This window comes from Podarcis liolepis (assembly GCF_965112155.1).
Source record: "Podarcis liolepis genome assembly, chromosome: 2".
In the NCBI taxonomy this organism is placed as follows: Eukaryota; Metazoa; Chordata; class Lepidosauria; order Squamata; family Lacertidae; genus Podarcis; species Podarcis liolepis.
The window spans coordinates 76,631,105-76,769,396 of NC_139555.1; the positions used below are offsets into that span (position 1 = coordinate 76,631,105).

The 138,292-nt window shown below is 41.7% G+C and overlaps 2 protein-coding genes across 17 annotated transcripts in view; both read left to right on the plus strand.

Annotated features, from left to right (window-relative positions):
• Nucleotides 1-9,305: 9,305 nt before the first annotated feature.
• On the plus strand, nt 9,306-104,888 carry IARS1 (isoleucyl-tRNA synthetase 1). 4 transcript variants are annotated; one of them, XM_083488910.1, is made up of 36 exons: nt 10,725-10,902; nt 10,978-11,555; nt 26,335-26,412; nt 29,623-29,748; nt 30,104-30,260; nt 30,964-31,083; nt 31,995-32,077; nt 38,558-38,675; nt 42,196-42,343; nt 45,783-45,870; nt 47,497-47,557; nt 48,907-49,002; nt 50,811-50,933; nt 51,878-51,969; nt 54,893-54,991; nt 60,934-61,060; nt 62,873-62,946; nt 64,011-64,205; nt 66,848-66,934; nt 67,362-67,445; nt 70,416-70,563; nt 74,486-74,606; nt 75,093-75,184; nt 75,361-75,438; nt 77,061-77,182; nt 82,874-82,976; nt 83,176-83,259; nt 85,399-85,573; nt 86,259-86,371; nt 87,223-87,318; nt 88,628-88,804; nt 91,717-91,828; nt 92,698-92,823; nt 96,737-96,877; nt 97,698-97,850; nt 104,328-104,888. In XM_083488910.1, the coding sequence occupies exons 4-36, from the start codon at nt 29,630-29,632 to the stop codon at nt 104,408-104,410; spliced, it is 3,795 nt and encodes a 1,264-aa protein (XP_083345036.1). In that variant the 5' UTR covers nt 10,725-10,902; nt 10,978-11,555; nt 26,335-26,412; nt 29,623-29,629; the 3' UTR covers nt 104,411-104,888. The 4 variants fall into 4 exon arrangements, with proteins under 4 accessions (XP_083345037.1, XP_083345036.1, XP_083345035.1 ...); XM_083488911.1 differs by lacking the exons at nt 10,725-10,902; nt 10,978-11,555 and adding an exon at nt 9,306-9,394; XM_083488909.1 differs by lacking the exons at nt 10,725-10,902; nt 10,978-11,555 and adding an exon at nt 21,848-22,021.
• Nucleotides 104,889-137,139: 32,251 nt separating this feature from the next.
• Nucleotides 137,140-138,292, plus strand: part of ATP2B2 (ATPase plasma membrane Ca2+ transporting 2) — a 365,380-nt gene continuing 364,227 nt past the window's right edge. For all 13 annotated transcript variants that reach the window (XR_014522401.1, XR_014522402.1, XR_014522403.1 and 10 more), the window contains exon 1: nt 137,140-137,437. The gene's annotated coding sequence lies outside the window, so the exon portion shown is untranslated. The remainder of the gene's footprint in view (nt 137,438-138,292) is intronic.

The following is a 138,292-nucleotide window of genomic DNA, read 5'->3' on the forward strand; positions in this document are numbered from 1 at the left end:
TTAAAATTGGTCCCACTGAAGCGGAACATTGTATTTTTGGTCTGCCGCCTTGGGTTTCACTGAATACAACGCACCTTTAAAAACAAAAACAGATAGTTGAACTCAAATAAGTGCAATAAGGATTATTTTGTTGCTTATTTTCAATAAAACATTTTATGTCTGTGAAGTAACAGTACAGTCATACCTCAGGTTACAGTCGCTTCAGGTTGCGTTTTTTTGGGTTGCTGACAGCCGAAACCCGGAAGTACTGGAATGGGTTACTTCTGGGTTTCAGCAGTCACGCATGCGCAGAAGCACTAAACCGTGCTTTGCACATGCGCAGAAGCGCCGCGTTGCAACCTGCGCGTGTGCAGACACGGGTTGCGAACACTGCGGGTTGCGAATGTGCATCCTGCACAGATCACGTTGTCAACCCGAGCGTCCACTGTACTTACATGTAATAAGGAATTATTATTAATTGCAAGTATTAGATGGGCCATTGGCAGACTCTTGTGTTCCTACATTACTTTGAAATTTTTAATATGCTCTGATGTTGGACTCAGTGGGCCATAAATTTGGACATTACATTGTTTTGAATGCCATTTAATTTTGTGTGAGAAGAAGGTTTATTTTCCCAAGGCATTTAAATTTAAAAGGGCTTTTAAAAGCTGGACAGATTTTGCGGACAATTCTTGAGCGTGGTTTTACATCAGGTGTAAAAATCTGTGTGATCAAAAATAGCTTGGTTCACTGAGTTCTGCATACTGCAGTAAGTCCTGCAAAGTCATGGATCTCTAAAAATAGATGATGAGTTCAGGGGGTCTGTGTAAAGCCACCAGACTGCCCTAGATGATGAAAGTGTAATACTCTGTTTCAAGCTGTGACCAATGCAAGCAGCTACATTTGGACATACCAGCTGAGGTCTATCTACTTCACCTTTGCCATTTCAAAGCAAAAGACAGATATAAGGCTTGAGTGCTACTGCTGAAGATGGAGGCTTCTTGGCTTCAAAGCTACAGTTATGTCAGAGCAGAATCAGTTGATTAAAGGTTGATTTTAATCATTTTTCAACACATGCTACAGGACAAAAGGCTTTACTCATTTATGTATACTAGGAATGTCTTCTACAAATGATGGTAGGTCACAATTAAAATAATATTAAAAACCAACGGCATAACATACCAATATAACACAATTTTATAAAAGTGCTTAAATCTACAGCAAAAACTGTGCATAAAAAGGCCCGGGCAAATGAAGAAGTTGTAGCCTGGTGCCAAAGAATCACAATACATGAAGCATTATATATACTATATACTTCATTAATCGTGGACACCCCTGATCTGTACTAAGACTGCACTGTGAATAATGCGGTGTACCCTCAAAGCTTCTGTTTGCCCTGGAAAGGAAACAAGTATTTTCCCTCCTGAGGCACATAGCAGCTTGGGGTGGGGGGTGGGGGGTGGAGAACCAGTTCTAGTTTAGAAAACAACAAAGGGTGGAAGAGTTAAACCACACTCCCCAGGCTGCAATCCTGCTTTAGGCTGGAGGTCCTGCTGCTGCTATAATCAACAAAACAAAACAAAACAAAAACATGGCCATGCACATAGCACATCATCTAGTTTTGTGCTGAAATCCTACTGTTTTATGCAAGTAACCCTTGGGAGAATAATCCAGAACTGGGATGACGCTACAGAGCAGGCCTTGTCTCTGTGTACCTAGCCTTGGGAGGTCAGGAACCCAAGGAAGGGCTTTTTAAGATGGTGTTCCACTGTGCATCTGTGGATTTGTGGCTGAAAATGGAAGACGGCACATCCAATGGGCTGAATAGTCATTTTGATTTTTAATTCTATTTTATTGTTTCTTTTATTTCATATTTTCCATTTTATTGCCCTTTGGGTTTTATTGTCGGGAGCCAGCATCTATGGGGACATGGAAAAGTGGGGCTGGTAGGTCTAGCTCTGCTTTTAGCCCTTAGGCATTCAGGCAAATGTCTGACTAAAGCTTGTGCCTGGTAGAGTACAGGATGCCCACATCCCCCCACACCAGCTAGGGAATCTGCAGCAACCTTCTGCACTGAATGAATGTCAAGGGCAGCCCCCTTAATTTTACAAGTCAGGTTGCATTAATCAAACCTGGAATTTACAGAAGTGTGGATCACTGTATGTGGTCCAGCATGTCTAAGAGAGGAAAACAGTGATGGGGCTGCATATTCACCCTAGGAACCTACCTTGTGCCTTCTACTGAGTTAGATCATTGGCCTATTCAGCTCAGTATTGTCTAATCAACACTAATCAGCAATAGCTGACCAGGGTTACAGCCCTACCTGGAGAGGCTGGGGAAGGATGGAGAATCTGTGGCTCTCTTCAACTCCCATCAGCCCAGCTACCAATGGTCAGGTATGATGGAAGCTGTAGCTCAACAACATCTAGGTTAGTCACCCCTTCCCTACTACTGTACACACGACTTAATACAATATATCTACTAGCCAGATGGGTGGGCTATAAATATTTAAAACTTGTTGTTGTTGTTGTTGTTGTTGTTGTTGTTGTTGTTGTTGTTGTTGTGTTTCCTTTTTCTGCAGGGACAAGGAAATCAGAATGACTTTATCAACTGTAGCTCCTTTCTGAGAAAGCAGCTTTCTGCATAATTCATCCTTATTTTCCTCATATTTTAAGTAAACTTCCTCTACCTAGATCAGTTGAGTAAACCCAACCCTTAAAATAAAAAGGAAACAATGAACTGTAGCATAGGTAGGTTAAAATGTGTAACTTTTGGAGGTAAACTGTTACTAAGGAATATACAGCTTTTAGACTTTGTGTGAGGATTTTGGTAGACCACAATACAGTATTATGCAAAAACGGCAGGATCAAAAATAAAACATTGTTCCAAGCAAGAGTTTACACAATTAGCTGAAAGAATAACAACAACAGTCATAATCTCATTAGATGAATACCAGCAGAATGACATCTGATTGTTTTGGAGTTTTAAAAAAAAACTTTTGCAGCAAGCCTGGGAAATATTAAGGTGACATGTAATAGGCAGCAGCCTTGCTGAGCTGATAGCAGATCGTGCTACAGATTAAAACCATAGACAGCTGCATTTCCGACACTTGCCAAGGCCAGACTTACCATGAGGCAAATTTTAGGAGCAGTTTGTGGTAATTTTTGCAATAGGTGGTACATTTGCTGCTGTGGATTATCCTGTTGCACAAGACTGTGATCCTGATAACGGACAGTAACAATGATTGTTCCCCCACCCACCCAGGGCAAGTGTGAAGAAAGATCGCATCTGGTTAAGCAATGTGTTGAGGAGCTACATTTTAACTCTTGCTACTGTTGTGGGGCGGGAAAGCGGGGGTAAAATCCTGTCAATTTGTGTCAAGAGATTCTGGTCATATATTTTTGTGCTTTTATATTGCATATTGTGTATTACTATTGTAAACCATCCTGTGATCTTCGGATGAAGAGTGGTATATAAATTTTATAATATAATATAATTAATATAATATAATATAATATAATATAATATAATATAATATAATAATTAATAATAATACTTGGAGAGCAGAGGATAACAGGCAGTGATAGCAAGGACTCAGGAGGCTCCAGATAATGACGGGGGGGGGGGCCTCTGTCAGGGGCGGAAGAAGGGGGCGGTGTCTTCACTGAGGGCCGACATTCGGCGTGCCCCCCTGTGACTCCCAGGCCTATGCTGAGCTGTTGGGGGAAGGGGCGGAGCTGCACTGCCTTGCCAGCGACCTTTCCCCCTTCGTTTTGACAGCTCGGGGGAGGCTTGGGAGTCATAGGCGTGCAGCACGCTGTTGCCCCCCAATCCTGGGCTGCTTCCGGGGGGGGAGCCTCCTGCGAGCTGTCAAAAGGAAGAGGGAAGGGAGGAAGGCTGCTGGCAAAGCAGCACGGTTCCCTCCCCCCCACCCACCCAGGAAGCAGTCTGCCATGGGCCGCTTGCTCTGCCCCCATGGGCATCTCGCTCCGCCCCCTGGGATGCTTGCTTTGCCCCCATGGCCCTGCATGTGCGCCACTCCAGGTGCCGGAACAACTAGCTCTGCCTCTGGCCTCTGTACAGGGGTGTGGGTCTGGGCAGCTGCTCAGCAATGCCTATCCTAGGGGTCAGCAACCTTTTTCAGCCGTGGACCGGTCTACCTTCCCTCAGACCATGTGGTGGGCTGGACTATATTTTGAAAAAATAATAATGAACGAATTCCTATGCCCCACAAATAACCCAGAGATGCATTTCAAATAAAAGGACACATTCTACTCATGTAAAGACATGCTGATTCTCAGACCATCCACAGGCCGGATTGAGAAGGCGATTGGGCCACATCCAGCCTGCGGGCCTTAGGTTGCCTACCCCTGGCCTATCCTAATGGTCACCCCGGGACCACTCTCAACAGGAATTCATCATGTCACCATGCAATCATGGTAAAAGAGGCAGGAAACATTAAATAAAAACAAACCAAAGGGGAACCAAAACAGAAGTCCCTATTTATATGTTAACCCAATGTAGTTTGTGCAACAGGGAAGGGGTATGCTTAGGATCATTGGATTTAGATAACTGTGCTGAAAATGCCACACATTGTTTATGAAATTCATATTCTGCCCTTCCTCCAAAAGGAGCCTAGGGCAGCAAACATGAAAGTGATCTGACAACACAATACAAATACAATTAAAAACCAAATAAAACAAAAGTATACAGTGGTACCTCAGGTTAATTTGTTCTGGAGGTCCATACTTAACCTGAAACTGTTCTTAACCTGAAGCACCACTTTAGCTAATGGGGCCTTCCGCTGCTGCGTTGCCGCCGGAGCACGATTTCTGTTCTCATCCTGAAGCAAAGTTCTTAACCTGAGGTAATATTTCTGGGTTAGCGGAGACTGTAACCTGAAGCGTATGTAACCTGAAGTGTAAATATACCTAAACACACATGCCTCAAAAGTTGCAAAACCTAATTTCCTAATCTAAAATCATTTAAATTATTGATTTAGCTATTTCCCAAATCCCAACGACTGCTGTTCTTAGCTTTTAAGAAACAGTAGGGAGATTGACAGGCATGAACAGGCATAGGTGAAGCTCCTGCCCACACAAAGCTTCCCACAGGGCCGGCCCAGCACGTTTTGCTGCTGAGAGAAAATGGAATGTGCCACCTCCTTCCCTGCCACCTCTGCCACTTCCCCCAAGAAAAAGGCGGAGGGAAGGAGGCTGGCTAGGGGTGGGGAATCAATGGCATGGAGAAAGAAGAGGAGGAGGAGGCAGGCGGTGAGGAGGGGGGAGTCAGCAGCAGCATGGAGAATGCATTGGTGGCATTTGTGTCAGGGGTGGGGGCGGCAAGCAGCGCACCACTTGCGGGCCTAGATCTGCTGCTTCTCCCAATGGTCCTATGCCTGCCACACTGAGGCAACTGCTTCACTTTGCCTCATGGGCGGGCTGGCCCTGCTTCCTGAGCACATATCTGAAATTCAAAGTGTTGTAGCATATAGCATACTTTTCTTTTTTTTAAGTGAGAACTCAGGCAATCACCGATAGTGTACAGGGCTTGCAGCAGAAATGTAAGGCCACTTCTGTTTAGGAGGGAACGGTTAAGCCAGTGGCACTTTGAGGTTTATTTAATCACCCAGTTTGCAATCTAGTGGGTGTCCAAACAACTGCTTCACAGTTCATAAAAAAAAACCTACAAAAAGGGGGCACAGGGATCTTACAGAGTGCTATTACATTTATTAAAAAACCCCCCAAAAGTAGACTTTCACTGATAGCGGTCTACTCCAGTGAAATTCCAGAATTTCAAGCACTGTAGCGCTCTTGCATCTTGCTGCCATTTAGGGTCTACATTTGAGTGTGTTTTATTAGAAAACTGCTACCTCACAATGCTGCAACCTATTATGATAGTAAAGGGATGTGGGTGGATGTTTAACTCCTGCAGTTCCAGGAGAGGAACAAGCAGCAATTGGTGTCCCAATGGATTGAACTCTTCACTAGGTAATCCTTGGTGGCTGCCTGAGACAGCAAAAACAGGAATTTCACGACTAAGTTGCTAATGCTCAGCTGTGTGCTATACGGCTACTTCTTTTTATAAATACTGTATGGGGCACATCTACCAAGTTTGCTCAGTTTATTTTGTGCTCTCCCCCCTTCCTCCATTGCATGGAACTTGTGTGGAACTGCATGGAATTTGCCTGACTCAAACCATGCACATTGCAAAAGGGACTCCTGGAAAAGCAGGGGGAACTCTGGCCATCACCCACATACATAAGGCAAAGCACTTTGCATATCTCTTAGGTGCATGCTTCTTAATGTTGGAAAAGTGGCAGCCTGCCAATCAGAATTAGATATATGCTGCCCACATTGCAAGGTATGTATAAAAAGGCTCAAGTTACACTGATACGTGGCAATCTCTCATGTGCTATTGTGCTCAGGTTATCCTACGTGGAATAGGTCATGTAAACTAAAGTTTCAGAATCAATGGCTCCACTGTTACTTTCCCTGCTGCTTGTCAAACATTCTTGCTTGCCATGCAGGAAACCACACCAATGCCAGGAGAGCTCAGGGAATGCTTAGACGCTTGTGCGCAGGAGAGAGAAGTGTGCTAATCTTTAGCAACACTTAGGACATTTTAAGTTTCCACCTCCTGTCCTAACTCCAAGCTCCCAGAACTAGCAAACACCTCCTCTTGCACATTTTGGCAGGCAATGACTGCTATTGCTCTTTTTTTCCCCATTTCCAACTCCAGTTTACCAACTCTAGTTGCCCTGGTGACCAAAATGTTTCCCATCAAGAGACTGGAAAAAAATCAAGTAACCATACATTTTATTGGAAAATTATTTTTTCCTGCAACAAACAAGTAGTATTTGAAAGCACACTAAAAAAATAACAAGAGGTTTCTCAAAATCTGACACCTCTTCTCTGTGCAAGCAAGCTGCTACAACTTGGAAGGGTGGGAACTGGCTTGTAGGAACTGGATGTCTGTGATCTATTTATTCCTCTCTGCAGCACGTCCAAGTGTTCCCTAGTACATGCTTCCTTGCTGATCATATGAGCAAACTGCTACAGAAGTTGAGCTGAGAGATCTTGTTTCTCCCTCTAGTGTTCAAAGCTGGATCTTGGAGTGCCAGGTAATTTTCGTCCCTCCATTTTATCAACAGTGTTCATGGTGGGGAAAAATGGCTGAATGAGAATACAGTGGTACCTTGGTTAAGAACTTAATTTGTTCCGCAGGTCCCTTCTTAACCTGAAACTGTTCTTAACCTGAAGCACCACTTTAGCTAATTGGGGCCTCCTGTTGCTGCTTCGCCGCTGCTGCACGATTTCTGTTCTCATCCTGAAGCAAAGTTCTTAACCCGAGGTAATATTTCTGGGTTAGTGGAGTCTGTAACCTGAAGGGTCTGTAACCTGAAGCATACGTAACCCGAGGTACCACTGTATTTCAATTTTGAATTGTATTGCTTCTTCTCCAGTAGAGGATATTGGCTGTGGGGTATGGTGTGCACTTTCATAAAGGTGGCTGTGTTTCTTTATTCTCTGCAGGCTCTCAAATCCCTCCCACCACCTTTGTTCCTCACTCTTGCCTACTGCCTTGTTGAGTCAGACGTAATGCTAGCTTACTTGTATTCCTTTCCTCACACTGTACCACCAACATGCAAACCACACTTTGGGTGTCTCCTGTTGTAATGTTTAGCTTCTAAGAGGAAGGCAGTCAAGCTGGTCTATATACCTCTTTGACACTTTTTTATTTTTAATGGTGGCGTGGGCACTTGTGCTCCTTCCCTCCTATTATGACAGCCCAGGGATTTAATGATGTCTCTTATTTAAAGATCTGCCCATTATTCAGCACAGAACAGCAGAAAAATGAGTTTACCTAATTTTGGAACTGCCTCTTTCACAGAGTGAGCACTGTCAGGCTTGCAGATCCCCTTCCCTCCTTCCACAAGACTGGCTTGGTCTTCCCCTCTCCCATTGCATCTTCCCACCTCCCACAGAGAAAGAGGTGGGGGGAAACCCACAAGAAGTCACATCTCATTTCCTTTTATTATAAAAAGTGTACTTCATTCACAGTCATAATCATAGAATTTTGCATATCAATTGGCCTGGCCCCATTTGACAAAAACGCAAAAGGGGTAGCAGGGAAGTGTTTTGTTTTGTTTTTAAAAAATGCCCCAATACAGAGCGTCTTTCTCTTTTAACTCCCTTCTCCATCCATCCCCCAAATTAACTGGGAGTTGAAGGCATATGGGATGTAGCTGCAGTCTTCCTGATTATGCCATCATAAAAAATACACAAATGTTAGAGAACACAATGCGTCTTACATAAATGCTGTTATCTCTTTTGACCACATAAATTTTGTTCTTTGCATCTGAGCAGCTTCTCTGAGCATATTCCATAAAAATGACAAATTCAGCCAGAGCGCTTCCTCCCACCTCCCCACCCCCAGTCAAAATCTAAATTTTCCCTCCTCAGGGTCAGACAGACATATTTTGGCACCTAAGGTGAACCACTAAATGGTGCCCCCCCCCCTTTCAGGGGAAAAGTAAGAGAACAGTAGGGGAATAAAGCTCTACATCGGGATCTGCTGCCCCTGTGGATGCTGCTGCTTGAGGGAATCGCCTCACCTTGCCTGGGGGGGGGGGGGCTAGCCCTGCCTCTCCCAATGATAATCTTTAATAATAATGGTGTGTCCAAAGGGTCTGGTTAAAACCATTGACCAGAGTTGTTGCAGTTTCCTTGGGCAGGAAATAAAAATGAGGATCTAATAGGATCTATGACAGACCAGAGTGTCACCACGCAGGGGACAGAGATGGCTATTTGCCCACATACATCAGGGGCAAGTGTGAGACACAAATTCAACAAATCCTACTATCTTCACAGGTTGCCACCTTAGCAAGTGTTTATCCACACACCTTTGTGGTAAGTTGTGACTTGACCATTGGTCCATTTTGGGGGGGGGGCAGTCAAGAGATTGGGGAGTTTTCAATACACTGAAGCATACATTCATACCACCACAACCCACCCCAGCTACCCAGGCGGTGTGGCTCCCGAGATCCACTCGGACAAACGGCGGTGAAAAAGAGAACGTAACGAGATGACATTCAGCCCAGCCACGGAAAGAAAAGAAAAGCCCAGGCAGGTCAGGCGATGCTGCTACAAAACTCGTGAAAGTCCCTTTCCATGAAGATCTCGCTCTCGATGACATCGTCCTCGGAGGGGAAGTACTGCAAGCTCTCCTCTTGCAGCGCGCCCTCCAGGGATCCTCCGAAGAAGCGCAGCCCGGGCGCCTGCGGCGAGAGGCCGCCGTCGTCGGGGGGCGGCAGCAGCGCCGCCGCTGTCGTCGGGGCCCAGGCGGGCGAGGGCGACCCGTCGGCGCTGGGGCAGTCCATGAGCGCCCCGCGCGCGTTCTCCAGCACGCCCAGGTACGAGTCCATGTTGAGCGGGTCCATCTCGCAGTCCGAGCCGCCGCTCTCGGTGCCCACCGAGTCCGAGCGGAGGTGCATGAGCTGGTACTTCTCGCGCATCAGGAACTGGTTGGTGTTGCGCGGCGCCCGCATGCCCGGCGCCCGCTTGCCCATCATGTTGACCGGGCGCAGAGACAGCAGCACCCGCGGCCGCGTGGGCCGGTAGCAGCGGGGCCAGACCTTGGCTTGCTGCTGCTGGTGATAGTGCTGGCGTCCGTGCGCCCTCGAGGAACTGGGGTTCCTGCCCCGCCTCCGGTGGTGCCAGCTGGGCCTGCCGCGGCCGAAGACCCTCCGCGGCTGCCCCCTCTCCTTCAGCGGCTGCAAGCGGGAGAACGCCCCTTCCGGCACCTCTTCGCCTCTCCCGGCCTGGGGGGGAACCCAGCAGCGGACCCCCTTGCCGCACATCAGCAGCTCTTGCCTTCTCAGCATAGCAAAGGACACTCCTCTCGCATACTCCCGGGGCAGCTGCCAAGCAACCCCCCCAAAAGCAGCAGCCCTCCTCGCCTCGTCCTTTCCCCCCTCTCGCTGCTTCCTTCTCGGGTCGGTTTCTCCAGACGCCCTTCAAACCTCCAGATCCCCCACACTGGGCTCTCCTCGCCTAGCTTCTACCTTTTCACAATCCGCTCCGTTTTTTTCTTGACCAGAGCCTTTTTGCAGCGCATAGCCCGGCCGAGAGGCTGCAGGCTGAGGGGCAGCTTGACCACCTCGAAGGCTAGCTGCTGCTGCTACTGCTGCTCAGAGTTGCTAGGTGGGTCCGGGGGTGTTTTGCTCAAGTCCAAGAACCCCCTTTCTCTACAGGAACTGGATTTTGGTGCCTGAGACGGTGGGGAAAGGAGAGGGGGGGGTGAGGAGGAGTGAAGCGCCACTGGGCTGTGCCTACAAGTTCCGCTCAGCTCAAAGCGCTCAAAAAATAAAGCACATACCAAACTCTCCCTACTCGTTTCAGCCTCTGTGTGTTTGAACGCTTCGCCTCGCCCACTTATATATATAGTTTGGAACGATCCAATGGCGGCCACTGTAGGGGGGTGAGCCGTTTCCCACAATTATCTACACAAATATTCCCACAAATATTTCCAGAGCCTTAACTGGAGGGACACAAATAAAACGCAAAAATTAGACAATCTGAGGGGAGGAGGGAAGATGCTGCTGTGAGGTTTCTTTCCCCATTTTTGGGGGGGGGGTGTTTGTGTGAGGGTGTATATCTATATCTATGTTGGTTTGGTCCAAATCGCAAGGCAAGTTTTCTCCTGAGCTCCTATGCACAAACCGTACTTACGCTTGCGTTTTCTTCCGAGAGCCGCGTCTTCGAGGTCTCTTCCGTAAAGTGCTTAGCTGTCCGTAGAAACGCGAGCGAGTGGGGTAGGCGCGTAAAATGGCTCAAAGTGGGTCGCTGAACCCGGCAGACGCGAAAGGAGTGTGGCGGCCCGAGAAAGTTCACGTCCGCATCTCGGTAGCGGAGAGATAGAGCCGTCAGAATGCACAGTCTGCGGTTCCACTCCTAGGACGGAAGGCTGCAAAGCGCATTTTCAGTGACATTCAAGGCTATATATATCTACAGTACTCAATTCCTTCTTAACTCTATTTCCCTGCTCAGTTTAACTCCTTCTTGCTTCTTAGCTTCATATCAATGGACCTCTCCACCACCCACCCAACCCCCATGTCAGCTGGCAGACGATTCCGCCATCCTGTCTCCTTGGCCAGGGCAGAGAAAATGGTGGACTGTGTTCCTTGAAGGTGGACATGTATTTGTTTGGACGTTTCCACTTGCACCCCGATTTGGAAGCAAACCCCTTTTAGTTCAGCGGAGCTCACAAGGAAACATGTTTAGGGATTGAGAGGAGACCGATCTGCTCTCTTTCCAGAAACATGAAGCAGCCCCGGCGGGGAAGCCGCTTCTACAGGTGCTTCCCTCCCTCACCAATGAACATTTTCTCATAAACTGTCAGACTAAGACTGCAAACCTATGCGCACTTGCTAGAAGTGAGAGTAAACCTCACTGAACACAAGAGATATTTCTTCTGCGTAAACAAGACGCTGAGATTGGACGGCACGGGGTACATTTTCGGGGGCAGTTCAGTTTAAGAAAAGTGAGCAGTGCGGCTTATCTGTCATCGCTAAGGTCAGGTTAATGTTACTTTTTAAGAATGCGCGTTGTTGTTATTATTCTTAAAATGACTGCTATATAGTACAATACTGTGTAGTAAATTCCTTGCAATGGCGGCGGGTGGCAAAGAAGCTGTGGAAGATGGTGTACTGTACTAGGAGGAAGAGGATGGGTCAAACGTTTCCCTATTTACGAGAGTGCAGCAGCGCCAGCACGAATCGAAGGGGGCGGGCGCGCAGCCAGCTCTTCTGGCCTTGTTTATAATCGTCACGTGGAGCAGTTCTTGCACACACCCACCCCGAGAAGATGAGTAAACAAACAGAACTGTCTCACTAGGAGACTTCAAAAATAGGAGTTTATGCTTTGTTGTGTTCCTTTACTTATTTTCTCCCAGTTCAGCTTGGGTTTTTCAATGTGGATTTATTTATTTTTTTGCAGATAATTCAGTGGGATGGGAGGGTCTTGATGATGATGATTTAGATTCACTACTTTTTGCTGGGTGCACTAATCCACACCTTGTTTCTTAATGGTAAACGACCACTTTAAAATCTTGGGCTTTGCACTTAGGGAAAGCAGGAGAACCATAATACTGTAGCTGCAGGGGATATGTGAGGATCTGGCTCACTATCCTAATTATTCAGCCCCCCCGCTTTTTTTTTTTTAAGAAGGAAAACTATCCCATTACAATTTGATATATGGCAAAATGTGAAGTTTATATGCTACCCACTGGCTCTCAGCCAAACTCTAGTTGTCTTAAATGTGCCTTAGCGCCCTTCCAGATGTTTTTTGTGTAGCTCTATAGCTGCTGGGTTTTTTTCCAGACTTAGTCATGTACTTCCACATGTCATTATCATTCCATCGCTATTCTGGAACACTGCATTCACCAAACCACTTTTAATTCAATTGCAAAAAGATCTGGCATTTGTAAAATATCCAAAATAGTCCTGAAATGTTTGCATAGTGTGGAAGTTTTGTGCAATTGCCCGCATTTTGCATGGCTGATTGGTGCGTGTAGTTTGAGCAGCTCTGTTTTGCCCCTTCCCCTCCATCAGACTTTTTGCACAGGAAGTTATATGTAGCTCAGACCAAAACAGTGAACTGGAGAAGTTATTGCTGTCTGATCTCCTAATCTCCGTCATGCTGGAATAGCAAGGATTAAACCCCACACCCCATCCACACTCATAACTCATTTGCTGATTGGAGGGGCTAATACGTTTACTTATAATTATCACGATTCGTAAGAGGTGGAATTATTACTTGTGTTGGTAGGTCAATACTGGATTAGTGGAGGAGCAGGGATCCCCCAAATCCGTGGGTGCCAGATTTTTTCTTCTAGATTCTTGGGTGCTGGGGTTTTATCAGAGCTTTGACAATTAAGGTGAGCTGACAGGCTGAGCTTGTTTTGCTGCAAGATAGAGAGGCAGAGGGAGATGGCGGCCCTGCCATTACCCCATCGCAAAAGCCATCTAGAAGACAAAAGACCCTACAAGGGCAACATGAATGTGATGTCACACAGGGAAAAAATTGTCCTTTTACGCAGAGGTTTGGAGCAAGGTGTTCTGGGAACAAGGAGGAGGAATGTAGGCAAAACTCCACGTGGCGCTGGCTAGAGGAGGCTGCACTGTGAGACTGGAGGCCATGATTGGCTGCTGCTACTTTGGCCCCAAGCTTGCTGAAGCTGTGAGAGGAGCAATGAGGGACACCCTTTGAACATAATGTTCTGCACCCCCTCCATTGAAGGCTTCAAATGTAAATATGTATGAATAAACCATATTTCTAAGACTCTGCAAAATCCGCTTGGGTGAGCGCCTGGAACAACCAGCTACTGCTCAGCAGAGATTGGCTGTGGTGTGCAGCTATGGGCTGGATTCCAGTAACTGGCCAGCACAATGACTTCCGTTAGTGTAATGGGACTTGCCCCCTCTCTTCCTGCCGTGCCCCTACACTCACACCCCCAATATAGTCTCAGGGGGTGTGCTTGGGAGAACCCTCAGAATATGCAGGGGAATGAGAGGGGAGAGAGTTGGTCAGGCAAGCAGAAATTCTTGTGCTTTCGGAAACTTTAGCATGATGTCAAATTCCTCCCTACATTTCCACAGGAGGCTACATGAATGGATTTTGCTTCACATTCCAGAGTCTTGCTAGTCCTCACATTGATGACAATAAAAGCATTTGTTTGTGTGTGTAGTACACTGCTCAGTTGGCTGAGCAATGACAGGGGTGTTTGTAATGATGTACCTGTATGATATACGGATATGGTTAACGTGATAAAATCCTATTCTTTGGCATTGGCTGGATTAGACGACCTCCTAATCCTCTCTTTTTCTCTTCCATGTGAATATTTCAAATAAAGTCACAGGGATAACTTATATCAGCACAGGGAGTCCAAAATACATTCACCAGCTAAATAATTCTGAGAGGCCTAGGTTAAGACCAGCCATAGGTAAACTCCGGCCCTCCAGATGTTTGGGACTACAATTCCCATCATCCCTAGCTAACAGGACCAGTGGTCAGGGATGATGGGAATTGTAGTCCCAAACATCTGGAGGGCCAGAGTTTGCCTATGCCTGGTTAAGACGGTACCCTTGAAATATTTTTTCATGTGAGGAAGAAGTGTTTTGCCTGAGGCAAAACAGAAGGCAGTGTCAGGTAACTCAAGACACCACTGGTTCACATTGCCACCTCATCCTGTTTCTTCACCTGGTGAAGAACTACAAAAATGAACTACAATACAAAGCATGACTTATTACTAATCAGCCACCATTGACTAAAAAAAAAGAAAGAACAATTTTCAGAGGAAAGGATCATCTGCTGAGAAGAGCCTGTCATTTGTCTAATCCAGGCATCCCCAACCTGCGCCCCTCCAGATGTTTTTGCCTACAACTCCCATGATCCCTAGCTAACAGGACCAGTGGTCAGGGATGATGGGAATTGTAGTCCAAAACATCTGGAGGGCTGAAGGTTGGGGATGCCTGGTCTAATCTGTGGAGTGGCAGTAGAAAATGAGAATCAGAATTGTGTGGTGGTTTAGCATCTATTCAGATCTCTGATGAAAAGTATGTGTATTTATTTAGAATCAAAATGTGTCTGATGTACCAATTGCAATTAAATTAACCAAATGCTGTTGCTTATGGAACCAAAACAACCACAGCCACAGCCATGGAACCATCAGCAGCTAGCTGATTGTAACCACCTAGTTTGCAGAAGTGCACAACATCTTTGGAAGAAACCCTCAGGAGGGGATTGAAATGGATCGTGGCTATTGATGTGTACACCACTTCCCAAATCAGTGGTGGGAGTGCGCTGGATGTAGAGTACATGGGAGTGTGTACACAGCCTTGGTACAATCTGAATGTGGGTTCTTGAATGGGAATCAAAACCAGTCTCACCTGTTAATTTGCAATATTAACAATGGAGCACATTGCAGGGCCGCCATAAGCGCCTTTACCCTCCAACCTACAATCAGGGTATAACAGTGAATTATACTGCAAGGCTGTTTGTAGACTACTCTCTGCAATGTGTAGATAAAAGGACCTCTGCCTTTCAAGCCTTTTTCATGTCCTTTTTCCAACAGTCCACACATTCACTTAGCAGTCATGCTTATAAATCAAGTGTGGAAAAGCCAAGTGATGCACATAGCTGTGTGCACCTAGATTTAGCCTGGGAAAGGCACTCTGCATACTCATATCCCTGCTTTGTTGTTTTGTAACCTCTGAGACAGACACCTGGCATTCAGCATTCCAGTGCTAAGCTTTGATGTCAGACCTGTAACTGTCATCTAAGCTATGAATAAACCATGTGTGTATTTTGTCACATGGAAAGTAGTGGGATGAGAAAAGGTGATGTCATTGCTTACCTTGTGAACGTATATTTGGATAGACTTTGTAACAGCTGCAGATCAAGAGGTTTGCACTGAAACCTCATAGTTATTCCCTAAGCTCAGGATAGCCAGTGTGGCACCCTCCAGATGTTGCTGGTCTACAACTCTTGTCATTCCTGACCATTACCCATGCTGGCTGGGGCTGATGCATGTTGGAGTCCACCTGTCCTAAGAAGTGTCTATGTTAACAGTTCTGGGAAGCTTTTGGGTCTTCAGACACCCTCCCAACCCACTCATTTTATCCTAAATATGCCAAGGGTACAATGCACTCTCATAAACTTCAAGCCTGTTATTTCCCCCCTGCTCACTCTTTTCTTTTCTTTCTTTTTAAGAAATCTGCCTGGACAAAGAAAATTAAATTAAAATCCACATTTAAATAGCATTCCTGGGGGGAAAGCTGGGCTTAATTTGGGGTAGGGTTCGATCAGGAAAACTGCTCCTTAGAGTGGAGCCTGCAAAAATGTGAATAAATAGGTGCATCTGAGCATGTTCAGAGAACCATTCCTTCACCCTTGAGTAACCACACCCTGTGCCTAGTCTAATTACTCATGGCTGGCTTACCACATTTTAAAGTGAGTGAAACAGTGAACATTACCAACTACCGAGTTGGGAGCAAGGGCAATACAGTCTTGAGTCTAAGCCTCCTTAGCTGCCCCACTGTATATAGTCTGAATTAAGGAGGTCTTCCAGGACTAATTACGTGACATATATTCAGACTTTGGTGTCTCACTTTCAACAAATTAATCACTGGGAGTGTTATTTTTCCATGAGACTTTCCAGTAGACTGCAAAGTTATAAGGCTTAACATTAATATTGCTCACAGTACTTGAGGCTTTAATGGATGGTGCAGAATCATCAGGCTCAGCTGATATGGAGAAATTATCCTAGAGTACCTTACTATAGGAATTTAGGGAAACACTGTATTCATAACTGCCTGCCTTAGGGCTGGCTCATATGTCACAGAAAGGCCCATATGATTCAGCTTGACTGCCTGAAGCAATGCATGTGTACTAAGCACTCTCCATCTATGCAGCTGTGACTTCCCAGTGCTGATTCTTGCAGCCACCATACAGGTAAGATCATGTTGCATCCAGAAACAGCTATGCTCATCTGCTAAGATTCTCCATGTAACAGTGGTGTTTGACAACCACTGTTGTCCGTGATGTTTGACAACTTTCTTTGCTGCTATTGTGATAATCATATTGGCCCACATTGCCCTTTCCCTCCACTGGGAGTCCCTTGGGACTGTATACCTTCAGGAGAGTGGTGGGTGCTGCTTGTAGTCTGAAACACAGAATAACTCTAACTTAAACATACCTGTTTGACATTTATGGTTTGCACAGAATGTGAATCATAGTTTGGTGTCACCTACAGATTTGATGAGCATCTCCTCAAGTCATCCAAGACATTTATTAAAAATGTTGAACGACAACAGGCCCAGGACAGAGCCCTGTGTCACCTCACTTGTCAACTTTTTTTACAGGATGATGAGGAACCATTAGTGAGCACTCTTTGGGTTCTATTAGTTAACCAGCTGCAAATCCATCTACCATCTACCAGCAGTGCTTTTTTTCTGGCAGTGATAAAGGTTACGCAGTACCGGTGTCTTTCCTCCCCTAAATGTCAAAAGTGTGGCACTTACTGTAACAATTTCATGGGGAGTTCTGGCACCTTTTGTTCTAAAAAAAAAAGCACTGCCTAACAGTAACCTTGCCCAGCCCATATTTTGTGTCCTTGAACTCTGATGATTCTTCTTGTTTGTCTGGAAAGAAGACGTGGGGGGGGGGGGGTGTCTGTAGAAACTAGCCTATTATGTAAGCGCACATTTTCATTAATACTGTTCGACACACTTCTGCCTCTTGCTCCACCCACCATTGGCATGTGACGCCTGTGGGATAAATCAGGCTCATATAACCAAATGCTTAATTCTAATGAATGCATAAAGCGGTTAAGACCATAGAGTAAGCTGTCCTGCCAGTCTTAGCTAGGTCACATGCCCTCACCTTGGGAGGTAGCATTACCAAACTCTTTGTTCTCTCTCTTCCATGATGTGAACCCTAACAGTAAGGAGGTCTACAATACATGCTCTGAGCTTAGATTGCGTGGGTTAAGCAAGCCATCTTTGTGTTTGATACAATTAATTTAGAAACATTTACCACTTGGGAACTAACCTAGGTTTTGCCGCATGTCTTTTCTTGCTGATGTATGGAATAGCACATGAATCTGACATTTGAAAAGTTTGTAAGTAAACAATTCCTAACCTACCAAATGTGCAGTCTGTTTCTATGCTAAGGGAAGTGGGGAACTTTGCAAACAACATAGAAGGGCTGTTTTAAAGGTCTAACAGTCTGTATTTCCACACTTTGCTGCATGTTTTATGATTTTAAATCTCTGCTGGGGCTCTCACCCCGGGCCTATACAAATCATCAGTGCTTTTCACTAACTTTGAAATATTTATGAAAACAGATTTTAATACCTGAATCCAGAACTTGGTTAAATATGAATATATGAAAAGTCCTTCTCAAGCAGATGTCTATAGGACTCTATAACAGTACGGTATTGAATCCAACTCTATGATTCTATGATTCTATGATTCTATGATTCTATGATTCTATGATTCTATGACTACCCAGTGAAGGAAAATATTGCCCTCTAGTGGTCTTTCACTCAAAGCTGATTAACATAGCATTAAGGTACCAGGATGTGTTTGAAAGCATAGAGTGAAGCTGTAAATGTATGCATGTTTTAACTCTGTTTTATAGCTGTGCTGTAAAATGCTTTACAAATCTCTGCAAGTGCTGCATTAATGAACATAAGTGCTGGTATTTTATTAAGAGAAAGCCTGTGCTCAGGTTTTCTGCATAGCCTCACTTCTAGAACTTGGGCAGTTACAGTTTTAGTGCATGCCATCTCCAGACTATTGCATTTTGCTTTCAGTGTATGATCAGCATCTTCAATTCCTTCTTGTTAAATGGCAGAAGAAATATTTTCATAACAAACCACAGAATTTTGTTGGAATTAAGATAACTACACCCTAGGTATGGAGGAATACTGAACCAGAAACAGAAAGGAGGCAATGTTTTTATTCTGCCCATTTAGCTGTTAGACAACCAGGTGAATATTTTCAAACCATATGGGACTCTCACTTCCAGAGCCAAGACTGATGGGACCAGATACCTTGATGAGGTATGATATGTTTGAAATTAAACTTTTAAAATTAATGTACTTTACTACTGACATTAATGTGAGGGGTAAAGAACTGCACTTCTTACTCTCCCCTGAAATTATAGTAGTAACAGAAGCCATTGTACTATAGAGGGCAGAATTCTGGACCTTGAGCCAAAATGACTTGTGTTCCTCATTTGTGAAGTGCACTGTTTAAGCCTAACCTACCTGTCAGGTTAACTTTAAAGGTAAAGTTAGATAATCCTATCTTCTAAGGAATACAGGATTATTTTCATTTAAAATTGAAGAATTTATGGAGGGTGAGGTATGTAGTAGATACGGTACTGTTGTGCCTTTCCGCTTTGATATAGGCTGAGAAAAATAGTGCCACTCTGAATATTCCTTTGCATTAATTATGTCAATGCTGCTTACTTTACCCCGAGGAGCTGCCAATGTGTTGTGAGCTCCAACTGTCACAAATCCTGACAACTGGCATAGTTGGCTGGGGCTGCCGTTATCGCTGGCAACATTGTGCAGGGCACCACAATGCCTATTCTTCATTTACCCCAACTATTTCCCCCTAGGGAGGCAGAAATAGCTACACAATACTTTACCTGCTTTACCTCAGCAATTGTTCCCCAGAAAAACTAATGTAGTTCCAAAGTGGTTCACTCCCTTTTAGGCAGTATAGGGAAAACAGCAGCGAACCCTGAAAGATAATCTAGAAATAAGTAAACACTGAACACTGATGAAGCCTGAGCCAGAAGGATTGTTTCTTGATTACTTACAGCAGCAAAATGCTGTGAACACACCCTAGATTACAAACAGGCCATGCTGGTGTTCAAATTACATAAAAGACAAAACAGCAAAGGAAACACATGTTGATGGAAATTTAATATCAGTGATAAAAAGAAAAGAAGAAATAATGTTTGTACATCTCTGTTTTTTTTTTTTTTTTGCCTATAGACAGCATCTGTTCCTCCATATAAATTTTCAGTATTTAATCTCTCCACATCCCCGCCCCAATGAATCACAATACAGGCAGCCGTTAGCCTGTATTAATCTCCTCACTCAATTCAAACCAGCACTTTGAATTGGGCACAGAAACCAATTGGCAGTCTGTACAGTTGAGGTTGGATTGCTGTCTTGACCTTGTGAGCAACCTGGCCACTGCCTTTTGCGCCAGCGGAAGTTTCTGAACCATATTTGGACACAGCTCCACATATAACGTGCTGCAGTAATCTAACCTAGAGGTTACCAAAGCATAGGCAACAGAAGTCAGGCTATCCCCATCCAGATAGGGGCACAGCTGGGCCACCAACCAATCTGATGGAAATAAGTCCGTTCCACAGGGCCACCTGAGCCTCAAGCGACAGCAATGGATCCAGAAGTACACAATCCTTCAAAGGCAGTATAACCCCATCAAGAGCGGGCAACCTCCCATCCATCTGGTCTAGGGAACCACCCAATAACAGCGCCTTGCTTCAGTAATGGAGAGCCAATAAACTGAAGTTCAATCCATATAAGATTGAGCTTCAGTTTATTGGCTCTCCAGTGCATCCACTGCCACACCTGCAGATGTAAAGAAGTAGAACTTTCTGTCATCAGCATATTGCCGACAAAGTTCTCAAAATTCATGGGTAACCCTATTCAGTAGTTTCATGTAGATGTTGAACAGCACTGGAGATAAAATCAGACCCTGAGGAACGCTACAAGGAAGGCTCCATGGGGCCAAAGAGCACTCTCCAAGCATCACCCTCTGGAAACAACCATCCAAGTAGGATTGGAACCACCACAAAGTGGTGCCACTCACCCACAACTCAGTTATATATATAAAAAAATTATATAAGAAAGCATACCAAGTTATATATAAGAAAGTATACTTTCTTATAGCTCACTTAACAACATGGCAAGAGATCATTTTGAAATCCAGAGATTTTAAATGGCAACAGAGGAGAAAGACTGCAATGCAAACTACTGACATTGCAATTGATCAGTTCTATATCACTTATGAGGGACGCGGGTGGCGCTGTGTGTTAAACCACAGAGCCTAGGGTTTGCTGATCAGAAGGTCGGCGGTTCGAATCCCCGCAATGGGGTGAGCTCCCGTTGCTCTGTCTCTGCTCCTGCCAACGTAGCAGTTCGAAAGCATGTCAAAGTGCAAGTAGATAAATAGGTACCGCTCCAGTGGGAAGGTGAATGGCATTTCCATGCGCTGCTCTGGTTCGCCAGAAGCAGCTTAGTCATGCTGGCCACATGACCTGGAAGCTGTACACCGGCTCCCTTGGTCAATAAAGCAAGATGAGCGCCGCCCGCAACCTCAGAGTCGGTCACGACTGGACCTGATGGTCAGGGGTCCCTTTACCTTTACTTATCACTTATGGGCTGAATCCGCAGAGAGAATTTTCAAATCACACTTCGTATGTTGATTGGCTTACAAATGCCACAATTTCTTTCTTTTTTATTAAAAAAAATTAATTTCTATATAGAAACAATCCATTACACACACCAAGTAGGTCCACTTGTTATTAGTACTGTAATAACAAAACCTATGGGCGTAGCCAGGAGGATTTTTTTTGGGGGGGGGCAGGCCTTTTGTTAGGGGAGGCAGAACCTCAGCTTCCTATGCATTTTATTTTTATTGATTTAGGGGGGCGGGCAGCTGCCCCCCTTGCCCCACCTCACTTGACTACGTCCATCAGTGTTGTAAAAATTTTATGAAACAATGTGTAGGTGCAGTCCTTTCGTAAACTCATCATTAGTATTATCAGTTTGCATTTTTCTGTTGTGAAGATGCCCTAGGATCTTCCAGTGAGGGGCGGTATACAAATTTAATAGATAGACAGATAGATAGATGATAGATAGATAGCAGTATTATTTGCAATATATATCTAATACATCCTCGCCATCCACGTCTTCCATAAAACAATCAGAGAGCCTCGCAGGGCGCTGCAGCTAGGAAAGCAGCCCCAGGCTGCACTGAGAGCCAGTCTAGTTCCTTCACAGACATTCAAGGTCCTTCTTTTAGGCGCTTCCCCCCCGGGAGTCAGCGCGGCGCGGCTTCGCTCCACTCGCCCCCCGCCCGCCCTTCGCAGGCAGCGCAAGAGAACTCGCAAGCCAAGTAGGACGTGCGCGCCCGTCTACCCTTTCTTATCTCTACTCTTCAGCCGCTACGCGCCTCCCTTCCCCTTCCCCCGAAACCTCGGCCAGGATTTATGGTTGCCCGGAAACCCTCCGGCCCAATGGGAGGCCGCCTTATTTGCAGCCTGTGCACGGAGCGCCCTGAGAGGCTGTTGCTAGTGGGCGTGCCGCGCCTTGCTCTTGCCCCTCCTCCTCCCTCTAAACTTCCTGTCATGCTTTCCTTTAGATTGCATCATTTCTAGCCGGTTGGCTGCTGGGCCTATAGCCGGGTGAGTCCGTTGAGCTGGAAGGGCAGGTGCGTTGCGGGGGTGGGGGTGGGGAGCGGGTGGTGGTGGTGGTAGGGAAGAAGGGGGCTCATCCCTCGCACTCCCCGTCCCACCTGTCGCTGTTAGTGAGCCTGGCTGAGTGGCTCCCCGCCGCTCCCGGGGCTGACAGCTGTGGGTGTGATTCTGCCGAGGGCGGGGAGCGAGTGAGAGTTTCTAAAAAAGCCCCCGATATTTCCTGCCTCAGGAGACTCTGAGGATGGTCTGAGCCTAATCTTGGGTGGTCACTATTTAATCTCATGTTTTAAAGGGAGCAGCAAAAGAGGCTGATTCCCCATGTTAAAAGTACTGTAGTATCTCATCGCCAGCAATTTTGCCGAATAAACGCTGGTGTACTTTTAAGAAGCTTTCATCTTCTTGCGTTCCTTACGTGGTTTAATTTTGCTTTTTCCTTAAAGAAATGTTATGTTCTTAAAGTTCTTGATATTAAGGTTCAAAATGGAGCTCTTGGGCTTAAGCTGATCCTTGGCCTAAGCATTCATTCATTCATTGATTTTGTGTGTGTGTGTGTGTGTGTGTAGGGGGGGCTCCTCCCTTTCTCAGGTTTATGAAGTTTAAAATGAACTTAAGGATGACTAGAAATGCTTTGCTCTCATTTCCCCTCCCCCCACAGTAGCTTTCCCTTAAGGGTTGCTCTGCATAGTCTTCTAACAAGAAGATACTCATTAGGAGGAAAGAGATGGGTTCATATGTATGTATCTATGAGAGTGAAGTGTATGTGTAACAATTCACCTTTATGTAGTTCTTCAGAGTCTTCAAAGCCCATTTCATACACTATCTTAGTAATAATTATAGCAGTGCTATAAGAGAGAGTAATACAAATTTCATAGTTCAGGTGGAAGGAGAATGGGGCAGAGGGAGTGTTTTTTCAGATGCTTTTTAATGAACTCATACCATCTGTATGTGTAGAGTCTAGACTTAAACCTGCTCTTTTAGCAATTACTTCCAGTCAATGAAAGGCTTATCACCTCTGTTAATTGAATCCTAAAAGTATAGCTATCCAGTAAAAGTAGAAAGTATACTATAATCAAATGGTACTAGCAGTATGAAATACTTGGAAGCCTTACCTTTCCCGCCCTGACCTGGCCACAGTGATCCATGCGACGGTCATCTCCAGGCTTGACTACTGTAATTCGCTCTACGCGGGGCTGCCCTTGAAGCTGTCCCAGAAACTCCAGCGGGTACAGAATGCTGCAGCGAGGCTCCTCACGGGGTCTCTGCCATGGGAGCATATTCACCCAGTGCTTTTCAAGCTGCACTGGCTCCCGGTGGAGTACAGGGTCAGATTTAAGGTGCTGTTTTTGACCTTTAAAGCCCTTCACGGCCTAGGAACCTCGTACCTACGGGACCGCCTCTCCTGGTATGCCCCACGGAGAGCCTCAAGGTCCATAAATAACAACACCCTAGTGGTCCCAGACCCTAAGGGAGTTAGATTGGCTTCAACCAGAGCCAGGGCCTTTTCAACTCTGTCTCCGGCCTGGTGGAATGCTCTGCCTCATGAGACCAGGGCCCTGCAGGATCTGATTTCTTTCCGCAGGGCCTGTAAGACAGAGTTGTTCCGCCTGGCCTTTGGCTTGGAGCCAATTTGATTCCCTCCCTCTCTTTCTTTTTTCTTTTCCTTCTCCTCCTGCGATGAGGCTACATTTTAATATTTTAATGTTCCATTATTTTAATGTTGTATTTTATTTTTGTTTTTAAGTTGTAATCATTCATCTTGTTTTTATTATTGCTTGTAAGCCGCTCTGAGCCCGGCCTTGGCTGGGGAGGGTTGGGTATAAATAAATTATTATTATTATTATTATTATTATTATTATTATTATTATTATTATTTATTAGTACATTTGTACCAAAGGAAAAATCTATTTTTGAGTATAGACACAAGCCTGACTTTATAGTAAATGAGCAAAACTACAGAGATTCATTATCCAGATAAGAACAGGGAGGCAACAGAATTAATAAGTAGTTCATGTCTTTGTTTTTGTCACCATTTTGTGAGACAACGGAGTGTGCCTCCAGAGGTGAAATCAAACCATTGGATAATCGCAGCACCTGCTGTGACTGCAGAGACCAGTAACTTGTAACTGCTGCCTCCTGTGTTATTTCACAAGCCTGGGCAGTGTGTATGGAGGTCTCAAGCTGCTCAGACGACAAGACCCCCCGCTTGGGCTCACTGATATGGTCCATAGGAAAGCAGAACAATACATTTGGTACCTGCTTGGCTGCAGGAGGTGCCAGAAGGAGGTGTACAAGACAGTATTCAATCATCTTAGGGACTCCACTCTGGATTTGTATAGTATTTACTCCTTAGTCTTTTTTTCTCCCCAAGATATCCCACAAGGCAGCGGAGGTATAGGATCAGTGTTTACCTTCTCCTAGATGGGCTACCTTACCAGGTTGATGAGCCCCATCTGCCCCTCACTTCACTCTACAGCATGTGCAGAAATTACTTTCTTGGCTGTTGGACCCGTTATTTGCCTCATCCACTCAACCCACCAGAGCCTGTCTTCACATGCAGGGGACGTTCATAACTCATTGAGGGTTTGAGACCCATCAGCTACCCTCACCTGGTTTAGCCAGCCAGTCAACGCTATTTCCTGGGATGTGGCTGCTGTCGCATGCTGCCAGCTTCTGGGAGCCACAGGTGAGAGCTGAGTGCAGGGTGGGACTAATGGTTGACAAACTACCCCAGAAAGAGCATGCACAATGTGTCCTTCACCAGAGGTACTTCCCTCCCCTAACACCCCATACACCCCAGTTGATGTCTACTACTTAACTTATGGCCTTGAAAAGTTGTCCACACAACTGCCTACATCTGACTTATAATCTGTTTGTAACTTGTGTGATAATTGCCCTCATGAGGGCAGAGCTTCAGCCAGGGAGACAATATGTGCATCTTGTTGGATATCTGTCTTCTTTGTCTCCTGCATATGCTTTCAGGTATTTATTCCCTGGCAGTGTGGGTGTAACTTAGTAGAAAATTGTCAATATTGAATTACAGTTGCATCACATTAATAGCCAGCCAGTATTTGTGTTAATCACCAACTCATCCCCTCCCCTTTCCTCCTCTGAATCCACTGCCTTGTACAGAGAATTTGATAGAGGGGTGGAGTCAGTCTTTTATTTTATGCTGAGATGGGGAACATGCAGAATCTGTGTCAGTGCCTTGCTGCATCTGCCTGTTCTAAAGTCCAGCAGAAATTGAGCGACCCCTTTCCCCAAGTTTCCAAGGACTTGGAAGAGTAGTATGGTTGGTCTCTTGTATCTATCATGGTGAAAGTCTCCTATTCCTCTGAGTTCTTTGCTATATGCAGAGAAATCTGAGAGGAGGAGTCTTTTCATCTTGAAGTGAGCAGTGTGGGCTTACAGATGATTGAGATTTGTGGAGTCATGTTAGCGTGGATGGAATTATGTCCAGGACCACCATGGCTGTACCTTGGTATTTCTTCATAGACTCTTCAGCTTATTAAATTCCTTCTGTTTCCGCATCAGCATGAAAGTGGGTGGTGGTACCAATGCTGCATGATGGAATTACATCATGCTGCTATTTGAGTAGATAAAACAGCTGGAGTTCCTCACTGATTTGGCTTCTGCTGCACCCCCACTTGCGAGCATCTCCACATCTATAACCAGGCTCTAGTCCCAATTGCAAAACACTTCAAACTTCATCTTCATTCATCTGTTGCTTATTTTACAGCTATGTTGGCAGTACAGTGATCACATTTATCAATGCAATCTTGCTGGCAATTGAAATACTTCCACAAGATCGCTCATTAAAACAAATATGATTTTGTGGAAATATGAGACATCCAAGAAGCTGTGCGTTGTTTGCACTGTTTCATATTTCACATTTTAGTGGAAAACCTAACAAGTTGTATTTTGTTACTTTTTGGTGATGGATAAATGCCAGGAGGTGTTCCTAAATGTGTGTGCTTGGAATAGCTGTGGCTGCAGTGGATATCCTGTGATGTAGGTCTGAGGCATAGTTTAGTATGCCAACCATTCATGAACATGTATGAAACTTTTTAAAGTTTGGGCAGGTGGATTTAAAGAACATAGTGTACAAATGTAATGTTTCAGTTTTCAGAGGTTAGCTGTTTTTGATGCCCATCTCCTGGGCTTTTGTTGTCCATCCATGTAGTATATATCTAGTATTTCTGACTAGGACTTTTGTCTCTACCTGCAGAAGTGTCCATAGGAATAGTTCCAGCTTTTGACAGATTTGTTGGGTGAATCCTGCCTACAACTTAGAGATTACACTCATTAATAACTTCTTTGTTTCCTGTAGGTTTGAAGGCCGCTGTCCTATTGATAGGAACCCTCATACCACATCCTTTCCCACTGGATGTTCTTCTCTTTAAAAGTAGTGAGTAACATAGCATTTTCAAAAAAATGTTGAATTGCTTTATTATTTGCACGGATACATTACTGCAAAGTTCTGAGATGTGTATGTATATGCAGAGAGACTAAAAGAAATCTGACCTGATGGAACCTTCCCACTGACAAAGAAATTTATAAGGTTGTTAAAAAGGAGCCATTTGGAATGATCATGCTTTACTGCTAAAAGATTGCTTGAAGATTAAAAAGTCCTTTTATACATCAAATGAAACACTTTGTGGCATCAATTATCTGTCAAAGGTGTGAAAGTGGTTTAAAGTGATGTGAATCCGTGCCTTGGCTTTAGTTCTTCATCCTCCCCCCCACCCCCGAATCCTGTCCTGTCCATCGAAGAGTGCAGATCTTTAATAAGAATCAAACAATTAGAATCTTTTCTATGCACACATATCTGGGAATCAATTTATTTTTATTTGGTTGATAAATCATTTGCTTCTTTCTTTTCAATCTGAAGGCTTTCAGAATAACTTACAATTCTGAAAAAAGAGACAACGCATCCACTTTTGTTAATCAAGAAATTTTTTAATAAATATTATTTTTAAAAAATGAAAGACAAAGAATAACTTACAATTAGAACTTAACATCAGTAGTAACATTAAGATAGCTGGATCATTTTTTAAAAAAACAAAGCTCCAATGAAATTCATCTTAACAGATCTAAAACAATTTCCACTGAAAGGCCCAGGCAAATAAAAAAATTCTTTACTGGGCAATGGAATTACATTATGGTTGGTGTCAGGCAAGCCTACTTGGGGAGCATTCTGCAGCTGGGTTGCTACAATAACCACCAACCATCTTCACTCATGACATCTGAGGAACTCTGAGAAGGGCCACTGTGGAGGTTGTTAGAACATGCTCAGATTAATGCAGGAGCCAGTGGGATTTCCTTTTGAGGAATTCTGCACAGGGCTATGCTTTAAAAGGTAGCATGCTGTGGTATGCTTAAATATGTGCCCTGTGGTTGCTGGACACTGTTATCTCCATACAGTGCTTCAGTTAGTAGAAGAGGGCAAAAAATAATACTCTGACTTACGCATGGAGTCTGATACTTAGCAGCCTCCATAGCCCTGTCATTGTTACATTGTATAGGTATTGTAAGCAGAATCCTTTCTAGCTTTATGAATGTTGAATACTGTATATAGAATTGCCTACCGGGAGGGTGGATAAAAATAAATGATGTTTAAAAAAAAATCGTTTTTTTAAATTTTAAATTGATTTTTTTTTTATATTTAAATTGGATTTTTAAAATAAAATGCTTTTGGAGGAAAAATCTTTCTAAAGATAGTTTTCTATTTAAGTTACATTATAGTCCAAAGGCTATTAATCAGGAAATAATGATTTGTTTTAAGTTTTTCACGTGTGCTGAAACTCAGTCTAAGGTTTTTTGTTTTTGTTTTTTTAAATGACCGTTTAACCACATCGGTTAACAAACATGGATACATATGCTATAATGTTACTGTTTTAGTTAAATAAATTGTTTAAATTGTTATTAAGGAAATGATTATATTTCTCCTTCTAATAAAGTACAGCAGAAAAATTGTCCAAATATAAACAGTTAACTTATTAAACCACATGATAATTTCATAATTATCTGTCTATGTATTTCTAATAGTATAACCAAATCAGTAATTTTTGATATACAGTAACAGTAAAAACTACTCTGAAAATTTATTTTTCCAAAAGTGAAACCTTCATCTGGTTGTAAATATTAAGATTATACCAGCCAGAATGAGTCTTTCTGTAAAAAAATGATTTAAATCAAGTCTTACTGACTAGTGATTTAAATCGTGATTTAAATCGATTTGATTTAATTCAAATCCACCCTGTCTACTGCAATATTTAATTTATTTTAAAAGGACAAATTCTAACCTGATCCAGTAAGCAGCATAGGGACTCTGAGGGCCAAATCAAACAACTGCAACAGATGGGCAGTAGATGGGGGCATATAGAGAGTTGCATTTAAATCTATGCCTTGATTGTTCACTATCCACATCATGTGTGCACCTGCAAAGCTAGGATGACCTCTACTTTTTATTCTTTCAAGCCTGGTAAATTCCTTTGCTCATTAGACTTTTGTCAGATGCTGTTACATCCTTCACACTTTATGAGATTGTAATCTAAGTTTCCTTACTAAGGAATAAGTGAATATAGTGAACACTGATTGAGTGAACATTGAACACAGTTTTTGTGTTTGTGTTAATCGTTCTGTTAGTGCAAACATTTCTGCTTGCCAGATGGAACAGTCTCTTATCTCTTTCCCCCATGCGCTGTTCTGCAGGTTATTCTGACCGTTCACTGTGGATCTGCTGGAAATTTAAGAGTTGCTGGGGGGAGCCCCATTGTGCTAGTGGGAGTCCTTATGCTACCTTCCAGGAGAGCACTGGATTAGTTGAATCTGGCTCAGTTGCTGCATTCATTGCTGTGGTTTCATGCTATGTGCACAAGCAGGAAGAAGCCCATGTTTCTTCTCCCTGCTCCTTCTGGAAGGGACGAAGGAAGACTTCAGTAGAGTTTAGTTTCACTTTCCATGAAACTTGGCTAACTTTTGTACAAACCAGATTTTGTGGTTTATAAAGCTGGCTGGTTGAACCAGAGTTTGCGTGATCTCTGGCTCATATATCACAAGAAACCAGGTTTCTTCAGGGGAAACTCAGCTGCAGCTTTAGTCTTGGCCCTGTAGGAGAAGCAGGTGTTTAAGCCCAAGCAAGTCTCATGACTTCTTGTTCATGTACATAGAGCATGTAGCATTATGTGTCCACTGAATCAGTGGGACTTATTTCTGCTTCAGCACTCATAGGATTGCCCTGCAAATAGCTCTTGGAGTCCGACAAATGTGGTACAAGTAGAGAAAACTACTTTAAAATGGCCTTTTGAATTCTTATCAAGGTACAGGCAACTCCCCGTTTGTGCAGAGCTTGCTTTCTGGATCAGTGTGTGTGTGAGTGGTCGCACATAAGCCTATTCCGCTCCCACCCTGGGATCAAAAGCAGCAGGTGCGTCAGCGGTCGCACGGGCCTTGGTCATGCGCAAAATGGTCATTCCCTGGATGTGCTGGAATGTAGCATTCCAATCCTGACTTCTCAACGAAGTTGCTCTATGAAATGATACATAGGCATTGCTGTGTAACATGGTCTCTGGGAGAAAATTGGTCTTAGCTTTGTGTATTACCTTGTTTCATGTAGGAAAATCATGGTTCAGCAAGTTGCAGAAAACATAAACTTTCCACAGGAGGAAGAGAAAATATTGCAGCTTTGGGGCAAGCTTAATTGCTTTCAAGAATGCCTAAAACAGTCAAAAAATAGACCAAGGTAAGATATATTTTCCAAGTTTGCTCTTCAATGTTCCTGCAAATGGGCAACAAGTGGTTTTTGTTTTGTTTTGAAGTTTGAGATGAATCAAACTTTGGAGAAAGATCTATGTTAGTGCAGGGCAATAGCTGACTGATCATTTGACTTATGTAATCCTAAGAGTAAAAATATGCATACTTGCATAAAACATGGCATTTTGAAAACTTCTATAAATGATCTAGTTCACTGCTCACTTGACTTATGAAGTGTTATAACTTGAGAACTATAGAAGATAAAGCTGTTTATTCTTTTTCCTGTGTAAGAGAGATTTTTGTTTCTTAATGTGTCTGATTTATTTTCTTTTTTTAAAATATAGGTTTACATTTTATGATGGACCTCCATTTGCCACAGGACTTCCTCATTATGGACACATACTTGCAGGAACCATTAAAGACATAGTAACTAGATTTGCTCATCAGAGTGGATTTCATGTGGACAGAAGATTTGGTTGGGATTGCCATGGTTTGCCAGTGGTATGTTGAATGTTTTCTCTTGTGTCTTCCCTAGATATAGTTGTTAGTACTTCATTCCTAGCCTTTTGCTGTCCTGATGGTGTTTTGTTGTTTTTTTACATTCACAAAGGCTCATTTTTTCCTTTGATATTGTTTTAGTCATAAATAGAATTCAGAGACATGATTTTGATAATTGTTTTATTTGTTGGAAATAATAAAAATTCTCATTTTCTTTTTTTATGAGCATATTTTTTGAATTCCTTTATGAATAGTCTTCCTAACTTCTTAAATATGTCCTTTTCATTGATCAGGATTTCAGAGTGTTATCCTGGGATCATGTGTAAACCATGGAGTTAATTTTAAAGTAGTAATTTTAAAATATCAGGTTCATGTTTAGTAAATTCGAGCACTGGTAAGCGACTAATGCATAAGATGTAAAAAGTAAATTACAATGCCAGGGCACAGCTGGTTTTTATTGCAACTTGCAATTCATCATCATCATGGTATTTTGGGTTGTAAAATCAAATATTGCTGACTTTGAAGCTATTCCTGCTGTGTGAGACTTCTGCACTCAGAGGAGTTTTGCCTTATTGTTTGGCACAAAGCTATAGGCCAAGTACCACAGGTCCTCTTGGTTGACGGGCTTCAAAAAGTTCTCTGTCATAATTAACAAAGCTACCGTAATACCAATGCAACATATTCTGAGCACCATAATGCATTTCAGGAGTATGAAATTGATAAAACACTGGGCATCAAAGGACCAGAAGATGTTGCAAAAATGGGAATTGCAGAATACAACAAGAGTTGCAGAGGAATTGTGATGAGGTACTCCCAAGAATGGAAAGTAAGTGCAATATAGATATAAGTGCAATATAGATATATAGATATAGATAGGGACGCGGGTGGCGCTGTGGGTTAAACCCCAGAGCCTAGGACTTGCCGATCAGAAGGTCGGCGGTTCGAATCCCCATGACGGGGTGAGCTCCTGTTGCTCGCTCCCTGCTCCTGCCAAGTTAGCAGTTCGAAAGCACCTCAAAGTGCAAGTAGATAAATAGGTACTGCTCCGGCGGGAAGGTAAACGGCGTTTCTGTGTGCTGCTCTGGTTCTCCAGAAGCGGCTTAGTCATGCTGGCCACATGACCCCGAAGCTGTACACCGGCTCCCTTGGCCAATAAAGCGAGATGAGCGCCACAACCCCAGAGTCGGTCACGACTGGACCTAATGGTCAGGGGTCCCTTTACCTTACTCCCAAGAATGGAAAGTAAGTGCAATATAGATATATGTTTACCCTCTTTCTCCAGAGCAATGGTTCCAAAACATCAAACATGTTGGTATGCAAGTCCCCTTTCTTCCCCTTCATTCTGTATGCATGTACTTATTGACTGGGATTTGAAAAACTAGGTATGGCTAAGAGTTGAACTGTAGTCTATCTCTCAATATTATATCACAAATTACATTTAAAATTCTGTTTTGTTTCCAAAGTGGGCCATGTGATTTGGTGGGATGCTGTTCAGAAAACACAAATGTGAAGCCCTATTGGGCACGCAGAACCTAATTGCATGATTTAAATCCTAGCTGTTAAAAAGAGATCTGCCAATCTTTCTTGATGGCCATTCTTGTTTAAAATCTGTTTCTTGAGGAAGGTGTATATCTTTTAGCAATCAAAGAAGTAAAGGGTAGTGGTCATGAACTATAACCATGAATAATTACAGGGTTCACTAAGCTGTTACAGAGTCACAATTTAATGTATTTGCAGACCAGTGTTACAAGGCTTGGACGGTGGATTGACTTTGACAATGACTATAAAACTTTGTATCCAGAGTTCATGGAGACTGTGTGGTAAGTTTACTTTGGTTTTCTCACTGTTCACCATAAGCCCTAACTCCCCTTCCACAGACTATCTTTCCTGACAGGCTTTTTGCCAGTTGATTCTGGAGGGCAACCAAAATGGTCAAAGGCCTGGAAACGATGCCTTATGAGGAACGGCTAAGGGAGCTGGGCATGTTTAGCCTGGAGAAGAGGAGGTTAAGGGGTGATATGATAGCCATGTTCAAATATATAAAAGGATGTCATATAGAGGAGGGAGAAAGGTTGTTTTCTGCTGCTCCAGAGAAGCGGACACGGAGCAATGGATCCAAACTACAAGAAAGAAGATTCCACCTAAACATTAGGAAGAACTTCCTGACAGTAAGAGCTGTTCGACAGTGGAATTTGCTGCCCAGGAGTGTGGTGGAGTCTCCTTCTTTGGAGGTCTTTAAGCAGAGGCTTGACAACCATATGTCAGGAGTGCTCTGATGGTGTTTCCTGCTTGGCAGGGGGTTGGACTCGATGGCCTTGTGGTCTATTCCAACTCTATGATTCTATGATTCAAATATTTGAGACTCATGGCACCATGGAACTGGGTTTATTATAATTAATGGCAGTCTGTAATATTTTTTAATGGCTTGTGGTTTTTTTTACTGTTATGGAGGTCTTTTTAAAGAACTTGTAAGCTGACTTGGGCACTTCTGAAATAGAAAGGCAGAAAGTATGTGTAGGTTTCACGCTGTGTGGTTACTGAAATCTTGATTTTTGTTGAGATTGTCCTGGGCACTAGGAAACCAATTATGCTGCAGGTCAGGTGCTGTGATTTTGCTGTTCCTATGAAAAGACAGTGCCCTGCTGTGCTGCACCAGGTGAATGAAGCACTGTCATTTGATATTGTGTAGCCTTTTGGAGGTGCTGAGAAATGTAATGCTACATGAGATTCTGCTTATTAGAGGCTGAACAATAGAGCAGTGTAAAAACGGTCCTGATGTAGCAAAACATCTTTATGTGGTCTCTGTCACTGCTGGATAATGAGAACAGTGTGAAAGTGAAGTAGAACGATGTCTGAATTTGAGTGTCAGCTTTCAATATCTGAACTTTTTATGTGTTTCAGGCAGTGTGTTAAATTCCTTTATGACTTGTACTAGGATACTGTTGCAATTGACCTTGAATTTTTCCTCTGTGAGCCCAGCAGTGTGTAAGCATTATCTCTTCCAAAGTCTCAATCTAGTTCAGAGTTTTGCTTCCAATTATGACCAGTAGGTTGATGCTGGGAGGCTTAGAAACAAGCAGAGCTTGAAGGCGGCAACCTTTACCTGTTTGTGGTCTGCAGCATTAGATCTTTGGAAGCACACTGCCTCTGAACTTGGAGGTTGCATTTTACTGTGACGGCTAATAGTTCTGAACTTGTGCTTTGGTGGAAGAACATCCTCCTCTGCCCCTCCTCTGCATCTTCACCCTCCATGTGCTTCTGTTCTGCACACTTTATTTTCATATTAAATATGTCCATCTATCCCTGTTCTCCACGCACACCCCACCCGTCGTTAGATGCTTGAGTACCACCAGGGAAGAAGGTGGCTAGACATAAGTATATAACAATAATTGTATTCTCAGTTGGAAGTTCCCCTTTAAGCTACCCCACACAGCTATTTTGCAGTTTCATCTTGAGATGAAAGGTGGTATAGGTTCTTTTTAATAATAATAAATAACCTGATCCATATTTGCTCCCTACGCTTGTCGGGGACTGGCAGGGCTCCATAGAGCATGTAGTGGAAGCAGGGGACCAGGGGACTGACCCAGGAGAGGGGACCAGCAGTTTATGGGGTTTGATGCCACTCGCAAGGCAGAAGCCAGGGCAGGGGGAGGAGGGAGAGTCAGTCTGAGATGGAGGAAGGCATGCATGATGTAGCAGAAGAAGCAGGTGGCTGTTCAGCTGACATATGGGTCAGTAGACTTCCCACCTTTGCCCTCCCCACTGTTTCCTAGAAGAAGAGAAGAAGAGTTTGGATTTGATATCCCGCGCTTTATCACTACCCAAAGGAGTCTCAAAGCGGCTAACATTCTCATTTCCCTTCCTCCCCCACAACAAACTCTGTGAGGTGAGTGGGGCTGAGAGACTTCAGAGAAGTGTGACTGGCCCAGGGTCACCCAGCAGCTGCATGTGGAGGAGAGGAGATGTGAACCCAGTTCACCAGATTATGAGTCTACTGCTCTTAACCACTACACCACACTAGCTCCTAGAACCAGGAGGGGCTTGAAGCAGGAAGTGCATCAACGACTTCCATGCAGGAGAACTCTCAGTTTGCAGGTGTGCAACCTGTCAGGGGAGGGTATATAAGCTGGAGGAGGGGAGGGGTCTAACTTTTGATGCATCTGCTCCCCAGAGCTCAGATCTGTGGGGGGACAGTTGCTTAGTGGCTAGAGGCTTGTGTGTTTGTGCGCATACAGAGTACCTTGGGAGTTGCTGCAAGTGCTTCTTTTATCAATAAAGACTTAACTATCAGACATGAGTCTTCCCTAGCTGGAGTCGGCCTGGACGATACTGCATGTCTTTATTTCTACATTGTCCTGTGGGGCTCATTCCAAGTTTAGCATTTGCCTTGTCTACACAGGAGTGAGAAGCAACCATACTCACGTGTGGGAGAAAAAAAATAAAAGGGAACTTCCAGGAACATCAGTGTAGGAGGTAGCTAACCTGCTCCCTGCCCTGGTTACCCGAGTTGTTATTTCAAGCCTTCCACTATCAATAAGCAGCATAGCCCAATCCTAGATTCTTTTTCTTTATCATGCTTAAAAACTGTTACATAATGCAGATGACAGCTGTTCAAAGGTGGAAAAGTCAAAAATAGAACTATGTATGCCTGATGGCTAGGCTTGCCTAAAGTAGTCTTGCTTTGCAGTGATTCTGAACACTAAAATTACTAAGCAAACTATGTAAATGGTTTTTAGATGATATAAAGATAGCAGTCTCACTGGTCTTGTAATGCTGTCTCCAGTATTTTCTTGAAGCTTTGGTTAAGTTGTATATTATTGCAGTAGGCAGTCTTTCACATTTTTACTTGCCCACTCAACATGCAAAACGCCAGTCTGGCTCCCAACCTTACAGCTGCAGGTGATTGGTACTAAATTTGTGCAGTGATCCCCGCTTTCCCCCCAGCTCCGAGTTTGGGAGGAAGGTCGGTAGTTGCTTAGCCATGCAAGGCCAACCAGGCAAGCTTGCTGCATTAGGATTAGGGTCTGAAAAAACTCTTCTGTTGTAAAGAGAATTGTATCTACCGTAGATAGCTGAAATTAATATAAAGTAATAATAATCTGCCTACACTGAAGGATAAGGGACAGTAATGCAAGACTACTGTAACTGGAGGTATATGTGTTTGACATTTCTAGCAAGTTTCCTCACTATGCTAGGTGCCTTAACTTGTTTTCAGAGTTAATATGATGAACTATGACTAATAATTGGAAAAATTATCTTTAGCATGCTTGCTATGAAGCAGATCTCTATGATAGACACTTTTGAACTCCTGAAGGCAATAAGTCTTTAAAGCAGATTACAGTGGTACCTCAGGTTACATACGCTTCAGGTTACAGACTCTGCTAACCCAGAAATATTACCTCGGGTTAAGAACTTTGCTTCAGGATGAGAACAGAAATTGGGTGGCGGTGGCGCGGCAGCAGCGGGAGGCCCCATTACCTAAAGTGGTGCTTCAGGTTAAGAACAGTTTCAGGTTAAGAATGGACCTCTGGAATGAATTAAGTACGTAACCGGAGGTACCACTGTAGTTACAATATAAAAATGCTTGATATTTTTGTAACCTTATGTCTGAACTGAAGAGCCTTGCCTTCCACAAATGTCCTTGATTGTTTTCTCATGTAAACCATGTCACCTAGTCCACATATCCAGTAGTCCTGTCCCCAGATGTTGGCTTGGGTCTCTTCATTGGGTTGCAGCCTGGTGGTAAGAGCTGTTAGACAGCGGAGTAGATTCTCCTTCACCGGAGCTTTTTAAGCAGCGGTTGGATGGCAGTCTGTCATGGATGCTTTAGCTGAGATTCCTGCCTTGGTTGAACTCAATGATCCTCAGGTTCCCTTCCAACTCTACAATTCTATAGAAATTAAGAAAATGCTAAAGAATACCTACCCCTGCTAATTGCAGTTCTCTAATATATCTCTAATATCCACTTCAAAAAAAGTATTGAGTCTCTACAACAGGGTTGCAATTACTGATGCCTGTTTCAACAAGTAAATGAAATATTGAATTAGTTCGTACATAATGCTAAGCCAAACAGTGGCTTAGCCTGTGTGGGTTCGTGGAGAGGAACAGGAACACTCCTCTTCTGCCCCTTTTGCTGTTGTGCTACTTGGGGTTGGCCCATTGTTTGGCGTAGCATGTTGTCCACATCTGGGCTTGTGATTTGTCTTACTCAAGGTCCATAAATAACAACACCCTAGTGGTCCCAGGCCCTAAGGAAGTTAGATTGGCTTCAACCAGAGCCAGGGCCTTTTCAGCACTGGCCCCAACTTGGTGGAACGCTCTGTCTCATGAGACCAGGGCCCTGCAGGATCTGATTTCTTTCCGCAGGGCCTGTAAGACAGAGTTGTTCCGCCTGGCCTTTGGATTGGAGCCAATTTGATTCCCTCCCCCCCTTTTTCTTTTTTCTTTTCCTTCTCCTGCAATGAGGCTTCATTTTAATATTTTAATGTTCCATTATTTTAATGTATTTTATTTTTGTTTTTAAGTTGTAATCACTCATCTTGTTTTTATTATTGCTTGTAAGCCGCTCTGAGCCCGGCCTTGGCTGGGGAGGGCGGGGTATAAATAAAAAAATATTATTATTATTATTATTATTAAAAAGGGGTTTTTTTGGTTTACAGCTTATGGTTTGTCTTGAGGAGACAAACTGGGGGTCTGTGATTTGGACAGCATGCTAAGTTAAACCATGGCCTAGCTTTGGGTAGCTTGGCAGCAGGAGGACTGGGCAAGGAGTGCTTGGCTGTAGCCTCGTCTCTGAGATCCTGCCTTCTTGCAAGTTAGCACCAAGGCACGATTCAGTTTAACAGTACGTGACATGTGAGCCGTTGCTGGATCACTTGAAAGTTATTAATGTTACATTTCCTCTCTGAAAGATAGACATCTTGTAAATTCAGCTTTTTCTTGTACTTGCAGAATTGAACTGTCTCATTCTAATGGCAACACAAACATTTGTGAGCTGTAAAAATGAAAGATGGTGCAGAAAAAGAAAGAACACTTTTCCTGCACTTGGAAAAAGCTCCACAAGAGGGAATCGTTGACTTGAATTTGGCTTAGCAGTTCAGTCATCTCGTGATGCAGCTCCTCAATTTTGTGTGTGCATGACATTTATATCTGTTTCCTCAGAGAGGATTTCCCCCTCTAGTAATAGTTACTAGTTTCTTTTTCTTTGGTATGTAGAATAAAATATAGCAACTTCGTATTTAAAAAATGTGCATTACTGTGTCTATTGTAATAAGAATACAGTATCAAACCAAAAGCTCATCTAGGTCAGATTTCTGTTCTTACAATGGCCAACCAGATCTCTGTGGGAAGTTCACAAGCAGCATGTGAGCACAAGACACTCTTCTGTTTGTGTTCCCCAGCATCTGGGATTCACAGGTATACTGCTTCTGATACTGAAAGCAATTTAGCCATTGTGACTAGTATACATTGGTGACCTAAATCCCCTTTAAAGCTATCCACGTTAGTGGCCATCACCACATTTTGTGGCATTAAATTCCACAGTTTTTAGCCATGCACTGTGTTGGGCCCAGCTCACCCATGAAGTGGGGTGAAGCTCCCACCTGGCACCAGTGCCAATTTCTACCAAAATCTTAGGCAATTTCAGTGATTTCTTGCCAGAAATCAGTCCTGATACTGGCACTACTTCCCTGCTAGTGGCCAAGGCAGCAGGGTAGGTGGTGTGGCAGGATGGCAAAGTATTAAAGTCAGTATAGCAGATGAGAGCATGACAAGTTACAGAGTTAGCCAGGTTGAATAGTGAATAGGCTACAGGGTTAATAAAGCAAATACATTTTATAATTTATTCTAGGGTGATATAGCATCCTATAAACTCCCCTCCTGCCTTGTTAAGGGGGACTTCTGATTGTAAGATGAGAAGCGTTTCTGTGATGATTTTTCTTGGTGCTTGCAACATCTGTATTGTTTGACCTTAGAAATCTCTACAGATGCTATAGCAACTTAAGATAGATAGTATTCATTACCTTTTAAAAATTGTACTCCAATGTAGTTGCTGCTCTATGTTCTGTGCTTTTGGCCTGGAAAGTACAACTTACATGATAAGATACCGAAGGGCAAAATGCTTTAAAAAAAAAAAAAGTTATTTGCAGTAAACTCACCAGGGAGGAAAGTAGTTCTGGGCAGAAGTTCTGTGCCTTCTTCTTACATGTGGTCAATTGACTTCTCTAATTATTATAATCTTTTAAAAGAAAACAAACTTGTTCTGTTTGTTTGCTTAAATTGCTATTTATTTATTCATTTAGGTGGGTTTTCAAGCAGCTTTATGACAAAGGACTGGTATACCGAGGAGTTAAAGTCATGCCTTTTTCAACAGCATGTAACACACCCCTTTCTAACTTCGAGTCTCACCAGAATTATAAGGTATGTAGGCTTGGTATGTTATTGTATTTCTTTTTTTTAACTGCCAGCCTGATCTAAAGCTGAATAAATATTTTAGATTCCTGTGCAGTGCTGCTGTTACCACTGGACCAAGTGGCATAAGTCCATCTGCCACCCTACATATGTCCAGGATGCCATAGGCCAGGGGCCTCCTAATGACTGTTAGTAGCAGCAGGCTATAGTGCGCTAGAAAGCATTGCTCCAAATACCTGAAGCGGTACCCACTGAAGCGGTTCCACTGTGTTCGACAGTGGAATTTGCTGCCAAGGAGTGTGGTGGAGTCTCCTTCTTTGGAGGTCTTTAAGCAGAGACTTGACAACCATATGTCAGGAGTGCTCTGATGGTGTTTCCTGCTTGGCAGGGGGTTGGACTCGATGGCCCTTGTGGTCTATTCCAACTCTATGATTCTATGATTCTATACCCTGTAGCTGCTCTGATGCCCCCCGTGGCTCTGCAGCCTAACAGGTAGCATCTGAGTGGCTCAACTCATTGCCATTCTTTTTTCACTCTGAGGAAGTTATAGAGTTAAAGCAAAGCAGTGGCAGGCAGCTTTAGGCTTCCACAAACACCCTGGCCTGGCCAAGCTGGCTGCCGTGCCAACTATGCCTGAAATGGTGGTGGTGGTAAGGCTGGGCAGCAAGTGCAGGTATGAGAGTGGAGGGATAGATAACAACAAGAAGGCAAGCAGGGTGCATATGTATGCAAAGGTTGGGGCAGCCACAGCACCAAGGTTGCAGAGAGCAGCATCAGGGTTGGGGAGAGCTGCACAAGACAGTTTGCTTGGTGCCCCCTTAAACCTGGCACTGCCTGTGCTGCTCTGTCTCATATTCTTGGGTGGGTAGGCAAGTATGGGCCTAGGATCTGTTTAGCCTACAGTAATGTACTCTGTGTGGGCTAAGGGAGTGGGTGGCGCCGTGGTCTAAACAACAGAGCCTCTTAGGCTTGCTAATCGGAAGGTCGGCAGTTCTAATCCGTGCGAGGGGGTGGGGTGAGCTCCCGTTGCTCCATCCCAGCTTCCGCCAAGCTAGCAGTTCAAAAGCATGCCAGTGCAAGTAGGTAAATAGGTACCGCTGTGGCAGGAAGGTAAATGGCATTTCTGTGCACTTTGGCGTCCGTCACAGTCTTCCGTGTACTAGTAGCGGTTTACTCCTGTTGGCCACATGACCCAGAAAGCTGTCTGTAGACAAATGCCAGCTTCCTTGGCCTGAAAGCGAGATGAGCGCCACACCCCATAGTCGCTTTTGACTGGACTTAACCGTCCAGGGGTCCTTTACCTTTTTACCTTGTATGTGGGCTAATTTTAGTGACCGCTTGTACAGAACATTATAGCGTCTTGCTCCAGTTGCGTACTGGGCTCTTACGAATTGTCCATCCAATCTGCACAGTCTTCAATAGATTCTTGTCATATGTTGAGCATGATGTGGATTTTGTGCTATATTTCTGTGGCCTGAGGATGTGGAAACACTGACACCTGAGGTGGTGGATGGTGACCTCAAAGAGAGACTCTTTTCTAGTAGCATCCCTTCTGGAACATTTTCCAGACTTGTTTGCTGCCAACTGTGTCATTTTCCAGCAAAGTCTTGTTTATTCTCACTGTTCTTTAAAGTTTTTTTGAGTTCTGAGTGAGACCTTTTTAATCTGCAGTTTATTGTTTGCTATAGTGTTGGGTTTTTATAGTAAGCCACTCTAATAACTATTTGTTGATGAGTATAAAAAATATCTACTTGAGCTGCTGCTTCAAACCCATAATCTTTTTAACCTGTTTGGGATCCAATAACTTTTTATTTTGGCCAGATTTTAGGGAATTAAGGTTACTGGCACCCTGTTTGTATGTGTGTGTAGTAGGAATTTTGAAGCTGCTGCTGTTTAGATTTTGACTAATTGCTTTTTTCTAAACAGCTGATTATTTTAAATGTCAGCGCCTACCCCCAAAATGTGATGTATTTTGGATTTTGTAATGCTGTAACAAATCCTGAATCTGAAGGATACTGTAGACTAAACAAAGTAAATCTGCAAAATGGTATTAATTTCTCTCCCATATAGTGAACAGCACATTATGTGAGCTTCCAAGTAAACATAAGAATTGAGAATTCTCTGTTACACTCTACTGAATAAAATGTGTTATACTATCACTGGTTTTCCTGCAAAGTGTTCTGGAGTGTTTCAGTTTTTTGGAGTGTACACTGTCAAAACTCAGAATTCTGAAAACAGGCTTCGGCTAACTTTTGAGAGAACAAAAAATAACCTTGGTGGTTCTTTTCTTTAAAAAGTTTTTCCCCATTCTGTATGTGAATTCAAGAACTACAAAAACAAGTTATTTAACAACAAAAAAGAGTAATGTTCTTAAACTTCCTGGGGTCCTCTGAAATGCGTATTAAACTGAACACAAAATGCACAAATGGCTCTTCCCTTGTTCTAACACAAAGCTTGTATTCCTGAGAAGTAAGCTTATTTTAGAAGGCAGTGGAGAAAGAAAAATAGCTCACCGGTATTCTGCAGCTGAAGTGTTGTTCATCCTGCAAAATGCCAATAAATGTTCAGTGAAAATTGCTCAACTATATTTAGTATTTGTTGAAACCGTGAAGGTGGCTGGCAGCATACAACATTGCTCAGAGACTGAACAGAATTGCTAGCAGTTATATAATAACAACGGGGAAAGCATGCTTGTGTTTTGGCTGCTGAGTGAGCTTCATGCTCAGTGAGTGAACTCCCTCTGGAGTAATTCTTAGTTCTAACATAAATAGTGGCAAACACTAATGGAATTACCAGAGTTTACTCAGGGTGTGAAAAAGGAACCAGGGGGAGCTGGTGCAGTGCAAAAATTAATATATTGCAAGGTCTTCTGATGCTGTACCTTTGAAGATCGCTATCCAGACTGTCAAAAGTGCTAGAAGAAATGGGAGGCAGGGATGGAATCTTCGCCAGCTTAACAGTTTTTAATCTGGGACTCAAACAAATCATTGACACTCACTTTATCCTAACTCTTACCTGAGTCATGTGAGCCTGAACACTAAAATGCTGTAAAAAAAACCAAGAGGCAGATGGGGATAGACTGCTGTTTTATTGTAATCATGTGAATACCCTAATAGGTTATAGGTAAAAGTACAGGACAGTGCTCTTGGATTCATGTCAACCCTAAACTCAAGACATGTAGAATTTGAAGCAGCTCCATACAGATAAACAAAAATAGTTGTTTAATTTGAAGCTACAAATTAGCTCCATGCCTACCTGGAGTGTGCCTCAGCTGTATCTCTTAGTACAATAGCCACATTGTTTGTATCTAGCTATATTGCTTGTTTTGGTTAACCTAGGTAATGGTGTTTAAAGATTGTTTTAAGAAAGATACTTGTTGCCATAGCCTTTGATAAATGAATCATGCTCTGTAATAAGTACTAAGAATATTGTTGGCCATAACAGTTTGCTTTCATTATTTGCTCCTTTGTGCATAAAGAGGGTTAACTTTTTCCACATCGCTTCTAACTTTTCTAATTCTGTATTTGAGGATGTCCAAGACCCTTCAGTCATTGTTACCTTTCCATTGGAAGAAGATGAAGGCATCTCTCTAGTTGCTTGGACGACAACCCCTTGGACTCTGCCTAGCAACCTGGCCCTCTGTGTCAACCCAGACTTGCAATATGTGAAGGTGGAAGGCAAGTGCAAAATATGCTATGCCATACAATTAGTGCTTTCTTTGAGTGGTTTCACGTGCATGCTTACTTGCAAGTATGTCCCAGTTGGTTCCGTGGGGCTTGCTCCTAGGTGATGTGGGATTGCATAGGATTGTAGTCATGGTTTTGCAAACGGCAACTTTTTTAACCAACCCATACAGCATGTTTCTCCATCCTGTCCACCTGCATGTACTGCTGTATTCTAGAACAGCATGTACATTGACTTGACTTGCCTGGCAGCAGCAGGAGTTGTTTCCTTCAGTCAAATACGCAAGCGGCTTATTGCAAAGCTGATGTAACTTTTCACTTTTGTTCTGTCATCTTAATAAAAACAAAAAACCTGAAAGTACCTTCATGCTGTTGTCATAATAAATCTCGGGAAGGCAGCATAATGGGGGAGAGTACAATGGTTACATAAAGTGCTTCACTCCAAACTCCTGTAGCTTTTGTTTAATTTATTATGATTTATCTAATTGGTTTGCCCTCTGATTTACCTACCCATGATGATTCAAGCTGCCTTCTAATGCTAAAAGGATAATTGGAAAATTTCCTTGTAAGGGAATCTCTGGTGCGTCTTCTGCTGAGCTCCGTGCTGCAGGCTAGGCCAATCCCCTTCCAATAAAGATATCCTTTCCAGTCACAGCTAACCATGGGGAGCAACATGAGTGGTGCAGCTTCTTTTCAAGCATGGGCCTCTCTTGGCCCACAAAATAAGCAAAAATATGCCTGAGATGAACTCTGCACAATCAACAGCCATTATCTAACTTGGTACATCAGTTTGCCTGGGCTGAACCCTGTAATCTGTTTTCAGTGCCCAGGCTGTTCCCTGGAAAGCATGGATTAAGAATATGTGAGATGCTCTTGAGGAGGTGCAGAGTGCATTCTCTTCACCAGGGATGGGGAACCTCTGGCCCATGGGGCTAATTAGGCCTGATACTGGTTTCAGTTTGCCCCACCAGGCTGTTTTCCCTAAGCAGTGCCTATCTGCCCCACACCTGACTTCATACGTTGATGCCAGGTGGAGGTGTGCCTGCCAAGAACCTGAAGCCTTAAGTTGCACATACATATGCATATCATGTAGAGCTGTATTGATTCCTTCACAGAGTTGCAAATGAAACACCTAGAGCTATCTCCTCAGCTCAGATGAAGCAGTTTCTGAAATTACTATCTCCCACTTTTTGTTGCTCATCACTTACGTCCTCTGCAAATTTGGCCTCAGTAGTAAATTGGGCCTGGCCCAGTCACTCCTTAGAAATTTTGAATTGATGGTTCTCGAGTTCTAAAGCAATCTTCTGAACAAAGCCATAATGGCTGAAAGATTTGCTTCCTCCCAAATTAGCACACATCTATTCTTCGCTACTGCTACACTGCTTTGCTCAAGGCTTTTTTGAAAGCCTTTGCAAGATTTTCTCAGTCTTGCGGTTCATTCTACCAGGTGTCTGAATTGCAGTGATCCACAAAGATGGGAGGAGTTTTATCTGTATGAAATACGGGGCTCATCCCTTCTCTCTACAACTCTAGCAATTGTTTCATTAAAAAAAATATTTCTCAAAGTTTATTAAACATATAGCAATACTAAAAATATTTGATACAAAAGGAAAAGAAATGTTAGAAAAATACATAAACCAGCCTTGCACATAAGCCCATAAAAGTTGCTAGTGTACATATTTTCAGGAGGACCTAAGAGTGCCACCCTCCTACAGCAGACAACTGTATTTCTATACTGGGTGTAGAGGAGGGGTTTTTACTCCTCTTGACAGCCTGCTTGGTTTCTCTGCTGCACACAGAGAAGGGATGGAACACTGCTGTGGTCTTCTGCCAGCCTGCTTCTTGCCTGCCTGCAATCCCTTGTTGCTCTAGTTACCAGGTGAATGCTGAAATACAAGGCTGATACAAATCTATATAACAAATTGTAAGATAGCAGTTGAAGGCATATTTTTTTCCAACTACGTAAGGTCGTTAGAACCTTCCACCTAATTTTTTAACATTAAAATAATTTTAATTTTATTATTGCACATGTCTCACCTGTCCTTCATGGAGCTAAGGCATTCATGGTTCTTCAACATTTTATCTTTGCAAGAGCTGCACAAGGAAGGTTCGGTTGACAGTTTGGAATAGCTAAATCCTCAACTTCAGTTTGTAAATCAACAAGAATTATGTAAACATATTCATATTTTTGCAACAATTAATACTTGTATTCAGAGAAAAAAGGTTGCCTCTTATAAATCTGTATTTTGCCTTCCACACAATTCCCAGTTGTTTCAGGATATCTTTCTTGGGCACTCATAGCCAAAGTGTCCATCATGAAAAGTGCTTGGTAGCTTTTCTTCTTTCCAATCCAAAGGTCATTTATACCCTTAATGACATGAACTTCTTTGTCCAAAGAAATATAACCCCCCCGGTGCCCTAACTGTAATATTTATGCATATTTCTGCTTTGCAACACAGCATGCATCCTGTCTTGGGGGAACCAGTAATAGAAGTGTGTCATAGAGAGATCTGGGGAGGAATTCTGTCCCTTCAACCTTTTCCCAGAATCTCTGGGTCTTGCTGTTGCCCAAGCATCAGAATCTGAGAAATATATTCAGTTCTTATTAGTTTGCTGTATGTTGCTTTCTGGAAGCAGAATTCCCATCCTCACAATTTAACCTTTTTAGATTTTGGAAACTGAATATGGCCTTTGTATCCACAGAGCATCTTCATTCTGGAAAAGCCTTCTCCTCTTATTAATCTTGTATTGTGAAAGTAGGCAATGCTTGCTGTCTATGAGGCAATGGATACAGAGGTCACTGCAAGACCAACAATCAGCTTGGGTTGTTGTCATGTTCAAAACTTTAGGCATGCTCTTCACAACAGAGTTTGGTGGCAGAGCCTGGAGCATTGAGAGAAGCTTGGGGCAAGAACAGTGGGGCTTCAGGCAGATCAGAACTCAGTTTGGTTTGAAGGGAAGGGTCACGCCTCATTGGCATGTGCTGTGCCGACAATTGTGCTTTAATACTTCCAATCATTTGTCTCATTTAAATAATTGAAAACCTCTTTGAGAGAGCTGTGCTGTTGCGCTATAAAAACTGACTGACCAGCTTGCCTAACTGAGGGTTCTGCTTTTGAAGGAACCACCAAGAAATGGGCCCTGGGTAGGGAGAGCTGGACTGTTGGTTTCAGATTCTAGCTTCCTTAACCATGGTTTTGGTGTGATGTCTGTGCTGAGTCTGAAAGTACAGATTTGGATTTGGGAAGTGATTTTTTAAAGAAGTGTGTAATAGCCTATGTCTTTATTTGGTCTTGGCCCCTGTAATAATAGCGTAAGAGGTATTTTAATTAGCAGAAATAAGCCTGGCATCTTCATACTTATGCTGTTTTTCATATATCTTTCTGTAAGAGTTCAGCAATTGAATATTAACATCTGTGGATTTCCTCCCCAGATAAAAATACAGGGAAGATTTTCATTTTGATGGAAGCTCGACTGGCATCCCTGTACAAATCTGAAAGTGAATATGTAATACTTGACAGGCAAGTAGATAAATTAGTACATACATTCTAAATTCCACATTCTATAAATAATTGCCTTGCAAGGTAAGAGAATAGAAGAATTGTTGTTTTTTCTTAGTCTGATGCCATAATATATGAAATTGCTTGTATGTACGGCAGTCTCTCAAAAGATCTGGTATCTGCCACTGAAGATTGCATTGGATTTGAAGTTTCATCTGTAGTAAGCGGTGACTTTATTTTTCTGCAGCTTTTTATCGATAATGTTAGAGTGTGAACTTGGTTTTGAAAAGTAGGGTTCTCCAAGTCTCAATCTGACTCAGACAATAGCATTCTGGATCTCCTTTATGGTCTTATTGGCATAACTGTTTTAAAATCAAGGCTTTTAAAGTGCCATCCACAAAACCATTGAAGTCACTGGCAAAGCTTCCATTTGTTTTAAAGAACCAGGATTGCACAATTTTGTGTCTGCCCCAGTTCTGTTAAGGCCATTGAATATAAAAAAACCACACATCAAATGACCAAAGATGATAGAATTTTGTTAAGAATTGCAACTGTCACAAACCCTGAAGAATACTTTCCTAAGAGTGTTTTCTTGTCATTCATGGCCTTTCCTGCTGCAATTTTCTCAAGCATCTACAAAGCGAAGCTGATTTCATTTTCCAGATATAAGAAAAAAGTCTTAACTGAAATAAATAGAACAGCAGAGATTTATCACAGAATTATAGAGTTCAAAGGGATCCTGAGGGTCATCTAGTCCAACCCCCTTCCAGCCAGTTTATAGGAGCTTGAGGAATACTTTGCTGGAATGTAAACCACCACCACACACATAAAACTATGTAGATTTGCAGCTTCTAGTTAGTCCATGAAAGCTTATACCGTAATAGATTTGTTGGTTGTTAAGGTACCACAAAACTTGGTTGTATTTGCTGCAACACAGACACATGGCTTTCCCTCTTTTAAAAAGTGTAGGTGGGCCAAGTATTCCTATTCATCAGGTCCATTGGCTGAAGAGGCTTAGCTTCCAGAGCCTTGCTGCTGATGGAGAAAGGTTTATCTAGCAGGGTGGGCACTTCACTGTGGAGGCCCCTGTGGAAAACGCAGTAGGCTTAGCACTTCTGCCAGTAGAGCTCCTGTGAGCAGTAGCCCTGAAATAGGGCATTTGAGGTGAAGGTAGGACAGAGAGGATTGGATCCAAGGCCCATTCATTATTTGAGGAGGCCTGTGAAGTGGGCCCTCAGTTCTCACCAGCACAGAGCAGTTCCCAGCCACTGAAACCAATGGGGGCAATTTTGAAGAAAAGATGTAGGAGGAAAGGTCCAACATCCCCGCCTCCTGCTGTGTTGCCACAAACTAGTAGGACTTAGGAAGTGGTAGTAGATTTGCCACTTTGCACCCTCTAGGCCTCCTGGGCATGCTCAGTTGGTGTCTTTCTTGGAGTTCCAAGAAGTTTTTATATCATTGTAACTTGCTGATGGAGATTCTGTTGCTTGTTGCTTTGATATTTATGCAGTACTTCCATGCAGTTTTATTTTAATGTCTTGTTTTATTATGTTGCATATGGCTCCTATAGCCAAAAAGCGTTTTATAAATATTGTACATAAACAAAACTTCTTAACTACTGCAAATTTTGGGGGGAATGTGTTTCAGGTTTCCTGGTGTTGCCCTTAAAGGGAAGAAATATAAACCTCTTTTCAAGTATTTTATCAAGGTGAGCAGTATGTGTCTTTATTATTATTATTATACTTATTTATCTCCTACCTTTTTCCTGGGACTCAAGGGAGCTTACACGAATTAAAAGAACACAGATAAAATAAAGAAAATAAAGAAACATAAAACAATAGTTAAAAAGTAATTAAATTCTAATAAAATTAAAACAATATAAAAACAAATCCTTTCAGATTTGATGTTTTAACACCATAATTTTCTCAAATGGTGTTAGTATTGTTTAGGATTATAAAAAGTAATGGAAAAATCAACTCTTTTGATCCATGAAGGATCAATTTATGCAGATGCGTTTGAGGAGGGAATGTGGGATCTTATGACCCAGTCTTTTAATTAATGAGACTCAAATTTACTGTGTTTTGCAATAGAACAGTGTTGTACTGGGAGTATCAGTCTTTGCCCAGGGCTTCCCCTGATGGGACTCATTAGTTGAATCCCATCCAAATTGGCTTCATTAAGATACGAAGGTTGTAATCCTATACACATTTGCTTGGGAGTAAGTTCCATTCAACTCTGCATAATTTACTTTTGAGTAGATATGTATAGGCTTGCAGTGTAAAATAAATTTAGGGTAGCTTTATGTGCTTTGCTTCCCTTTGTGGAACAATAGAGGGCTGCGTCCAGCTAATAATTGGAGCAGATCCATTGAAATCTGTGAACAGTGACTAACTTAAGTTTATTGATTTCAGTGGAACTACTCAGTTTAGAACAATCCATAGTGCACCGTGACCTTCGCCTTGACAGCTTTAGAACCTTTTTAATCATCCTGAGTACTTACCGCATCTTCTCATGAATATTCCCAAGCCTTGTTTGAGATGAAAGATCAGGGAAATTGTGGGTGTATCGTATGCAGATGTATGGATGCCACCTTTGCATGTCGGTTCTGTGTGCTCTGTCATGTGTGCATGCAAAGACCCACATTCCACCCTGATTAGAAAATGGCTATTTTTGATCTGAATTGTCCCTCAGTTCTGGAGGGTGTCTTATAGATATCTAATAGAATAATATCTAATGGAAGGGACCCTGAGGATCATCTAGTCCAACCCCGTGGAATGCAGGAATATGCAGCTGTCCCTTATGGGGATCGAACCTGCAGCCTTGGCATTGTCAGCACCATTCTCTAACCAACTGAGCTATCCAGGAAGCTTTTGTTTGGTATTCATACTGCTGATCTCTCTCTATGTCAGTTTATGTAACTCATGTTTGTAGCAGTGGTTTTAATGAACAAATTCATATGTAACCATTACTAGAATGCTTGAACAATGTTTCTGGCTTGTCATATTTTCCATGCCAATGTTTTGTACATTTTTTTTTAAACTATCTCTTTTGTGCTAGTGCAAAGAAAATGGTGCTTTTACTGTAGTGACTGACAACTATGTGAAGGAAGAAGAAGGTACCGGGGTTGTACATCAAGCTCCTTACTTTGGCGCTGTAAGTTTAAAGTCACTTATGTGCTTTTATGTCAAACATGTTTTGATCTTGTCTTAACTCTTTTAATTGAGAAATTCAGATTCTTTTTTGATCCAGTAACTTGTCAGGAGCACACTGTACACATATTCTAATGACAACGAGTACATTCATGTTACCTACCAATTTCCATTTGCTCCTGACACAATATAGAAACAGCATCATAATTTGTATTAGAACTCTTTTGTGCAGTACATCTTTTTTGAAAAGAAGATAGCCTAATAGTAAGCAGGCTATGTGTCCACTACATTTCAAAAATTAACTCTCAAGGGGACTGCTGCCTTAGTTCAGCCATGGTTTGTCTTAGCATATTGTCTGAATTTGGGCTCATTATTTAGCTCTTTCCAAACTTTTATAGCACACACACAGACACACAGCTTACTCATAGTTACTCCAAACTATGAATTTTGTCCAAGGTTTGTTTTATGGTTTATGGATTGCATTTTGTTTGGGAGAATTAAACCACAAGCCTGGGCTTGGACAGTGTGTTAATCCAAACCATGGCTTAACTCACCACAGCAGCAGAACAAGAACTGGGGCAGAGCGAAGTGGCTGCATGTTCTTCTCTGCAAATCTGGATGGTACTGATTCATAGTTTGACGTAGTGCAATGTGCAAACCATGAGAGAGCATTCTAGAAGCATTAAAAGGGAAAGAGAACATGTAAACCTGAGACTCATTCAATGCTCATTCACAGAATACTGAACCATGGTTTGCTCTCAACAGATGCCAACAAAAAGACATGTGCTGAAGCTCTCTAGACTATTTGAGAACTTGAGATGATGATGATTTTATTTATTTATTTATTTATTTATTTATTTATTTGCGATTTCTCCCAAGAATGGCAAAATGCTCAGGCAGTTTGATGTGACCATGGGCCCATTGTGTGGGAAGCTGCCTCCTACCAAGTCAAATCATCTAGCTCTGTATTGTTTACACTGCCTTGTAGTGGCTTTCCAGGGTTTCAGATGGGAGTCTTTCTTCCAGGCCTACCTGGAAATGCCTAAGATGGAACCTGGTACAGTCAAACCTCGGTTCCCAAACTGCTCCATTTTGGAATGTTTCTGCCCCCAAATGCCAAAAACCCAGAAGTAAATGCTCCAGTTTTTGAACGTTTTTCGGAAGTCAAATGTTTTTCAGAAGCCGAACATCCGATGTGGCTTCTGTTTGATTGCTGGAAGCTCTTGCAACTAATCGGAAGCCATGCCTTGGTTGTCGAACGTTTCGGAAGCTGAACGGGCTTCTGGAATGGATTAAGTTCGACAACTGAGGTTTGACTGTACTTTCTGTGAACAATCACATGCTCTACCATTCATCTACAACCCTGCCCTAGTTATCATCACCCCCCCCCCACTCTAAAACATGGGAAATGCAAATTAAGGTGACTAAATCTTGCAAGTCTTGTAAAATCTCTTGATTACTCATTATTTGATTTGCAACTATCCGCATTTGATTGGAAAGTATTTGTCTCCTGAGGTAGTGTGCAGAAATGTGGTGTTTCTTTCCGTGGTGTTTGATCATTTGCACATGTGGGTAACTGGTTGATGCTGCAACCATGAAGTGAAAAACATGTGTGAATGAACTCATCCTCAGTGTGACAAGATACTTTATAACACAAGAAGCAAAGTATTTCCCAGTGTGAAGAAACAACTTAGCAGGTTCCTGTTGAAGTTGGGGACTCTAGAAAATCCAGCAAAATTTTGAAATTCAAAATGCTGCCTTAGAAATCAAGAGACACACATTTGAATATTTAACTTTATTTTTCTCACATAGGATGACTACAGAGTCTGTATGGATTTTAATATCATTCGGAAAGATTCAGTACCAGTTTGTCCTGTTGATGCCTCGGGCTGTTTCACAGCAGAAGTGACAGATTTTGCTGGACAATATGTGAAGGTTGGTTGTGAAGGAAGGAAGCTAGAAAAACTCAGTGTCAAGCAGTATTCATAGACTGAAGAAAAGTGTGTGCTTTGTTTCCTACTGCTGCTTTTTGCCATAAATGTTGTCAGTGGTATTGTTTGTGAAAATGGTGAAAAATCCAGATGAATCATTTCCACTCCAGCACTTCTTCATTCAGACCTTTGCTCACTTCTGACTAAACAAGCTATAATCAGAAGCCTGGGTCTGTCAGGAGGAAGAAACAATGAGCCCAGTTTCAAACATCATAGCAAGTCAGTCTCTAGCTTGTTTCCTGGCAGAACAGCAGGAGGAGCAAAGTCAGCACTGTACTAGCTGCTCTTTCACATTAAACCATAGTTTTATCTTTAACTATGGTTTTAAAAAAGGTAAAGGACCCCTGACAGTTAAGTCCAGTCGTGAACGACTCTGGGGTTGCAGCACTCATCTGCTTTACTGGCCAAGGGAGCCGACGTTTGTCCACAGACAGTTTTTCTGGGTCATGTGGCCAGCATGACTAAGCCTCTTCTGACGAACCAGAGCAGCGCATGGAAATGCCGTTTACCTTCCTGCCGAAATGGTACCTATTTATCTACTTGCACTTTGACATGCTTTCAAACTGCTAGGTTGGTAGGAGTAGGGACCGAGCAACGGGAGCTCACCCCGTCGCGGGGATTTGAATTGCCGACCTTCCGATCGGCAAGCCCTAGGCTCAGTGGTTTACACCACAGCGCCACACACGTCCTAACTATGGTTTAATACTACATAAAAACCAGCTCAGCATCTGTGCTAAATGCTAGATACATTATTAATCTCATGCTACATCGGAACTGGCTGTTAGCTTGTAACTTCTCTATTTTTTTCTTTCCTGAAGCTACCTCCCATCTGGAGAAATTCTTTGTATGGGTTATCATTATTCTAAAATAATATTTTGCTTTACTCAGGATGCAGATAAGAACATCATCAGATTCCTAAAAGAACAAGGAAGACTGGTCCATACCAGCTCTTATAAGCACAGCTATCCTTTTTGTTGGAGGTACGGAGAAGAATTAACATACTATTTAAATGAAACATTTTGACTGGTAACTTATTTGTAAAAAATATGTCCTGTTTACATTGTCTTTTATTTGCTAGACACTAAGACTAACCTATGCAGTTAAATCAGTTGTATTCAAAGCTCTCTTCGTATCTGTAAGTAGATCTCACCGCTGGCACAGAGTGTGTATAATTTCTCACAACTATCAGTGAAAGATTAACTATATGTCAAATTGGGCAGAGGCCGCTTTTTAGAATGGAAGCTGCTTTTGCCGACTTTCCCCTGAGTCACCCATGTCCATTGCAGTCTCCCTCTTTTACAGACCAGACGTTTGGTGAGGGTCACTCTCAAGTGGGGAGGAGGGAGGCAGGTGTTTCCTTTTCCTCTTGTGCTTTTTTAATTGCACAGTATTGGATACAACCCATAGTGACACCATATATTCACTAATAACTGCAGAAGGTTCTTGTTTCAGTTGCCTGGCCACAGTTGTTCATGCCCTTATAATCTCGTGGCTGGACCGTCGTAATGTGCTCTGTGTAGGTGCACTCTTGAAGATGGTTCAGAACATGAGTGTTTACAGGGGCAGGGGAGAAACAGTTGCCTCCTCTGAGTGAGCAAAAATCCTGTTTCCTAGCTTTCATTTTTATAAAAAATGTTCTATAACACTTGTAGAACCTGAAATATGGGAAACTAGCTTGCTCCCCTCTTTCAGTATTTTACCTTGTCTCCCGCTCCCCGCAAGAAAAAGATTCTGCAAATGCCATGGTTAAGAAACTGCATGCAATGCAAAAGTCAGCTGCAGAAGTTAAATACTGTGTGTGCCAGATTGTTCTCCCATTGTAGCAATACTGTGAGAGCTACACTGGCTGCTGTTATAACTGGACTTTCGTTAATATTTCCAGTGTTGGCATAGGTTTCAGAAAAATCAAAGTTCTGGCTCAGAGGAATTTAGCAGTGGGTGTATAAATATAAGCTGTGTTATATAGTTCAAACCAATTAAATCTCATGTATCAATTTATTTTGCCCTTTGAAATTGCAGAAAGAGTATGAAAATTCTTCCTGTGAAGTTATATATCTTTTAAAGCTAGTTTGAATTTGTATTCAAGTCTAATCTGTCTATATTCTCTAAGACCTTTAAAAAGAAGAATTAATCAATCTTGTTGAATCTCCCTTATTCCCAAAATTCTATAATTGGCTAGGCCTGGGAGACATTTTTCATAGCAAAAGACTAGCTTTTTGTGTGTGTGCAGTCCTTTAAACTTCTAAACTTTTAGGGAGAGCTGTAGAAAGTGAAATAATTGCCCCAAACTGGTTTGGCATAGTAGTATTGTATCAATCACTTTTGCTCAGTTTTAATTCTGTTTTCCACATGCTGAACTGAACAGAGTGATATTTGTTAATAGCAAAATGTTTTGAGAGATGATGACAGTTGGTACATTGGGATCTGGCCCATATGTAATGCTTGCTTCCTGCAAACTATGGTTTGGATATTAGAAACATGCCTTTGGAATGTATGTGTATGCTCTTCCTTTTCCCTTCCATATCTAGCACACATTTTTCTTTTGTCAGCCCTAGCTGCAGTTTAGTATTTGTTCTACACTGCTAAAAACAAGGCTCTCTCGTAATCAGGCTATGCAATTCTTCATGCCCTGGTTTCAAATCCTGGTTGATATTGAACTCTGCTTAGCATTTGCAGGGAGCCAGTATTATGCCTGTACAAGGCAGGGGATAAATGATGAAACTAAGCTTCTTTACATATATAGCTTTGGTACTTTTGTTCTGTTTAGGATTTCAATATGCTGACAAGAGAGATTGCCAGCCTTCTTGAAAATCATTAGCTTTAGATTACGTAGAATTACATGTTTGGATTGAAAGGAGGCAGATAATATTTTCGCTTTTGTTGTATGGGGTTTCAAAAGCAAGTTGTCTCTTTCTCCTCTTCATTCAGTTTAGTATGCGCTATACATTGAATTTAAATTCTTTCTTGGTGTTGAGAAATGCATTTTAGCTTTTCAGCAGCTTATGTCTGGACAGATTAGGAAATAGCCCATGGCATCTTAAAATATTGCAGAGTCTGAATGCAGGCACTGTCCCTGTGTTGTCTTTAATATAAGAAGTTAACAGTGAAAACTGAGTTTAGGAACAGGAAGCTGCTTTATACTGGGTCAGAGGATTTCTCCATCTAGCCCAGTATTGTTTACAGCAGGCATAGGCAAACTTGGCCCTCCAGATGTTTTGAGACTACAGTTCCCATCATCCCTGACCACTGGTCCTGTTAGCTAGGGACGATGGGAGTTGTAGTCCCAAAACATCTGGAGGGCCAAGTTTGCCTATGCCTGGTTTACAGGGACTGGCAGCAGCAGGGGTTCAGGCAGGGTTCCTTTCCAGCCCTCCCTGGAGATGCCAAGGATCCCAAAAGAAAACTAGGGTTCTTTTGCACACAAAGCATGTTCTCTGCCACTGAGCTATAGCCCTTTTTCCTAAATGTATTATTAAACCTTTTTAATTTTATGTTTGTATGGGGCAAAGGAAACCTTTCAGAAGCTTTAAGGAAGAACCTTTAAAGGAAGATGAATCTATACTTTTGCAAGGTGTCCTCTGCGATTCTCCTTGATGCATGATTCAGTAACTGTATTCTTAAGTTCCTTGCCAGGTGGGTTTTAAATAAAAGACTTCCCACTTCTTATGGACTAAATTGGTATCCTCATGTATTCATGTACTCAGATAGCTTTCCTTTTTCCCTGGGTGATATATTGGAGTTCTATATTAGTTGCCATTTCAGGGGCACAGTCATGCTGTGCGTGGAAATCAATGGGAATTTTGCTACTGAATTTTAGAGGGGTGACTTGTGAAGCTGGTGCAACAAGTATTGCAGAATAGCTAAAGAGCGTGCCTAATTTTCTTTTCATATCATTTATTTTAGGTCAGATACTCCTCTAATATACAAAGCTGTGCCAAGCTGGTTTGTCCGTGTGGAGCACATGGTGGAGAAGTTGCTGGAAAATAATGCTCAGTGCTACTGGTAATCTCCTCAGTTACCCTTTTACTTCATAGTTTCATTATTGTCTTGCAGCTATTTCTCCCCCACTTCTATTTTAATAAGGAACTCTGTCGCTGTGTGGCTGACATCCCCTACTCGAATTTAAGCTGGAAAAAGGTTTCTTGAGCTTAAGCCAGGCTGTAAAGAAAGATTGCTGCAGTCGATCCCACTGAATTTTACTAGTTTGTTTTTACCTATGGCTTAAGGTGATGTGTGAACTGATCCAGTAGCCAAGTACACTTAGACGGGAAGATTACTTTTAATTTCTCTGAGGACCATACTAGAAACTGCTGTTGCATTGAGTCCATTAGTATTGTTGCATGAAGCTGTTGATGTTCACATAGCTACTATCCATGCACAATTCCTGTGCATGGATCTAACATACATATGTAATAAAAAAGTTGTGGCCTGTTTGAACCCAAGTCCTGTTGGACTTGCACAATTCCTGTGCCTTCTCTAACATTTGGTTGTCTGTTTTTTTAATGAGGTGTAGAAGTTTGCCAGTAAAGTCTTGATCTTTTCTGACATTTGCTTTGATTGAACAAGGAGTCTGAATTCCAACTATTGTGTCAGTAGATGGAGATCTCTTGCTCCAAATGCTGCTTCTTTCTTTTGATGTCTCTACCTATCGGCCAAGGGCACGTGTGTGCTGCCAGGTGAACTTGGTCTTTGGTCTTAGTCTTACTGGGCTTCAATTACGAGTCAATCTTTGGCAGCCTTTTTGTGTTGGAATAATCTTTTCCACCTCTTCTACAACTGATGGTGCAGTGGAAATAAAGACGTGTACCATTTATCAAGGGTGACAGAAAGTAATGTATACAATTGGGCGTTTTAACAGATAGATATTCTTGCAGTCTACAACTTACATAATGGGGTAAACATCTGAGAGTGTCAGAGCTCTCTTCCCTTAAGATTTGGGAGCCTGATAAATATAGTAGTATTTCAGGGGCAAATTGCTTTTTTGCTGTTATTGTTTCTTGGGGAAAAGCTAAAAGAAAGAGACTAAAAATGTATGTGTTGGTTTCTCTGCAACACTGTTAACATGAATAATTTTTCATAGTCATATTCTTTTCATGGAAGCTAAATTTAAGTAGGGCCTTTATGTAAGTTTCCATAAATGATTCCAGTGTGACTTTCTGGCTTGATGTAGGCAAATGCATGGTTCACATTTTTATAAAGGCTCCATAGCAAGCAAGTGCAATCTTTGGTACTCAGCGCTGAAAGCTGCTAATGACCTTACGGGAAAATAGTTGTAAGCTTGAAGTATTTGTCTTCTATGTTAATTGTTGTCTGCTGCAAGCTTTTACTGTCTTGAAAATATACACTGAAAATATGCAAATGACAGTGCATTATTCTGCAAAAGAAAATGATGTCTCTGTGGGAAAGGTGGCAATTGAGATTTTAATTAACTGACTTCTAGGGTTTCGTTCTTACGGGATTGTATTAGGCAATAAACATTTCAACTGCCTTTCCCAAAATGGTGCATTCCAGATGTTATTGGACTCAAACTCTCCTTAGGAAATGCTCAAGAGTCCAACAACATTGGGGGAGGCTGGTTTATAGTGCACCTTTTTCATTTATTTTTACTGTCATTTGATTTTTGCTTATTCCTTTTAGTACACATTTAAAGTCACATAACAGGTGGTACAGCGCTGATAGTCATACTAGCAATAGATTTGTGAGAAGTGTACAAAGATTTAAGTTGCCTGCAGCTGGGTTTTTCCAAAAGAGCTTAATTAAATCCATACATGTCAGAATGAAAGAGGAACCTTTTCACCAGAAAGTTGTTGATGTTTGTGGGGTTGGACAGAATTTTTAGCTGGGTAGTTCTTTTGTCCTCTTTGAAGGTGTCGTAGATTTTTGTCTGCTAGCCCTCGAGAGAGGAATGTCCAACGTAGGACAGTTTGGAATTTAGCTGTCATTATTAGTATGGTTAACAAACCTTGTCTAATCGTTGGGATATCTTCATTATTCAAGCAGTTTAGTGATGCTAAACTCTCACCTTGATTTTGAATATAATATTTTTTAATATGAGCCCAAATATCTAACAAGAAAGAGCTTGATGCTCAACATTATTCCCCAGCATTCCCTGGCATTGTTTGGACAGTTTTGTTGTTGGTTTATTCCACCTTGCACACAGCATGAACAATGTTTTCTGGAATTGAGAGAGGACTAGATTCTGGTTTGATATTAGGCCTGTTACTTGCTATCAGGTTTTCAAAGCCCGTTTTAGTAGCCTGCTGAGCTGCTCTCTTTTGAAGTTGAAGCTATATGATTTGCATGTGTAGGTATCAGAGTACGGCGCCATGTTATATGTAAATGCTTTGGTTCGGCATTAGTACTTACTGAAAGTGTGCAAAAATGTCTGCAGATCTGTCTGATTTAGTGCCATGAAAAGGTCCAGTGATATTCTCTATTTTCCCCCAATGGGGTTGTTGAGGGATTTACAGAATTTTTAAACTAGGGATGATGAAAGAGGGGATGCCTTTATAACATCCTTTGGAATTGGTATGATGCTTGCGCTGCCTTTAGAATCCTTGCTGGCTGCTAGGACTAGATTTCTCATAGGAATACTTTCTACTCCTTATAGGCACTGCTTCTGATGAACTAGATTAAATGTGGTTTGACTAATTTTATAACCTAATTGAATTTCTAATTTGTTTTTAATGAGAGAACTTAATACTAATGTATTTTGGAACTGGCATATTTTAAGAAGCTAGCAACAGTTTATCTTAATTTTGACAAATGATCCTGCTGTATCTTCCAAGGAACGAATAAACAAAAGGAAGTGGTTGTAACTGATAATAAAACAGCACCGTGGTGCACTGTAAAACCTTTCTGGAGAAACCCAATTTTAAATGTGTCAATTTACTGTCTAAAATCCGGAAGGTTTTGGAAGTGGGAGAAGTGTGGCAAATCAGAATACAGGACCAAAGATATCTTTTGAAATCACTATGCTCACCTCACTTGTTTGTCTGTATCCTGTGAAATGTCTAATACATCTACTGCAGGGATAGGGAACTCCAGATGTTGTTGGACTATAGCTCCCATCATCGCTGACTGGGAGTGACCGCCAAGACCATATAACACTGGTCTTGAAAGACCTACATTGGCTCCCAGTACGTTTCTGAGCACAGTTCCAAGTGTTGGTGCTGACCTTTAAAGCCCTAAACAGCCTCAGCCCAGTATACCTGAAGGAGCGTCTCCACCCCCATCACTATGCCAGGACACTGAGATCCAGCGCCGAGGGCCTTCTGGCGGTTCCCTCGCTGCGAGAAGTGAGGTTACAGGGAACCAGGCAGAGGGCCTTCTTGGTAGTGGCACCCGCCCTGTGGAATGCCCTCCCATCAGATGTCAAGGAAATAAACAACTATCCAACTTTTAGAAGACATCTGAAGGCAGCCCTGTTTAGGGAAGTTTTTAATGTTTGAAGTTTTATTCTGTTTTTAATGTTCTGTTGAAAGCTGCCCAGAGTGACTGGGGAAACCCAGACAGATGGGTGGGGTAGAAATAAATTATTATTATTATTATTATTATTATTATTATTATTATTATTATTATTATTATTCACCATGCTGATTGGGGCTTATGGTAGTTGCAGTCTAACAACATCTGGAGAATTACAGGTTCCCTATCCCAGAGCAAGTGCCACGAGCTCGATTGGTAATTAGCTAGAAAATAAATAATAAAAATGGCTGTGTTCAGAAGTGCTCTGATCCTCCCAAGCTTGATCGTTGGGAATGAGCAACATGTGTGTGAATTCCCTCCTTCTTCTATATTCCCGGATTAATAGAACACTTTCTGGTTAATGTGGCAAACCAGTTTGGAAACTCATCAAAACTCGTCTTCAAGCTGGATGTTGTGGTAAACCATAACAGCAGGGAGGTGGGAGTGCTTTGGGGCATGGTTGAAAAGTCCCGCTGTGGGGCGTTTTGTAAGTTCAGAAATGTAGAAAATGTAATTTCAGAATTAAAACAGTAACTTTTATTTCATGACTCAAGAAATGGTATGTATGGGATAGATATGTTTGGGGGAGGAGGCCAGTGACACAAGTTTGTGTTGGGTCTAAAAGACTGCGCTTGGGCCTTTAGCTGTATCCCCTCTCCCCTTGATTTAGAATAAAGCAACTGTTCTGGAAGGCTAGTTAAGTCATGTGTAAGGGTGACTTTGTTTGTTTCATACAGCCAACTAAGTTTTGCATTCATTTTTTTTATATAATATTTGTGATGGTTAAATAACAAATGACCTTGTTCAATGTACGCCATTGTGCAAAAGAATAACTTGCTTGAAGGAAACTCCATCATGTCTTATTAAAGTTGAGCATTTGTAAAAGTGCACACTCAGATTTAAGGCCTAATTTAACTCTGTTACTGTATTAGTAAAATGTCTTGTCATTTTGATGAGGGACAAAAGGAACCTTTATCATCTCTCTGCTTACCCAAAGGTAGGATTGCTAAACATCAGACACAGTAAATAAGAGCACCACATTTTCTTTCTGTGCAGCCTTCCCTTGGTGCCTTTGCTGCACCAGCGAAGGGAGGGGCGGGAAAAGGAAAAGTCTGACCTGTGACTCTCTCTGTAGTAGCAAAGCTGGCAGGCCCACTGCAGGTTGGGATTGCTGTTGATGTAACTGTTACAGCAAGTAAGAGAGGCAAATCTAGAGAGTGCAGGGGTCAGTTTACCTCTGTTCTGCCTCACCTCAGCTCTTAGTAATAATGAAAAATGTTCCCAGATGCTCAGTTTTTCAGTTAAAGGAAAAAGATATGCGTGTCCATAAGCTACATTGCCTGCATTGTTGCACTTTTGGATCTCTTGTTAGCATCTATTCACAGTTTAAGTAGCTTTTATCTGTTTTAAGCTACAGGTGCCACCTGCCAGCGTCTTGTAGTTGAAAGCTATTGTAAAGGTTGCAAAGTTCATTTTCCACATTAGCGAATTGTTCAAATGCTCTTCTTTTATCTTAATTCAGTTTTCCACTTGTGCTTAGACTGGGTCTCTTTAGGTCAGCACAAAGTGTATAACTGTAATAAATTGAGGCTCTAGCACTTTCAAAGGCACTTAGATTCGTTGAAAGCAAGGAAATTCATGCGATTGGAAAGCTAAATTGCTGAGTTCTAAAAAATTTTTCAATAGTTGTGCTGGAAATTTGACTTATAATTCCTGCAACCAGAAAGTAACTTAAAACTTCATAGAAAAGTCACAGAATGAGACCTATTGCCCAAATATTAAGCAGCAAGCACAAAATATACTCGCTTGGGTTTATATACAGTGACAGTCAGCAGAAGTCTTTTATGTATATTTAGGGTGTTCATTTTGGGGGATAACTTAGGGACCAAGTTATTTCCTGGCATCCTATTATTGTGAGATAGCATGCGGGAAATATGACACAAGGATGAAAGAGGTACAGATGCCCAAGGTTGTGGAAGCCTAGGTTGTAGGATGATATAGCAGCAACATGGTGTAAAGAACCTGAATCTCATATCTCTTCTGAAAGTGCATTGCAATTTGGTGAACCAAAGGAGGCACATGAAACAATCCTCTCTGAAACACTAGATCAGTATAAACTTGTTTGCATCTAAAATTATTTTGAGTGTAGGTAATACCTTGGTTTCACATGTTATAGAAAAGCATGGTTTACTGCTACATGAGTGAGCCACAGTGACCTTCAGTCTCCTCTTTTCCATACATGAGGGGTGATCCAGAAATGTTTACTATTATAGCAAACCACAAAATTGGAAATTGGAGAAAAGTGTGTTGATTTCTGATCACTTTTGCGACCCTTTATTCATGACTAAATGAACCAGAGAAGTAAATAAAGTAAATGCTAGCAAAGTTAAAATATTCCAACTTAGAGTGTCTACATATGCCTAACAAGTTCTCTTGATTTTGTTTATTGTAAGTGAGATTTTCTTTTTAAAACTTAGGGTTCCTGACTTTGTGAGAGAGAAGCGTTTTGGAAATTGGTTGAGAGAGGCACGTGACTGGGCAATTTCACGAAATCGATACTGGGGGACGCCAATCCCATTGTGGGTCAGTGACGATTTTGAAGAGGTGAGTAAAAATAATTTAAGTCAAGATTGCTACACTTTATTTTATTTACTATGATTGTGCTTAGAGTGCAATTTTAGATCAGATTGACTAGAGAAAAGGTGTGATCCTCAGTGGCTTAAGGTTTCCATTGCCGTTTTGGGCAGATTACTATTTGACTGCTTCATGCTTTCGCTGCTTTCCCCTGCCAATGCTAAAATGGAGGCATTGCTGGATTTTACTACTATTCAGAATGGTGACATGTCTTAATGATGCTCAGTTAGCTAGGCACCACAAAACTTGCAAAAAGTATATTGTGAATGAACACAGTAGGTATAAGGCACTTCTCTGGGGTACATCTGTTTCTGGAATGCATGCGATCCTGCTGTCATGGTAATTCTGGGAGACAGTTTTACTTTCTAGATTGCTGGTGTGTCAAAAGCATTAAATGATTCTTCCATCAATATCTGTAGCTTGTTTTTTAAAAAGCATTTCCCCATATTTAGAGTTGGCATACTTATTTAAAACTTGCTAGTTAAAACTTTTTCCATCTTTTTTCCATTTGCTATTGTCAAAAACAATCAATCTGCTGATGAAATCCAATGGACACCTTTTTAAAAGTTCTAACTAGGGAAGGAAAAGTTTTGTTTGATTTCAAACTGTTATTACTATTTTAATCTGCTGTTTTGGATAACAACAAAAACTATAATTAGGTCTCTTGTTGCATTACTAAAACCTTAAGTAAAATCACAATTTGGTTTGAGGCCTTGCTCAGATGCCTAAGTTGCATTCAACTCCACCTAGTATAAGGAGTTGATTGGGAAAATTAAAATCCAAAAGGTTAAAGGGCTATTTAGTGGAGTCATTGGGGCGGGGGGCGGGGAAAGATAACCGCTTGGTGACAGTGGTGAAGTTAAGGAGAAAGTGTGTTGGTTTGGGTAGTTTGTTTGCCTCCATTTCTTCTTACAGTACATGCCATTGCCTATGCTATCACAAGGCTAGCACCTGTGATATTTACAAACACGTGGAATATGAAGTGATTCAGCTTTGCTAAAACCAGTTTACAAATATTTCAAACAGCTGCTGGGCTTCATAGCAATCAATTAGTATAAGAGGTTTAGAAGTGTAGTATCAACTGACTTTTCCAGTTGCATGCTTCAGCTTTGAACTATGTTCATTAACAAATCCTATTTGATATACAGTGGTACCTCTGGTTAAGAACTTAATTCGTTCTTGAGGTCTGTTCTTAACCTGAAACCGTTCTTAACGTGAGGTACCACTGGGACGCGGGTGGCACTGTGGGTAAAGCCTCAGCGCCTAGGACTTGCCGATCGTCAGGTCGGCGGTTCGAATCCCCGCGGCGGGGTGCGCTCCCGTTGCTCAGTCCCAGCGCCTGCCAACCTAGCAGTTCGAAAGCACCCCCGGGTGCAAGTAGATAAATAGGGACCGCTTACTAGCGGGAAGGTAAACGGCGTTTCCGTGTGCTGCGCTGGCTCGCCAGATGCAGCTTGTCACGCTGGCCACGTGACCCAGAAGTGTCTGCGGACAGCGCTGGCTCCCGGCCTATAGAGTGAGATGAGCGCACAACCCCAGAGTCTGTCAAGACTGGCCCGTACGGGCAGGGGTACCTTTACCTTTACCTTTACCTTTACCTTACCACTTTAGCTAATGGGGCCTCCCGCTGCTGCCGCGCTGCCAGTGCATGATTTATGTTCTCATTCTGAGGTAAAGTTCTTAACCCGAGGTACTACTTCCGGTTTAGCGGAGTCTGTAACCCAAAGTGTCTGTTATCTGAGGTGTTTCTAACCCAAGGTACCGCTGTATTGGACTTAACAGGTGGTCTGTATTGGGTCTGTAGCAGAACTGGAAGAGCTGTCAGGAGTGAAAGTGACTGATCTCCACAGAGAAAGGTAAGTGATTGTAACAAAAGCAAGCCAGGGGCTGTTGTAGCTCAGAAATAGCTCTGCTCTCATTTGTGGATGTTGAATCCATTTCAGAAATGCATCCCTGATATTAGAGTCTAAAAACTGGTTGCTTGTCCAAGCCAGAAAGGACTATTAGGCAATTCTCTGGAGATAGTCCTGCTGCTGTGCAACACCTTAAGTTACAGAATATCATTTTTTGATACTTTCTCACCTTCTCAGTTTCCCCTAACTCCTGAATGAGAGCAAATCCAAGAGTTTAATTTTCAACCTGGTGGGGAGACACTACCAACTAGCTGATGTCACTGTTTAGAGCAGGAATGGATAATTTGTGAATCTTTAAGATGTTTATTAATAGCCAGCATACCTAATAGACAAGGATGGTGAGTTACAGTACAACTGTATCTGGAGAACCACAGGTTTCCCACCACTGGCTTACTGAGTTCAGTCTGGTTCCCTGTGTGTACCCATACACATAAGTTATGGGGTTTCTCCCAACCCTCTGTAGCTGCAGCTTAAGCAGAGATTGGCACAGGCTGGAGAGGCATCATTTTGGCCATTTATCTGTACACCCCCCACAAAAAACTCCTGTACTGTATAGTAACAGTTTATTAATGGAACCCTATAATATTTTGCTTTAACTGACAGATTTAGACTCTGGACTGAGGTGGATTGTATAAGGTTCTTCTGCAAAAGCATTTCTGACGTGGTTTGAAATGCAGTGTTTTATTGGGAAGCATAGGCTATTTCTAGTGTTAGCTAAAACTATCATTCTTTGGAAACTGATCTGGAGAGATATGTGGGACATTAGGGTAGCTTTGAGCAATTTGTATTCATTAGCAATAATTTAAGTATATTGTATTTGTGCTAAATTAGTGAAACCCTTTCAGTTCTGAATTATTTTGGAAAATCTATGCAAGCAACTTGAATATGTTAGATATAGAAGTTTGGGATTGGCATCTGTTTCTGTAATTGGGTTCCTTAAGACTAATTTCCAACTTGTAGAGTGGAAATTCAGTGTCTAAACTGTTGCTGGATTATTTTCCCTTTAGCGTTGATTATATAACCATCCCCTCGCGCTGCGGCAAAGGTGTATTACATCGTGTTTCAGAAGTGTTTGACTGCTGGTTTGAGAGTGGGAGCATGCCTTATGCCCAAGTCCATTACCCATTTGAGAACAAAAGAGAATTTGAAGATGCGTTTCCTGCTGACTTCATTGCTGAAGGCATTGACCAAACCAGAGGATGGTAATTCTTTGTTATTAGTCTGTTTTACAACTGCAGAGCACTGGGAAATCTGGATAACTTTAAAAGAGTACTTGAAATATAATTTGGCTCATGTTTGTATAGCGAGCACTGAACTAACAAAGTTTCATGGACAGAGATTTTTAAAGGAAGAAAGAAAGTAGTTGTTATTGAATGATTTTAATAACCTGTGAAATGTGTGTTGGGACCCACTAGTGGGTCGCAGCCTGATCCAAGGTGGGTTGCAAACAGGAGCACTACTGCCATGCAGATATATGGTAAAAGGTTAAGAAAAGGGTCCCTAAATTCATGTTTGGGTTAAAAGTGGTTCCTGGGTCTGAAAGGGTTGAAGATACCTCCACTAGCTGATTGAATAGGTAGGTGGCTACAGAAGACCCATGGCAAAAGGCAGCAATATGGAAATTAAAATTTCTTCACCTTTTACCTAACAAAAAATCCAGAGAGCAAAGAACCTAACTAGTAATACTTGATGAAAGACTTGGCCATAGGAAACCTGGCTACAAAACTTGTGATAAACGAATAACTTTTATGTATCATTTCCTGGCCAAGGCAAGCCTGAAGGTATTCTGTGGGATGCGGGGGGGGGGGGGGATCAGCAAATGCTATCTACATAGTACCTTTTTCTTTACAAAATGAGACAAGTTGACCCATTCAGATACAGCCAAAGAGAGAATTACATGGTGGTCTAACTCACTGTAATTCATGAACACTAGACAGAAAAGCTCAGAGAAATTTGCATTTGATTTTCAGGTAGCCTCAATTATCAAGGCAACTTTCAGGGCCACATCTGCTTAGTTTCAGCAGTAGAACTGCATTGTATGCTTTCATAACCTTACACCCCCATTTTAGCTGATAAAAACAGTAAGGAAGAGCTGGATTATTTCAGTTGTTGATTTCTCTCACTGAGGGTAAAGAGCTAGGTGTCATTTCTTTTACTTTTGGCTTTCCTTTTTCCAAAGATTGTATTTCGTTAGCTAGTTTGTTCTTAAATGTCTGGATCTGTGCCCCCGGCCCCCAGGACATCCCCGACCATTGCTTGATTACCAGAGTAGTGGAACTCTGGCAGTGGCAGGCATCCCAAAAAGGCACAGAACACAGAAAAATCTTTAGCAGAGATTTACTAAGCCTTACAGCTTACTGTTCATTGCAAGATCACTAGCAAGCTACAACTTGGCTCCTGTTAGAGCAAAAATCCAGTTTCAGCATAAAAAGTACACCACACAAATATAAAATGAAAGCAAAGAATAGAAGTCAGTAGAAGAAATGAGAGTGAGAAACTGTACACTGACTAGCAGATATACCCTTCCCAGTGGCCTTGGCACTCAGGTAAGACTCAGCCTGTAAGCATGCAGCTGTGCTGTGAGAAGAATGGAAAATTACAGATGCGCTAGAATATTCTAGCATGTTCCGGCTTTTACTGGCAACTTCTGCACACACAAAACTTCACTCCATGATGTGGAGTTAACTTTCCAGTGATGTAGATAACTTATTTTCGGAACTATTATACATGGGAAAACAAAATTTAAATTTCTAATGAGCCTTGTAATCCCAGTACAATTCTGTTCCTTTACTGAGTATTATAATCAAGTCCCAAGTGAAAGATGAAGGTTTGTGTATATATATATTTGTGTATATGTACCGTATTTTTCGTCCCATAGGATGCTCCGTCCCATAGGACGCACCTAGTTTTTTGGTGGGGAAAAAAAGGAAAAAAATTTTCCCTTTATTTCCCCCCCAAAACCAGGTCAGGGAAACCGAACCAGGTCGAGGAACAGCGGGATGGCAGCTCTGCGCCTCCCTGCTGTCCCCCAAGCTTGTGGGGCTGGCCGATGTCTGCCCGGCGCGTGGGGCGCTCTGCTTCAGGGTGCCTCTCGCGCCAGGTGGCAGGCTGCTATCCGCAGCGTGGGGAGCCCTGCGGGGAACTCCTGCAAGGCTCCCCACGCTGCAGATGTCTGCCCGGCGCGAGGGGCGCTCTGCTTCAGGGAACTCCCGCAGGGCTGTCCAGGCTGCGGATGTCTTCCTGAAGCCTGGAGAGCGAGAGGGGTCGGTGCGCACCGACCCCTCTCACTCTCCAAGATTCAGCGAAAGCCTGCATTCGCCCCATAGGACACACTCAGATTTCCCCTTCATTTTTGGAGGGGGAAAAGTGCGTCCTATAGGGCGAAAAATACGGTATTTGTGTGCACTGGCTTACACACCTCTACCCTGAAGTGACTGTAGGACTGTGTTAAGCAACATTTACAAATGTGATGTACACAATGCTGTAGAGTCACATTATGAAAGGAAGCTTCTGCATCATTATGTCACTCAGTTTTCTTGAACGCAGGTATATTCCTTTTGACACTGTAGCTTTGGAAGGAGAACTGTTTTGTGTGATAATGTAGTTTGTTACAAGATTAGAAGCTAGCAATAGGGGGGAAATAATATGTGAAGATTTTCCAGAAGATCTGCATAATAAAATGACACTTTTGGATAACTATAACCATGTATTTCTTATTAATATCCCTGGGGTTTGAAATCCGCTAAAAGGAGTCAATTAAAATTTGAAGGCATACAAGGGCTTGAAAGTGTGATATTTTAGCATTAACCTAGAATCAGCTGCTAACTATCAATTTGTTTTTCAGGTTTTACACGTTGCTCGTGTTGTCCACAGCTCTTTTTGGGAAGCCCCCTTTCAAGAATGTAATTGTAAATGGCCTAGTTCTTGCCAGGCAAGTAATATTGTTAATATCTTGCTCTTTCCTGAGGTTCTGCTTGAAATGTAGTTCTAAGCTGCAGATATTTCTGTGTAATCCTTCATTGAATAACCAACCTTAGCTGAATGACAATTACTTTACACTGAAGGCCCAATCCGTTCCAAAATGATACAAGTTTATATATCGTTGGGAGTGGGTAGAATAAAGTAAAAATTCTCATTATCACCCAATACATAAATATGGCTAGAAAAAACTATGGTTGTTTCTCCACCTGTTCCATTGTTCTTCACTTTGCAATAAGGCTGTTGTGAAAGTAAACATAATTTGCTCTTGAGGGGACTGGCACTTTCTATCATAAAAATGGTAGAGCATTTGTATTAATTTTGAGAACTTTACCAGCAACGCATCCTTTGTCATAGTTTCCATCTTTAATCTTTTCTAGTGATGGGCAAAAGATGAGCAAAAGGAAGAAGAATTACCCGGATCCAGCAAACATTGTAAATTCTTATGGGGCTGATGCTCTAAGGTAGGATCCTGCTATTCTCTCCCCCCCCCCCCGTTTCTATTAATGTTTGTGGGTCCTCTGCTTAGGTATAGCCAGTCAAAATTTGGCTTTTGCTCCTTGCTTTGGCTGGTGCAGCTACTGCTGTTCATGCAGTAGCAGTGTGTGTGCGTGCTTCTTCTCAGAACTTTGTACAACTTTTAGAAAGACCAAAGGAAGGTAGATACAACCGCAGAACAACTGTATACATCTTGAACAAAAATACTTTTATAATATGCAAAACGAGGGAGGGAGTGCTGTGAGGCATCTCAATGGAATGGTGAAGTTGTCCAGATTGTAAAAGCTTCCCAAAAGCATTTGGTTCACCACTGGTATAAACAGAGTGCTAGACCGAATGAAGAATAAGGGATTGTCCAGTACTGCAAGCGAAGTACAAGGCAGGCCTCGCATCACTGCCAGCTCCTTTTAATTTCCACATTGAAATATCTGTGTGAGTGTGTGGATGCGTGCAAAATCATCTTAAAAATACTGAAAAACATTATAGCAAGGACGATTGGGTTGGTGGTGTGAGACATTAGGCTGGTTCGTATGAGCTTACCAGCATGTTGTGTCTCCGGGGCTCTTGATTATACACGTGTGGGTGTCGTCTTGTGCATAGTCCTTAAGCCTGGGGATTGTATTGTAAGTACCAAATTGATTGCACAGCTTAGGTGTCTATGTGTGGGGAATTTTCATTCGTAGGCTGTATATCCCATCTCTAGGCTTTCCAGTTCTACACAGCATTATATGGTTAATTTTTTCCAGACGTTGGTAGGCTCTAAACCAAATATATAGCTGATTGTATTCTGGAAGCCTTGAAGAACTTGAGCACTTTTTGGTGTGTATATGGTTTGAATTATTAGCTGTATTTGTTCACCTTAAAGAACATTGTCTTTCTAAAATATATTTCTGGCAAGATAAAATATTGTATGTCAGACTTCAGTAAATTTTATTTTCTTTACCTAAATGAAAATCCCCAGCTCTCAAGAGCATTCATTGCTGTCCTCATTTTTCCAGCAAGATAAATCTGTTTTTGCTTGCTGCCTGCCTGATATGTGTACACTAAAGTCTTATTTATACATACTCCCACACACAATGCAAAGTAGTGCTTGCTAGGTTCATTTAAGGAGAGAGCTCCAGTTCAGATGTCTGAACTTATTTGAAGTGCTTGATGTCAAGCACTTGTGTTCTGTTTATAGAATAAACTACTTCTGACTTTCTCGTGGATTTTTTCTTTTTTACTGAGCTAATTTAGCTTCTGTGGAAGGAAGAAGTTTTTCCCTTCCCCCATATGCAAATTTTGATTAAGTACTGCAGAAATATCCTCTGTAGCTTACTGATAAATGTGGTATTTTTGAACAGCTGCACATTTAAACTGCTTAAGGAAGTGAAGAGCTCTAAATGAGAGTAACAAGTACTGAGTGAGTTTATTAGTGGCCGCCTTTTGTCTTTTGGTGCCTTGGCTAAAACTTTACCTATTAGGAATGAGGAATCTGTGGTTCTCCAGGTGACATTGGACTACAGTTCCCATCAGCCCATCCATTGGGTGGGCCACCTGAGACTGATTAGAGTGGGAGTTCAACAGCATCTGAGGGTAACAGATAGGTTGGTGAAGAGCAACCACTTAATACTCAATATTTTAAGAGTTTGGGATTGTTTAAAAAGGCTATTTAACTCAAGCCTTTCCCCATTCAATTCTGTGCTATACAACTAAAGTATAGATACAGTTAATGGTTTTGAAATTTGGAAAACTGACCATCTCCATTGGATTTAATGATTGGTATACTCTGAGATCAAAACAAAATTGAATGGGGAAAACCTCTCTTCGTTTGAATATTTTCTAGTTTGATATTTTTGGAGGATTATCTCAGAGTTGGAAAAATGAATTATGCACATTAGCAGATATATACTTTCAAAAATATATATAGCTGAAGTGTGACGTAGAATCAGAACATGAAAAAGAGTAGAAGGTTAGATGAACTCAGGACACAGGTAAAAATTTTCCAGTGGATGTCTGGGAAGAATTGTGGAACAGTCTCTTGAAGCCCACTCTCTTGGAATACAGCTGCATGGGGGAAAACAACATTATAAAAATGTGTAGATTACAAAATAAGCAGCTACATGTTTGAAATCTCAGGGCAGAAAATGACAACTTTCATTACATGTGATAGGAAAATTAAGAAACAGCCTTGGCTTTGTTCAGTGTGGTGCAAGAGCAAAATGGAGCAACGTGCCTGCAAACTCCTCTCAAAAGAACTGCACACTTATAGCCCTGGCAAGCCATAGTTTGGCTTACCATGTCATTTAAACTAGGCCACTAACTACAAACCCTGTATCCCTGTTGTAGGTAGTTTTAACCATATTCTTTAGCTTTGGCTGCAATCTAATGCATGCTTTCCTGGGAATTAGCCCAGTGGGACTTCTATCCAACTATACATACATCGGGTTGCATTGTTAAAATACCAAGGCTCTTGTACATTATGCAGAAAAAAATCAGTTAGTCCAAAAGCCATCTTGTCATATGGAAATGTGAAATGATGGGTGATGGTAATTTGAGCACAGTTCTTTAGAAATGTTTGCTTTCTGAAGATCTATTCAGCAGCCTAATAGAGTAAGAAGAAAGACAGAAAATATCCAGCTAAATTGGACTAATGCAAGAAATGGAAATGCATTTTTATGTAGTTGTAGAATTTTGGGGGTGGGGTGGGGGTTACACCTCTGCTAATACTGCCAATTAGAATTGCCATTTCAGCAGTGTGAGTTGTATCTTAGCAACATCTACAGATTTCCTGGCACTGAACAAAGTATTAGGACTTCAACGTTATTTTGGGTCCTGGGTGGAGGATTGTTGAAATTTTAATTTGTGTGTATTAAAAAGGGATCTATCTGGTGTGTTTTCTTTAAAGCCATGTCCAAATTTTCATTACTCTGCTCTGTTTGTGTGTGCTGCTGTAGGCTGTACCTTATCAATTCTCCTGTTGTGAGAGCCGAAAACTTGAGATTTAAAGAAGAAGGTGTGAGAGATGTACTGAAGGATGTCTTCTTGCCATGGTACAATGCATATCGCTTTCTCATTCAGAACGTTGTCATTCTGCAACTTAAGGTACAAAGCTTTGCAGTGTCGAAGAAAGTTGTTTCTCTGGTCATTACTGTATTTTGCTTATCAATAAGGGATCTCTAGTCACACGGCATGCTGCCAACATATGTAGTTATTCTTCATGATATCTGTCCTGCTCATCTGATCAAATGGGCTCTCAAGATGGCTCAGGCAACATGTGTTGGTGCAGTCGGTTGTGGTTGCAGTTTATCATTCTTGCATTTTGTTGGAGCCAGAAATGTAGTGCTTATAGTGTCAGACCATCACTGGGAAGACCCACTTTCAAATCCCTACTCTGCCATGAAGATAATGTGCTGACCTTGAGTTAGTCACTATCATTCTTAATGCCATCATCTATTTTATTTTTAAATGTAATGGGGAAAACGTGGGTTTTTTTGGGAAGGGGGGAAGCATCGGCCTTGCACACAGAAGCTTCCAGGTTCAGTACTTGGCATCTCCAGGTAGGGCTGCGAATGTCACCTGTCTGAAAATTTAGAGAACCGTTTCCAGTCAATGTAGATACACAATTCTGAGCTAAATAGACTAATGTTCTGATTTGGTATAAGGAAGCTTCCTGCTTTTCTGTGAAACTGAACTGCCTCTCAGCCTAATCTAATTTACATGATTTTTTGGGAGGACAAATGTGAGCAGAGGTTCAGGAAGAGTTGTTTATTCCACCCTGAGCTTCTTAGAAGGTGAGGTTAAAAGTTTAAAAATGTTAAAAATTGAGGTAGGGGAGGGAAACTCAAACTCAAGTAGCCCAAGTTAGTATTAATTATGCAGTTTGAGAGTGTAGTTGCAGACAAAAAAATTATAGGCTGCAATTTATGCCCACTTACCTCGGCATTATTCTAAGAATCTGATTTAGAGTTCACTTGTGTTGGGGAGCTGTTCAGTTTATTGGTGCACCAATGGCTTCTGAAATGCGAATTTACAAGAGTAATATTAACTAAAGTTGAAAAATTCTGATGCCAGAAATTTCTGATTTGATGACACTGTATCTCTCTGTATGTCTTACACTTTTTATGAAGACCAGTTTAGATTCCTAACACTTGCAAAAACTGCTAGTTTAATGGCAGCCATTACTATTCTAGGTTGGGGGACAGTGCTCTGAGGAAAGCAGAATGGGAATGGAATATTTGATAAACATTTATTTCCTCTTCCCTGTTTCAAATGTGAAATGTTTAGGTTAAGAATGTGTATTCTTAATTTAACTTATGTTCCAAAGTCTATAGCCCTCATTGACTAGAAACATTTCATTTTATCCAGTGGGATTTAATAAATCCATAATCCTCCTGTAATATATATTCTACATAAAAAGTGGTAAAAAAGGCAATACATTATTTAGGATTGTGTTTAATTTGTTGGATTCCAAGAATAGCAATATATCTCTTCTATATGTAATCATACATAAGATTAAATGATCTCTAGTCATTGATACCAGCTTATTTGAAGCAGTTCATAATTTTTACAAAGTACACTTGGCAACCTGAGGGAAGACTTCTGACTTGTCAGCGATACAAGTTTCAAAACTCTTCTGGTCAGTCAGTACTTAAATCTTAATATGTTCTCTCAGCAACTGTTTCTAAATGGTTGCCTTTCAAATAATTTACTTGAAGAGAGAACACGGGTCCTTTGAAGATTGGTTCTTTGGTAAGGAAAGTCTCAACAGATACATTATCTTAGTGAATACACTATGTTTCCGATGGGAAATTGATAACTTGAAGAGCTTATAATTACTCACCTCTCATGATACATGAGCTTTTCAAACCACCATGGAGCCCTTGCTATTAGAAGCAATAAAGGCAGCAGACTTCAATAAATAGTAATGGAAATTGGTTTACATTTTTAGCAGTCACCTCTGTAAGGAGAGCTTTGGAGCTGCATAATTAATCAGCTATTTCTGAGGGTCCCCAGACAACGTTCCTAATACTGTTCTTCAAACTGCCCTAATATTTTACATACTCTGAACTTAGTTTTGGTGCCACTGTATTGTTCTTGTGGTATTGAGTTCCTGGGAGATGTATTTGCTGTCATGGGCCCTGAGTGGGGAGGTCTGGTTGAGCCAACAGAGAGAAGAGGAGTTGCAGAAAGATGACCTAGGAAGGGATCTAGTGGGCTAGGAAGGTCTTTGCTCAGGTCAGGAGAACCCAAGGTAGAGGATACTAGAGAGCATTCTAGTGGTGGTGAGTTTCCCTCGCCCTGTACTTGCAACTTGAGGCATTGGCTCCTTTTCCTGAGTTGTAGGAAGCTGGTTCTGGCTTGTCCAATTGTCGTGCCACTAACTCTGCCCCTGAAGTTGCCAGAAACCACATATAGTGTTGCCTGTCCCAGGGAGGTTGCTGCCTCACCTGTCCCACGCGCCTCTTATGAGGCAGTGGTGCCCCTTCCATCACCTAGACCATGGAGATGCCAGCACAAGCATGAACAGTTGGGGCAGGTTCAGCCTTCGCAGAGAAGTGCCAGGTTGCTTGCCCACTCTAAAGACTAGAACCGTTTGCTGTGCTAAGTTGTCCCCACCCCATTTCCTGGCGTTTCAGTGGGGTATTGTTGTTGGATCCGTGTCTTTGCTTGGGTAGTTGTGGGCAGCACCTGCTGTGCCTTTGAACCACATTACCTCATTTTGTCTGTGCATCGCACTGATCGGAGCATTAAAGGCTTTGGTGGAAACCACAACCTGAGTTAAGAGTTCTTCATCAAATGGGAGCCAGGACTTTTGCATAACTAAGTTGTGCTGGCAATTGCACAAATAGGAAGCTCTCCCCTCCCTTAAGTTATAGCAATGTGGCTCAACATTGTTCAAGGGTCTCTGTGTATATAGCATTAAGGTGAATGGTGCCATAAAGAGGGGCTCTGACCACTCCCTCATTTCATGCAAGGAGCAAGCAGTAAATCCTGGCAAATGTCTCTACATTGCATTTAACCTTTTAAGCTTGCTTTGAAATTACCGTCTGCTAAACTATTTATAAAATGTTATTATGTACCATAGTACTAAAGTGAAGTGCTTTGTTCCCTGCTAATGGGAGCAAAGTCCAAATGAGAGGTCCTCAAATGAGAACCCAGAAAGCAGCTATTTTTTGACTGGAGCGCTTTTCAAATTATCCTACCTTATTAAAGCAATTGAAACTATTGCTATGTGATACACTTGCCAAGAAATTTGAACTGATGGTATCATCCTGAAAACTACTACCCTCTCAGTGCAGCATGATAAGGTGAATAGACTCTCGGAGTGGCATTCACCCCAGATGGCTTTTTCACAGAAAGAGAATAAATCTGCAAATAGCTGCTGTGTTTGCCTGCATGAGAACATGTCTAATGAATGAATAACATTTGCAACTGACTTATTGAATGACCCATGAACTGCAGGAGTTCTCTTTTCACTTGACATTGTTGCACAGTCAGAGGCATACTGGTTCAATACTGGTCTGTACTACTGTAGTACACCAACTGAAATTGGAAGAATTAGGGTGTGATCCTGCAGCTGATATAAGTGCAGCTCTGCTGGTGAAGAGGAAAACCTGATGGCAGGATGGCACTTAAATCACCACGGTCCCTGGTAGGCATGCGGAAAGCTCAGCAGGCATGTTCGGCCCACTTGTTATGTTCTTCCAGATGTGTGGGCCAAGCAGAGTGTTCTGGGATGGTGAAGCTGTGGACTTGTAAGATCCTCAGTCACTACACTCCCCTGACATGCGCCTAAATAGATCCCAAAACTACATCACCCCCTGAGCTGGCTTAGTTAATATCTTCCTTTTGCAGTAAATAGAAGGGGAAGTGTGAGGAGAAAACAAGGGGAAAGAAATAGAAAAATTGCTCCCCAACCACCTATAATGTTGTTATGGTTACCCCAACCACAGATTCTTTCCCACCTCCACAACATATTGCTCTGGCTCAAGTTAAATCTCTTTCCCCACCTCCATATTCATAGGAAGATGGAAAGGAATTCCTTTACAATGAGAATACAGTTAAAGAAAGCAACAATATCATGGATAAATGGATTCTTTCCTTTGCACAGTCACTCATTCAGTTCTTCAAAGCAGAAATGGCAGGTGCGTATGCTTCCTCCAATTTCAGGATTCTAATTACATTCATGTTAGTGCTGCAAGATTATACAGTAGAAATATACTGATTTCTGTATCCGTGGTTTTATTTACTTTTTGTGGGTTGTGTGATGTGGATTCATTGAAATTACTGGGTCCTAGTTAGTTATGCCTATTCATTTCAGTGCATCTACTTAGAGTAGGACTAACTTTGGATAAAACCCAATGTTTGTTTACAGATTTGAACATTTTTGCTCTCTTAATATGAGTTTGAAACTAGGGTTTGAAAAGGGATTTCTTAACTATGGATAACATGAATAAGGGACTCATAGTCAAATCCATTCTTTCTTTATAGTGATACATTTTTAATGTTGTTAAGGTATTGTCACAGGCTCCAGGTGGTTCTTATATCTTCAAGATTTTGATAAGAAAAAGAGACTGAAGCCAAAAGGTTAATGGGACATTACAGCTTGCTATTTCCTCTCTCATTTTCAGCCTACAGACTGTACACGGTAGTTCCTCGTCTCGTTAAGTTTGTAGACATTCTTACCAACTGGTATGTCAGAATGAATCGCAGGAGGTTAAAGGTATGTGACTTCTGTTTCCAGGGTGTATTCATGAGAGGTGGAAGTAGTTTGCTCCTGAGTTAATTCAGGTTCCCTTTAAAGCTGAGTACTTTCTTGATTTGTGTGTTGAAGATCAATACCATTTTGTGTAATTATTGGTCTAATCTCTCTTACATCTATGACTACTTCTTGAGTAGGGTGAAAATGGAACAGATGACTGCATTATGGCCTTAGAAACCTTATTCAGCGTTCTTCACTCTATGTGCAGACTTATGGTAAGAATTAACAACTGTACAGTTATTCATCTGGGATGCGGGTAGCGCTGTGGTCTATACCACTGAGCCTCTTGGGCTTGCTGATTGGAAGGTCGGCAGTTCGAATCTGGGTGAGCTCCTGTTGCTCTGTCCCACCTCCTGTCAACCTAGCAGTTTGAAAGCACATCAGTGCGAGTAGATAAATAGGTACTGCTGTGGCGGGAAGGTAAACATCGTTCCCGTGTGCTCTGGCTTCCATCACGGTGTTCCCTTGCACCAGAAGCCATTTAGTCATGCTGACCACATGACCCATAAAGCTGTCTGTGGACCAACGCCGGCTCCCTCGGCCTGAAGCGAAATGAGCGCTGCACCCAGTGCTAGATTTACGTATAAGCTAAACAAGCTATAGCTTAGGGCCACACTCTCTTGGGGCCCCCAAAAAAAATTAAAGGGAAAAAACTTTCCAAAATATAAGATAAAAAACAAATAAAATAAAACCTACATACAGCAACAGTGTTTTGTGTTGTGTAGACTCCTATGATGTAAGTAATGGGCCCCGCCTGCTAGCCCGCTCCCTAAAATATCACATATAAAGGGCCCCATTACCTTCAGTAGCTTAGGGCCTCATCAAACCTAAATCCGTCCCTGACCGCACCCCATAGTTGCCTTTGACCAGACTTAACCGTCCAGGGGTCATTTACCTTTTACCTTACCTTACAGTCATCCTCTTACAGATTTAGGTACAGAAGCGTTGCTTTTTGATATAGCCCCATGAAGCTCATGGCAGTCAGCTTGTAACACAGAGAGGGTTCTTGCTAGGGCTGCATGTGGGTTATGATTCTACAGGAGCACATAATGTGGGACTGGGGCAGAATCCAGCTCTCAGACAGTCTCTGATTTAATTAAGGGAAGGAGAATGAGGGCAAGTTTCTTTAGTCAGGAAGAAATGCCTGGCTGTGTCTGGACTGTGCCTGGTGAAATCTCAGTAGTCAGAAGGCTTGGAAGGTTCACTGTCTCCTGGTGTGAAAGGACAAGGACTAAGACAGTGCATGCTAAGATTTCTGACTTGAATGCTATTCACTTTCTTTCATTCCTCTGTTATCTGAGGGCGTCTAGAGAGCTTAAGAGATATAGGTTTCCTTCCTGGTCTCTGAGATGAGCTATTTTCTTTGTTGAATACCTATCTGTAAAAAGGCCAGGTAAGAAGTACAGTCATCAGGTGGTATTAGACCTTGTAATTTTGTTATTTTGATTAGCCAGAGGAAGTTGTTCAACTGGAAACAGTTTCCTGATTGAACTCTGTAGCTGGTACATTTTTGACAGGAAACTGTGCATGAAAACTTGCATTATAGTAACAGAGAATATCTTGGGCTATATCCAACAGAATTCTGTGCATACAACAAAACTTCTTGTTCTCTCTAGCCCTCTGCATACTCTTAAGACTCCAACTCTGAATAGTTGGAGGATTCTCCGGAGCAGATTTGCAGTGGCGTAGAGGAAGAGAGGGAACGGAAGTCTACTTGTATAAGTGAAACTCTGCTTGTGCAGTGCTGGATACAACCTAAGAGTTTTAGCAATTTATAACGCATTTGTAATTACTTCAAAATATAGAATAGCCAAGTAATGAAAAATTGTCATTGCAGGCACCTTATACTCCATTTATCACTGAACTGATGTACCAGAATTTGAAGACTCTTATTGATCCTGCCTGCATTCAGGAGAAGAACACAGATAGCATTCACTACCTCATGGTTCCTCAAGTTCGGTGAGCAACTCAGTCAATTGTAGTGGATGCCCAAGTTTAAGGTTTGATGGGTCAAAGCCAGCACTTTGAATTGGACTCTGAAACAATTGGCAGCCAGTGCAGTCAGGTCAGGATCGGTGTGGTAAGCTCAAACTGTCTTGTCCCAGTGAGTAACTAGGCTGGCAAATTGTGCACTAGCTGTAGTTTCTGAACCGTCTTCTGAGACAGCCCTCTCTTTTATGCTTTACCTATAAGGCAAAATATTAGAGTTATTAAAATGTGTTTTTCCAAATCCAGTTGTAAAACTGCTGTAGAATCTGCAACTTTATTAAATACCCATACCTGATGCTGAATTGTAGACTGAAGAGGGTGGTAATTCTGTATTGCGGTTCCATAGAAAACCAGTTCTGATAAATACTGGAAAGGAGTAGATGAAAACATTTTACAAGGTGTAAGCAACAGCCAGGGAAAAGGTTTTAGTGATCAATACAATTGAAGGAAGAAAATATGTTTATATATTGGCTTTTTTATGTTCTGACCATGTTGCAGTTTGCAGTTTAGCAGAAGCCCCAACATTTGTTTTCTGGATATGGTTGGCAAATAGGTTTGGATATGCTTTGAATATTTCTTGTTTTCACTTGGGGGAACTGTTTTTGGTGTATCAAACAGTTTAGAGGTATATGAGTTAAACCTCTTCTATCAAAACTGTGGATTTTACAGGGTATAAATGTTCTTTTGTTTGTAGCACAGAAGGTACATTGTCATTACAAATGCCCTTGAACTAGTATTTTGAAAGGCACATTAGAAAGATGTTCAGTTATTTATAGGAATCTAACTTAATTTTTTTTAGTCCCAGGTGCCACCTTGTTCTGTCCAATTAATGATGCCAAAGATAAATGTGATTTGTGAATGTAAATTACATTAAAAATACTGCAAATTGACTTGCTTTGTTGGAGAGTTTATTTGTTTTTAATAGCCAGTCTCTAGTGAAGCAGTTTTTCTACCTCCCAAAAGCTTTATAGTAATTACTGAGTCTGTTAACAGGGGTTGTTATACCATTTCCCCCTGTTTCTGTACTGTATGATGGACTTGGCCATGATGGAAAGCAGTCAGATTGCACATGCCATGGTTGTCAGGCTAAAGGTTTAAATTTTATTTTGCTTTCCTTTGGGCAGCTTTGAGTAGTTAAGTTTATCATTTTTACTATTTCCATTGTTGAAATGAGAATGTGTCAGGTTTCCTGAATTCTCTTACAAACTAGCTGTTCAGTATTTGCTTGATGTGTGTACTGAGGGAATTTCAGTGTGTTTCTATCCTGCCTTACTGCACATCGTTTCAAGGCTTTAAGGTTAAATAATTTAATATAAAAACTATTAAAATATATATTTTTAGTATAAAACAATAAGATGATGGACCCAACATAAGCATGAGCATCAGTTAAGGCAAAGTTAATGCATTAAAGCAGCACTAGAATCTGTAGCATTTATCTTTCCACCCAGTGCCTAAAAGAGTGGACCTTAGGTACGTGGTCCAGGGGTTGAAGGTCCAATCATTGGCCCATTCATCTGGCTTCAGCAGAGAGTCTCCTCAGATGGTCTCAAGGAATGAGCAGGTTCTAGGTCCATATTTTGGTAACCTTACACCAGGGGTGGGGGATGTTGGACCCTAGGGCTGAATATGGCCCTCTAGGCCTCTCTGTCTAGCTCTCAGTACTCTTCATAGGCCACACCACCCTCCCCATCAGCAGGTACGACTCCATACCTCCATGTCTGGAATGTGTTCTTGAACTTTGAATTGTGGCAACGTTTCTTGCTTGCCATGATGGAGAGATGTGTATGGATGTAGAAACCTCCTCCTTTCGTATGGCTAGAATATATTGCCTGCTGTACAAAGGTTGCATCCATTGCACTGCATCACTTTTTTTGCCTTTGGCCCAATCCACCACTGGCAGGAAGGCGCTAGAAGGCTGGCTTTGAGGTGAGGTTGCCTTTCAGACTGCAGAATGTCCCTCACTCCTATCTTACACTTTAAACTTTGGGGAACAAAAGATTATCAAGTAAATGAAGATGGCTTTGTCATCTCACTGTGAATTCTGAAATAAGTCCTATAGGTACCAGCTACTTTACAGAACTTGGCTTGGTTAGAATCTCATAATTCTGTTTCCTGTCCAGCTGTGTGGAATTTTGAATAGCAAGCAAGTCCCATTTTCATACATCCAAACTTTTATTTTAAAGCTCATCCATAATTTGTTTCTTTTGTGTGTGTAAGTCACCGTTCCAGTCTGCTTCTCATCTTCATTTTTGGATAGTTTTATTTGCTAGACAGATCAATAATTTTCTAATTTAAGTTATGGTTAATGAATGGAATAAGAGGCATTGGACCCTCTCATAAATATGATGGATTTTTTCCCGTATTGTGTGGCTGAGTGACCAATAAAAGCATTGATTGCCAATGAAAGGCTATTCATATTTCAGTGGTCAGGCTTAACCTCCAGAATTTTTACTGGTTGCAATTCCTTTTAATATTTAGCAACTTAGTTACTAGAATATTACTTACTTACCTTCCATGTGACATAAAGTTCTTTGAAATAAGTAAAAAATAATAATTGAAATGCAAAATAAAACATAAAACCATTAAAAAGCGGGGGAGGGGGATGCTACATAAATAATGCAAACCATAACTTGCCACACACTGAAAATCCAAACAGGTTAAAAAGGGAAACACAGTCCCAAGGCCCAGATTGTACCAATTTCAAAGGCAATCTACCCTGGACAGGCTATTCCATAACTGGAGTGCCCATGATAAAAGGGCCCTGTTCCTGATGACTGCTCACCTTGCTTCATTTTATGGGGCCACTCTGAGCAGAACTGCCAAAGAAGATCAAGCTTTGGGTAGATACATATGGGAGGAAGTGGTACCAATCTGTTTAGGGATTTAAAAATTAAAACTCGCATAGACTTGGGAGCCCAGTGCAGCTGACAAAACCCTCTTGTAATATGACCCAGTCCTGGCTTGCAGCCCTGTTCTGCACAAGCTGCTGTTTCTGAACTGCTTTTAACAAGAGTATCAGAAGCAAACTGGCAATAAAGTGATAAAACAACCATTAAGCTATGTCTTAAAATCTTGAGATAATGAAAAAAATATTCACTTAGCGCCTAAAAGCTAATAAAGTAGAAGCTGCTGGTACAGTAGGGCAGAACCTTCCGCCTGACACCGACATCATTGCTGCTTACCAGAGTGGGAGCAGGGCAGCAGTGTAGGTGCCCTGGCAGGATCACTGGATTGGCACAGCTACTGTGTTAGCAGAGCTCTAATCTCAGCACTGCCCACACTGTCGTGGTAAGTGGCAGCGATTACATTTTCTAGAGGGCAGCTCTGTGGCATCACCCCACCCCACCAGCTACTCCTAGTTTGTCCTAATAATTTAATGGAATAGGTTAGGTAGAAAGAGAATGTGACTTGCTCTTTGTTGTTGTTGTTTAGTCGTTTAGTTGTGTCCGACCCTTCGTGACCCCATGGACCAGAGCACGCCAGGCATTCCTGTCTTCCACTGCCTCCCGCAGTTTGGTCAAACTCATGTTGGTAGCTTCAAGAACACTGTCCAACGCTGTACTGTTTTTAACACTGATTGGGAGCCGCCCAGAGTGGCTGGGGAAACTCAGCCATATGGGCGGGGTATAAATAAATTATTATTATTATTATTATTATTATTATTATTATTATTATTATTATGAATGGATAGATTTGATCTTCTTGCAATCCATGGGACTCTCAAGAGTCTCCTCCAGCACCATAATTCAAAAGCATCACTTCTTCGGCGATCAGCCTTCTTTATGGTCCAGCTCTCACTTCCATACATCACTACTGGGAAAACCATAGCTTTAACTATATGGACCTTGGTAAGGTGATGTCTCTGCTTTTTAAGATGCTGTCCAGGTTTGTCATTGCTTTTCTCCCAAGAAGCAGGCGTCCCTTAATTTCGTGACTGCTGTATCTGCAGTGATCATGGAGCCCAAGAAAGTAAAATCTCTCACTGCCTCCATTTCTTCCCCTTCTATTTGCCAGGAGGTGATGGGCCCAGTGGCCATGATCTTCGTTTTTTTGATGCTGAGCTTCAGACCATATTTTGCGCTCTCCTCTTTCACCCTCAATAAAAGGTTCTTTAATTCCTCCTCACTTTCTGCCATCAAGGTTGTGTCATCTGCATATCTGAGGTTGTTGATATTTGTTCCGGCAATCTTAATTCCGGCTAGGGATTCATCCAGCCCAGCCTTTCACATGATGAATTCTGCATATAAGTTAAATAAGCAGGGAGACAATATACAGCCTTGCCGTACTCCTTTCCCAATTTAGAACCAATCAGTTGTTCCATATCCAGTTCTAACTGTAGCAGAAAAGGTTGTTTTCTGCTGCTCCAGAGAAGCGGACACGGAGCAATGGATCCAAACTACAAGAAAGAAGATTCCACCTAAACATTAGGAAGAACTTCCTGACAGTAAGAGCTGTTCGACAGTGGAATTTGCTGCCAAGGAGTGTGGTGGAGTCTCCTTCTTCGGAGGTCTTTAAGCAGAGGCTTGACAACCATATGTCAGGAGTGCTCTGATGGTGTTTCCTGCTTGGCAGGGGGTTGGACTCGATGGCCCTTGTGGTCTCTTCCAACTCTATGATTCTATGATTCTTGTCCCACATAGAGATTTCTCAGGAGACAGATGAGGTGATCAGGCACTCCCATTTCTTTAAGAACTTGCCATAGTTTGCTGTGGTCGACACAGTCAAAAGCTTTTGTATAGTCAATGAAGCAGAAGTAGATGTCTTTCTGGAACTCTCTAGCTTTCTCCATAATCCAGCGCATGTTTGCAATTTGGTCTCTGGTTCCTCCGCCTTCGAAATCCAGCTAGCACTTCTGGGAGTTCTCAATCCACATACTGCTTAAGCCTACCTTGTAGAATTTTAAGCATAACCTTGCTAGCTTGTGAAATGAGTGCAATTGTGCGGTAGTTGGAGCATTCTTTGGCACTGCCCTTCTTTGGGATTGGGATGTAGACGGATCTTCTCCAGTCCTCTGGCCACTGCTGAGTTTTCCAGATTTGTTAGCATATTGAGTGTAGCACCTTAACAGCATCATCTTTTAAATTTTTAAATAGTTCAGCTGGAATACCATCACTTCCACTGGCCTTGTTATTTGCAGTGCTTTCTAAGGCCCATTTGACTTCACTCTCCAGGATGTCTGGCTCAAGGTCAGCAACCACACTACCTGGGGTGTACGAGCCATCCATATCTTTCTGGTATAATTCCTCTGTGTATTCTTGCCACCTCTTCTTGATGTCTTCTGCTTCTGTTAGGTCCTTACCACTTTTGTCCTTTATTATGGTAATCTTTGTACAAAATGTTCCTTTCATATCTCTAATTTTCTTGAACAGATCTAGTTTACTCTATAAGTTTCATGGCTGAGCATGAAGATTCGAACCCAGCCTCCATAGTCCCAAGTCCGTCACTCTATCCACCACGATGCACTGACCCTCAAATTGGCGTTTGTGTTTGGTGCAATCTTTAAGATGCTCAAAAATGGTGTTTCTGGCAATTCTGCTGTACAAGAGGGTCCCAGCAAAGGGCTTTTTCTTTTCAGCCAGGTTTTAAATGTAGGTTATTATTTTTAAAGTGGTTAGCTTCATATGCAAAACAACTTTCCATTTTCCCCCCTTTTGAATCTAGAGAGGATCTGATTGACAAAAATATAGAAAGTGCCGTTTCCCGAATGCAATCTGTTGTTGAGCTTGGACGGGTAATCAGAGACAGGAAAACCATTCCAGTAAAGGTAAGATGTTTTTTAATTTATCTTACATCAATATCCCATAAGCACTTATTGGTTGTGACAGAGAAATGCATAGGTAAATCAATGAATTCCAGAAAATGAACTATAAGGATATCTGTTAAATAGCCATGGTTTAAATAGCCATTTTGCAATAGATCTTGGGTACCTTTTTCCAGACTGATGATGTTGAATTTAATTTCAGTATCCACTGAAAGAGGTGGTGGTTATTCATCAGGATCCCCAGGCGCTGGAAGATATCAAGTCCTTGGAAAAGTATATACTTGAGGTAAGACAGAAGAACAGAAGGCATTGTTGCTAGAACTTAAGTTCATATTGGTTTTTATTCAGGTTGATGCCACGTTTTTTGCCTTGCAAGTCTGTCACCCCTGCTTCCACCTGCACAAGGGGACTGCTTCCCGATCTGTTCTGGGGGTTTTCTCAATCCTCTGTAGCAGATTTGGAGCAAGGAGTGGGAAGAATATAAGGAAGGAGAAGACCACCCATTTGGCAGGTGGAAGTCCTTGTGTGTTGGACTGAGTTTGTTGGATATCTCTTTCACACACATATCCTCTGACTCAACCTTTGGATTTCATTTGACCCAGGGCTACAATTGTGTACTGCTTGATCTTGACTTAGCTTTGGACTTCCCTTGTTATTGCTCAGTGCTATCATGTTTTGGACTTGAGCCTGCAGCGGACTCTTGTGTGTTGTCTTACTCCAGTCAAGCTCAGGCACAGAGACCTAACTCAGGTGGAGTAGGAGAAAGTATCAAGATCTATGTGTAGGTAGGGGTTAAGCAAACACATGCTTTCTTGAGGGAAAAAAGGTCATTACTGAGTAACCTTGATTACATATGAAGAATTCAAGGACCAAACTAAGCAGAGGATAAATTGTGACATCTGTATATTATGTATATTACAGTTGACTTTTGACCACATATTTTTTGGAGATAAATACTTCATGATCATTGATCATTCACAAAATCATGAAAAAGGATTGTTTTGCAGCATCGCAGTATCGTTTTTCATTATGCCTTTCTGAAGAAGCTTCCCTCCTAAACCGTCTCATTCCACTAAGCTAACTTGAAAAGGGCAGTTTTGGATTTTGGTGCAAAATAAGTTTTTTTTTTTAAAGCTGCTGGTATGGATGTGGTGGCTTTCCTTGAGTTTCCCGGTGAAATGGGACGAGGTAGAGAACCTAAGTAACACTCCTGCTCTGTGGCTGCTTATGGGTGTTTGTGGACCTGTGTCCTTTGGAGTGTGGCTGATGGAAACGCAAGAGGAGCCACTCACTTGTTGTGTAAAACCTTGTTGCTGTCAGTTGACATTCTTTTTGATTCCAATACCAATTGCAAAAGCACAGTTCATTAAACAGTAAGTGGAAGGAAGATTAGTAGGTGGACTTTCCTGTTGAAAAAAGGAAGAGAAAAAAATAAATGAGATGGAAAGGAAGCGCAGAAAATGTTTTGATTGTTTTGTACTTGTAAATTGCTTTCAGCTAAGTGTTGCTTCAGAGGGCTGATAGTGAACTGTTCTCCTCTGGAAATGGAGCCAATTTTATCCTTTATCTATTTTAGAGATTAAAGAGTGGCTTGCCAGACAAAGTGACCCCTTGTGTGGTTTCGTGTATTGGATTCTTAGAGCTCAATGCCTCGTAAAAGACATGGAACTCTTTATAATATTGTATGTACATTTGTTTGGCCAGACAAAAGGTCTCCCAGGCTTCCTAAGAACAAGAGCAACACAGCAGAAGTATTCTAGAAAAGCTTTCAGATGCAAAATAGGAAAGGTGGTTTATTTTATCAGACTATCTCCTGTTTGGTTTGTACAATTGTATTTAACACCAACGTTGCATTAGATGGAATTAAACAGTAGATAGTTCTTAGTTACTGAAAAGTGTTCACTATTTAGGAAAATATTAGTTTGGGGTTAGTTCAAGGAGGAAAAGAGGCCTGGCTTAATAACAAGACAAAAGAGCCAAGGACAAGGGCTGAATGGAATAGGAGTGATCTCAAAGGTTTTATGGGTTGTGGAGTGAGAAAACCTTGAGTAGAGTAGGACTGGGGTCTTTAGAAGGTGTAAGGTGGAAACTCAGGGGTGGGAATAGGTAAGGATGTTTGGATAATACTTTGGTGGGAGAACTTTTTCTTATTTAATAGCATGAATGGGAGCTCTATTTAACTTGGTCTTCTGTACAGCAAAGTATTTTTGTATAGCATAACAATCTAAAATGACTTAATCATAGTACTGTTCAAACTTCAAGCGCACATATATCAAAATAGCAGACAGCTGTTTTTTGTTTGTCCTACTCTCTGTACTATTTTGCCATTCAGCCTGTAAAATGGTTTGTTAAACATGACTTCAAGTGGTGATTATTTTTTAAACTATTTTTTCCCCATTTTATTACTTTTTTGGGAAATGCGCAGGAACTGAATGTCCGTCAAGTGACATTATCAACTGAGAAAGATAAATATGGGATCCGCCTAAGAGCAGAACCTGATCACATGGTGCTTGGGAAGCGTCTGAAAGGTGCCTTTAAATCTGTTATGGCTGCTGTGAAGGAATTGAAAAGTGAGCAGTTGGAAGAATTCCAGAAGACTGGTTAGTATCAGTGGAGTATGTGTAGTTTGTCAGAAAAGTGTGATGACCTTGCAAACAGACGCAAAATAATTTTTATTTTCAAGTATGGAAACCAATCCATTTAGCTGCTTAGTTTTCTTTTCTAGTCTAAAAGCAAAAAGGCAGAGATTTAAAAGCTATTTCTCTTGTTAGTATATTGTCAAATGTTTATAGGTTCCATAAACATATTGGAAAATAACTGCAAAGAGGAGAAAGGTTAAATGAATTCTGCAAAACGAGGAAATGTTCAGGGAAGCACTTCGTCAGGGGTCCAAACTACCTTGAGTAGAAAATGTTTTTATACTTCTCATATTTTGCTTTGAATGTTCTTTGGATGGTCTAAGCTTTCAGAACCTGGAACACTTTGTTCCAGTTATTCTGCCAGAGACTGAAGAGGTGGAAACTGGATTTTCGAAGTTACTGAGGGAATTTTGACAGGTGGGAGACCCCATCCTCCTGTAAATTTCTGATAAACATCTGGCCCATGGAGCAAAAGTGTTTGTTCTAAACACAAGAAAGTCAGAGAAATACATTGATATGGATGTTGTCATTCAAACAAGAGACAGAAAACTTCAGTACACTGAAATGTTGACTAATTGCACATTTTTGAAAGCTTGGAATGCTTGCTTAATATAAAATAGGTAATTCTGTGGTTTAAATGAATCAGGCACCATTGTTGTAGAAGGTCATGAACTGCATGAAGAAGATCTCCGTCTGATGTACACCTTTAACCAGGCTGAAGGAGGATCTGCCCAATTTGAAGCACATTCTGATTCTCAGGTATCAAATGTAGTGATCAGTGACGACGATGGGAAATCCAGATGTTCATGTTGCTAGCACTAGTTGCTGTGGATCAGTGCCTCTGCAATATAGAACTTATACCATACCATTTTGGCATATCTGCTCGAGATGGCAGGAAATAGTGATCTAAAGAGTTGCTTAGGCTCATGCAAGGATTTTGAACTCACCCAGGGGAATGTTTGACATAGAACAGTTGGCTTCTGTTCCATATCATAAATGGACATAATCGTATTATAGCAGTTGCAGGAAGTGTAGAACTGAGCAGATAAATTGAAGAAGAGCAGAAGAAAAAATGGGCTGGAATTTGGAGAAGGAGCTGTGTCATTAGCAGCAATAGCTTAAATGAGGAGGAGCGCTTTGCAAGTCTAAGCAATGACGTCCTCAGATAAGTGTCCTCCATAATAACTGCAGGAAGTTAACTGTTTTTTTTTCTGATCCTGTGGCTGGCTATTTCACTTTCAAGTAGCTATGCCCAGCTAAAATCTAAAGACCTGTGGTGTGCTTAGCACCCCATCACTACCACCACAACCTGTATTGCCAGTATTGACATCAGGGCAAACAGTTAAGCACACCATGCATGGGGTTGTCCTAGTGTGCCCCATTGTGCATGTCTCTAGCAGTATGTATATTTGAAACAAAATTAAAAAATTCCTTCCAGTAGCACCTTAGTATATATATTGTAACAGTTCAAAAGAACAACAAAGATTGATTTAATAGTAACTAGCTCTAACTTGTAAAACACAGTTTCTCTTGTCTCAATCCACATGAACATGTCCGTGATTTTTGTTATAAAACAAGGTATATATAGCACCTGCCTTTTTTCTGGCCAGGTTTTGGTTCTCCTGGATGTTACTCCCGATCAGTCTATGGTCGATGAAGGCGTTGCACGTGAAGTAATAAATCGCATCCAGAAACTTCGGAAGAAGGTTAGTAAATCTGGGAAATGAGGCAGAAGAGCAGCCTCCGCTCCTGTAGTTTCCACCAACTGGTATTCAGAAACAGGCTGCCTCTGACCATGGAGGCAGAGCACAGCTGTTGTGGCTAGAACAGGATAGCCTTCTCCACTGTGAAGTTGGCTAATCCTCTTTTAAAGCCATCCAAGTTGATGGCCATCACTGCCTCCTGTGGAAGCAAATTCTATAGTTTAAATATGTGCTGTGTTATGACGTACTTTCTTTTGTCTGTCCGGAATCCTCTAGCATTCAGCTTCACTGAATGTCCACAAATTTTAGTGTTAGGAGAGAGGGAGAAAAACGTTTTTCTACCCACTTTGACTGATAGCATGTCCACTCACTGTTGGGCCTGGTGTCACGACCAACAATGCTAGAGGAGTCTACCTCTTTGGGGATTTCTAGCTTGTTGAATTCAACGCTTTCTTTGATGTATAGAGTGACACCACTTCCAGTCTGTTGTTCCCTGTCCTATCGAATTTAGATCCAGAGATACAGTCATGTCCCACCAGTTCTCTCCAGTCCATCAGATTTTTGTTATGCCCAGTATATGAATACCGTCCTCTTAAGACCAAGCACTCCAGTTTGCGCATCTTGACTTGGAGGCTTTCTGGCATTAGCGTGTAAACACTTATAAACCGTGACTCTCTTAAAGTATATTTGGCAGTTGTGTGTTGGCCTGCGGTGCTTTGGCCTCTCTCAGTTGTTATCCTGTGTGCCTGCACTCACAATGTCTAGTTATATGCATGAAGAACAGATGGCTATAAAAGGAGACTAGAAAAGATGATTTAAAAAATGAGCATGACATAGGTAATTGTGTGTGAAGGTGACTTCTCATTTTATTAAGATAACAAGAACTATAGATGCCATTTCTCAATCAACTGCAGACTCCTCCAGAACAGAATTGTGTTCATTTGGTTACTATTTTAAAATCTGGGGACAGTATTTGTTGGTCAGTTCTACTTTTTGTTTGCATTCTTAAATATAAAAAGCAATTGCTCATTGCAGAATACCTTTATTTTTGTTTTTCTTGGTGAAATCTTTTTTATTTAGAAGAAAAATGTTTTGTAGAGTGCCATTGGACTTTGGCTAAGTCAAATTAACATGTGATGTGCAGTTAGATGCTTTTCTGCTTGCCTGAATATTTGCTATAATTATGCTTGACTTTTTAAATGTGTGTTTTGTTCTGATTATACCAAAAAACAGATTTTACTTTTTGGTCGCAAATATTTGGTGATAGGTAATCTTTATTGCTCACTCAATTGGGTTGCTGATTTTGTTACAGCGCAATCTTGTTCCAACTGATGAGATTACAGTGTATTACCGTGCTCATCCAGAAGGTGATTATCTTGATACTGTTATTAAGGAGCATACAGATTTCATTTTTGCAACAATCAAGGCTGCCTTGAAGCCATACCCAGTGCCTACCTCAACGGAAGTGCTTATTCAAGAGAAAACCCAGGTAAAAACAAGCAAGAATTTCTTTGGAAAATATTCACCTCACCCCATTATCTGAATAATGCATTGCCTCACATTAAATGTTTATTGGACCAGAGTCGGTATATCCATTTCAGATGTTCATATTATATGACAAGCTTTAAGTTCAGGAAGTCACAGAAATCATCCAAGTGGTTTCAGAACTGGTCAGCATGGACTTACATACCCAGCACTAAAAACCCTCTTGGTTTTCTGCATTTCAGCTAATCATCTCTACCATATGAAATTAAAAATCAGAAATGCATGTTGTAGGTTACCTTTTTGACTGTATCTACTGACTTCAAGTAAAGCAAATTAAATCTGATGATGCTCAGGAGTCTCTTTTAATGCAGACTTGATAGACCTTAATCCACAGGGGTAGTATCTGTTGAAATGTTTCTTAAGAGCTACATTGTGCTTATTGTAGCCACTGCCGACATAAAAAGTGCTTTCTCAACTCCCAGAGCCAACCTTTCACTTTTTATCATGTGGATGTCACCTGTAAGCTGGGTATTTCACAGGAACACCATGTTTTGCAGATGCCTCCTTTATGTGGTCTAACTCCATCCTTTATAAGAGCAAAGAATTGTGTAAATGTAGCAATATGTATTATTGGGCATAGGTTGTGGCTTATAAATAGCGCATCTCCCCATTCAGAAAATGCCAGCTCCATTACTCTCCCAAGTTAAGTCTTTCACTGGGCCAGTGCGTTTGTTGAATATATTTTACGCATCTGAATATAGAGTGAATGCATCTGGGTAGCACAGTATAGAAGTGTGAAAAGACCATACATTATTTTTTCTTTTACATCGAATAGTAGATTTTTAAAAAATAGAACAATGCATGCCTTGAAATTATTTCAAAGATAAAAGGTAGTCAGTGAAGTTGCCTATTTCATTTAAGCTGCACAACGAACTTAAACTCCACAATGTAACTGTTATTTTGTGTATCTTAAAGGACGCGGGTGGCGCTGTGGGTTAAACCACAGAGCCTAGGGCTTGCCGATAAGGAAGGTCAGCGGTTTGAATCCCTGCAACGGGGTGAGCTCCCGTAGTTCGTTCCCAGCTCCTGCCAACCTAGCAGTTCAAAAGCACGTCAAAGTGCAAGTAGATAAATAGGTACCACTCCGGTGCGAAGGTAAACGGCTCTGGTTTGCCAGAAATGGCTTAGTCATGCTGGCCACATGACCTGGAATCTGTATGCTGGCTCCCTCGGCCAGTAAAGTGAGATGAGCGCTGCAACCCCAGAGTCGTCCGTGACTGGACCTAATGGTCAGGGGTCCCTTTACCTTTTAAAGGAAATAGTCATTTACTTTTCTGGTAATCTATGAAGTTGCCTAAAAGAAATGTAAATGTCTTTGTCTATTGATATGACCTTGATAGATAGAAAGCTAATCTAAGACCCCAGAATATAATCCCTGTATTACTTCATTAGCAAATAACTTGGAAACATATGAAAATAGTAGTGTATAGTCATTTAATAATTTGTTCATACAGTTAAAATGAGGCAAATCTGCAAGATGTTGGTGACAGTCCCATTCATTGTGATGAATACAGATTTAAATGTAATTTGGTGAGAATAATAGTTTAATGCAAGATACTGAGCAACAATGTGTGCAGTTCTCGGACAGCCAGAAAAAGCAAATTCTATCTTAATTTTACTGGTGTATGTACAGATGGTTGATCTAAATGGAATAGATGAGTCTTGCAATTTTTTCATATTTTCATTTTATCAGGTCAAAAGCCCGTTAGTTGCTTAGGCTGGAATACTGTTTCAGTTAAGCCTAAAAACCTTAAATCAGGCATAGGCAAACTCGGCCCTCCAGATGTTTTGGGACTACAACTCCCATCATTGCTGACCACTGGCTCCTGTTAGCTGGGGATGATGGGAGTTGTAGTCCCAAAACATCTGGAGGGCCGAGTTTGCCTATGCCTGCCTTAAACAACCTACTACCTTCTGGAAAATAAAGCTATATATGAAAAAGGCAAAAAGTCTAAAGCAGTACCAAAACCTTGCTTTAGAACAAATACTGATGCAAATCAGGGTGCAATGAATATTAATGAAACCGCAAAAATTCCAAGCAACTACTCCATTTTTGAGTGACTTCCCCCTGTCCTTTCAGCCTCTCATGCTCCATTCCATGTTGCTGAAAACAAGGTCCCCTGACTCTCTATGAGACTATGGGGGGAAATAAGGGCAAGAAAGCCTACTTCCATTTAGTAATGGAATGGTAATTTTTCTTTCAAAGGATTCAAACTTAAAAATTTATTTCCTCTGGTTTTAGCATCTTTAAAATGCTTCAGCAAAATACTACCCAGTCTCTAAAGGCATTTTTACAGGTTTAAGTCTATAGGTTCCAGTCCTATGTGCACCCAGATAAATAAAAATAATAACGTTTTGGGGAAAATGGGCCTTAACACTTGCATGGTAGCTGTGAAGGTTTTTTTTGGTGTAGATTTGCACCCACACTTTCTTACTATTCAGAATTCTTAATTCGGCTTTGAAATGTGACAGTTTCCTGGTGGCTAATGGGTAGTAACAGTTGCCCCCTAGTGGCCAACATTAGCAGACCCAGAAATGGCATTTCATAATGTTATCTGCATGTGCTGCTGTGACTCCTTTCTGTCTTCCTCTGATTTTCTGCATTTAACTTTTTTGCAGCCTTAAAAGTTTGTTTGCTGGCTTATAAATTGCAAATATTGTATTTTTAATGTCACCAGGGTTGCCTCTGCTAACATACTGTATTGCAGTCTTTTATTATGAAGCAGCGTTAAATTACAACTATTGTCACTATCATCCCTGCAGCATTTCCAAGTTGTAATAATTCTGAGGGGAAATAGTTTGAGTGTCTCCTCTTAGAATATTAATTTTCAGAAAATGTAACGCTTGTTTATTTAGCTGAAGGGATCAGAACTGGAAATTACACTAGCCAAAGGTGCTCTGAGTCATCGCATTGAGCCAGCCTGTGCTTATGTCAATCTGAACATCTCTGTGAATGGGAAAGAGCAAGGTAGGAATTCCTTAAACTATTTCTGAAAGTTACTTGTCATTTGTCTTCTTTGAAACTGCTGCATCAAAAATAAAAAACTGCTTTTTAAAAAGGTTATGGCAAGGACCCAAAGGGTAGCCCACACAAAGGGTTTGCATATCCTTAATAAGACTTCTTCCTTTTGAAGGCTTGACCCCTGTGCCAGATCGCAAGAGGCTTTTGGAAGCTATTTTCATTTCTCATGTGCCTTGTTATGTGCAGTGTACCGCTCAAGAAAAATCAGTTTCAGCCTCCTTTGGCTCCTTTGAATTAGTTTTACATATGTTTAAAACCTGACAATTTTCTTTTTAAAAAATAAATATTTTCTAACAAAGTCAACCTTGAGAATTGTGTTTAGGCATCTTAACCATTTGAACCATTGTGCTTGGTTATTTAGTGCCAATTTTAAAGAATATAATTGAACTGATATAATTGAAATGAAGTTATAATTCCTGGATGAGATGAAAGAATTGTGCAATCCAAGTAACTTGCTTGGTAAATGTATTCACCCAGTAGGTGTGTATTCATAGCGGGAATTTCAGCCTGAGAGCCTTGTTCTTTTGTGGGGAGCCTCTGAGGGCCTCATGCCAAGGATGGGAGGCAACGATGGGTGCAGCAATGGATGTGATTTTTGCCTTTGTACAGTAACCTACATTCCAGCCAGGCAAAATCAATTGAGGGATGTATGGAGAAGGAATGGGAAGGGGAAATGGCCAGGGAGAGTCCCAAGAGCCACATTTCTTCCCCAGGTCTGCCCCCCACCCCTTACATATAGGTGTAACAGTATTGATAACGAATTGATTAAACAAAATTGGTTTCTTACGATTGCTGCTTTGTGCTTCTCTTTCCAGCTGGTACGGTGTTGCTGGAAAATCCCAAAGGAGATAATACATTAGACTTCGCCAAACTTGTTAACACCATTTCATGCATTTTTGGTCTTGAAAATTCAAAGTTAGCGGTTTTCAATGGAAAAACAGGTGGGTAGTGTGGTTAAGTGCGATGAGGGCTCATGTGCATGCAGCGCACACTTCTCACGGTCTCTGTGTGTTTGCATGTTTTGGGGGAATTATTATTACTGCAGTTTTATAGCACAGGTGACACTTGCTTTAAAATTAAAATCTCCTTGGAAGTATGCCTATTCTTGGACCTGTGTTTTACTTTACTTTTTGACAAGAAGTTTATACACTGTTGAAACTGGTTATAAACAACTCCAGAATTATATTTAAAAAAATTCTCCTGAAGGCTGCTTCTGTGGTAAATTTGCTCAATTTCGGATGGAATGTTCAGGAGAGTGCTTTTTGACTCCTTATTTGGCTACTTAAACCCAGAAGAACAAGTTGTGATAGCATTTCAAACTCTGATATAGTTAGAACGTATGCGGTTTACATTCTAAAGCTGTCATAAAGCCATTTCTCTGCTATTGCCACTTTGAAGTGTTTTGTCATACGGAGGTTTGAAGATCTCCAGACTTGTATATACAGAACAATTTTGTTAAAATACACTTTAGGTTTTAACTTGTTCCTCTCTTAAACAGGTAGACAATAATTTTGACACATAAAACTTCGCAGCGACAAGAAACAGAACATGACTGATGCAATAAAAAGTAACAAAAGGATCTGAGTAAAAAACTCACACTATGTTCATATTGTGTTGCATGGCCATTGTTACCCTTTTAAAGTTTTTTTTTTTTTTAAAAGAAACTGCTGATCCTGTAGCAACACATGGAAAGCACAGAGACCCTATGGAGGTTTCCTGAACCCCCTTGTTGTTGGCGTCCTAGCTGTCAACTTTTTCTTCTTTTTTAAAAAAGAATTTAAGAGAAATTGCATATGCCATAGCAAACAGTTTCACGCTAGTACTTTGCTTAAACGCTTTCATGCACATTTCAGAAACATATTTTTGAGTATACTTTGCATAGCACATGAGTAGTGTCACACTTTACAGAGGTTTTATACTGCTCACACATAGTTATCAGTTTTGTTTGGTAGCTTTTACCATGGATATTAAGAAGAAGGTGAAACAGCAGTTGGGGGTGAGCCTGAGTGAGGGGGGCTATTAACAAAATCTTTCTCTGCTGTAAAAAGTGCTTTCCTTCTCAGTGACGTATGTAGGTGGCTGCTTCCTGGTAAGCCCTTTGTATTCTGATTGTGGTGGTAGAAATACTCCATTGTGAGCTTGTTCTCACAAGCCCAATTGGCTGCAGCTTTCTCACCCTTCAAATTGGCCTTCTTCCTAGCAACGGTAATGATGCAGCCAATCAGATTTGTCTATGTGATGACAGCCAACGCTAACTCACAGTGAAAGCAGTGCCTAGTTGTGTTTTGGGAGAGATCTATTGCTTTTGCAAAAAAACTGCCCAATATTTAGTTTATCTCCTTACTATATAAAACTAAATTGTGGTCTAAACCAGATGTTGGCAGTTTTAGCTTATACGTATGCATTGTAAATATAGGGTTTAGGAAACAGGACAGATAATAGAATGAGTCCACATTTTTTTCTGCTTTGTGTTTAATATCCTAATGTTGTAAACATTATATGAAAGCTATATATAAAAAAGACGACACGGTCAGGTAACAGGAAAGCACTTTTCATTTTTTAAACTGTTAATTAAAGTGATTTCTTGTTTGCCCGGATCATCTTGAGCTGTATTGTTCTCTCTGCTGTGTCAAGATGCATGGTGCCATTATCTTTGGAGTAAAAAACAAACCTGCACAAAGAGCAATGTGCTCATCAAGCCACATGAGCACAAAGCAATACAGCGGAATCTGCTGTATCATCACTTAGTGATGAGGGTCAGTGGGAAGGTTTATCTCTGGTCTACTCAGCATTTTGAACCAAATGTTCAGCTATAGCACCTTTACTGAATATTGAGCTCATATTCCAAATTATGTATCTGCTTATGTGGTTTTGCTTGGCAGACAAAGAGGCAGACTAATTTGCATGTCTTAGAATGTGATTTTTCTAAATATAAAAGTATGGACAAATAAATTTTGCTCCACATAATTCCACACAGCTATAGAAATATTTTTTTGTAATTAATGCACTTGCTTTAAAATGCAGCTCTGTAAGATTCTGTAACATCTCTGAATTTATATTTATTCAAATAAGTTGAAGCTCTATTCAACTGATTTGAACTTAAAATTATTCTTGCTGTATTGTCACTCACATGTGTGTATGTGCATATGTATATATATTAACAAATTAATTTCAGAGTGTTTGGAAGACTTGTGATTTATGTTCACACAGGATGGCACCAATTCATTGATACACCTTCTCCAAAATGTCATATCAGGCATGAGAGGGCAAAAGGTGTGGGAATTGCTTTTTGAGTGGTGTGTCTTGACAGATCCCCACCCCAATTTATGGCACGTTCACATAATGTGTAGGTTATCTGAGTTGTGTAAATCCTAATATGGCATTTCTTGCAATTCATTGACTGATAATGATTGGGTGTGCCATCCTTATTTGCAGGTAAATTTATTCAAGCACTAGACTTTTAGTCTGATGCTGTCAGAATTTCTGCCTTCTGCAGATAAAAAAAATCAAATAAATCCTTTTGTGCAATACTTCTTAATGCAATAAATGCATTAATAAATGTCTTCTCCATTCTTAGCAGTCTTCGTTGTCCTTCTAGACAGCACACTTTTTAAAAAAAATCAAAAGAGGCAAAATAAGCAAGAAGGCTCTGTTAGAGACTCCTTTGGGAGGAAGGGTGGAAGATAACTTTAATAAATAATAAACTTTTAAAAAATGGTTTCTAGAAGGATTTCAGGACAACATACCTGGGGTCCCTCCTCCCAGAATCTTGCATGGTAGGTTAGGCTGGACAGTAATGATAGACTTACATGGAAATCTTACGTTTTGTTTTAACTCACCTGAACAATTTGGTGTCCTCAGCAAACCCAGCTGCCTCACTGCTCACCCCTATTTCTAGATAATTCATGAACATTTCTGAAAGCACAGGTCCTAATATGGATCTTTGGAAAACTTCGCTTTCTATACCCTCCATTAAAAGAACTGTCCATTTATTCCTACCCTCTGCTTCCTGTTCCTTGTCCTATGGATCAGTAGCTCTTAACCCATAACTTCCAAACTTACTCAGGAGTCTTGGGCGCGGTACTTTATCAAAAGCTTTTTGAAAGTCTTAAGTGCACAGTGTCAACTGTATCACCTCTAGCTATATGCTTGTTGACCCCCTCACTAAGATTTTAGAATTCTTTCGAACAAGACTTCTCCTTGCAGAAATAGGATGCAACACTGAGAGTCTTGACACCCTGGTAACATAAAAATGGCCCAGACTTTGCAATGTAGGACGTCCCAATCCAGGCACATCAATCCAGTCCAAAGATGCTTTCTAATCTTTATTCTCTTTATGCCATATACATTGGGGATGGCAAAACTGTGGCTTTGCGGATGTTTCTAGACTAGAAGTCTCATCATCCCTGATCATTGGCTACGCTGGCTGGGGCTGACATGAGGTGGAGTTCAACAACACCTAATGTCTACTGCACTGTAAATATTGCCAGCAAGTGAATACAAATAATCAAAAATGTTTCCAGTTTAAGGAGGAGTAGCTGTGAACTCCACACACACTGCCCAGGCTAGCATCCTGTAGAGGTCACTTCGGTGCTGCTAACACAGCAAAACAAGACAGGAGGTAGCTGTTACAAGTTACTGGTATCTGCAGCCACAGCAGGCGCTGTGATTCTTCAGCAGTTTGACTTCACCCCCGGAGGTGCACTCCATTGTCTCTCAAAACAGATGGATGCCAACAATCTGTGAACTGCATCTGAAAGCAAACTTACTGTAAGCAGCTGACCAGTATCAGGTGATAACTGGGAGAGTTGTTGCTTGTTGGTTTGCTTATAGCAGCTGGATTTTTATTTTTAGAACTGAAAAACCAAACAGACTTGCTGAGTCTCAGTGGAAAGATGCTTCATGTAACTGCGGGGTCAGTGCCAGCCTTGAACAGTCTTGATGGCTTCCTCTGTCAGTATATCAATTTACAACTAGTGAATGCAAAACCACAAGGTAATTATACTGATCATATGATACGAGATCAAATTATTTATTGCAACTTAAATCTTGGGCCCTGTTTGAAATCTAGCTAAAGGCATGGCTGCTTCCTGTTTCCAGTTGCTGTGGTTACATATGACCCCCCGGCACACAATTAAACAGGCACAAGTCATGCTCTTTCTGCCTCTCCCCAAACAGTAATACTATTAAGGTTTTGACATGCTGGAGTTTCTTTTGAGGGAGGGAAGGTAAAGAACTGAAGTGATATTGCGGGGAAAGGCAACCGTGAGTTGTAGCCTGGGGTTTTCATAGGACATAAGAAGACAAAACTAAATTATCTCTAGAGCTGAGAATAGAATTAACAAGACCAGCTCAAGGATATATACTGGAGAGCAGCTGTTCTGGATGTGTGCGAAACAGAGACATTTATTCGACAATCCCATTGCATGTACTCACAAACTTCTCATGTCTTGAGCAAGTTCAGTTATCACCTTGATCTTGTTCTCACAAATTCTGTAGATGTTGTACATTTATGCTAGACAAATTGTATTGCCATATCATCGTAGTTTTAATATAAAAGCATTGCAAAATCCTTTCTTAACACTAGGCAGCCAACTTCCAGCCTTGCTCGGGGTGTGAATGATGAATGATAGTGCATTCCCATGCAATCCCATGTCTTTAATGGGGCTTACTCCATTAAGTGCACATGGGATTACAGCCTGAGGCTGGCATCAGATTTCTAGGCGGGTGTAGGAGAAATGCAGGCCTGTGGGACGTCAGGAAACCTTTTGTTTCTTTTTCGCTGCTGAGAATCATCACAACTTGTTTCCTGCAGAGTGTCTGAATGGATTGGTGGGAACTCTTCTAATGGAAAACCCGGTTGGTCAGAACGGACTCACATATCAAGGGCTTCTTCATGAAACGGGGAAAGTGTTTGGACTCAGAAGCAGGCGGCTAAAATTGTTCCTGGATGAAGCGCTGACAGAAGGTAAGCAGAGGGAGCTGTCCTTATTCAACTCACACTTATATTGCTTCATGCTGTGATAAGTCTCTTAGTGTTTCTTGGTTTTTTTAATAAAAAAACTCCTAGATACTTTAATAAAATCTGTGTTAGAACAATAACAATAATAATCCCAGCATGGTAGAAAGAAGGCTCAGCTACAACCTTTTCCCATTATGTAAATGTCCAATGTGCACAGAAAGATTTTATGCAGAGCAGCAGTCAATCATGTCAGCCCTGCTAGTGTTTCAAACAGTACTGTCTTCACACATCTTTTACGTACACTGGCTTGGATCTCATTGGGGTGATAAACCAATCTCTTAAGTCAGAGGTTTGCAGCCTTTTTGAGTGCATGCCTCCTTTGACCAACTACAGTCTTTCTGCAGCTCTCCTGTGGGATACCTGGTAAAACTTGTGTTGTTTCATCATTCCCTACAATCCTAACCATGCCTGCTCGTAAGTAAGTCCTACTGAATTCCTGCAAACCCCAGCAAAGTACAGGGCTGGGGTTGGATCAAGTCACTTGTCGCCAAAGCAAGAAGTGACAAGTTCTTACCTATTAACCTGCCCACTGGTATCTCACCATTAAATGAAGTATTTAACAGAATCCCAGCTTGGAAAAGCAGAGTTGCCACCACAACAGCTGTTAAGACCAAGCACCAGCAGTGAAGCTTACAATTTAGCCTGTGGGAAGTGTGTCTTACAGATGTTCACAGCTGCCCATTTGCAGCCCAATCCTATGTGGGTTTATAAAAATAAAGTCCCACTGAGCCCAACCAGACTTACTGCCTAGAAGGTTATGAATACACCATTTAGATTGGCAGCATCCTCCCCCACTTCCCCCACCAGCCCTTACAAACCGGGGTTCCAGGTCACCTGTCTCTCTCTCTCTCATGACAAGTAAAGGTTTGCTGAACCTCAGTGTCCCAACTCCAGGAGTGTGCCACTTGTTTGGGTCCTTCCCCACCCCCTAACACCTTTTCCTTAGTGTCAGCATTAGAAATAGGTAGGAACCCCGCAAGGTCTCCCTGCCTGGGGATCCAGAGCTATTTCTCCGCATGGTTCACTTCACCCTGCCCTGCACCATCATGTTTTCTCCCCGTTCACCACGGTTCCATCACTGCCCCATGAGGACTGGTCCTGATTCCAAGCTAGAGCCGCCCCAGAAAGTCAACAGACTATAACCCTGAGTTCAAGCAGGGAGCCTGGCTTGCTGTGGCCACTGCAAACCAATCAGGGCAAGCCATGCTAGTTTGACTTGACCAATCCATTTACTGCTTCTTACTTCCTCAAGTAAGTACTGCCCCGCAGCTGGTTTAACAGCTCCCTGCCCCATAATCAACCACTCACTCCCTCTTCCTTTGCACATGGCATGTAGAGAGCAAGGGGGCAGAACAAGGCGTGGCTCTGCGTGGGAGGGAAGAGTGTGAAATGACAAGCCTTTTGAGCAGTAAATGACAAGTGCAGTTGCCTGGTAGGTGGTACCAACTGAGTAACAGCAGTGTCAACCAACTGGAAAGAAGGATAGTTTCCCTCCAATATCGTTCCCCATTCCCCGGTGGCTGCCCGTGGCTTCCCCCACAACGCCCATGACCATCATTCAAGGTGCCACAGATTGCCACAGTGCATCGCTTGAAAACCACTGTGTTAAGGGGAAAGTGCTGGGTTGTCAGGATCCCACGATCGACCACGCCCCCTCCCGCGCCATTGACCAGTAGATCACGATTGACCTGTTGGACATCCCTGATCTGCATAATTACAAAGAATAGCACAGTAGTCATAAAAATAAATAAAACACATTTAAAACTACATAACCAAACTGAACAATTTACACATAAAAATAAAAATACAAAAAGTTAATATCACTTAATATCAGTAACAACAGCAAAAACTCCAAACAAAACTTTTCCCCAAATACCCCAGTCCTTGCTGGGCAGCAGCCACAGCAGCAGTCCTTATGAGGCCTGTCAGGCCCCTGTCCTAATCAAAACAAAATTAAGATCTGAAAATACAACAGGTGCCCCGGGCTCCCTTAGTGGTATTGTGGAGACTGTTTTCTCAAATAAAGTGGTTACTGTATGCTTATTTAAACACGTAAAAGCATCTGAAATTGAGACATTTTATCTCATTAAACTTAAAGCATTTGAGAAAGGCATAAAACAAAACACAGCAACTTGTGTAAATGGAAAATAAGGCAGTACTTGAAATCTTGATGACCTGAGAAAACGTGAGAGGAATTGAATATTGCATTTTAATGCTAAAACAAAGTTGATTTTCATCTTCTGTCAGTGTTGCAGGGCAGAAAAAAGTTACTACAGTAAATGTTCCATGAAGATTGTCTGACAATTATCTCAGTAAAATGACTGACTTGGTAAAATAACTGACAAACACTATGATGTATAGTAATTAGATATTGTCCACTTGAAATATGTGTATATCTCATTCAAGAAAATATCCTATTCTTTTTTTATTCTACTACTACTTGAGGAACTTTTGCTACAGTTAAGCATGTCAGTTAATTCAATCAGGAACATGACGTGAACTTTTTAAAAGTGTGCCGTACATTTAGTAACAAGCACTTTAAAAAGTAAAATGCATTTGTCTTAACAGTAAGAGCTATTGATTTATCATATTGATGAGTGTGTGGATATTAAAATCTAGCATTAAATTGGCAGTGGTTATTTTGAGAATGCTGCCAGTGATCTTGTTTGCATGACGTGGTAAGCCAGGCTGTGGCTTGGTATTGTTCTTTGCTGCAGCTCAGTGTTAGGGAGGTGAGCCATGAACCTGGGTTTGGACTACATGCTAAGCCAAACCTTGGAGTAAAAAAGGCCGTGGGGAGGAGAAGCAAAGCAGTTGCAAGCTTATCTTCAGGAATCTGCATAGTCATGCCATCGTTTGGTTTGCAAACCAGGCCAGTGTTAGACATAACCTTTTATTTACATTGGTACCTTGGGTTACATACGCTTCAGGTTACAGACTCCGCTAACCCAGAAATAGTACCTCGGGTTAAGAACTTTGCTTCAGGATGAGAATAGAAATTGTGCTCCGGCGGCGTGATGGCAGCAGGAAGCCCCATTAGCTAACGTGGTACTTCAGGTTAAGAACAGTTTCAGGTTAAGAATGGACCTCCAGAATGAATTAAGTACTTAACCCGAGGTACCGTAGTGTAGTCCTCAGAAACTTATGGAGGTGTCTAGGGGAGAAATTGTTGTTGGCTTCAAGCGAGGTTTATGGATAAAATGAAATGGCAGAGCATCTTGAGTGATCCTTCACAATGATGGCACAGATGGATGTTGGTAACAATAATAACAACCATAGATTTAACTGGTAACTGCTGCTTGCCCCTACTTCAGCTGTCAAGCTGGAACAAGATATATAAGGTATGGTACTCTGCAGTCACAGAGAACCCGAGGCAGGGATGAGGTGTTGTCTTGCTCTATGTCAAGCAGCATGAATCTTGCTGCCTCTGTCATTTCAGTTCCTGGCACAAACTAAGAGAGCAAGAAAGACTGTTGACACATCATGATGTATATGCGTGATCTGGGATTCTACTTTGTTAAATGTGCAAGAGCTTCTGAATGCATAGGTTATGGGGTGGAGCCAATAAGTGCAGTTTTGACCCGCTCTGTCTTCACTGTACAGATGATGTTTGTTTGAACAGAGCATGTCATTTTGCTCCAAGCATCGAAGGAGGTTGGACCAGTGAGTGAAATTCCTGCTGTTTGTGCCTTTCTCCAAGGCCCAGCATGAAATGAGGCTTACCCCATCTCATCCCCTATGTTCTTTGCATATATTAGAAAATTCAAGGGACTTTGGTGCTAATTATAGCCAGCCTTTCATAGCATCATGTCTTTAGCATTTTTTCATAGCATCAGCAGTTTTGTTAACAGTTTGAGGTTTGACAGGAGATTTACAACAATTGCAGCATCATATTTAATGAAAACAGCATATCTCTTGAAATTTGCATTGCAAAATAGATTGGGGGGGGGAATGAGTTGGGTGTGAAATTCAGGCTCTTATCACAACTACATGGTTCCACTGATTTTATTTTTTATTTTTCCCCAGTTTGTGTAGAGGCATAAATTGTCCAGTTCAACTGAGAGGCAATGGCGCCTTATCTATCCTGGCATAAGATTTGTTGTAAATTGATAAATATCTGCATACCAAATAAGTGAGATACGGACTTCTATAGGTGGAGAAAAGGGTGTGAGACAGCAAACATTTATCAGCTCGGTAATTTAAATGCTAATGGTATTCATGTGGCAGTCTGGTTGTATGAATCTTCTATTACAGTCAGGTGGTGATTTCTAATCCTCTGAACATGATACTCCAGAGGCAGGTTTAAAAGATGATAAATCTTATCTGACACAAACTGTACTTGGTAGGACACCACACTCTCATTTCTGGCATGAGGCTAGCAAATTAATTTTTCAAAAACAGTGAGACTGCAGAAATAACAAAAAGAAAGTGGCTCCACTTGTTTCTAGGGCCCCAAAGAGAGAGAGGGTTCTTCTACCTGTTGGTCTAGTGCTGAGAAGGTCCAGGTTCTGACTTGTGGCCTTTATGAAGGCATGAACTCATGAAAAGGGATGAATGGAAGCCTGCCCCATACCTGGTAACAACATTAACATCTCTAGGAAGCTCTGGTGGTGCTGGAGGACTAGGTTTTCCTGTCTGTGACATGCGAGTTGGATCTATATGCTGTGTTGGACCTAATATGCTCTTCACCACAGATATCTTTCTATGCTGCTGTTATGATAACAGGAGAAGCCGAGTGATGTAATTTATCTGTTTATAGATGCTGTGTCTACCCAGGGTGACAGAACTCATTAAAGCATGCTGAAACCAATGTCAGGATGGCCAGCTTTGCTTTATGAAGCAATTGTGCACATATTGCAATGGGAATCATTTGTGGCTGTGATTTGTTTGCTGCAAGCTTATCTTGCGTACTGGCATATTGCTAACTACACTCTTTAAATAAGTAAATTCAGAGGCAGGTTTTATGCTTCTACCTTCTGAATCTTTCAGTTCATTTTCTATCAGTTTCAGCTGGACTGTTCTTTAGGGCTGGGCTATATCAGCTTTTCAACATCACAGTGTATCACCAAGCCAAACATCATGGTCTGGTGATATATCACAGGGTTGAAAAAACAAGCTGCATTGGCCTCAGCCCACCCCCACCCCCAGCTGAGCATTAAACTGCCCCTGCCCCCCAGTTGAGCAAGCCCCATGCTTCTCTGGCTCCCGGGTCAGGTATAGGGCTCGTTCAGCTAGGGGAGCGGGAGCAGTTGAAAGAAGCCAAGGGAGGACTAAGCTGTATCATCCCTGCAATACAGCTTGCTCCTCCCTCTGCGGTATGAGGGGTAGAGTGATGGTGGTTTCACCTGGCAGTATATATTGCAAGTGAAACAGCTGCTGCTCCTGAGTACCTCTGCTACCAGCAGCCCGATGTTGAAAGCAGCGCTGGTAGCAAAGGGACTTGGGAGTGGTGGCGGTTTCACCTGCAATATACCACCGGCTGAAGCTGCCATCACATTCTCTCAATACATCGCCTAGGCCTACTGTTATTTGAGGAAACAAGTGCTATATTTGAAGTGGCATATCCTTTACCTTTTTAAGAGGATTCCTAATTTTGATTTTTGGACTGTAAAATGGAGATGAGCTTCAGCTTATAGATCTCTTGTTTAATTTTTCAGGTAAATGAGCAGCCTACTGCAAAATTTAGGTTGGGTCTTAAGCAATGAGGTGCAACTCTACAGCTGGCCAAAGGCCAGATGAGGCTCCATAGGAAGTGCTGTGAGTGCCACAGCTGCCATGAGGACTGGCAGTGTTGCCATGGAAAGTAACCACATCAGCCAGCCCATTCACTCCACATAATCCCTTCTATTCAGAGGTTACCAATGAGGGAAGCAGACTCAATGTTTCCGCTCATATGCCATTAAGGTAACACATATATCAGGCCTATAACTGATCCAGGTGGATGCACCTGTTCGCTGTCTGGGTTTACCAGTACATCTATCTTGTAGATTCCTGGTGAAGCTTTCAGAGTAGCTTGATGTCAATGTTAAGATAAAAAGGACTTGCTGTGACCCAGGCATGTGTCTCTGACACCAGAGTAGAATTGGAAATGTAGGGAACATTAATATAAAACCTGTTAAGGTACACATAGAAGTCCTCATTTTGATTGACACCTAACAAATAAATTGTAACTCTTGTTCTAAATTATCTAGAATCTAATTCCATATTTTTCTTTGATATGATCTTTGATATGATAAAGCTTCATTAAGAAAATAACTGTTACTTTGCTGTAATACAAAAACCTGATTTTTAAAAAAATGTATGTTATATGAGATGGATTGTTTTTATGCCCTGTGTATGTTGCGACCCAGCCTGGCACCATTGGGTCATGAACGGTAGGATGCAAAATTTAAAAATAATGTTCATTGTTCTCTTTTCTTTCAGAGATTACAAGGAATACCTCCATGAAAACTTTAAATACGAAGACGGTGTATGTTCATGCTGCACCAACAACAGCTGAATGTTGAACAGTTTGGACTTTTTCATGGAGAAATCTGATTAGCAATTGGGATAGAATCACCGAAGTGTTTAGGGTGATTTGAACAACAGGAGCGCTACATGGAATGTGTTTCTATCAGTGCATGTGTAATATGCTGCTTTAGGTTAAAATACAGTGATTTTTCATTATGTTACGAAATATTTAAAAGCTATGCAGAGTAATACCCAGTCTCAAATACTCAGAAGGATCTATGCAGTGGCCTGAAAGAAATTGAGATGAGTACCTCAGTATTGCTGTTCTGTCTGTTCTTTATAGAGAGGCTATCTTCAGTTTTTCAAATGTTTCTGTTTCTGCAACATTCATACTATGCTATGTTGGCTTGAACCCTAATTAAATAAGAGTAACCTGATGTATTTTCAGCAATGCTGACAGGCTATTCATGAAGTACGTATTGACACACATTCTCTAATATCCATGATTTTGAACAATAAATTGCTTTATCTAGATGGCTGCATTACTTGATTTAATGGTTAACTAAAGAAACACTCTGCTTGTCTTAAAGAGGAGTGTTGGAGGGCCATGGATACCAAGACTGTAGCTAGGTAAATATTGTCTCGTTGGTTTTGTTTTTTTGCCAAGTAGGTTTGATAGAATTTAGTGTGCTTTGCTTTTGCTGATTTTAAAAAAATGCTTCACTTTGTGAATATTTCTTGGTTCTGAAGATGGAGCAAAAAATAAATAAATAATAATATTTGATTGGCATCATGAATTCAGAGCCAGGGGGTTGGTGGTGGAACAACTATGCATGGTGAGAAGGAAAAGAGGGGAGCGGACTCTGAGGAGGAGGCGCCAGAAGCTGAAGAGGCAACAGGGTTTATTGAGCAGGAAGAGGCTGGGGCAGAGAGCAGTCCAGGCTCAGAAGCAGAAGAGGAGGGGACCCAAGAGGCAGCTATGAGGCAGGCTGCTGAAGAAGCCAAGGAGTATCCCCCTCCTGCTGCAACCAGCTCACCTTCCCCCTGGTCTCCCATTACATGCAGAGAAATGGAGAGGGTGGAGCAATGAGATACAAGGTGCCAGATCCATAGACTGTTGGGGAAGGAACCAGGGGGAGGAGCCTTAGGGAGCAGTGGAAAAGCAAGGACCTCCAGTCCTTGAAGCTGCCTCATTGGGGGCAAGACCTGCTGGGAAGAGTCACTAGCCCTGCACTGTTTTGGCTGCTTTGAATAAAGAATTCACTAACATTGGTGTCTTTTTTATTGCTGATCTACTCCTGGCTCTGGCTCCTTACAGAGATTGCCCTGCTGGGTGTTGCAGCAGGCTAGTGGGATGGGGCACCTATGGTTGGAAAGGACACAGGAGTCTGCAGTCTTGTCTGCTAACCCAATGAGTCAGATGGGCTGCAGCTGTGGATAGGAGTGGAGGCAGGTGGGGAGAATTTAAAGGATAGGGAGAGCTGTGTTTGGGGAATACAGACAGGCAACAAGCAACACAGGGAGAGAAGCAACAAGCTTGCCCTAGGCCTCTTTCCCCTCAAGCTAGTATGTTTCTTGGGTGGAGTATTGTCTGTCCAGTGTCCACCACTGCAGATCAGCCTAGCCCAAAGGCTTTCAAGAGGAGGCTGGCAGCAACAAACAGGAAGACCGCTTCAGCAGGACAACAAATGGAAGGTATGTTTATTGCTTGTTTAGCCACAGAGGCCAACTACTCTCCTGTTATGCAGTCTGTTTACCTTGTTCTAAGGAGCTGCAGCTCCAGACCAGATGCAGTAGAAGCCCAGGCTGTTTGACTTACCCATTTGGGACCACAACTGGGGGAAAGTGTAGTTGAAGCCTGCAGAGAAGGCTCTTCAGGGAGGAGGATGTGGAGATATACTTTACTTAGTTAAACTGTGGTGAGGGGGCTCTTCCACAAGCAGCCAAATTGTGGCTTTTTAAAGGCAACTATTGGACGAAATTAATTTTGTCATTGAAGATGGATCGCTAGTTTGGAAAAATGGTTGTCAATAAAAGGAGCATGGAAAAATTTGCAAGTATCCGAACACTTTGAGAATTTAGCATGCAACTTCTCTAATATAAGTAAGTATGTCAACAGTGGTCTGCTTTTCTGTGACACTAGATCTTGGATTAATGGCAAACTTATTTTGCTGTAATGACCAGGATTTTCACTTTTTGAAATACAGCAAATCTACATGCCTATAGACTGCCGTTTTATTAACTTTGCGATTTAATAAACCCGTGAACATGAAACTGATAAGGTGTGGGACACATTTTAACTTTTTAAAAGAAAATTATTACACACTTTTTTTTTAAATAAAAAAGCTCCATTAGCCATACACATGCTATTCAGATGAGGCAGAACTGTTGTACATTGAATATGGCTTCAAAGTAATGCTGGCTTGGAATTACCAGGGTTACCAGCGGCAAAAGATAATCCGTAACAAAACCCTTTACTGACTCAAAGTACATATGATGCTGCTACTTGCCAAAAATAGACTTTACCCTGCAGAACAGAATACCTTAAATGGAGCAAATCCTTCAAATTACATCCAGTATAAAATACATCCAAAACTGGCTCCCTAGATTTTTACCCAAGATAAGTAGCTGGTATGCTCTTCAATGAAACATAAACCCCCAAACATCTGTTTAATTTTATTCTCTGTGTCCACTGGTTTTTTATTATTATTCTGATGGCTTCAGTGAGAAGCATAATGCTAATGCTATATGAAACATTAATTTACTCCGAGAGCAATATCCTTTCTGAATTTTGACATGTTGGAGGACAGGCTAGGATAGAAGGAACCTGATGATGCTGAACAATCCCTTGCCAGTTAGATTCTGGGTGTTATACTATAAATAGTGGTAGCATATAGGAGACCTGAAGTGGGGCCTCTACCCTTCCAGAGATGGGAGCAAGGAATGGGGATGTGCTCAAAGAAATGTGAGTGCTGTTAGCACTGTTCTTTTAACATTGAAATACCAACAGTGTCTGTGGTCCTGTATACAAAATGTGCGCCACTTGGGGCCACCTCAAACATGGGAAGCTGCTGTTTATTTTCCTCTCCTCAATGTATATAAATACATTGGTTATGATCATGTGGAGAAAACTCACACATGTTCCCAATGACTAGGAAAAGTCCCTTCCCAAGGCAGCTGGAAGTTATATTTTTTTAAATGTGGAATCACCCACCAGAGGGTTTTTGTTTTTGTTTTGTCCCAGAATACCCAAGTGTAACCTGCATAGCCTCTCTCGGAGGAGATTCAGAAAATTGGACCCATAATAATAAGTGATAATATAAGTAATAATAATAATCTGCTCCTGGCAGATATGGGCTATACATTCTGATATGGGCTATACATCCATGGGGGACTCTGACTCCCCTAAAGACCCCTGTGACAGGGATGTTTTGTGGGCATTAAAAACAAAAAGGCAGATTCTTGCTTAGTAGATTTTGCAGTTAATGTGATGCCTGCAAGCCACCTTGAAGATCTTATGGGTGAAAGGCAAGATGAAATCTTTTAGATAAATACTGGTTTGCTGATTTCTGCACCATGTCCAGAACTGATGGCTATAGATCTGTGGTGGCTTGCAGAGAGTATTTGTTGCTGCATGTATTTTACACCCATGTTCAGAGACTTACGGTAAATTTGATGGCCCACTTGACAAGGCATTGTGAGGAAAGATGAGCAGGATGCCAGAAGATCTCCCCCACCCTTCTATCATAAATGCTTCACTTTAGTGAGGGTGGGGGTAGGGCTGTAGCTAGGGCGTGGTGAGGTGGGCTCTCTGCCAGGGGCGCAAGTAAGGAGGGGGCGCAAAATCGGCTAAAATATGTACATAAAGATGTCTATAAATAAAAATATTGACTATTGCCTCATAAGAAAAGGGTTTAAATAGAGGATGAATGAATGGGTGGAGGGGGGGTTGGAGGAGAGGCGGAAAGAAGAGCTAATTTGTCCGTGACTAGGGGGTGCAATCTGGATGGTTCTGCCAGGGGCGCAAGATCACCTAGCTATGGCTCTGGGTGGGGAGATAGTGTGTGTGTATTCTGACTTGCTACAACCTTTTAAATGTCACCCGTTTCCTTATTCCATGCAGTGAATTTTGTATTCATATTATATATGTATGGGAGGCAAATGTTCCAACCTTCAGATGGAGCTGGAAGGTGCTTCTCCTCTCATTTCAGTTGCTATGCTAATTGAGAGCAATGCAAGGCTGAGAGGCTCTCATTTCAAGTGACAGCGCTGCACAAGGGCTCATCTTTCAAGGAAGCCAAAGGCTGTCTTTCTTGTCAAGAAGCATCTTCTGCTAGCAATCTGAAAGAGGCTCCGTGGGTTAAGCTAAACTCACCCCATAGTTCTCAGGTACAAACAGCTACAAAAGGAAAACTTTTAAGAAGCCATTCTGCTTGGATCTGGGGCTGCTATGCTGAAAGATGCAACAAAGGAACCAGCTTCTCCTCTTTGTGCTGCTTTTTAGTTGCTAGACATCCAAAGAAATGCCTTTTCTTCTCATGTGTCACACAAGTGCAGGGCACAACCACTTACCTGGGTTTCTCAATTAACATTTTACAAAGCAAGGGTAAAAATATTATCACGGATAAGTGTTGCAAGTCTACTGTTGCAAGGTTCAGCTGCTTCTGGGTCTGAAAGTAATGTAGACCATTTCTTTCCACTCAGATGAGAGCTTATCCATTTCAAATCTCTCTGTGTTATCATGAAACTTATAAGAGGGAGAGGGGCTCATTAAGAACCAGTGCAATGACATTTTGCTAGACCAAATAGCTAATCCTATATAATATAGAACAGCAGACTCATGGTGTGGACCATTACATAGAAAAAATAGCACCACCCATGTACAAAAGAGATGTATCAGCAAGCCTGGGGGAACCCCAAGATAATAGGGAAATGTTTTTTAAAGGTGGGTGGCTTTGGGAGAAGCCATGGCTGTTTAAAGTGGTATCATAGCACTTTAAATGTATGGTGTGAATCTGGCCTAAGTAAGGACATTTGTTTCCAGTCCAAATTCATTCTCCCATATATACTGTTGTGGTTAGGCATCTCAAAGAAGACTCTACCTATATAGACAAATCAAGATCTCACAGCAAATGAAACTGATCTGCAGAAAACACAACTTGAAAAAAAAAGAGACAATGCACTTATTTTTGTAAACCAAGAAATCTTTAATAATTTATTTATTTATTTATTTAAAAAGATTTCAACTTAAAGTGTAAAACCTATTCTGAACTGGCATTTCTCCAAAGTTGCATTCTTATAGCTACATTAGAAGAAATACTAATAAATTACGTTAGACATTTTTATTTATTTTCCCATTTTTAGGTTTTCTTCCCTGCTCACTCCTTCCAGGAAAGAATACAATTATCTTATCTCCTGGGTTCTCCTGAAATGTGCCAAAGCCTTTTTTCCTCTCCTCCCCTTCTCCTTAACTTAACCTACTTCTTATTTTTTGTCAGTGCCCTCCATGTGTTCACCTAGATTAGGACTGAAAATAGTTACTTGAACTGCCCTGAGATTCTGTAGGATTTACGTGCTTCAATTAACCTTCTCTCAAGAGGTGCATGTTGTGTGAATCAGCTCTCTTGCCCCATTGTTGCCGCTTCCATTTTGGACATGATTCTCTCTCTCTCTCTCTCTCTCTCTCTCTCTCTCTCTCTCCACCCCCCTCTCCCCGTTGCAGAAAATACTTCAAGCACCAGGCATGCCCTTGTTGTTGTAAGCGTTTTTTGCTTCCACTCCTGGCAGCATTCCCATGACCTTTTCTGTTCACTTTTTAACTGATGCACTAATACAGCATCCCATCCTTCTCATCTCATTGAAATATAAACTGCATCCAGCAGCCTGGCAGAGCTGAACTATGCTGAACAAGCCCTTTGCTCCTGATGGAAGAGCATTAGGCACTGAGAGAGGGCAGGGAGGAATGAAATAACTTTGGCTATTGGACCTCTGTGAATTATGCAGCAAGAGGAAAGAAGTGGGAGCATGGTCCGCGGATGATGAGGTTGCTACAGGGGGGCAGGGGAGAGACTGGTGGGGCATGGGCTCAGTGTGCCCACTCCATCCTCCTCTTTAGGCATCCAGATTTTAAAGTTAGTCCTGATCTTGGGCTAAGTGGTCTGATAGTTGTAGCTCACCATGAAGTTGTTACAGTAAGTCACAGAGAGACTTGGGGCAGTACTGAACAGATGCCAGTTTCACAACAACCGTGTTTACAGAGGTGCAAAAAACTACGGCAAGCTGCCTCCTCTGGTTCTGGTGCAGGTCAAATAAATGCACCTTCGCCTCCCTTGTTCTTCTTAGATTCAGGCAAATGGCTTGGGCAGCTCGGAAGGACCTTCACACATTTTAGTACAAATTTCTCTTCAAACACATTTTTGTATACAGTTTTAATTGATGTACACATTTTTGCAAGCAATTGTGATGATTTATTTTTCTTATAATTTTGTGATTTACTACAAAGTATTTTGTATGAAAGTGACTCACAATCTTAAAAAAGCAAACAACACCAACATCAAAATTCATCAAAACATTTAACACACTATTAACTAAAAATCCTGGTGCAGCGCTCATCTCGCTTCAAGCCCCTGGGGTAATATAAAAGTGACACATCCCAAACCATCCAAGTAAAAGAAGATCACTGACGTATTGGGTGCTCCACTAAATTTCCCCCTAAAATACTGCATTTTTGTATGCTATGTTCACTAGTATATTAATTTTTACGGGCACCTTCCCTAAATATATGCATGTTTGTGAACATTTTTTAAAAATATACATTTTTATTAGTTTTTACATATATTTTCCGAACAGAACATATCTCATCTCATCTTATACAATATTTTGGCTATTTTAGCCTGAGACTTCCATCAACCACATCTAATGATTTTCAAACCTCATCTCTTAATCTTACGTTTGTTATCCTAATACTTTTAATAATCCATAACTTAAAATACATTCTGATAAATCTTTTCTGCAATATTTCATATAGTTCTCCTTACAAAACTTCTTGTAGTCTTATCAGCGTAGTCAGTTGGTTACAGTTGTCTTCCAGATAACTCATATATTTACTCCAATCTTTCAAGAATTTCTGGTCCTACTGGTTTCGTATTTTCCCTGTCATCTTACCCAATTCTGCGTAGTCCAACAATTTCATCTGTCATTCCTTGTTTGTGAAGATTTTTTGCTTGAAGAACTAGATCGCAAAATTCAGATAAATGTGACTTTCAAAGGAAGGTTGTGTTTGAATTCTAATATCGTTTGGGGAAGTGAAAGTTTGATAGATTCTCCATTAAATGTGAATGGAACTGAATTTCTCCTCCAATTGTAACATAAATTGAGCTGGACCCTGTCTGTTCCCTCTCTTTCAAGAAATGTCTCCCCAGTAATCTCCAATGATTATCTTCAAAGTGGACAAATAGGAGTCAGGCCTTCTGATTCCAGTCCTCTTCACCCTGTGCCCAGGCTGAGTATTTGTGAAAGAGAACATTCAGATGAGCAAAACAAACAAGGTGTTTATTAGTGTTTAAAGTGCTGGTATAGTTAGGTGACTGATTTCTTCCACCCATCCTCTTATACGAGTAACTCCTACAAAGAAACTCAACTATGCTGAGTTTTGTTTGCCACTGTTCTATGTTTAATGACACTTGAGTTTCTTTGTAAGAGTTACTTGGTATAAGAGGTAGTGGTGTGTGTGTGTGTGTGTGTGTGAGTGTGAGTGTGAGTGTGTGTGTGTGTGTGTGTGTGTGAGAGAGAGAGAGAGAGACTTTTCACAATGGCAGAGCAGAAAGAAAACCCACATACTTTCCATTTTGTGTCATTAATTTATGTCATTAGTTATATAGGTTAATGCTTAACATTGACAAAAAGGTATTTGATGGGTTGAATGCTTTGGTGTAAAAATGGTCTAACTTTTTAAAAACTTCCTAACCTTTTTCTTAAAAAATCATCATTTTAAAAAAATGGAAAATAAAATAAAATAAATAAATAAGGAAACAACTTTAACATAGTGATCTATCTTTAGTGCTAATTTTATTCTTCAGCTGTGCTGTGACTGAAGAGGGTGCGCCTCCAGTTATCTTAGGTTTCTCCTCCATTAAAAATGTTTGCATAACCAATATAATTACAGTGTTTATGTAACTAGTGCGGGGGGGGGGGGGAGAATCTCATTTTAGTGTGCTATGGTTGCAATTAATCTCAATCTTCCTCTGCCCAGGATCCTAATTAGGGGTCATGGGTGTCTGCAGAAGATAAGAATTGAAATTCCTTGAAGGTGTAATTAATGATCAAATAAAATAATATCTAGATACTTATTTCTATTAAGCCTCTGTTGTGGGGATCAGGGAATTCTGTAGAACTTGCCCTAGTTTTTCACTTTCTTCTCAGTTTTCTCACTGGTTTAAATTACAGCAATAAAAATCTTATACAAAGTAAGCTCTGGGAGACCTTATACTCATAACTTATTCTATTTGATGGGACAGGACCACCAAACACCTGCATACGAGTATCTACAGAGTACACATTTTTAGGCTAATAATTTTCAATCATTTGCAAGACCCACAACTTGCATATCAAACACAATGAGAAATCACTTTCAGAGAAGGAGGGCCTGGCTGCAACTTATATTAAGCAACTATTGGTAAAGCTGAAATGCCGTTGTGAACAGCCAGTGTTAGTTATGCAATTGCCAATTAATGCTGTATGCATTTAATTTCCTTCTCACCCAGTGGCAGATCTTGGGGTCTCAAATTTCAGTGGCACTCTGTGCAACACCAAAATTCGGCTCCCACCCTGCCTCTTGCATTCCATTCTATAACATAGTTACTGCGCCTCTGCATTGCGCCCAGTGAGACCCAGCTGACCGTGCTCCCCTAAATCTGCCTCTGTTCGCACCTCGCTGTCTATATACCCCCAAACACTTATGCCATTATAAAATTTATTATCCTTTAAGGTGTGATTAAACATTCTAGCTTTGGGGGAGGGAAGCAAAGAAAATGCATTTAAAAGGTCTTTGGAACATATATAATTAACACCAGCAAACAAGATCACCTGCACAGGTCTACTTGTCTGGCATAGACGCCAAGATGGCAGAAGAGGAAAACAATCTAGCACAAGTGAGGTGGAATGGTGGCACTAGCACTCAGAGTTGCTTTATGGTGGTAAAATGCTTATTGTTTAGGTTGCTATGGAAAACCACCAGAGCAATGTCTGTTTTCTGATTGACACAGGGTGACAGAGGACAATCCTTGATCCACTCTGCTTTAAAATTCCAGTTGATGGAAGCACTGCTCAAGCAAAGCTTGCTGCTTCCATTTTCTTCTCCTCCGTATGATGTGATCTCACAAAACTAGCTAATGTTACAGTGTCAGTACTTCTCCTCCTCTCAGGTTGCTGTTGATGACCAGTGCTGCAGAAGGTAATTATCATGGGAAGAAATCTTTCCATTGTTCAGTGCTAGTTTTTCTTTCACCAATTGCATAATGCTGAGGATCAAATGGCCATTGCTGTGACAGGCACTTGCATCTCTTCAACTGCTCCTCTTAACAAACTCCTCCCATATGATGCTCCTGGTTCCCAACCCCGTTCCCTACCAATATAGAGTATGCTGGACCGCAGTTCCACTTCTCTTAGCACTTCATATATAGTATGAGGACCATCAGCAACTTAGGCTTTGTGCACACAATACATTCAAAGCAAAAGCAACATCTGTATCTCCCTATTAAGCCTTAGAATGTTGCCTCCACATTTTGCTTTGTGACTTTCTTTGCAGATGTATGATTTACTTACTTTTTTAAAATGAAAGCTAAGAGTCTAGATCCTCTAATGGGGGGGGTCAAGTGGGGAGGGAATGAATGTAAATATGAGCTAGATTTTTTGGGGGGAGGTTCAACTGTCAAACGGACATAATTCAGCAATTATGGGAACTGCTTACAGGTGTAAGATTTCTTTAACTAGTTCAGTGCACTTCATTGAAATGGACTAGTTCATTCCAAGCACTCAATATGGCTGAAAGTCTTCTTGATCAAATGCTCATGCTTGTATTTTGTTAATATGATTTGTACTCACGATTCCTTTGCACAAGTTTCTAAAGCATTAGGCTTAGGCAAGACAAAACCAAACTAGAGTAGGGCAAATTAGAAACAAAGATCTGTTAGGAAGACTTCCTCAAGTTTAACACTATTGAATCAAGATTTTCTTTCTTTCTTGCTTGTGGATGAAGACTCAGAGAGATACTGCAGCATATTTACTAATACTCTTCCTTATTTGTTCTACCTGCTCCTCCTGCGTAAATTGCTTGTGTCTATTCTATTTTGGCAGTCTGTCCAGCTTGAGAAGCTGTTATTGTACTGCAAAAATGTATTTATTTTTATATAGGCATTTCTATCCTGCCCATGCACTACGCAGGGTAACTCACAACAAAGCAAGACTACAATATCATATAGAATATGGTAATTCATTCAAGAAAAATACACTAAAATATAAACAAAGTTAGGAGCTGCGGGTTCAGGATCATGTTTTGAAAAAACACCAGTGCTCAGCAAGCAAAAGCCTTCCAAATTAAATATGTATTCACCAGCTAGCAAAAGACAACAGGATGAGGTGTTTCACAGTGTTGGTGCGGGCACTGAAAAGTCCCTGTCTCTTGATATTGTCAACTGCGCATGCACCCTTGGTTTACTATGTTACCATGATGAGAAGGCTACAGTCACATAAATTACAATGAAGAATATGCATTATAGTTGGACAGTGATTTAGTGATGTTTTACTTGGTTCCTGCCCAGATTGGTAACTTTCCAATTTCTTTGGGAGTTTCTATGAGTGTTTGTGACATCAATGATAGAGTGGCTAGAATAATAAGCTTAGTTCTGAAGCCAAGTAGTAGCTTGTATTACTGCTTAAGCTGACATTTTAAAACATTAACTTGTGAATTTACAGCTTAAATACCTAACCCTGTTTCCAGTGCAGCCAAGTAGTACATCTCTTCTATTAATCAGAACGTTCAAATTATTTTCAGCTACCAGCTCTCTTCCCCTCCATCACAGTTTTATTCTTTTCCATAAGAAAAAAAAAACTCCAAAATCCACTGTTGAGTAATACCTTTATTGGGAACAGCCAAAATGTTTCAAAAGTGTGACAAGCTTTTGAGCTCTCTAGAACTTTTCCTCAGACGAGACGTCACACAAAGCATCAAGTGTGAATGGGATGAGGAAAAATGAAAAACAAAAAGGACAAAAAACAAGCTGATATAGTAGCCATGAACACATCTGAACAGCAAACAGAATCCTAATTTTTGCAAGTTTTGACAGCCTGGATTTAATGTGTGAAATTTCTGTGGGTCATATTGAGAAAAGATCAGATAAAAACAAGGGGGTGATTTGAGTATAGGATGGTGATTTGTTTTCTGAGAGCTGAGGCTCTTGTTTATAAATGATTTCTACTGTTATATTTTTGTATAGCCATGTAACAGTGAGATTAAAGATTACCTGCCACTTCTCGTTTGCATTTTTTGTTGAAATACACCAGTACCACATCCTTTATCTTATCAAGTGTTCTGACACAGCTATTAATAAGTCTTCAGGGTTTCTTAAGGATCTGATTCTATCGTGCACCAAAGAAGTCACAAGCTTGCTGCTCGTTTTTCTTACTAGCATCTCCTTCCTCAGCACACTGAGTTGGATCCAGACTTGGGCTCCCACTGGTCAGAGCATATTCTGAATGGATGTTCCCACCAGCAGAGTGGAGGACCCTCTTGAAGAGCATGGGAGGTGACACTATAGACTGTTGAGGGAGTGGGGAATTGGTAGAAGTTGCCTTCTCCATCAGTGATGTGCGATCCATGGACTGGTGGAACTATGCTAGTTCCTTTAATGTTCCCAGCAGCACCTTTCCAAGTAATTGCTTAGCCAGTGTCTCCAGGCTCTGTGTATGTGTGTGCATGCACCCCCCCTCTCTTCATAAAGGCTGCAAAACTGCACAAGCCTGCAGAGCAACACACATGCATGAGCAGGAAACAGCTGCTTAAAGCAGAACTGCAGCCCCTTCTTCATTTTTTAAGGAACAGCAGTTGGAAAGCCTGAAGTGCCCATGGGGTGGGCTTGGAAGCCGAGATCCCTGCAACCTTAATATCTCAGTTCTTCCTTCCTCTCCTTCAGCCCCCCCCCCTCTCTCTCTCTCTGTGTGTGTGTGTGTGTGTGTTGAAAGCATGGTGTTTTAATAAAATAAACCCCCAACCCCAATCTGCCAGAACCTGAAGCTTCATGCAACAACCATTAACAACAGAATCATAGAGAGAGAGATGATGAAGAAAGGGGGGGTGTTAAAAATGTTATTTTTTAATTTTGGGGGGCAGGGATCCACCCTTGCACCCAAGGTTGTCTTTTTCAGAAAACAAACCAAGCCAAACTTTTCTTCTTTTTGCAAGCTGCTAGGAATTGGCAAATTGACTGTCCAGGGAGGCTAGGGACTCTCCTTCATTGAAGGTTTTTAGGTATCTGCCAAGGATACTTGAGTGGAGATTCCTGCCTTGCAGGCAGTTGGACTAGATGACCCTTGGGGTCCTCAACTCTACATACAGCCCTGTTTACCAATGAAAAAATTCCTTGCATGCCACTGTTCTCCACTCTTTGAGGGGCAGCCAGCAGCATTCTGTAGACAGAAAGGGTTGTCAAGTCTTCAGAAGGCAGAGCCTGGATCAAGTCCTCATGTTCATAAGAATTCACCCTGACCCAGCTAGAGAGAGCAACACATGTAAATAATTTTCTAGGCTTTAGAGTTTGATATGATATGGAGTGCATATCTACTTGTGGGGCCACCAATGGCTGGTGTACTGGGACCTTCAATAATTTGTCAATTTGTTCAATTATTTGGAATACTTATATCCCACTTTATACGCCAAAGAGGCTTACAAGAGATTTGCACAATACAATCACATTCAAGTGTTAGCATCAGGAACAGAAATAATGCTGTCCATATAGTACCTAGGTTACACAGCATTTCCTGTCCTTGTTCTTGGTCCTGCCTGACCACTAGGTAGCAACTCTTCTGAGACAAGGGAGTGAGACTGAGCAGACAGAAATTGCTCAGCTCATGATGAAGGCACGTCTTCCCTTGCTGGCAGCTGGCCGTTGCCAGGTCAAGAGTTCGGTTCAAGATTTTTCTACACTTTAATAAGCCATACCATCTGATAGCCACGAACAGCTCTAAAAATATTCAAATCACCAGAGTTATGTCAAAATGTGTCTTTATTAATAGCTGCATCAGAACATCTGATGGGATGAAGGATGCTTGTTTTGGTATATCTAAACAGGATAATATAAATGAGAAGTGATAGGTAACATTCAATCCCCACTGTTGCATTTTTACATGTGATATAAAACATTTATTCTCTCTCTCATTTCTCTCTCTCTCTCTCTCTCTCTCTCTCTCTCTCTCTCTCTCTCTGTGTGTGTGTGTGTGTGTGTGTCCTTGCACAACTTTCCTCCATCTAGGACTGGCCTAGATGCAGCACTAGGATTGTGGGTTGGGAAATAGTCTGAAATTTGTAGCAATAGCTTTTAAAGTGTTGGCCTAGCTCTGTCTTTCTCAACCTTGGGCCCCCAGATGTTGTTGGACTACAACTCCCATTATCCTTGGGTAACAGGACCCGTGGTCAGGGATGATGGCAGTTGTGCTCCAGCAACAGATGGGGACCCGAGACTGAGAAAGGTTGGCCTGGTTTGTGTGTCATGGGTGTGGGAATGCACCACTTGGGTTGTGCTTCAGGTAGCAAAATGTCTTGGGCTGGTCCTACACTCCCCTGGTCCCTGTGCCCTGCAAAAAACAAGCCAAGGACTAGAAGTAACTGAATTAAGACTTAATTAAATGACTCCATTTCCCACTGCTTCCTCTCTTATTTTCCTGGTGTTCCTGTTCCTTAGATTGCCAGCCCCTTGTAGGAGAGAGTGGTCTTCTTTGTACAGCACCATGCACATGGTGGATGGTGCTATATAAATGAACAACAACAAAATCTATAGGCCACAACTGCGCCTATAAATTTAAAGCAGGATCATACCACTTAAAACAGCCATAGCCTATTGATATCAGGTAGATGCCTTCATTGTACTCTTTTTGGCACCTGCTAAGTACACTTTTGTTTAGGCAAGCCAGATTTTTAGAAAGTTGGCATAGTTTATTGTTGTTTTAACTTTTTGCAAATTTTAAATTATTGTTGTTAATCCTCCTTGCTGATATTGTTTTTGTTTTACATTTTTTGCAAACTGCTTTGAGGGTGTGTTTTTTTACAAGCAAGTGGTGGATAAATTTTATAAATAAATAAAATAAAAAATCTTCCCCTAAAGAAGTGTAATTTGTTAAAGATGCTGAGAGTTGTTAGGAGCCCCTATTTCCTTCAGAGACCTACAATCTTCAGAGTGGTTTAATGGTCAAGCCCTCTTCCTGGGGAAACTCTTCAGACTTGTAAATCTTTGAGGGAAATATGGGTCTCCTAACAACTCCCAGCGCACTTAACTTCAGTCCCCAGGATTCTCTGCGGGAAGCCATGACTGCTTAAAACTACTTTAAACGTATAGTGCAGATGGGGATTGGAGTCTGTTCTGATTCATAATATAGCAGTTAACAGATCAACAAAAGCCTAATGTCTTGCCAATATAATGTCCAAGTTTGAGGCTTCCCATAGGCAGTGGCAGAGCTTCATGCTCTGGCACCGGGGGGGGGGGGCGGAGAGCAGGCGGGGTGGGGCTGGTGCACGTCCTGGGGGCATGGTGTGCTGACCACAGGGGCGTGGCACCCAGCACGGGTGGGGGGGAAGCCTCAATGGCACCCCCCCTGGGATCGCGCTGCCAGGGGCGGCGCGCTCCCCCCACACGCCTCTTCCTCCGCCAGTGCCCTATAGGTACCTGAGAGTTAGGAAGGTGGCCTAGACAAGTTTTTGGGCAGATATAGCAAGGCTCTTCTTAACAGAACAGTGTTTCGTTCTGTAACATTCACAATACAATTTCTCCAAAATGTACTTCTGCATTTGCCTACGTGGGCAGAAGAAATTCTCCTCTTAACTAAAATTATAAGATTAGAATGTTTACATTTACAAACTCCTTTAAAAAAAAGAAAAACGAATTGCATGACTTTGGGAGCATTAGAAAGAACTGAGGCAACTTGTATTTATTAGTTGGTGGTGGCGGTATTTTTTTTTTAACACACTGGCAAAGTGATTTAACATGATTTGGCTCCTTTTCATCAGCATATTACTTGTCTGTTACCTGATGCTCCAACTCATCCATAATAATGGCTGCATGCCATGGCCAATCACTCTTCAGTGCATTGGCATAATTCTATGTGTGATGAGGAAAGGCATTGTACAGATGCAGCAGAGGCAATATATTTTCTCTTACACGTTTCTCTCAGTTGGTCTTGGATCTTCATGTAGTGTGAGAAACCTGTTGGGAAGTAGACTTGTTTGGCTCACACCAACCATTTTAGGAAGACTGAGCTTTGATTAATTGAATTGCAGTGTCCTTCAACCCAGCTTTATATTTTCGCTCTAAGAGCGGTTACTGAATTCTAATTGTCAAGGACCTTTTGTCTTTTTTTCTTGTCGTTCCTAGAAAGCCTGTCCAATGTGAATGATGGTTTAAGGTCTTGATTAATAACACTTAAGGTTATAACTGTCTAGCTGTATTGCCACTCTGGGTTTCTTTAGGAGGAAAAGGAGACTATAAAATATATAAATACATGTAGATATAGATATACGTAAGGTGTTGAGAATTAACAGCAGAATCCTCTTTTTATCTGCTAAAATAAGTCTGACTGAGGTAAGTGTGTACTGGATTGAAAGCTTAAATAACTTAGATGTAGAGATGAGGCAATTATGAGTCATCAATTTCTTTTAGTAAACAATTATGTACAGTGGTGCCTCGCAAGACGAAATTAATTCGTTCCGCGAGTTTTTTCGTCTAGCGAATTTTTCGTCTTGCGAAGCACGGTGTCGGGAAAGTTTTGGAAAAGCTTCAAAAATCACCAAAAACCTCAAAAAAGGCTACCACACCGCGTTCTATGAGTTGCTCCTCGAAGTCAAGTCGCAACTGTATTAACGGTGTTAAGAAAAAGGAAACAAACTTGCAAAAAACGCAAGACGTTTTCGTCTTGCGAAGCAAGCCCATAGGGAAATTCGTCTTGCGAAGCAGCTCAAAAACCGCAAAACCCTTTCGTCTAGCGAGTTTTTCGTCTTGCGAGGCATTCGTCTTGCGGGGCACCACTGTATCATAGGGATGTTTGGGTTCTTAGTTTGGTCCCCACAAGTGCTAACAGCACCATTTCAGTGTAACAGCACCATTTCAGTGTTCTTCTATCCATTCTGTAGACCAGGGGTCTGCAACCTTTAAGACAAAAAGAGCCACTTGGACCTGTTTCCAAAGAAAAAACAACTGGGAGCCACAAAACCATTGCGACATTTAAAACAAATATAACACTGCATATATTGCTTCCTACCTTAATGTCCGATCTGACAGCGAGCGGGAAGGTGATGTCAGGACAGTGCGTGACTAATGCATGCACCGCCCCCATGCGACGTCACATCCAGTACAACGCCCGCCACAGTGGGGAGTGTCGGGGCGCACAATGCGCCTCCTCCCCTCGCTAGTATCCGCCCCAGAGCCGCGGCAAAGGTGTAAAAGAGCCACATGCGGCTCCGGAGCCGCGGGTTGTAGACCCCTGCTGTAGACTCTCCCAATTAATTGTTCATGCAGCTTCCAAAATTTAAACTGTGTGTAGTTAAACTGCCCCCTGGTGCTCTTTAGTCCGTGGTCCTGCCCGTAATACTGAGGATGGAGAAAACCTTTCAGGGCAAGTGTCTTTATAAGCTGCGATTCTCTGAATTATCAAGTATATTTGCTTTGGGATGTGAAGAGAGAAAAAGTGGAGCATAGCACTCAATTTTGGGGTGTGAAAATTGGGGCCCCCAAATGTGGAATGGACCAATGGTCTCCATGGGATTGCAAGACTTTTGCACAAGACAGCTAGGAGAAAGAAAGAAAGGGCTCATAGTCTCTTCAAAATGGCAGAATACAGTCAAGGTTTTTTAATCTAGCCTGTTTTCATTGTAATAGCTCTGTACTATTTCCCCAAGAAGCTCAGGACTGCACACACTGGGTTACCCATTTAATTCTCTCATTCAGCAGTGAGGTATGTCAGACTGCAAGACTGTGTAAGTCTTGTGTTGCTTTCTTCGGTCCAATGAAGGCTCGTTACCTGTACTTTTAAACCAAACTGTTACAGAGTGAAAAAACACACATCATATTTGCCACCATTCTTCCTTTGGTGGATAATAAGAACCTTGTTTCATAAAGTTTTATGGTGCCGGATTTGAATAGCGGTTCCTTCAGACCATACTTGTCCTATGATATTTTTGTAAGGTCAACAAAAGTGCTTTGTACAATATGCTTCCGCCTTTAGTTTGCTTTGTCTCCATTTTATGAGTGAAGAATTCACCTTCACACTGTTTTGAAGATCTCATTAGCGAAAAGTTTAAAGAGAAAACAGGGCAACGTTTTCACATACATCATGCCCTCTATACTGAGGAATTGGTAAGTTTGAGCTGTCAGCCAGAGTATAATTTGATTTTTTTCCCTAATTCACATTCCACTGCAGTTATAATTAAAAAGAATATTAATCTGCACAAAGTACATGTACTTCAACACCCTTATTACTGCAGAACTTTGCAATAATTATGGAGTAACTTTAATCAGAAACTCTATGTTAATCCATGCTGGTGCAGCTCATTAAAATAATATGAACATGCAGTCTTTGAAAGTTCACAGTACATTTGTATTTGTGTTGCTGTGTTCTGTTTGCAGAATGAAGCTGCTCTACCTTATAGGTACAATGCTGTCCTGTGCAATAAATAAACCGTTTCCCCCAATACGGTATCTGGCAAAGAGCTACACAGCTGGAGTCTGTTCCTTCCCCTTCTTGTCTTACATAACAGAATGTACAAGTAGGTTCAGTTCCTCTGTTTGTTTCCATCTTACAAAATTTATCTACCTATCTCTGAACAGGCTCCCCCAACACTTGTCTCATATCCCTGTATTATGCAAGAGAATTTGTTTTAAAAACTCACATTAAATGTTGATTTTTTCTTTCTTTTTAACTTCTCCCCCCTTCCAATCCAAAATTAGATTTGAAGCTTAGAAAGTACATACCAAACCGTGGGACAGATGGCTGCTACTTCAACAATCCAGGAAACATTTCATAGGGAAAACCAACAAATGTAATCTGTGTGCCATCAATAATTCCTTACCAATTGTCTTCTGTATAACCATACAGTGCAGATAGTTATGTTGGTAGAGACAGAAAAACCTGCAGATGTAATCAATCAGAATTTGGGCCAAAATATTAGGAGCCATGTTTACAACAACTAGCAGTAGTTCTAAGCTACTGATTTTGAAATAAGTTCAGCTTAAGGCCTTTTATATGATATGTAGACATCCAAGCAGAGTCCTTTCTCTGGCGTAGGATGATGGTAATGTTGACACCTCTCTGCCATTAGTAATAAATATCATGCATTGTGTGTGGTGATGCACTGCCACAAAATTCAGTAGAATCTAATGGTGTGCTGGTGAAGTAAGTGTATGCCCCTAACTGTGGTGCTTGAAAAATCAGTCCCTTTTCATTTGGAAACTATTACTGAATGATACGCTCTCAGGTTATCTAACCATCATATTATTGCCCTACTGCATAAGGAAAACAGACTTTCTTAGTCCATGAGGTCCACCTTATGTATGTATCTATGCTACCTATAAAACTGCTGAGCAAGTATAAAAAGCCACTGCTTCAGACATTTACTCCCTACTTCTCATAGTCACCCATTCCATTCTTTGTCTCCGAAAGATTCTCCCATCATCAGTCAGGAAGGACCAAGAGAAGCAAGAGAAGCAAGAGGACTAAATAAGATTTTAATCTGTGACTAAACTAATAGCTCCTTAAAACCCTGCAGACCATTTGCCCTTCAAGTTCTCTCTAATGTCTTGGAGAACATTTTTCAAAGTCCCTGATTGCCATGAGCATCCTTGATTGGAACCTAATGCTAAACTATCACTTTGTCCCTCATCACTTTCCCACCATTCCCAGTTTTCAGTTTCTCTCTCTCTCTCATTGCTCCTGGCTGCTAGGGGGTGGGGTAGTAAAAATCCTTCAAATGTTTTACTACTGTGTATTGGGGATGCATATCTTGTTGCCAACAGAACATTCTTGTTTTGCAATAGACGTTTATTCTGGTCCCATAAAGCCCCATAGACCAGGCATGGGTGCCTATGAACCTGTCATTCCTCCATAGTTGGTTTCATCTAGCTCACAGATCCCCATAAATTGCCTTATTTCATCTTCAGAGAATGCATGAGTGGAAGACTGGTATTGCACCCACTAGCTGCACCCCTACATACCAATGCAGTCAGTCTCCATGCCCACAGCAGCTACAAATTCAGCATCAGAGTCGAATTTCAGTCATGGAAATGTAAAGTTAATTATGGTGTGGATCACTGTGGCCAAAGCTCTAAGAATGGCCTTAGCTGCTGAACTAGTTGAAGCTAGAAAAAAGTGCTCCATGTCTCTAGGGCTATCTGGGCCCCTAGTGACAGCTGAGTCAAGGCAATACTTCAAACTCTCTTGGAGCCAAACTGGATATGATCTAAACTGTATGAATACAATTACTGCATATATTTTTTAAGTGTTAAGTAACAGTATTGGAAAGCCTGAGAAGCCATGCCCCCACAACATGATTAAAATACCTCCCAAACATGCCCCTTTGAAGTGGAAGGGAGCAGAGCCTCCAGTTGCCTCCGGGGGGGGGGGGGAGGCAATTGTGACTAAATTCTTTAGTCTGCATTTTCCACAATAAAATTGATGTTTTGAACCAGTTTGGCATCCATAGTAGTAGCTGCAGCAACATCTTATTCGCCCAAAGCCAATCTGGGTTTCAATAATAGTAATGTTCTTGCTTTTTAAATATTGATTATGAGTTGCAAGATCATAATTTTTTAAGGAAAGCACTCCTGGTCAGAGGTTGAAAAAGCGAGAGCTAATATTACATTAACAGAGCTGTTTATTTGAAGCGTAACTTTGCTACAGTATGATTTAGATTCTTCTAGAGAAGCCTATTAACCTTCTCTTTTGGTCCCCTGGCACAATTCTGCCAAGGTTATTCCTTTACTTGCAGTCTTTTGTGAAATGAAATGTACTCTGCCATGTTGCTGCCTAATCTTTTTCGGACATGGATTCATTCTTGAGATGCTTATTGGGAGCTTTTGTGTAATGGGGTTCTGTAGGAAACAGCGAGTTTAAAATAAAATGAGCATCTCCAGCAACTTTGCATTTGAAAAGCAATATAGTTGGAAAAGTTAGAGTGGAAAAACTATTGTTATATCAAGCTGAAGCATTGTCATCTTTAGCCAAGCGGCCCGGGAACAAAGATGCTACAATCACCCTGGCTGCAGGCCAGTATTTCCCTGGTTTTGTATGGATGGAAATTGGAAGCATACCTTACTACTGCACCATAAAACATTAGACGTTCCCAATCTCCTCCTATGACAATGTGCAGGCATCCTCTTAGCCATCGTGAAGTAGACCCGTTAATATTGACATCAGCTTTCCTGCCCTCATCTTTGCCCAACCAGTAAGAGATCAAGAATAAGTCAGGGAGGAGTTATATTATGATGCGGTGGGTCTGACCTGGCTAAAAGAATGGATCAAATTAGATGACTCGGATGTATTGGATTTAGAGGGAGTAGAGACGAGATTTGGATGGCATGCCTATCTAATAGATGAAAAAGTCAAAGTGCATAAAGGCTTCCTAGGGCATATAGTTAGAAAGTCTATCTATAAAATATGGGAGAAATATAAAAGACTCCTAGAACCGAAAACTCCTTGGTGGGCATCGCCAGCAGAAATTGTCGCAGTGAAAAAATTAAATATGAAAGAAAACTGGGCTACCTATAAAATGGTATTAAAGGAAGAAAACGGAGAATTGGAATTAAAGGATTATACAGAAATTAAAGCTCATATTAGTGATTGGTTTCAATATATTCAAATTAAGTACAGATTAGCGAAAGACAAAAAGTTAGGATTTGAAAAAGAAATATCAAAATTCGATAAATACTTAATACAAGAAAAATCAAAAAATATATCTAAATTGTATAATTTGATCTTTGAGTGGGAAACAAAGGATGAATTGGTTAAAGCATCAATGATCAAATGGGCACAAGATATTGGGAAAAATATTATGTTTGAACAATTGGAAAAATTGTGGAAGGAGGATATGAAATTCACTATGTGTTATATATTGAAAGAAAATTATCTCAAAATGCAACACAGATGGTATTTAACAACTGAAAGAATAGCAAAAATGAATAAAAATTGTAGTGATGTCTGCTGGCGATGCAACACTGGAAAAGGTACTATGATACATATATGGTGGAATTGTTTAAACATCAAACAATTTGGGGAAACAGTATATAACGAAATGAAAAAAATGTTCAGATATTCATTTAGGAAAACACCAGATGGTTTTTTATTGGGAATAGTACCAGGAAGCCTAAAGGAAGAAGACAAGACCTTATATTTATACGCAACAGTAGCCGCAATGCTATTGAGTGCGAAAAATTGGAAAAGTGGTACTGTACCAACAAAGATAGAGTGGCTTGCCAAATTATTGGAGTACTACAATATATCCAAAACAATGGGAGAAATTGGAAGGATCTCAAAAGAGAAGGCAGACAGGGACTGGAAGGTGTTAAAAGATACTTGCAAAACTATATCGAAAAATCAGAACTCCTATTAGAATAAACAAGTTTCGTTTCAAATATTGGAATACTAAATAAGATGGATAACAATGTCTAATAGAAAAAGAAATATGAAATTAGGTTAAAGGTGTGTGAAAGAAAGTAATAGAAGTAGAAAGAAATTGCAATTGAGTAGATTGGAAGTCTAACACAAAGGGTGAGGGGTGGTGGATGGTGATGGGAATTATCTGTGGGATTGAGTGTAGGTATGTTGTAGGTATGTTGTATGTATGTAGGTATGTTGTATGAAATGTATGTTTGTATGTGTATTAATGTTGAATTATTTTAACAATATATATATAGATAGATAGATAGATAGATAGATATAGATCAAGAATAAGTCTGTGCTTTCTGGGCAATGGATGATGCTTCTGGGATTCTCTGAGGATTAAAGGAGGATTACAGTGATAGTGTAAATTATATCAGGGAATCCCAGTGTGGCCTTGCTTCCTGCCTTAGGATATTGTTGCTGTCTTACATTGACAGAAAGAAGGACAAATATTGCATGGGGCCATATTCTTTCTACTGGGCATAACCAGCTTCAACTCTTCTTGCAGAACACAGAGATCCCTTAGCACAGGGGTCAGCAAACTTTTTCAGCAGGGGGCTGGTCCACTGTCCCTCTGACCTTGGGGGGGGGGCGGACTATATTTTTTTGGGGGGGGGGAATGAACAAATTCCTATGCCCCACAAATAACCCAGAGATGCATTTTAAATAAAAGCACACATTCTACTCATATAAAAACACACTGATTCCTGGACCATCCATGGGCCGGATTTAGAAGGCGATTGGGCCAGATCTGGCCCCCGGGCGTTAGGTTGCCTACCCATGCCTTAGCACATAGTGTGGGAATCACCTCTGCAATTGTAATTTCTATATAACATTTACTGGGGCAAATATTTTGTCTTCATTGTTCTGATGTTTGTCCTATAAATGTCTGTCAAACCTGGTTACAGCTGCTTCCTTAATTGGTGCTTTCTAGAAAGAACATTGTCCCAAGCAAGGAAATGACTGTCATTTAGAATGTGTTGATTTATACGTATTCTCCTAGGATCAACCCTTAAGTGCCTTCAGTGTATTGAATCACATGTTCTGTCCCATATGGACCATTTCCTGAAGTCAGATTATACCTCAAGCAGTACGTCTGCATCTGGGTAGTTAACAGTAGTTTAAAGAAGGGGACAGCATGGGTATTTTAATTTGCAGACCAATTGGATGGGGTATGTTGATTTCAAAATACATTATTTTACAAGTATGCTAACCATGTAGCAGCTTTGGTTTCCTTTAGTAAAGTTAGTGTAGGCCAGATTCTCAGGTTTTAAAAGATGCCTGTGCTTAGACCATACAGGAAAATTCAATTGGCCTTAGTTTATAACCTTTATACACACTTTCAAGAACACTGAGATCCAGTTCTGACCTCTCTGTGAGAACTGATGTTACAGGGAACCAGGCAGAGGGCCTTCTTGGTAGTGGCGCCCGCCCTGTGGAACTCCCTCCCATCATATGTCAAGAAAATAAACAACTATATGACTTTTAGAAGACATCGGAAGGCAGCTCTGTATAGGGAAGTTCTTAACATTTGATGTTTTATTGTGCTTTTAATAATTTATTGGGAACCACCCACAGTGGCTGGGGCAACCAAGTTGGATGCGTGGCATATTATTATCGTTATCATTTGATGCAGACACCTTGTGTTGATAAAAAATTTTGCCCAGGGCCTCTCTATCAGGCCACGTGGACTCTCCATAAACCCCACCCCTCCCCAGCCCACAGTGTGGGTGGTTTTCCTGCACAGGGTTACCAAGCCGAAGTGGCACAAAATTGAGAAAATCTATAATTGAGAAGATCCATTTTGGGGGCACCAAATTTTGGGCTCACTCATATTACCAAAGTTTGCCCCTGCCAGGACACTTTCACTACTCCTGCACTCTGCCTGACTGGAATGTGTCCTTGAACCATGATAACTCCTCTTGATTTCCTTGCCCTCTCTGACCATTGGCATTTGATGCCACCAAAAGTTTTCTTGCTGGAGAATATAGCTCTCAGGCTGAAATGTTTATACCTGCTTCCTATTTACTGATTTTTTGTAGAGTTTACCCTGTTCCCTTGGTTGGTTATTTCATAAAAGTTACTTTAGTATTTTTTCCATAAAGTAGAAACAATTTATTCATGCTGCTTAGTACTTTGAACAGTCACCCTGGAGCACTTAGCAGAAAGTGCAGGCTTACTTGGTTGCTTGAAAATCTACTGCTGTATACTCCTGAAGCCAAAGGTTTTGTTCATGAACTTTGCGCGCATTCATAAATTGTGCATACTGGGCTTTTTTCCTTCTTCCCCAGAGTTGTGAATCAGTTCTGGAAAGCATAAAAACCTTCTCCCAATGTTCATTTATTTCTTTGTACATGAAACTGGATAAAGGAGAAAGCAAATCTAGCTATGAGTGTCCAGTACATTTTTTTAAAAAGAAATAAATATGACTGCCTTTCTCTTGGGCTCAGTGGTATTTTGTGCCAGTTTTCTGTGCTGCAAATTATCAGAACAAGGATTGTTCTGGACTTTTCCACCTAGTGTGGTATTTCTATGTAACTTTTTTTTTAATATTCTTGCACAGCTCCTGAATCAGTGCTTTTTGGTGCAAGATCATCAACTTTTATGTCAGGTTTAACAAATTGTCTCAGCGTGAGGCTGCTTGCCAAGGAGGTGCCAGATTTATTTTAGAGAGAAATCAATCAGTAATTTTTAGTTCCTCTTATCTCTCTATCTGGGATCATTGCCCCAGCAAGGTCATCAGCTAGGTTACAATTTAGATTGTGTTGATGTTTTGGTCACACCAGATGGCTGGTAAAGTCCACCTTACAGGTGTAAGTTGTAAGTTGTACTGATTCTGCTTCAAGGGCAGTGAGGGTCACACAGGGTGTGCTTATATACACTTGCTGCAGTGATAGTTGGCTCCAGATGTATTGCCTTTGCCTTGCCTTGATGCTGAATCAGAGGTGATGCAGAATGAGGAGAGAGATCTATGAAATATTTTTCAGGATCCCGATACAAGCAAATAGCCAGACAACATGATTTGTTTTGGTTAGTGAAGGCCCGGAAAAGACTCAGTATGGAGGCCAAATGGCCGAAATATTAGGAAATACTAGAAAAAGATGGAGATACTTGGAGATTGCAGAGTTTGGAGAAATTAAAGGGTAAAGTGCGAGATTGGCTACATTACGCTCAGATTAAGGAGGTTTTTAATTCGGATAAAAAGATAGGATTCCAGGTGGAAAAATCGAAACTAGAAACAGAACTGTTAGAACCTAAGACTAAGGTACTTTCAAAAATGTATAACTTGCTGTTAAAATGGAATACACAAGATGAAACGGTTAAATCAGCTATGATAAAATGGGTACAGGACATTGGGTACAATATTATGTTTGCTGACTGGGAAAGGTTATGGACCACCGGTGTGAAGTTCACGGCATGTAATGCCTTGAAAGAAAATGTTATGAAAATGATATATAGGTGGTACATGACCCCAGTCAAGCTTGCAAAAATATATCACCTGCCTGATAACAAATGTTGGAAATGTAAGGAAACTGAAGGAACATTCTTTCACCTCTGGTGGACCTGCCCTAGGGTTAAGGCTTTCTGGGAAATGATATATAATGAATTGAAAAAGGTATTTAAGTATACCTTCCCTAAGAAACCAGAGGCCTTCCTTTTGGGTATTGTTGGTCAGAGGGTGTTAAAGAAGGATCGAACCTTTTTTATGTATGCAACAACAGCAGCAAGAATACTCATCGCAAAACACTGGAAGACCCAATATTTGCCCACCGTGGAAGAATGGCAGAAGCAACTGATAGACTATATGGAACTGGCAGAAATGACTGGCAGAATCCGAGACCTGGGAGAAGAGGCAGTGGAAGAGGACTGGAAAAAGTTTAAGGACTATTTACAAAAACATTGTAAATTGTATGAGTGTTAAGAAGGATGCAGGACTGAAAACAACACGGCACCAGAAATTTAGTTGAAAGAAACATGAGAATAAGCGAGATTTGAGAAATAAGATAAATTTTGGAATAACATTATGTCTAAATTAGGTATCTAAGTATTTGATAAAAATGTTTAAAGGTGGGGACATAATATTTGAAAATTACAAAATAAGAGTTGAAATAAGGTGATAAATTGCTGTTTATGATTCTATAACCGGGAACACAGGAATGGGAGATGTGAGGAAGTCCAAAAGCTTAAGAAAAGATGGATGTTGGATATTTGATTTTGTGTTGTTTTTGCTACTATATGTTATTCTTTTTGCTTTTTTCTGTTGTCTTTTCTCTGTTGTATTTGGGTGAGGGTGTTATATGTGTTTGGTGAATTTAATGTTTAAAATCTTTAATAAATATCATTAAAAAAAAAAGAAAATCATATGTTTACAGAGTTTCTGCTCATTTCCCACTGCAATCCTCAACCCCTACCAACAATAAAATATTAATGTAAGAAAAGAACAATGTGGACCTGACTGATTAACAGGTCAAATTATGAATATGTCTCAAAGATACTGTACAGAAGCTACTAATTATGCTATATTTGCTAGATGATTAGTAGGGTGTGTGTGTCAAAATTTGTTCAGTGCGTCATCACCAAAGAAGGGTGGAAACGTTAATGCCAAATTGTTCAGTATAGGAACCTTTTGCCAGAATAAATTTGAATATAGTATACCTGAAACTGGATTTAGAATCAATATATTCTAGGCTTCAGAATGTTTAGTGCTGGCTACTTGTGATGATCAGTGATCTTATTTTATATTAACTTTTAACTTCTATTAATTTGGTGTGAGGAAATGCTTTCTTAAATAGTAGAGCTGCATGGATCTCTGATGTAGGTGGTGTATAATAAAAGCACCAGAGAAGAGAGTCTATACCAGGGGTCAGCAAACTTTTTCAGCAGGGGGCCGGTCCACTGTCCCTCAGACCTTGTGGGGGGCCGGACTTTTTTATTTTGAAAAAATAAATAAATGAACGAATTCCTAAGCCCCACAAATAACCCAGAGATGCATTTTAAATAAAATGACACATTCTACTCATGTAAAAACACGCTAATTGAAAACGTAAGAGGAGCCCCGCTGGATCCTTCTATGCCCAGTATCCTGCTCTCGCAGTAACCAAACAGATACCTGTGGGAAGCTCACATGCAGGACATGAGTGCAACAACAACCTCCCCACTTGTGTTCCCCAGCAATTCATATTCAGTTACATACTATCTCTGACACTGAAACATAGCTACTGATAACCTTATCCTCCTTTAGTCTAAACCCATACTAAAACCATCTAATTTGGTCGCCATCACGGCATTTTGTGGTAGCAAATTCCATAGTTTAACCATGCACTATGTGATGAAATACTTGATTTTGTCTGTCCTGAATCTTCTAATATCTTCACTGAATGACCCCAAGTTCTAGTCTTACGAAGGAGAGTTTTTCTACACCATGCATATTTTTATACAATTTTACACAATTGCAGCTATATAAGTGTCACCGAAAACAAGTGATTTTTTTTTTAAAAAATAATGCTGTGGAAATGCCATGTGCAAGGGAAAAGGGGGGCAGGAGAGCGGGGGGAAATTGGGCCAGCAATCCCAGCAGTCTTTGTGGGAGTGTTTGGGCATGGTTGGGGAATTGATGGAGTGTGAAGAGAGAGCGGAGGAGGAAGCAGAGAACTTTGGAGGTAGTTGGAGAGGGAGAGATTTGCAGAGGAGTTTGAGAGACAGTGGAGGAGGTGGTTTGAGATGGTGATCAGAGGAGGCTGGAGAGACTTGCAGAAGAGAGACCATACAAGGTAATGCTTGATGAGCTCAAGAGACAACAGCGGCAGCTGCCAATCACCACGTTTCTCACAAAAAAGCCACCAGTAGCAGCACTAGATGTGCCCATGGACCCTGCCTCTGGATCTGAACCACAGCACACCCAAGCACTTCTTTCGGCTATTGGTCAATCACCCTTGTCCTCTTATCATCCCCTGAAGCTTCATCCTGCGATAAAGAGGAGAAGAAAGACTAAGAGCCACATTCATCCCTCATAGTAAGTACAGTAGGGTTTTTAAATGGCTTTTGTAGGTTTCATTCAGGCTTTACAGTATTTTCCCTATACACATGATGACCAGGAACATACCCCCCATGTAAGAGGTGAGTTACCTGTATATCTCTATTATTACATTTTTTCTAAATTAAAAGGGAAATTGCTCCAGCCCTTGATCATTTGGGTTACCCTTTAAAAAAATATTTTCCAGGTTTGCAATGTGCTTTTGAAGCAAGGCCACCAGAACTGTACGATCAGAACTATACACAGTATTCCAAGTACAGTCTCACCATATATTTGCATAATGACATTATGACATTGGCAGTTTTATATTCAATTCCTTTCTTAATCATCCCCAACACAGAATTCACCCTTTTCACAGCTGCTTGACACTGGTCTAGCTGCATGTGTGGTATGACTTGGCATAAGGCAGCTTCCCCTGTTCCCAAATTACTGTATTTTTCGCCCCATAGGACGCACTGGGCCATAGGACGCACCTAGTTTTTTGGGGGGGAAATAAAGAAATTTTTTTTTTATTTCCCCCCCAGGTGCAGGGCTGCTATCTGCAAGCCGTGGGAGAGCTAGCGCGCCCCAAGCTTCTGGGTGCAGGCAACTTCACGCAGCTCTCCCACGGCTAGCGGAGAGCTGCGTGAAGCTGGAAGCCTGGGGCGTGCTGAGCTCAGTGCGCCCCAAGCTTCTGGGTGAAGGCAAGCTCTCCGCTAACCATGGGAGAGCTGCGCGAATTCACGCAGCTCTCCCATGGCTTGCGGATAGCTTCCTGAAGCCTGGAGAGCGAGAGGGGTCGGTGCGCACTGACCCCTCTCGCTCTCCAGGCTTCAGCGAAAGCTTGCATTCGCCCCATAGGACGCACACACATTTCCCCTTCATTTTTGGAGGGGAAAAGGTGCGTCTTATAGGGTGGAAAATACGGTATTGTGATTATTTGTTAATGGATTTATGTGACAAATTTGTATACTGCCTCCACCAAATGGTGTTATTTTATTACAGGGATAAATAAAAAGTAATATAAAAAGTAAAAAATAATAGTATTAACCTGGCTGGTGCAGTTCTTTGCTATTGAAAATGCAGATCTCACAAATGAACATGCACTGGATGCATGCTTGTTCATTCTCCTGGTCTCTACTTGTCCTCCTATGCAGCCATTGGGTAGAATCTGGGACAAGGAAGCAGGGAATGTGGGAGAGAGAGATCGAGAGAGAGATCCTGTATTTCTTTCCATTCACATTGTCCCACCTGCATGACAAGATAGCACTGCCATCCTGATAGACCTATTAAATCTGTGATAAAAGGATGACCTCCAAACCATCCTAAATATCTTCACAGAAGCTTACGAAAAGCTTGGCCTATCACTCAACATCCAAAAAACCCCCCAAAGTGATGCACCAACAAGCACAAAACAATCCCTCTGCAGCGCCACAAATCCAACTGAATGGTGTAATGTTGGAAAGTGTCAATCGCTTCTCCTACCTGGGCAGTTATCTTTCCACAAGGGCCGACACTGATGCTGAAATACAACATCACCTGAGCTCTGAGAGTGCAGCTTTCTCCCAACTGAAGCACAGAGTGTTTGAGGACCGGGACATTTTCAGGGAAACCAAAATGCTTCTTTACAAAGCTTTTGTACTACCAACCTTACTGTATGCTTGTGAAGCATGGACCACTTATAAATGCCATCTCCAACTCCTTGAAAGATTCCATTAACGGTGTCTCTGAAAATTTTTGCATATCACTTGGGAAGACACACAAACTAATGCCAGTGTACTAGAAGAAGCAAAGATCACCAGTGTCAAAACAATGATTCTTCAACATCAACTTCGTTGGACTGATCATGTTTGGATGCCTGATTATCGTCTTACAAAGCAACTTCTCTATTCTGAACTTGAAAATTAAAAGCGTAATGCTGGTGGTCAACAAAAGAGGTTTAAAGACTCTCAAGGCAAATCTTAAAAAATGTAGTATAAAAACCAACAACTGGGAAACACTGGCCTGCGAGCGCTCCCATTGGAGAACAGCCTTTACCAAAGGTGTCATTGGCTTTGAAGACGCTCGGTTAGCACATTTCTCTCTTTCATCCTAAGAGGAAGGTGTTTTTAGCAAACCGTCACCATGATCATCTCCCACTCGGAAACCTATGTCCCCGTTGTGGAAGGACATGTGGATCCAGAATTGACCTCCACAGTCACTTACAGACTCACTGTTAAGACCGTGTTCATGGAAAACAATCTTACTTGGCTACAAGTGATCACCAAAGAAGATTAAATCTGTGCCAGTCATGAATGACATCATGGAGCTATGCAATTATGCCTTCACCAGGTGACATATCTTATTAGCATTTAAACTGAGAGTATTGGGGGTGGAGACAGGGAAAAATATTGGCGATCATCTCTTTTCCCAGGAAATGACAGGCTACTCACTATGGAATCATGACATACACTCATATCCAGCAATCCTGTCTTTCCTTGCTGGCTCCCCAAATGGAATGTGCAGCAGTAACTAGGTCAAGCAGGCCAGGATAATAATAGACACTGGTGAAGTTACAGCAACAAAAATTGTTTTCAGCATAAGATGCTTATTACCGTTCTTATTTCACATCTTTGTTTGGGAAGAAGATGGTTTTAACAAAAAGCAAGCAGATTAATGGACAAACTACACATATTGTTAGCCACATAATGTAGTTTGGCATTACATGCATAATTTGTTCCTGTGTATAATTATTTTAACTAGAGGGAGAATTTACAAAGGGAAGATCAGGACCAAGGCTAGCAAATGATCTGCGTGGAAGGGGGCTAGCTCTTTCCTACCACACAATGATCCCAATCAAAATGGTACCCCCAGAAGCTGCCCTGGAATGGAGGCTTACCTCCTGGAGCTAAAAGCAAGTTTTGGGGGTCGTGGTGTTTTTTGTTGGGACCGCGGTGTGGGTGGGTCATGCAAAAGGGTTAAACTCCTCCTCTCCATGCACTTTGGTACAGATCCCGAGTGGCCCCCTTGCCACCACGGCTGCTGCTTATAGTTCTAAAAATGATACACACAATTGCAAAATATACATTTAACATCAATTGTACTTTAGCCCTAAGCTGATGGTACGACGGGAATTCAAACTGAAACACCAAAAATCCTTTGCTTCTCTTATTTTCTAAAAAAAAAATAATCATAATGGAGCTAACATAACAGAATGCATCAAATTCATAGATACTTTAAATATCTCAGACACTGCCCATTCAACCCACTCTCTTAGTGCTTAATTTTTAAGATGAATTGTGCTGGAGCTGTCTATAAATATTTCCTCCTGTCATGGAAGTCGCCATCCTTAATTGGTGAAAAATACACAGCACTGAGAGTAAAACACTCTGCACAAGCTACTCTTTATTACTGCTGCACCCAAGCAACAGAAAGAAAGTTTAGGAGCTTTGTTACTGTATTGGGAAGATCTGGCACATGTTAAGCTGCCAAGTGTGATTTAGCAGTGTCTGATGGTATTTTTCTGTGACTAATAAGTAATATATTCCTGCCTACTTTCACCATTGCTAACTTATGGAACATTTGTTCCTGCTTTTAACTGCCAGAGTCTTCAAGCAGTCACAAAATTTGGTCTCAAATACATTTTTAAAAATGATACATTTTAATGACTACTATGCTGAGCTCTGGGATGCGGGTGGCGCTGTGGGTTAAACCACAGAGCCTAGGACTTGCTGATCAGGTTTGCGGTTCGAATCCCTGCGACGGGGTGAGCTCCCGTTGCTTGGTCCCTTCTCCTGCCAACTTAGCAGTTTGAAAGCACGTCAAAGTGCAAATAGATAAATAGGTACCACTCGGGCGGGAAGGTAAACGGTGTTTCTGTGCGCTGCTCTGGTTCGCCAGAAGCGGCTTAGTCATGCTGGCCACATGACCCGGAAGCTGTACGCCGGCTCCCTTGGCCAATAAAGCGAGATGAGCGGCGCAACCCCAGAGTTGGCCACGACTGGACCTAATGGTCAGGGGTCCCTTTACCTTCACCTATGCTGAGCTCTAGGAATACTTGTCTCCCACTGCCACTCATGTTATCTACACAACAGTTCTGTGATGTAGGTTAGGCAGAGACCAAGGTCACCCAGTGAACGTCATAGCAGATCTTAACTGGAGTTTTCCCAGTCCTGGGCTGACCCTGTAACCACGACAACATACCGACTCTCAGTTGACTGGTTCTCACATTGCTAGTTAATAGAGAAAGTAGCTAATTTTGGCTGATGTTATTGCACTTGGGGTCACTGCATCCCCCAGTGACATGCAACATGCGGGAGTATCATGAGGCTTCATCTTGCTTTTCCCTTTTATCTGACTTGAGTTACATGGATAGATGCTTGTGGTTCTGTGTCAAGATAAATGCCTGCTACTAAATAAATCTTAGGAATAATGTTACAGCAATGTATGACCTGCCTTACTGCGTCCAAATAGTAGTGACATTTCTCCTGGACATGCAATATTGCTAGGTCTTGCTTCAAACACCACGTTTAGAGCAATGGGATGCTAGGGCCTAATATGTACCCTGAAAACTGCCTAAAAGCTTCTCCCAGTCACAGGTGCTGCCTACGTAACATGAGGGGATAGCGCTCTCTCTGTACATGCTCAGAGGAACCCTCGTTGCTTCTTCGAAGCCTTGGGATTGGGTGCTGGGTGCTAAACTCCGACCAGCCCTCGCTTGCTGCTTCTGTTTCCCCAACCACCTGAGCCTCTTCCCGCCTCAATAGGAGGAGGAAGCTGCCTCGGCGTTTCCCCCGAGGAGAGCGCGAGCCCGCTCGTTTCGCGGCAGGGTTCCCTTTCCCCCTCCCCCGCCTGCCCTCCCTCCCTCTGTCCCGGCTTTTCCACACAGCCCAAGACTGGCGGAGGGAATGCCAGAGCGCAGGAAGACGAGCGCGGCAGCAGGGGGAGAGCTTGGAGCAGCAGCATAAGCGCCGCGCGCGCGGTTGGTGGAATCCCCGCGCGCTGCCGCTGCCTGTGAGGAAAAGAGCGGCTCCCTTTTATTCTCTCTGAGGTGACTTAGCAACAGCTGCTGCTGCAGCAGCAAGCAAGCATCCGCGCGCCCTCCCGCCTCAGCTAGTCAGCGCCAGCAGCGGCGGCGGCTTGACTTCTGAGGCGCGCTTTCTCTCCTCAGTCGCCACCTCAGGTAAGACGAAGGGAACTTCCCGCGCTGCCTCTGTCTGTTCGTCACGCTGTGAAGCACTCTTTCCTTTCTTTCTTTTAATGGTGTGTGTGCTTTCATTATGTTTGTGTGTTGTTCTCCAACGGGACCTCTTTCTCCAGCCTCCTATCCTCCTGTTGCAGGTGCTTCTGGCTGGCGCCTTCTTTTTGCCGCAGGTTTTTTCCGCCCCCCCCCCCGCCAGCCCCCGAAAGGTGCTCCTGCCGGGCTTTGTCGTAAGGTGACCTTGAGCTGCTAGGTGGGCTTTTCAGGCGGCGGGGCCGGGATTCGCAGTGCGACTCTGGCGGGGTGGCCCGGCCAAGTGAAGGGCACAGGGGAAGGACTCTGGACTTGGTCCGGGGAGGCTGGAGGGGAGGCGAAGATGCCTGGAAAGGGCGCTCTGGACCAGCCTGCAGCCAGCACGTCCCGAGCTCTGCTGGGAAGCTGCTCTCTGGGAGACCCAGGCTGTTCTCCTCAGGATGCTGACCTGGGGCTGGGGGTCCTCAGAAACCAGTGGGGCTTGCTCCTGAATAAGCATGAATAGGACTGAAGGGTGGAAACCTCTGAAGTCTAGGGATGGAGGTGGGGAGATGTGGTTAAATTTATGCAACAAATGTGTGTGTGTGTGTGTGTGTGTGTGTTTAAAGGAAAAAGCCAAGCGCCTCAGAACATGTTGCACAAGGAGAAATGGTAAGGGACCTTTCATGTCATTGGGTGACTGGAACAATATTCCGCTGTGGAAACTCTGGAAGGGCAAGGATGCAATTCCCCTTGAGAAAATGCCTTTGGATGGATACACCAGGAGAGCTGTAGCTAATTCAAGGCTGCCCTTAATTTTATAAG

Coding starts and splice junctions, on each gene's coding strand:
- IARS1 (XM_083488911.1), top strand. CDS start 29,630: ATGGTTCAGCAAGTTGCAGAAAACATAAACTTTCCACAGGAGGAAGAG. Junction 77,183..82,873: donor CTCATGGTTCCTCAAGTTCG/GTGAGCAACTCA, acceptor TTTTGAATCTAG/AGAGGATCTGATTGACAAAA. Junction 87,319..88,627: donor TCCAGAAACTTCGGAAGAAG/GTTAGTAAATCT, acceptor ATTTTGTTACAG/CGCAATCTTGTTCCAACTGA.